The sequence below is a fragment of the Ambystoma mexicanum genome, chromosome 8 (assembly GCF_040938575.1).
Source record: "Ambystoma mexicanum isolate Mex_15411 chromosome 8, UKY_AmexF1_1, whole genome shotgun sequence".
Lineage (NCBI taxonomy): Eukaryota > Metazoa > Chordata > Amphibia > Caudata > Ambystomatidae > Ambystoma > Ambystoma mexicanum.
The window spans coordinates 1,121,512,720-1,121,656,898 of record NC_090929.1 but is presented as its reverse complement, the minus strand read 5'-3'; the positions used below and the strand labels follow the sequence as shown (position 1 = coordinate 1,121,656,898).

At 45.0% G+C, this 144,179-nt stretch overlaps 1 protein-coding gene across 1 annotated transcript; it reads right to left on the bottom strand.

Moving 5' to 3' along the window:
* Window positions 1–65,179: 65,179 nt before the first annotated feature.
* LOC138472802 (bone morphogenetic protein 2-like) lies at window positions 65,180–124,012 on the bottom strand. Its single transcript, XM_069611155.1, has 5 exons — window positions 123,594–124,012; window positions 101,237–101,379; window positions 79,523–79,639; window positions 70,018–70,216; window positions 65,180–68,257 (listed from the first exon to the last, which is right to left on the bottom strand). The coding sequence occupies exons 1-5, from the start codon at window positions 123,886–123,888 to the stop codon at window positions 67,824–67,826; spliced, it is 1,188 nt and encodes a 395-aa protein (XP_069467256.1). The 5' UTR covers window positions 123,889–124,012; the 3' UTR covers window positions 65,180–67,823.
* Between the last annotated feature and the right edge of the window lie 20,167 nt (window positions 124,013–144,179).

The following is a 144,179-nucleotide window of genomic DNA, read 5'->3' as shown; positions in this document are numbered from 1 at the left end:
GATGAGGTAGCAGTATCTGAGATAGATGGGGATGCAGATATTGCTCATGCATCCATAATCAGACTGACTAAGGAAGTTGCCAATACACACAAATGTTTTATTAACAATTATCTAAAACAGGGAGTTACAACGATCATCAATGGATGCTCGATCGATTTCTCTTAAAGCACTTTATGAAAAAACACAGCTTTTATACTAAATGTTCATCACTACGGACGTCATACTATGTGGAAAAGTAAGAAAACCTACTAGGGGTTATGATAGGCTTAAAGGGAACATCTAAGTATACCCTCTATATGGGTTCAGGTTGTGATTGGGTCTCTAAGGTCAGGTGGGCAACTAAGCCCATCCCAAGTGCAAGTCATCTTCCATGTCATACTGATGCATGACGCTCTATTGGCTTTTTAAACTATAGGGCTCTGTACTACGTGGCCCTCTACAATTGGTTGGCACACTTGTACCCTTCTGGAACATTCCACTCGCTAGCAGCACGCAAGCTGGTACCCCAGGTGCTGGGAGGGGCGGCCTGATCGTGCCTCCCAACCCAATTAGCCCAACATCCATCATCACTCCTGCAGTCTGTCATTCAATTAAGGCTTTGAACTTGGCCTTGTAGAGGCTCACTGCACCTGAGAATAAAAGCGAGTGAAGGCATGGCCTTATTTTCTGGTTTCAGTGTAGCTCGTCCCAAACTCAATTTTCATCTGACCATGTGACTGTAGACCACGTTGTGAGCTCCGTTGTTGCATTTAATACTACTAAATGAAGAAAACCTGGCACTTCTAGTGTTTTTCCATTACACCTCAAACAGGATCATGACTTGCTTCTCACGTTAATTGTATCTTCTTTTTTTTTACCTCTTTATTTCAATTTTTTAAAAGACAACCTCAATATAATAACAAACCTATACATTAGAATAGTAAATCAGTACAATGTAATCAAAACAATGAAGTAGTAATCAGTATGGAACTAAAACAAATACAAAATTGTATCTTCTTGAATAGACACCTAGGCTCTTAGAGGCCCGACTCTTGACACTGGGCCAGCCAAGCTTTCTCGAATCTTCCTTCGCTATTAGCTGTTTTATTCAACTGCGCCACACTTCCAGCCCTTTCATTCACTGGGTTCAAGTTTGCTAAAGTACGTTGTGTAACATCCAGATTCTATACATTCCTATATATATTTACATTGGAACATCACTTGCAGTCTATTCACTACGTAGCCAGCCTCATGATTACTTTGTCTACTTGCGTTACTGCGTCTGTACAATTGTAAAATGACTTTGCATTTTCTTCAGTGCATCTTCGCACGTGCAATATCTTCATTTCGATCCCGAAATGTTTCTTATTTCGTACTTCACATCATTACATCCTATAAAGTCTATATACTTGTGTCATTGGTATCTCTTCTAGGGCATCATTTCTTCTTCGCGTGACATCACCAGTCTTTCTTTCATTCATTCTCACACTTCTTACGTAACTTCCTCCAGAAGACCGTCATTTCTTTGTGCATGCATATAGGGTTTTCTCAATGGATACCTTGCTTCAAGGATTGTTCGCGTGATAGGTATCATTATTGAACTTGTTCATGTTGTAATTTCCGGCTGCCAACATATGGGCAAAATGGGGACAGGACTTCCTGTAGAGGGTCTTGCCTCCTCCTCTACAGAGCCTCAAAGGAAATTGTCACTGCACTATTCCTTTGATGAGAGTCAAAATAACAGTCTTTAATATGATATATAGATGCTTGGAAGCTGCCATCCTGGATCCTATAGCCAACACAGAAGCCTTGAGTCTGTTGAAGATATTTATGCGGCAACCATCGATGCAGGGAATTCTGTCCCTCCCCAATCAAAAGCGCCACACCAATATTCCTTTTCAGTTCAATCTAGCCCCATCTGTGATTCATAAAGTACCACGTAGATCCCTCACCCTTTAGCAACAAGTAAGCCACAAACCAGGCCGGCATATAGAAAGAATATATATTTATTACATATTAGGAAAATGTATATTTGTACAAAATCACAATTCACACCACCTCAATCTGTGGCCCAGATGCTTTTCTTTCCTACCAATCTCTTTTTACATGAATTGAAAACATTTGTTGGTAAAGGCTTACACAGATCACAGATTCTTAAACCCCACAACATGTACAGTCAAAACACTTTGCATGAGGTTCACGTTTAATAACATGCTGCACCTTGAAACATGACCAGATCATACACTTAGCAAGAACCTTTACATGAAGTTTAATTTAAATAACATGCAACACTTAACTATTTGCAAAACCAATTTCACCCATGCAGCGCTCTGTATTTTCAGTCTACCTGCACACTTGGAAATGCTAGCTGTGTTGGAGCACAGTAGGCTTTTAAAAACAGAACACTTTTTATATACAGAACCCTTTTTCCTTCACCAGAATGCAATGAAGAATCTCTCTCCTACTTGTGTGCAGGCGTGTTATAAATGACTTATCATATCATATCATACCAGGAGTCACTTTCCCACTCTCAGCAGAGAGTATGCTTTTCAATCAGAGACTTCACTTTATTTAATTTCCGCAAGACACTTTTCTGCCCCAGCGCAAACACCCAGATACATTCAGCACTCCTCTGCTTTAAGGCAGGGTCTGAAAAATGGTGAACAGTTAGGCATCTTCATTTTGAATGCACCCCTCCCTTTAGGGAATTTTGGGTAAATTTTGCTGTAAATTAATGATTTGTTATTTATGCTCATTAGCAAAAATAGCCATAGAAAGATCAATATGTATACCCTCACAAACAAGCTTGAGATGCTTAGAGGTGATGAGAAATAGGAGTCCCCAATTACTGTAACAGACTATGTTTTTTTAAACTTCACAATGGAAACAGTATTGTTCATTTCGAATTTAAACAATATTGCCCTTGTTAGTTAGCTATATGGGAATTAAGTAAATATAAATGTTGGTAAGAAATGGTTAGGGGTCTATTTTGTCTGCCCACCCAATCAATAATGGGAAGATATTAAATCAAACAGATCCCCACAAGACTTGGTTTGGTTGGATATGTTTACTTACATAAAATGTCTCTTGGTTTTTGCACTCAGGAAAGTCCTTAAGGCTTCTGGATACTCAGGACTTGGTTAGATGCCTCTCCAGGTTCAGTCAAGAGTGGCCCTCCAGCAGTAATCCCTGTATTTGCTTCTCCTTGTACAGATCCCAGACAGATTGTAGTCCTTCCCTGGTTCTCCAGCAATTTTGTCAGCAGTTCCAGCTTAGGTTATTTCAGGCAGTCTCCCTAATTTCCATTGTGCATCTCCTTATTAATCTTTCTCCACTCCCATAAAAATGCCTACATTTTGAGATGCCAGCTTATTGGCTCTTGATAGGGATTGGACAACGATTTTCCCTCTCTTACCCAAGGCCGAACCTCTTTTCTTTGACTGGCCATTCAATTACCAAGCCCACAATTTGGGACGGATAAAGCCACCTACTTGAATTTACATTTCTACAAATTTCAATTGGCAATGTAGCACCTATTTTTAATTTGTAGTTGAGCTATATATATGCCTAAAATGGTTGGCTCATGCTGGACCTAATGAAACATGTCTGATAGTGGCATGGTATTGCAGGTTCGAATGGGAGATTTATGTGATTTATTCAAACCCTATAACAGTTATCAACATGAACATTTCTATGCAGATATTTAATTTATTAAGCTATCAACTCCCCAAATCTCTGTTTCATGACATTTTCTGGGGAGTGTGATGAATCCAGCGGACCCCTCACTAAAACCCTGCCTAAAGTCTCCACCCAGGTGTCCAGGGAAAGGAAGATGCTTCCTGATGCTGACCCCAGCATTCCAAGGTATCAGCTAGTTCCAGACCACTGACCATAAATCTGTTAGATAACCAATCGACCAGAAAAGATCAGAAAGCCGGAATGGTTGGTGCCACTACTAGGTCATGTGATTTGTGCTGTGCAGTGCTGGGTGGGGCAAAGCAACAAACCTAAGAACCAGGGTGGAGAGATTTGTAAGGGTGCTAACGTGTCTGGGATCGAGCTGGGGTTGCAAATCACAGTGACCAAGAAAGTATCCTCCTAGCCCATGTCTGCAGTACAATATGCTTGTTATACTAGAGATGGGGAATGCATTGGTTTTCTGCTCATAATGTACACTTAACTGTAGATTCACACCCAATGACACACCAGGAGGAGCCCACGTAGTATAAGGCGGACAGAAGAGACTGAGAACAATGGCCTGGCATCCCTTATGGAGCAGGTAGCCTATGTATTGGGCCACACCAACCAGACGTTCAGATTTATAGCCTATGTAACTTACATCACTAATGACGCTCGGTGCCCCATTAACATGTTGCTTGTCCTGATTTTCCTAGAGTGCTCCGTGGCAGAAGAGTTCTTTGCTGGTGCATTTTTTACCTTTTGTGCCGAAATAAAACATGTTCTTCTTGCAAGAGGTGTATTGGGCCTTTTTCCCTAGTGGGTTGTATTTTTTCAGGTGTGAGCATTGAGGGGTTTCTCTCCATGTTTGGTGACCCTGACATGATCCCAGTGACCCCCGCAAAGACGGAGTCTTCCTGTGATGAATCAACTTCCAGGCAACAGTGGTCCAGGGATATTGGTTTCTAAACCATCAATCAGCCCCACACCTCTAGTATACCAGAAGGGATTCAAACAGATTGGAAACACAAGTAAATTATAAACCTCCTTGTCCAATTTTGGTAACGTGGATGGAACGGCAAGCTTATCTCTGCCAGGTCGTGGATCATTGGTTAGTTGCAACACAACGATCATACAATTGTTACCCAATGATAAAAGGGACTGTCCAGTCAAGGTTGTAGACAAATATCTACTTTATTATTATTACAACAGACAGTTTTAGCACACTACAAAATACAGCCCAGCCTGTAAAGAAATATAGAGGACGGACAGTTTCACAACGTGATTCCAGTGACCCCTGTGAAGACAGAGGCTTCCAGGCCGCATCTTTGGAGGGGCCGCACCCACCTACAGTGACCAGTCCCAAACGCGCAATCCGTAGTGGTGTACAGGAGCTGTTTTTACAGAATTCCTTTCTGCTCTTTGGAGCGGGGTGCAACTCCTAGGAAGGTGCAGGACGTTATTGGGACTCTGTGATGGAGGAGCTTGGGTGAACATGCAGATGTAAGTACACCTCTTGGGGGCGCAACAACGGGGGCAAGAGTGAATGGGGAGATGCAGTATGATTGAGTAAAATGAGAGTACAAAAACCACGTGGCGGTTTTGTATCTTTTTTATATTTTTACTGTTGCAAGGATAACGAGGAGAGAAACAGAAGCATGGGATCCTTTCCGAGCTAACGGAGAAGGTGGCGCCATATTTATATTGTGATAAGGGTATACAAAAGTAGGAGCTCCATATAACTAGAGAGCTCAGATTCATGTGCCCAATATATTTTGGATGGGGGAAGGAGACAAAGCAGTGGTTGTTATTTTGGCTTATTATTTTAGTTTGTTGTTGTGCTGTATTGAAATATTATTGTGTATTAGGTGGAGGCCGATGGAGGGCGTATGGAAGTAGTGTGGATTTTGGGTGTGAGGAGGGCAAGAGTGTGTTCAGGGGTGGGAGTGTGGACAGGGGGCAACTGGGAAGCAGGAACGGGTGACTGATAGCGATGCTTATGACAAAATTGTGTGTGGTGTATAACTTAAGAGATTTTGAGCATAATGATTATCAATGTGGGGGTAATGCCTCTATTGGAGTATATTTACATTGCATTGCCATTGTATAAGGACAAGATCGAGAAGTACCATGAGCAGTGAGTGGGGGAAACCCAGGGAGGGGTGTCCCCTCCATGGCTAGAGCAGGGAACAAATGACGGGGGATATTAGATCATATGCCCACATTTTTGGCAGCCAAATGCAAGGGTAAAAATCTTCAGAAAAAGAAAGAGATTCAAGATTTATGGAAGATGGTAGAGGATATAGAGAACACTGATGGGATCAAGCCCCAGTGCGATGACAGTGTCACCCCAAATGTAGTAAATGCAACAGAACCAGTGGAAGCTCTAAAATCCTCACCTAGAGGAGAGCTGTACCCGCTCACTACCCGCCCAGCCATGGGATACACAAATCCAACATATGTGCCCTTACCTGCCACTGCCCCACCCCCATATCGACTGACATCTAACACTGCTACACTGTGTGATGACAAGTCAAAGAAGAAGTTAGAGGAGGCATTGGGGGCAATGCAAGCAGAGTTGGCATGGCTAAGGGATTAAGGGAGTGGGAGAGCAAACCAGGGTGTGGTTTGGATGAGTGGAGGGCTGGAGACATTTTGTTTAGACTTGATAGCAATGCAATAAAGGATATGCATATTGAGAAAGGGAATAATGGTGATCGAGGAGTGGAAAGTGTAAGTTATGGGACAGGGAGGTCAGACAGGAGTGCAAACAGAGACCTGCAGGAAGAATAATTGGATACCAGGGATGTGCTGGAAGAAGAGGAGGAGGCACAGCAGGCATCAGAAATCACACTGATGGTAGGGAGTTTGTGTGGTCCGCGACTGCAGAATATATTTGGGAGGGTAGCAGTGGCCTGGAAAAAGGGAAGTGTTGGAAGGAAGGTGAAGCGAAGATTGGGCATACAGTAGCCATTATTACATAAAGGACCCCGGGAGGGAGCATTATGTCCCCTTGGCCCAGATGGACAGGAACACCCAGATTAAAGCACTCCCTACCGTCACTGCGCGGGCTGGGAAATGGATATAGGCATTCGAGAAACAGACAGCTGGAATCCCTTTAGCGGTAGCAGACGTGAAGAGCCTGTTTGTTGCCACTGTGGGAGATCAGGCTGGGGACGTGTGCATTAAGGCTGGGTATCCAGGAGTGAAGCTAGATGATGATGCGCATGATGTAGCAACTTTCAACAATATTGGAGCATAGGTGTGGGACACACTGCAGTGGGCATATCCCGACATGCCAGACTTACAGTCCATAATGCAGTACACCATGGGGCATGATAAAGACCCCGCTCAATACATTTCAAAAGGGCAGGAGATGTGGCGAGAGGTGATGGAAGACTAGTGGGACTGATCCGTTCCTCTTTTCTATTTTGTTATTAAAAAGGGATACTCGAGAAGATAGTGGGTATTGAAGCGAAGTGGTGGACCGAGATACAGACTATAATTATACACCACTCTAAGTGGATAAAAGAGCGAGAGAAGGAAACAGCACATAGGTTGCTAGCAGAGGAAGTGAAACTGGTATAGAACAAAATAGCAAAAATAGCATTTGAAGGGCCGGTGGCTACAGTTATGCAGACCGAGGCAGCAGAGCAGGTAGCGCTGTGAGAATAGGCGAGAAAAATGGCGCTTTGGAAAAGAGGGGGACAGGGGTAATGGAGCTGTGGAATTCAGCCCCAAAATTCTGAGTGGCACCAAGGAGGTCAGTAGTGGGGAAGATGGGGGCTCCAAGCGGGGCAGAGGAGGTCAGGCAGATTTGGAGGGATGAGGCTGAGAGGGGAGCAGGTCCTAGCCAGTGCTAGAGCTGCAAGAAGTGGGGACACTTTGCAAGGGAGTGTAGAAGTAGAATGGGAGCAGGATACAATCCATATGCCCCTACTGGTCCAATACAACAATAACAGCAACCCTTCCCTGCACCCCCAATGGCCACTTCCATCCCATACGAAATATACCAGGCATACACACAGTTGCCACCGTGACACCACATATGCAACTACAGGCCCCGTCTGGCACCCCAAGCCAGACCACGCCAATTAACCAATTTTACGGAACCCCGGTGCCAGGAAGCAATGCTATCCCCAATGGAACAGTGCCTTCACACAGAAGGTTGAGTGTCATGGGGGGGTAACCCTTTCACTTTCCCGGGAACCAACACATATCCAATTACGACACTCAACAGAGAGCTCTTGCATGCCCAGTCCTGTCCAAGACTACCCACCCTGACCAGCAACCCTCGGTGGCCATTGAGATAGGAAAGAAACAATTCAGCTTTATGTTCGACACAGGTGCCACTAAATCATACATCAGTGAAGGAAACATTTCATTTTCAGGTGAAACACTCGACACACAGGGATTCTCTGGGACCGTAGCAACGGTTCCGTATACAGAAGAGGTAGCTATCAAGATAGGAGGAAAAGTGGTGTGTGCACCATTATTATACTCAGAATCATCCCCAGTAAACCTGCTGGGGTCTGACCTCCGCAGCAAGTTGAATATGACCTTTCCTTTCACAGATCAAGCAATAGTGTCTGCTACCCTGGGGGTGTGCGCCATGAGGGCGATGGTGATTATACATGCTATCGGATTAGAGGTGGTGATATGCGGCATCCTGTTGATCCTGATATGTTTGTGTACGGAATCACAGTTTTGCTTGACGAGGTGCCTCAGATTTGTATGGCATGCTGGAGGATACCATATGATTTCATCTTTGGGCCAATTGTGATCCCAGAGCTCTTGGCAGGGACTATTCTATTGTTGGATCTGCAAGGGTTGGTGGTGTCTGCAAAGAGGATTGTTGTACTGGGAACTGATTCAAATGGGTGTGAGTGGCGCAATGTATTGTGGTTCGAGCCTACTGTGTCCCTAAAAGAGGTGACAGATGCAGAATTGTTAGGATAGAGCTGAAGATGGAGAAATTGTGTTGGCGATCTGCATCCCCTGTGAGATCATTGTGCAGTATCGTAATGTGCAGTATTTGTTGATGGTCCTTGCCACTCTGCCCTCCTTTACTGAGAAAGATCTAGAGCAGGTCCCAGAAAGGTTGTGGACAACCAGTGCCCACGATGTGGGGCTCCTGCAGGGAGTGGCCACCGTACGAATAACATTGAAACCTGATGCAGTGCTGCCCCAAGCAAAGCAATACCCGCTTTCAAAAGAAGCAGAGGAGGGCATAAGAGATACCATTTCCACGCCCCTGAATCACAGAATTATTGTGCTCTCAACCACCCCATGTAACACAGCGATCTATCTGATAAAAAGGCAAAAGGGGGAGCTAGATAATGATACAGGATCTCTGCCCCTAAATGATATTATACAGGCAGAATATCTTTCTTCTCCATACCCCTGCACCCAGACTCACAGTATCTCACTGTCTTCACGCATATCGGACAGTGGTTCGAACACACAAGGCTGCCACAAAGGTACTACAAATCCACTAGTATTTTTAATAGAATACTGCATGCTGACTTGGGAAACATCGAAGTGTCCAGTACTATCATTCAGTATGTTGACGATCTGCTTTTGTGTAGAGTCAGCAAACAGCAGCGCCGGAAGGATTCTGTAGCTCTCCTTCATCTGCTAGCATACAAAGGCTAAAAGGCAGACAAAGCTAAGCTGCAATATTGTCTCCAAGAAATGCTCTTTTTGGACCAACTGATATCTGGCCATGGTAAGAAAATCATACCAGAATGTGCCACTGTTAAGGAAATGCAGAAGTTCATTGGACTCTGCAATTATTGCTGAGCCTGGATTCTAGATTATGCAGCATACATTAGGCCCCTGCTACAAGGCCTCAAAGAAGCACAAAAGGCAGACAAAAAAGATAACGCGGACAGAGGACATGCTGACGAGTTTCAATGAGCTAAAGGAAGTCATATGCACTGCCCCAGTGTTAGCAACTCCTGACTATACACAAGAATTATATTTGTTTTCCCATTATAATGGGCAGTTGATGACTGTAGTACTCACACAAAAGAGCATGATGGGCCACAATCCATTGGCCTATGACAGTGGGGTGCTAGATTCAGTGATGAAGGTCCAGTTCCCATGCAAGCAGGCACTTGCTGCCACTACATTTGCAATTGAGAAAAGCTCCACGATTGTCTTGGAGTGTTCCGTTACACTGTATGTGGAGCACGCTGTATTTGCCATCCTCGAGCGATATAAATCCACCCTCACCACGTAGTGGTCATCTGCATATGAGGTAATCCTGTCCAGACTAAACATCTACATAGTGCGATGCAAAACAGTAAATTCTGCTACTTTCTTAACAGAAATGTGCACTGACGAAGACCTTACAATACATGACTGTGTGACATTTCAAAGGGAGGAAAATGAACTACCGAAGGCAAAGGACAGCTGCTCGAAGGGGGGGGGAGCTCTCTTCATTGACGGGTCAGCAACGTTCGACCAGGGGACTGGTTTAAGGCATACTGGTGTAGAGGAGCAGACATGTACAGCACTAAAAGACTCTGCTCCCTCACCTCTGTCATGCTGGATGAATAACATGAAGACACTGTGGATAACATTAGGTATCATCCCAATACTGCATCAAGTGTATAAGGGACACTGTGCAGTCAGACAATCATATCAAATGTACCCTTGTACTGAGGTGGTAGCAGGATATTTGTAGGCACCACTGAATATCGAGGAGTTGTAAAGAAGATCTGACAGGTGCAAAGTGATGTCATAAGGCAAAGATACAATGACGCACTGAAACGATATAAGAATACTTAAAGAATGAAGATAAACAGAAGAAATAACAGTAAACATACGTACAAGTAAGAAGACATTATCTATACAAAGAAGATAAATAACCAGATGAGTAATGAATGTATATATGCAGAAACGCAAGGTAGATGAGCTAGATAGAAGCTTACTGCAGTAGAAAACATAACACGGCTGAAGCGGCCATGTTGAAAAGATGGACGCAGACTCTCAATGATAATAAGTTAAGAGCTTAAAGGAGAAAGACCAGAACTGAAGAGCTGACAAAGGCTGGAAATACAAATTCATGATTGAACACAGAATAGCTGCTGTCCAGAGATCAAGGATGCCACAGTGGGAAGCTACTGAAAGGTACAAGGGGAGTTAACGAGAATAAGCAATGTACGCAAGACATATTTCTCTTAGATAAAGCAAATGAGTGAACATTTACGAGTACCAAGTATTGACAATAAAAGATGCAGAAAAGCCTATGTTAGATGGAGCAACCAAGTCTCCGGAGGCCAAAGAGGGTAATGACACCCAAGATAATTAAATCAAATAGCACTAAATAAAATGCAAAATGGTAAAAATCATGGTCTCCTCACACGTAATTCAGAACTCAAAAACAAGGCCTATTCATAAGCCCTGGCTGAAGATAACAATGTACCTTAACTCCCTTTAAAGTTCCATAGAAGAGAACATCCAGCAAGGTCAAGTACAAAGGAGAGGCCTTGGCTGAAGGCTCGGCTGATGAGAGATGGTAAACTAATTGGGCAAGTGGGCAGTAGTCTGATGTTGTTCTCTGCACCTGAGTTTTGTTTTGCGTACATGCTGCTAGTGAGCCGAGTGTCCAAGCTTGGGAGAGGATGCCAACCTATCATGAGGGCCTATGCAACGATGAGCATACAATGTTGCATGAGCCAATCCGCTACCGTTATACTACTATAATCTGTATTATACGTGGTTAGAGGGAAGTTCGAGGCTTGCCTACCAGTGAGGGAGCAGCCAAAAAAGTTACTAACACTTATAGACTCTACAAGTAGATATGTTCCCGTAACGAGCCCCTAAATCTAATAGGTTTTATTATTTTCCACGTAGGATGATATCATAGCTGACACATATTGAGGTATAATGCCTTTGTGTAACCAATCTGCACTGTGAGTGTGTGGACTACAATTCGTTGTTCGCCAGATTGCCCTACTTTATTGAACTGATAATGAAGCAGTACTTCAGCAATCCCATTCTGCACATAGAAACACTCAAAAAGGTATACTGCACATTTGGTAGCGGTGCTGATGGTTCTGATCCAGACCCTTGGATTCTCTACGTCTTCCACCATTAGCCGGTACACCACAGAGTTTTCAGCGGAGAGCGGTGCTACAAACAGGTGTGATCTGAGGCGGTTGGCAGGTGCCCCTTTGAAGAAATTCCTGTCCGGTTCCCACTGCCACCCCATAGACTGAAGGTGAACTGGTTGATGGGGGAAGAGTCGATACCAAAGGCCTTGAGCTGAATAACAGATGTAAGTAGAAACATTTGAACTGGACTTGCAAGCCCTTTAAGCCGAGTAGCAGTACTCTAGAGATAGATGGGGATGCAGATTGTATTCATACATCAATAATCGAAACAACTCAGGTAGTTTGGCAAAAGGATAAGGGTTTTATTTTCAATTGCCTAAAACAGGGAGCATAATGAACATCAACAAACTCACTCAATCCTCTTACTCAATGCATTTAGAAATAAACAGAACTCTTATGCAGAAAGTTTATCATCAATGACGTTAACCTGCATACTACCAACGTCATCCTACGTGGCAAACTACAAAAACCTACTAAGGAAAGTAGTTGGCTCTTAGTGAATCATCTAAGTATATGATCATTATTAGTATGGGACAGGGAGAGGATGTGATTGGCTACTTAACATCAGGTGGGGCAACTAAGCCCTCCCTTAAAAATGACCAATATGAGCGTCACTAAATGTACGACGTCCCATTGGTTACACAAACTATAGGACCCTTAATTATGCAGTCCTCTTCAATTGGTTGGCTTCTAACCTCTGTCAGTGCTTTTCCACCTACGTCTAGCAGCATGCAGTCTGGCCATCTAGGTGCTGGTGATCTCACCTTAGCCATTGCTTCCCACCAATAAGCATACAGATCCACCATCATCTCAGTGGTCCACTGTCAATTAGGCTTTGAAGCACGGCCTTGAGTTTGTTCTTAGCTCTGAGAAATTCAGGGAGTGAAGATACAGTCTGCCCTCATGTGTAGGTGTGACCATCTCGTTCGTCCAACTTCATCCTTCGACATGACTAGAGACCACGGAATCGAGCGTCTGGTGCATTTAAAATACTGTTTTCTAATAGACCTCTGACGTCTTTGTTATTTTGTTCATGCCTTTGGAACAGGAGTTCTGTTCTTTCACACAATTTGTATCCAATGCCAGTTTGCTGCGGTTTGATAAGATCTTGGCTTCTTTGGTTCATCCAACCTAGCCTTTCCGAAATTCATGTGTTAATTAAAGCTGCTTTTTAACTGCAACACACTGAAATGAGGCCTTCTTGTAAGGGTCCAGCACTGCTATAATGTGTAGTGTAAACTTCCATCCTTTACTTAATCATCTTGCAAATATGTATATATTGACGCTTGCCGCAATCTATTCACTATAAAGCTAGCCTCATTATTACATTGTCTGCTTGTGTTTCTTGCATCTGTACACATGTAAAATGGCTTAATATCTTCATCAGTTCTATGGCATAAGCTTCCTTACCTTGATACCAAGATGTCACTTATCCTCTGTACTTACTTGATGCCTTATAAAATATCTTCATTCTCTTATATCTCTGCATCTTCTATACACGTCAGTTTAAATCTGTGTGACGTCACCATTCATTTTTGCTGTTTATTTGCTCTGCTTCTTCAGGAATCTCATTTAAACGACCGTCATACTTCCTCAAATGCAGATGTTGTTTTCTCAATGGGAATCTTGCCTCTAGGATTCTCTTAGGTATTGGTATCCCCAATGATACTGCACATTTATCATACTCTGCTGTTGCTTCAACTGCTCTGTGTATGTGACATACTTTGGTACCCAACCTATAAGCAACATAGGCGGTACAGGCAATATAGGTGATATAGTTGAAGTGGTTGAGGTGGGGGTACTTGGCTCCTCCTCTACACTCCCCCCTCTGGGTGATTGCTCGACCACTCTCTCATCATCCTTCATATCTAGACATCCTTGTTTGAAGAACTGCTTCTTAGGGATCCATATCTTTATGACACCCTTTAGGCATCCTGCTGATTTAACATGCTTGTCTTTGTTCCATGTCATGAGTTGACATTGTCCACTTGTGCTGCAATAGATCCATCTTCCCACATACTTCTTATGGTTCCTTGGGTACAGGAACTTCATTCCCTCAGGTGCATGGACACTGGCCATCACAAATTCTCTGATTTCTTCATCTGTCAGGTCTTTGGCCTTCCATCCTGGTTCAACATCGATCATGATCTTCATCCCTACTGTTGTCTTTGCTATCTTCCTGCATTGCAAGATTATCAACTTGATCACACAGAATCCAAGCAATATCATCACTATCAGGGCTCCAAGAAACTTGAAAATGTCTATCCATTGTGGGATCCACGAGAAGAGTGATCCAAACCAGCTATCATCAGTAATGTCTTCAACTTCGTCTATCATCTGGCCATGTAGCTTTGTCAGCATGCCTATGGCCCCCGTCAAGGTTCCATTCTCATTGTGATAAGGTTTGAATGTGCAACATGATTCTCCAATTCTTGCACAAACACCTCCATTCATGGCTGTGATCATGTCCAAGACATATCTGTTCTGGAGAGTCATCAGTCTTGTGGCTCTCATTTCTTCTCTGATTGCGTTGAATCCTTTGATAGTCGTGTTGATTGCCTGTAGCAATTCCCATCTGATTATCTGCAGCCATTTGGTATTTTCTCCAACCTGGATACTCGGCATAACGATCAACGTGAACACTGAAGCTGTCTGGCTGAACAATCTGTGTTCATATGGAATGACATCAAAAGCTTCTATTGATTTGGCTGAGTAGTAGTTCTCTCTCTTCATTCTTCTCATCAGCTCCACAGATCTCTTCTTCCTCAGGTGAGCATCTGCTTTCGGGAAACTGTCAAGATCCAGATCACTTTCTGGAATCACCAAAGCTGGAAAATGAACATTTACTATTGAGCAAAGTCATCCTCAATTCTCTGGCAGCTTTATATAAACCCTGGATACGCAGGCCTAGCAGTGATCCATTATCACTGCTGTCCCAATCTTCATTAAAGGCACATCAAAGATACGACCACATTTCTTATTCTCTCCCATTTTCCTTGTGTCATTGTTCCTGAAGCACAATTTTGCATTCTCCAAAGGCACTATCTGCAAGTATCCTCCTCCATCTTCGACCCAAGTCAGTAGCTTGGCAAGTTTCAGCCATAACGGTTTACAGCCCTTCTGTGCATAGTCAATGGCAGATTGGTAACACCCAATTGCCACCCAGGCTCTGCAGATTACCACTCCTTCTTCCCACCCATCTGGTGATAACACTGATCCCCAGATCTGCATTTGACCTCTGTTCTTCCATCTACGAATTTCTTCTGCAGATTTTCCTGGTCTGTCAAGTTTCTTGTTCACTTCCCTTCTGATTCCAACTCCTTTTTCTCCAGGCTTTTCATATCTGATCACATGATTATTTGTCTCTTGTCTTTGTATCTTGCACATAATCATCTTCATCTGGATCGGTCCACTCAGTTGCCCATTTGAGAGGGGCATCTCGGCCCATGAACTGGCCTCTTGTTCTACACAGTGCTATGTGTGACAGGCAGTGTGCTGCCTGGACATCTATTTCAATAGTTATGAAAATCTTGGACTTCCCCATACTGTAAGGCAGGAGTGCACACACAGAGCATCCCTCCTCTGAGGTTCTTCTTCCAACTTCCTTCATATGTTGGTACCATATGTTATTTCCCAAATGTGTTGTACTGTCCAGGTAATCATTCAGCTCGACATCATCCTCCTTGGTACTTCTCTTAGGTCTCATTCTTCTCTCGTGACCTTCTGTTATCACTTCATAAAGTACATCAGCATAACTCTTCCTCACTGGACCAATCATAGAAACATCTATCAATGGTCTAGGTATATTCACATGTGCTACTCGTGTAGGAGAAACCTCAGGAGTTTTCAATCTCTCAGCATACCTTTTAGGCATGAAAATGTCTCGCATATTCTCCATGTGTGACTTCTTTTTAGGAACTAAACTTGGGTCATTTATCACAGGACTAGATGTGTTTGCATGCATTACCTGTGTGGGCTCACCTTCTACCACCTCTTTTCTTTGTCTTTCCTGCAAAGCCTGTTTCTGAAGTCCAAAGATAGTTTCTAAGACACTTCTGGCATGTGAATAACTGTTAGTAACATTTATCTCAGACTCAGGCAATTTATCATCTTTCGTTGGAACAGGAATGACTACGTTGGGTCTGGGCTGCCTAGTAGTTGCCACGTTTATACCTTTCTTCAATTCAGGATGATTCACAGGAGTCTTGGCTCAATGCACATCAAAATAGTATGTTGTGCGTACCGTGAGTGAAAGCAATACAATTATGAACAAAATGAAAAAGTAGATCAAGCACAAGTATGAAATCTTCCAGCATCTATTTTGTGGACAACGTGGACGTCTCTCTGTGTCAGGCATACTTATATTACTTTTGACACTTCCCATTTTATTGCCTAAGGAAGGAACAACTCAAAATTTAATACAGCAACATCATGTACTGCTTCTGGAAACTGTTGACTTGACTCAGTGCTTTGTGCTGGCTGCTCAAGGACAGGACCCTCAACAATTTTCTTGCATCAGATTATCTCATATGAAATGTAGATGTCTCTCAAGCATGAAGAAAGACAATCTCGCCAAATGTACTTTAGATGTTTTCTCCAGAATGTCTCCTTTCATATGTTCTCATCTGCTTCAACCATCTTAGACAAGTTCAATGACATATACCAGTTCCCAGTCTATAACTCGAATTTGCTTTAAACCAGACAACATGATGAATCTCCTTTCAGCATGAAAAAAAGTCTTCTTTTATCAGCAACTTCTCGATCTGTTGCTCGAAGGAAAGTTTTACTCTGTTCTCAGAGTTCTCTCGGAATATGCGTTCACTTGGAAAATGAAGTCCTTTAGGATCTCGTTCAGTGCTGCATTATTACTCGGGTCTCTTAGAAATGACCTGACATCTGTATGTCTATTAACGAGCTGTGGGCATTCCTCAATCAAATAGTAAAAGACCAGGCCAACTAACCTGTGAGCATTATCCGCTGATAGGGGCATTTGCACTGTCCCTACTGTACTCTGGAAGCTGCAACTTGCTCGATGATTGCTGTGAGTAGTCTCCTTATAACTGGACCATTTTTAGGATCTTGCATGAACACACAAATGCAAGTATTTCTCCGAATGATAGCCGGATAAGAGTGCAAAACAAAGAGAAGAATTTCAAATATGATCCTTGAAATGTTATCATTGGGTAACACCATGGGAAAATCCAAACAGGAACTCAGTGTGAAATGAATCAGGATACTGTACTGTTTTCAATTGTCAAAAATGACCATAGAATTTGGCATATTTTTCTCTTCTTATCAAGGCTTAAGCATGCCTCAGTCCAAAGTTTGTGGCTTAAGAACAAAGATTTTTTCCTTTGCCCTGCAATGAGTGTACAGAGAATTTGAATGTCTCCCTTTAACTCTTTCATATATGACTTAAAAGAGTGTCCAGAACCAAGCCACTGTCCAATGTACTCTTTATCTTTCAATTATCAGCTTCTGCGTCCTTCTTCCTTGTCATAGATCTTGTCTGCACATGCTGTGGTTCTGTGGTTCTTCCCCGATGCTCTGCCTTGAACTCTGACTGCAGACAGCGTGACATCTTCCACAATGAACGGGCCGTTGAAGCGGGGTTCGTCCCACTTGTTCCTCAAATGGTTGCATATTAACACTGCATCTCTGGGGAATAGTTGGGAAACACCTAATTCTTTAGATTAGTCTGTTGAAGCATCTTCTTCTGTGTTCCGTGCTGCCCCACACCCTGATCACTGTTGCTGACCTGATATGACAGAGATACTGGAAGTCATTCAATTTAAATAATCATGCAATTCCAGCCCTAACACGCCTTCAGTTGGCTGAGCATCACGTCTAACTCTGGATGGAGGTGTGAGGGGCGTTCTCATTCACTTTCACGTTACAATTTCATGGGGGGTAAGATGGTGGTCAGAACCTGGCTGGTTCCTCAGTGCATATATTGCCAGTGGTAGGCAATGCAACCACCGTTTCTTCAAGGTAAGCTTCAATTTGGCTATTCTTTCCTTAAGCAAACCATTGATTCGTTCACAAATCCCATTTCCTTGTGGATGATAAGCCAAAGCAAACTTGTGCTTTATACCAAGTAACAAACTTATCTGCTCAAATATATGATTCACAAAATGAGGACCATTATCTGACCTCATTACTTCACATACTCCCCAACATACCGGGTCCGGGTTCCAAGAATGGGGAATTACCCGGCCATTCCAACCTTAGAGGACCCAGTATTCCCCATTCAGGGAACCCATCCCCATGCGAGCCCCCATAGGGCTCAATGTGAATGGGGACCATGCTAACAACGGGCCCGTTCATAACAGGCCCGTTGTTAGCATGCTGGTCCTTTAGCGGCTCCCACTAAGGGTACCTGGTAAAACCAGCTGCCCTTAGCGGGACCCGCTAAAGGACCTCGTAATGCGGTGGTAAGGGGTTAACGACACCAGCACCCTTACCGCCCACCTCAGAATGAGGCCCTAAGAATTTTGCTGCACAGGTAGAGTCTGGGTGTGTACACGGACCAGCCTCAACCCATCTCGAAAAAGGACAAACTACTACAATCATATATCTGTGTCCATTACATACTTGTATCATATCGATATAGTCGATATGCAGATGCTGAAAGGGGCCATTAGGTCTCGGGATAACTCCCCTAACTGTGCGCAGTGTATGCCCAGCCATGAATTTCTGACACACTATACAATTTATCATAAAAAATGCAACATGCTCTAACAGATTTGGTATGAACCAATCTGCAGCAATGGTTGCAGCGAGATTCTAACTAGTCACATGCGCGGGATTAGTGTATCTGTTCCAGCACTACCCTTAATAAGGCGATATGCATCATCGGTTTACCAGTGCTGTCTTGTCACCACAATGCTTCAGAGGGGTTTAAAGAACACCCTCTTCATGTCCACAAATTCTTTTCCCCTTTAGGTTCCTCCCCCCTGGACCTCTATCAGCTGCGTTTTTGACAGGATACTGTAACCTTCAGATATATTCATCATAACAACCATGCTTTCATTTACATCAGTCATCTCTACATTCATCATCACTTTATCTGCAATTGCTATGTGCTTGGCCTCATCGTCTGCTGCTTCATTTCCACTTGAGATAAAATCTGCTACTTTTGTGTGAGCTGCACATTTAATGACTACTATGGCCACTGGGAGGTGTAGTGCTTTAATGAGCCTGTCCAATAAGGCAATGTGCTGCACTGCCATGCCGTCTGCTCGGAGGTAGCCCCTCCTTTTACAAGATGCTAACCATTCATGCACATTTGACGTTACATAGGCAGAGTCACTGTGCACTGTTACATCCTGGTCTGTGTGATTCTCGAGCAAGAGTATCAACACCAATAATTCTGCAACCTGTGCTGAATAATGAGATGGCAATCGTGTTGTTATGAGCACCCAAAATTTCCCATCAGCCTTGTGCTTTCCCACAGCGACACCTGTATATCTCTGTCCGTCATTTTGATCGATCCTTGAAGAACCGTCCATAAAAATGATTTCTCCCCCTGCCAAAGCATTCTCTTTTATCCTGGGGATTTCATCATAGAACCGTTCATAGTTTGCACAATTGTGTACACGCTCAACTTCTGCCATTGGCTCGGCTACAAACATGGCAGGATTCACTATCTTGCATCAGACTATTTTAATCGCTGGAATCGATATGACCACCTCATAGGCAGAAGCCCTTTGAGATGTTAAAGTGCCTTTCGGTTTCTCTAGAATGGCAAACAATGCATGCTCGACAAATAAGGTCATGGAACACCCCGTCACTATGCTTGCAGCCTTCTCTATGGTGAATGCGGTGGCTGCTAAAGATTGTTCTCACGCAAAGTGACCTCTCACTACTGAGTCTAAAATCCCACTGTTATATGCAAGGGGCTTGTACCCCAATGTGGTTCTCTGCATGAGGACTGCTATCATAACAGTGCCATCTGTATGCAAAAATAAATAGAGTTCCTCAGCATAATTAGGAATCCCTAAAATTGGGGCTGTACAAATTGCTTTTTTCAATTAATTAAACCCTTTTCCATTTCCTCAGTCCACACAATTTTCTCTTGCATTGCCTGTGCTTTCTTTAAAGCCTGTAATAGAGGCCTTATCTACGAGCTGTAGTCAAAAACCCATGCTCTGATGTAGTTTCATAATTCCAGAAACCTCTCCGTGTGCTTTATCGTCTGTGGTTTTGCTGTTTTTAAAAGAGCCTCAGCTCTTTCAGGAGTAACCTTCTTTGCTTCGTGTGAAATCAGTTGGCCTATGTACAACACTTCCTGTTGACAATACTGTAACTTTTCTTTGTCAACCTTATATCCTTTGTCAGCAAGTGTAATCATCAGCTGAACAGAATTGTGTCTCCATTCTTGCTCTGAAGTGCTGCAAACTAAAATGTCATCTGCACATTCCAACACAACTCTCTGTAAATCAATATTGCTCAAGTCCATCTGTAGGACTTGATTGAAAATCGATGGAGACTCACAATACCCTTGTGGTAAACGAGTGCTTTTCAGACGAGTTTGTCTGAACGTAAATAACGTCAGATCCTGCAAGTTTTTGTGCAATGGGATTGAGAAAAATGCATTTTCAAGTCGATCACAGTGAAATATCGTGCCTCAACAGGTATATTACATAGGATTGAAGCATAACTAGGAACTAGAGGGAACTCGGGTTCTACAATCTGGTTTATCGGCCTTAGATCTTGAATTAAATGCCACAACCCCCCCTTAAATTTCTTGATCGGATAAACTGCGGTATTGCGTGATGACTCTGACATCGCTAAAATGCCTTGGTCCATCATGGCGGAAATCATCTTAAAAACACCCTCATCTGCTTCTCGAGACATGGGGTACTGTAGCGCTCGAGGTAAAATTGCTCCTGGTTTTAATTTAATTTTCACTTATCCAACCCCCTTCAGCAGGCATACCTCATAGGGGCCTGTAGGCCATAATGAAACTGGCACTTTCGCCATATCTTCATCAAAATACTCAGGACGGTTCTGTGCTATCATCATTTTCTGAGGCACTTCTCATTTAATTGCTCTCACCCAATATGTAATGCTCATTTCAAATACTAAATCATCATCAGATGGATTATCTTTAAACAGATCTTTATCAGTGACATCAGTCAATCTGTAACCTCCCCCGATGGCGATTACTATGCACCATCGTCTGCCTTCATCATCATTTCCATCAAGTGTTTCCTCGCACAATGGCGGCTTGTAGCTCCAAGGGAAAGACTCGTCCCTCTTCTTTAAGCATAGGTATTCTTGGCCTAAACAAAAATTCATCTGGTATTCTCATGGTGCTGCCTTCTAGACTTGGCAGCCATGTCAATAGAATGTGTACTCCATAATGAAAAACCTCTGGTTCTAAAGGTATTGCTCGCATGGCTAATTGTCGTGCAAATGCCATAATAAATTAACTCGCATTTAAATAATGCATTCCTGGTCTTCAACACACTATGACTTCATCAGTGAACGAAATTGTCATATTCAACTTTGTCATTAAATCTCATCCTAATATACTGATGGGTGTCTGCCTCGAATAGAGCAATGGCACAGACATGTCACATTCTCCTATAGAGACTGGTAATTTGTCAGTGAAAGGAACTCTGCTCGTAGCTCCTGTGAAACCTTGAGTATTTATGGCATTGCCAGACATTGAAAACTTTCCCTCTTGTATACACGAGCGTGTTGCACCCGTGTCCACTAAAAATGAAAAACTTTTGCCTCCTATGTTGACGTCTACCGTCGGTTCCTCATGAGGATTCAGCATCACAGATAGTATTGAACACATCAAGTCTCCCAGTGAGCTGTCCTATTGCGGGTACAACCGCATCCCATTACTTGTGAAAGGATTCCCTCAATCACCTGTGACACTCCCTAATCTAGGAGGAGTCATTGATTGTCCTGTACTCGTGTTCTGCTGAATCTGCATAGGTGACTGTTGTGACTGCCCTTGTGGCGGCTTGGCTGCTACCTGCTGCATTTGCAAGCCTTGCTAAACTCTGCGCTTGTGTCTGCTGCATCGTTTGATTCTGCGCAAATCCGTCTCTACTCTGCTGTGAATACGCAGGCAGGTTTGACATCCTCCCTCTTGAAAACTGGCTGTTCTGCACAGACCCTTGACTTCTACATATGCGTGCAAAATGCCCTGTCACTCCACATGTCCAACATATAGGTGGAGGTCTCCTGGCCTGCCCATCCTGCATGTTTTGATCATCATTCTGTATGTTCTGAAACCCACCATGATTATTCTAGAAGCTTCCCTGATTATTCTGCTAATTACCTTGGTTATTCTGCCGGCCTCTTCCTCATGCTCCTCCTCTTCCCCATGGAGCAAATCCATTATTACCTTGGTCGAACTACCTTTGATTGTTCATCGGCGGCATGTTCGTAGTCTGCTGTGAGTTCGATCCATCTACACGAGTCAGCATTGCCCCTTCAATGGCATACTTGGACAGTTTTTTCTGCACTAGCTTTGCCTCTTCGTCTTTCCTGACATCGTCTTTTTTGCGATTTATTTCCTGCAGGAGTCTGAAATAATGCTCAATGATCAGTTGCATCTCCAACCACGGTTTTGCCTCCATACCCACTAACTACTTCAGCTGCTTCTGTACTGGTTCTGGCAGCCCTTGGCATAATATATGATAAAACACCAGTATAGATTTTCCCTACAGTTCACGTGTCTCCAAGGCCCAAGCCTCCTGAAAATTTTGAATGTAAACAAGCAGATCATCTGCTTCCTTCATCTTTTTTGTCATTATAGCTCCCATATCAGACGTGTTCGGATACAGCACCCTAAGCGCTTTCCACACTGCCACTCTGCAGTTATTGAACAGTGCTCCGTCATGTATATAACAAGAAGGGGTCCTGTGAGTCTCTCTGCCAGACATTAGTCCTGGTCGTCAGAGCCTTACCCAGAGACTTTAGCTCACTATCTTTCACAGAGAAGAAATATCTAAAACATATCAGTCTTTGTCCTGCCCTGGGGCAGTCCAGCACCAAAATGCTAGGCAATTCTCCTCTCAACAAGAGTACCAACATCAACCCCAGACACGTGTTTCAGTCTGGTTGGACCTCATCAGTAGGGTGGAGCTGTGCCTCTCTAAGAATAATGATTAAGGGGTCCACGTCTGGATTCCCCTAGTAATTTAGGGTGAGACCCAAAGTTACTTGAAATATGCAAATAACAAGGGGGTCCTGGGAGTCTCTCTGCCAGACATTAGTCCTGGTCACGAGAGCCTTACCCTGAGTCTTTAGCTCACTATCTTTCACAGAGAAGAAATATCCAAAACATATCAGTCTTTGTCCTGTCCTGGGGTAGTCCAGCACCAAAATCCTAGGCCATTCTCCTTCGAACAAGAGTAGCAACAGCAACCTCTGACACGTGTTTCAGTTTGGTTAGACCTCATCAGTAGGGTGGAGCTGTGCCTCTCTAAGAATATTGAGTAACACCAGGGTATCCTGCCCTTGACCAAACATCATCAGCTCTCTCACCAAGTATGGCGATAAGGAGACCTTTAATGTCCCCTATAGCCAACGTGTTTCCTCCCATCATCTTTTCAAACTCATGTATCCGTTTTCCCGCACCGGAAGTCAACCCCCGGGAGTTTGCACCTTAAATGATCTTTGTCCATCTGTGGACACAGTATATACTGAGGTCTGGCTCCCCCTTTTTCTAGCAAAGGAAACTGCAAAGCCCCAAACTCACTCTCATCATTTGTCTATCTACCGCAGGGACGATATTACCACATCGCCTTCTACCTGGCAATGATCTTACCCTGCTCACATATGGTGGCAATTCCCCCCATCACCATGGAGTTGCCCTTTAGGTCGGCATGACTGTGTCAATGGTTCTGACACCCTGGGTACAGGTGCGTTTAAATCTGACCATCTTACTTTTCCATAGACAAACATCCCTCAGTGCCACATGCGTCACCTCTCTCCTCCCCACGGATGGTATCTCTGTCTGCATCTGACATTCCATGTGCCCAACTTGTGCAACTTCTCTCCTCTTCATCTCTAATCAGAGTCTTTCTATTTAAAGACCGCTCCTTAGGCCTCGTACTACATGAGGTTCCCTCTGTTTCATACAGCTATGTGCTCTCAAGTCGATCGTTTTTACACTTCCCCTACAATTATTTCTGGGCTCGCATTTCATGATAAACTTTATCGATCGCTTGCCCAATGCACCTAGAGTCAAACTCATCCTCTAGATTTATTCTAGACGCGCCTGGTAGTGACTTCTAGTCTGGAATAAATTCCTGTATGTCCTCCCATGCTACTTCTAGATTGGGACTTCTTACTTCCTTCTCCAGGGAATCAAGATTGTGTGCCCTTTGCCTTCGTTTGCGTTCTATATCATCAAATTCTCTTCTCTTACTTGCTTCCTCTCTCACCCTGTCTTCTTCTCTTTTCTTCATATCCCTTCTTTCATTTGCCCTTTGTATCTCCTCATCCCTTCGTCTTTGTATTCTCTTATCTTTTGTTCGTCCTCTTCTATCCTTTTTCTCTCTAGCCTCTCTTGCTCTTCAATCGCTCTCTGTTTATTATCATATTTTCTTTGCTCCTCTGGTATTTCTTATTTTTTCACTTGCTCGTCTTGATACAACTGCTCTCGTTTCTGCCTATCTTTCCTTTTTGCCACTTCATCTTTCAATCATTCCTCCCTTTCTTTATCCTATTTATCCTGCTTGTCTCAATCTTCCCTTTGCCTCACACCCTTGATGCCTTTACCATTGAGTTTAACAAAATCTGACCACCCATCCATTTGTTCTGTAGAAGTGCTAACTCCTCAGTTCTATCTCTTTCTCCCTTCGATCTCTTGATTTCTCTTCCTACGTCTAGAGATGTGCTTGCTTGATCGCTTCTTTCCTTATCGCGTCTCTCCTTGTCCCTTGGGACCTTAGAGATTACATCTCTCTCAGTATTTTTCTCCGGACCCTCGTCACTGCTTTGCGGAGGCGACTCATACGCCGGGTTGCTATTTCCTGCCACTGCCTTAAGTTCCCTCAATGGGTATAACCCATCATTTTTCTTATTCTCGTCTTCCATTTCGGCCGGGGTGGGTGGAGCAGAAGGCTCTTCACCCCCCTCTTTGCATACATTAAGTATCCAATCTAAAGGAGGATGCTCATCTTTCTCCTGTTGGTACATCTTCCAGAGCTCTAAGCTCGCAAGTCGCTAGTCTAGCTTCTTCCGAGTATACGCTGCATGCAAATATGTTGTCATATGCTGCAAGGCTGCCTTCGATAGTGACCCTCCTTGTGGCCTCGGCATGAACATTTTGTCTGCGGTTGATTTAACCTATTCTGCACTATACTGTCTAAGCTTAGTGGCATGTTTTGGCAATTGCTTACAGAGATGCATAAGTGGAGTAACCTCCTCCATTCTTAACCTCGTCACTCTTTGACTCTTAACGCTCATTTACTTTAATCAAAGGTTTAAAACTTTGTTTAAAAAAATCAACACAACATGAGCGTGCACCAATCGTCGCAGCTCCAATCCCTTTGACCACAATTTTTACTTTAATCTTACTAAAAAATAACCATCAAGTTAAATTAAAAAACAATCAGTTAACTTCTTTTTCAACTTCGCACTTCTCTATTCACCAATTTTTTTCTCAATTATGACATCATCACCAATGCATGAATATATAAAATGAACAGACGAAGAAACACACTCGACCGGTCACATATAGTCTTCTCTACAGTCCTTCTCTGGGACCTGTTTTACCCCCTAAAAAATGCTCCTAATGGAACTTAAATGAATCTTTTTAGGTCTGCCTTAAATTGAACCCGTCTCCTTAGTCATCCGATACAGGACTCTAGATTAAGATTTCTTCCAATGTTCTTTAAAACTTAGGCATGGGGTGTACTCTTGATTGTGGCCTCTCTCATGATACTTCTTATTGCTCAGCCATCCTTGAGTAAATGTCTATTGAATATCTCTAACACTTGTATTCTCAATTATATTCATCCCGCCTCACTCCGTTACTCTCCAATTCCCTTATCTCACTTCTCCTCATTCACTGTCCATACATCATTTTGCCACTCTCCTTAGTTTTACTCACCATTCGTATGTTTTCTTCTTCGGATTCTCAGGATTGTACGCCTAATTTACCGCCTCTTCAACTTTCGTCCGATCAGCTGCTCGTAGATGTGGGAGGGGATTCTGTCTGTAATCAGGGGATGCGTTGCACCCGACTTGCAAGATTTGGAAATTACACTAACCACTATCTAGGGGAGCTTCACGTCCTACCAGCCGAATGGCAAAGGATGTGCGATATTGCCGGGACTCCAAAGTTTACATATGGCGATGGATTTTTTAATGAACCATCATCTCTCTGCTACCACGTGAACTGGGCTTGTCAGTCCTTTAAGCCGAGTAGCAGTACCATAGAGATGGATGGGGATCCAGGTTTTATTCATACATCAATAATCCAAACAACTCATGTAGTTTGGTAAAAGGAGAACTGTTTTATTTTCAATTGTCTAAAACAGGTAGCATAATGAACATCACCAAACTCTCTCAATCCTCTTACTCAATGCAGTTAGAAAAAAACAGAACTCTTATATATAAAGTTTGTCATCAATGAAGTTAACCTGTGTACTACTAACGCCATCCTACGTGCAAACTACAAAAACCTATTAAGGAAAGTGGTTGGCTCTCAGTGAATCATCCAAGTATATAATCTATATTAGTATGGGACAGAGAGTGGAGCTGATTGGCTACTTAACATCAGGTGGGGCAACTAAGCCCTCCCTTAAAAATGACCACTGTGAACGTCACTAAATGTATGACGCCCCATTGGTTACACAAACTATAGGCCCCTTAATTAACCGGTCCTCTACAATTGGTTGGCTCCTAACCTCCATCAGTACTTTTCCACCTACGCCTAGCAGCATGCAGTCTGGCTGTCCAGGTGCTGGTGAGCTCGCCTTAGCCATTGCTTCCCACCAATTAGCATACAGATCCATCATCACCTCGGTGGTCCACTGTCAATTAGGCTTTGAAGCACGACCTTGAGTTTGTTCTTAGCTCTGAGAAATTCAGGGAGTGAAGGAACAGTCTGCCCTCATGCGTAGGTGTGACTGTCTCGTTTGTCCAACTTTATCCTTCCACATGACTAGAGACCATGGAATCGAGCTTCTGGTGCATTTCAAATACTATTTCCAAATAGACGTCTGATGTCTTTGTTATTTTGTTCATGCATTTAGAATAGGATTTCTGTTCTTTCACACGATTTGTATCCAATGTCAGTTTGCTCCGGTTTGATAAGAGCTTGGCTTCTTTGGTTCATCCAACCTAGCCTTTCCGAAATTCATTTGTTAATTCAAGTTTCTTTTTAACTGCGACACACTGAAATGAGGCCTTATTGTTAGGGTCCAGCACTGCTATGTTGCGTAGTGGAAACATCCATCCTTTATTTAATCATCTTGCATGTAAGTATATATTGGCACTTGCTGCAATCTATTCACTATAAAGCTAGCCTCATGATAACTTTTTCTGCTTGCGTTTCTTGCATCTGTACATGTGTAAATTGACTTAACATCTTCATCAGTTCTATGGCATAAGCTTCTTCACCTTGATCCCAAGATGTCACTTATCCTCGCTACTTTCTAGATGCCTTATAGAAAATCTTCATTCTCTTATATCTCTGCATCTTCTATACACGTCAGTTCAACTCTGTGTGACGTCACCATTCATTTTCGCGCTTTATTTGCTCTGCTTCTTCACGAATCTCATTTAAACGACTGTCATACTTCCTCTAATGCAAATATGGTTTTCTCAATGGGAATCTTGCCGCTTGGATTCTCTTAGGTATTGGTATCCCCAATAGTACTGCACGTTTTTCATACTCTGCCTGCTGTTGCTTCAACTGCTCTGTGTATGTGACATACTTTGGTACCCAACCTATAGGCAACATAGGCAGTACAGGCGATATAGGTGAAGTGGTTGAGGTGGGGGTACTTGGCTCCTCCTCTACACATTGAAAGTGGCAAATAAAAGGGGAGGGGCCATATTGCATGTATATAGTGGGAGAACATAGCAGGATTTGTTATGGAAAAGGAGATACCTCAATACCTGTCCTCAAGGAGGGAGAGGGGCCTGCACCACACTCTGGAACAGAGTTTTATTTAAGGGATTCCTGCAGATACAGCCAAGGAACAGTGCGCGACAAACTCCTAAATGGAGTAAAATAGAGATGAGATACGTCTATCAGGAAGAGAAAACAAGACAATAGTAGAAAAAGTCTGCACATGTGTTTTAGGGATTTTGTAATATGTCAGTGTAAAAAATATATTGATGTGTTTTGTATTAAAGGTGATGAAATAAGTTGAAAGCTTAAAAATTATAAGACCGATAGTAATAAAAGTCGACAAATGATTAGACCCTAGAAAAGCAAGCAATTTGTGTGAATCAAACCCAGGACGGATAATATTTGGAAAAATAGGATGAAAAAGATTCTTATGAATTATCAAAATAACAGGATAATATGAATTGACAAAAACTATAAATAAAGAGATAAGAATGCATTTGTTGTATAGATTTGGAAATTGTTTTGGAGAAATTGGTTTGTTGTTGATGGGCGGCGATTGATGGTGAAGGCCAAAGTAATTGTTGAAGTGTGATTCAATCAATAAATAATAAACGAGAGAAATATAAAAACTGGTAAGTATTGACAGTTAAAAGTGAGGGCACGTCTAATAAAACATGTATGTCGTGGTCTCAAGAAGGTTAATTATTAAAGGCAGTGCTGCAACACATGATGGCATATGTGCATGCTACATACACGGGGAAGAAGCTACAGAAAAGGTTCGCTGTTTTACAACTCTGGAAGATGTACCAGAGGAAGATAGAAGATCCACCAGAGAAGGAGTGGATGCTTAATCAGCATAAAGAGGAGGACATAATGCCCTCAGCTCCTCTTTCTGTTCCTAAGAATGATTGCACAATAGAAGACAAACAGGATTTATCCTCTAAAGGAATTAAAAGCAGCTCCGGGGTATGTTAATCCAACATACGCACCTCCCTCTTACAATAGTGAAGACAGCATGGAAGAAAGTAAGAAAAAGGAACGTAAATATATGTCTACAAGCAACAAACATAAAAAACACAATGAGACAAAGGACATACAGATAGAAATAGAAGAGGAAGCCAGAAGACAAAAAATATAGAAATTCAAAGCAAGTTGAATGACAGTAGTGCAAAATGAATGGATGGGAGAAAGAACGTAGGTTGCAAAGAAGGCAAGAGGAAGAAGAGAACAGTGAGATGAGGAGAAGGGAAGAAGAAATGAAAATGAGTAAGGGACAAAGAGATGATCAAATAGATCATATTGTTAATAGAAGTATAATACCCATCGAAGCATGAGAGTGATGGGAGGAATAGAGAGGTTCACAACAGCCCCACAGGGTGCTGCAAAGGATACCGGGAATACAGACATGGGCTGATGAGCATGAGGCAGAAGGCATGGGGAAATAGATTGGGGATCTATATAGACAGATGAGAGAGAATTGCGGCTACAAAGCTATGGGGAGCATTGCAGGATCTCTGCCGAACCAAACAAGAAATGGAGCAGATAATACGTTGATGGACGAGCATAGAATGCTGTCCCTAAGCAGGCTAGATCATGATGATGAGGAAAGAGATGATAGTCATACCAGTTGGAGTATATTGATGCCAGACAAAGAAAGAGAGGACAATGAGAATGCGCAGAAAGAAGGTGCATGCATTTATTTAATACATCCGAAAATAGGGAGAGGAGTGAAATTGTCAGATTTAGAAGACCCTAAACAGAAATGCCAGAGCCAACACCATATTCTGTACGACCACCAGCATGATTGCGCAGTGCAGGTGATATGTCCCCGCCTTATGTAAGCAGGTTGAGGTCGCTGCCAGGAAGAAGATGAACGGGTGAAACTAGCCCCACTTGGAATACGCAAAGTTTAGTGGGATATGATTTTGGATCAGGGTTTACACAATTCTCAAATGTAAATTACCTAGTTTAACTGCAGGTGCTAGAAAATGCATTTATGAGTTAGAGAGAATGACAGCGGGAATTACGCTAGCAGTGGGTGACATAAAAGGCCTACCGGCATCTATTCTAGGGGAGAGAGCTGATGACATTCGGAGACAAGCAGGGAATGTGAGTGTAACTGCACAGAACACGACACATGATCGAGCATAATTTAATAATTGCAGGGCAGATTTATGGAGGGTGTTTAGAGCACAGAATCCCTACACATTAGACATGGGTGTGATTATGACTAGGAAAATGGGAGAGGATGAAGATCTTGTTGCTTTTATTCAAGACATTCAAGAACTCTGGCATCTCAAGATGAGAGAACAATGTGATAAAACAGTGGCATTATTTTATCATATTTTATGCCAGGGACTGCCCGAGCCAGTGCAATGGCAGATGAAGAAACAGGTAGGTATGGAAGCGAAGCCATGGCCAGAAATACAGTTGACTATTGTACACCATTGTCGATTGTTACAAGAGAAAAATTAGAAGAAAGCTGAAAATAGAAATCAGGAAGAAGCAAAGCTTGTTCAGAAGAAATTGTCAAAATAAATATGCTATATTAGGAGCAGTATTGATGAGTGGGGAAGGCATGGCCACACACGAAGGACAGTCAGTGCAGCAAAGCTATGTAGTGCACTTTATGGATCAGTGTGGGTACAACCTTTGGCCAAGAGGTAGAGGGAATGCACCTAGAGGGCAAGGAGGATTTCAAAACCCTCAAGGAGGAGGAGGATTTAATAGGGGACAGCCAAAGCAATGCTGGAATTGTGGCAGAACAGGACAAATAGCCTACACATGTAGAAGCAGAGGAGGAGGCATGCAACAGAACTATCAAGCTCCAAGAGGGGGGATGGCTATTCTGCGCAGTACAATACAGAATCAGAGCAATATTATGTCCCAGATCACACACATTATCAGACAAGCGTGCCACAAATACAGCAAGCACAACAGGTTCCACAAGGGCAACCACAGCAAGCACCCATGCAGACACAACAAACACAAGCACAGCAACTACAGCATACACTGGTGCAGCAAGCAATGGTGTCGCATTGGAAAGCAAACACAGGAGCTCCACAAGCTTCAACACCCAGGATAGGGAGTATGACAGGAATGGGAGGGAATCCTTTTACAGGTACAGGGATGAATTTATCCCCATAGAGTGACCTGATGTGTTCAGTACTATCTGTGACACCAGACCCACAAGAGGAACCAAGGGTCAGGGAAGAGACAAGACCTTTTCATTCCTTGTGGACATGGGAGCAACTTGTTCCTGTGTTCAAGGGGGAAAATACCCAATGCCTGGGATCACCATGAATGCGCAGGGATTCTCTAGGGCTACATGTTTGGTTCCTTTTACTAATGAATTATCACTTTCTATAGGTGAGCATGACATGTCAATGCCACTACTATATTCTTGGCAGACACCAGTCAACATATTAGGATGTGACTTGATGACAAAACGTAACATGATGATATCCTTTACTGACAAAGGGATAGTGTGTTCGACTCCAGGGATAAATTACATGAATGTGAGTGAATTTATATTAGCCTTTACAGGCCAGAAAGCATTAGGAGTTCCGTTGGAACCAGAAATATTTTTGCATGGAGTAAATAGTTTTTTGACATGGCATCCTGGACTGGCAGGGAAAATATTGAGACTACCTGATGAATTTATATTTAGACCTGCAATACCTATGGATGATGAGGAGATATAGGTAATTTCATAGATCTAGAAGCAGCAGCGGTAAATCAAGAGAGGGTAGTTGTTCATGGGACAGATGATGTGGGAAGAGCATGGAGAATGGTGATAGCCCTTAAGGAAGGAAGGATACAGACTGACAGATTTGACAGATGACTTGTTTAGAGATGAATATTCAGACGATAAATTTGTTTTTTCATAAGTCTCACTTATTGGATGAGAATTGAGAATAGAGAAATACCAAAGAGAATAGCATTGGTGAAAAAAAGAAACAGTCTTTCTTTCAGGAAGACTTGGAGAAGGTGCCAAGCATCTTGTGGACTAATAGTCCATATGACATGGGTCTACTGAGTGGAGTAGGTGAAGTAAAGATCAAGCTCAACCCAGGAGCAATTCTGCCATGTGAAAAACACTATTGTCTGTCTAGAGAAGCAGATGAAGGCCTATTCAAGACCATTTCTGCTTTAAGAAGGCAGGGAATATTAGTTCCATCAGAATCCCTATTTAACACGGCTGTGTACCCAGTGAAGAAATCAACTGGGGGTCGGGGGTCATGGGGATTTATTCAGGATCTCTGCCCCTAAACAATATTGTTGAAGCTGAGTTTCCTTTGGTGCCACAATCTGCTACAATATTATGCAACATCCCAGCTAAAGCCAAATAATTTACCATCATAGATTTAAATAATGCGTTCTTTTCCATTCCCTTTCATGAAGACCCACAGGATTTGACTTAATTTTTCGTATAGAAACCAGCGCCAGAAACACACAAGGCTACCTCAGGGCTACTGTGAGTTCCCATCAATCTTTAATAGGGTCCTTCAGATGGACTTGGGCAATGTACAACTCGAGAGCATGATAATTCAGTATGTTGATGACATTTCTGTGTCCAGTGAGACAGAGAAAAGGTGCAGGGAGAACTCAGTTCAACTAATGACAATACTAGCAGAAAAGGATATAATGTGGACAAAGAACAACTACAATATTGTCAGGAAGAGGTCCTGTACATAGGACAGCTCATCTCTCAAGAAGAAAGAAAAGTAACACCTGAAAGAGCAGAAGCAATCATAAGAACTCTAAAACCTGAGAGAGTGAGGGAAATGCAACAGTTTCTAGGCCTATGTAATTATTGTAGGGCCTGGGTTTTTGACTAAAGTACATATATTCGACCACTCTTAAAAGGACTCAAGGAAGCACAGATAGGCAAAAGTAAAATAGTATGGGAAGACGACATGACTGAAGGATTAGAAGAATTCAAAAGGGCGATTTGCACAGCCCCAGTGTTAGGAATACCAGACTATAGTGAAGAATTTTACTTATTCACACATTCAAATGGAGAATTGATGACCGCAGTACAAACAGAAGACTACATTAGGACATGGACACAAACCACTAGCCTATTAAAGTGGGATTCTAGACCCAGTAATGAAAGGACATTATCCTTGCGAACAAGCTATAGCAGCTGCTGCTTTCGCAATTAGAAAGCTACCAGTATTACAATGGGATGCTCAATAACATTATTTGTTGAGCACTCTCTATTTGTCATTTTGGAGAAACCCAAAAGTACATTGACTACACAAAGAGCATCTCAATATGAAGTCATTATTTTGAATCCAGCAGTCAAAATTATTAGATGACTATGTACATGACTGCACAACATATAGTGCATTTTATGATGATATTCCACATGTTAGAGAAAATGCTCTCAAGTGGGGTGGGGTGCGTTCTATTTGTTGATGGTTCTTCAAAAATTGACCAAGTGACTGGTGAAAGGCATACTGGGATGGCAGTAGTGAAATTAAAAAAGAATGGTGAATTTGAAGTAGTGATGAGTACAAGATTGACTTCACATTGTTCAGTACAGGCTGCATAATTACTGGTGCTTATCGCCGCACTTCGGAGATTTGAAGATGAGGTAGTGACAGTGTACTCTGACTCTGCCTATGTGACGACAACATTACAGGGTTGTCACATTGGAAAAGGAGAGGTTTCCTCCATGCACATGGCACTCCAGTGCAACATGCGTCTTTATTGGGCAAGCTCATTAAAGTACTAAAGCTCCTATTGGCTATTGCTGTGGTGAAGTGTGCTGCCCATACTTAAGGGGCAGACCTAATTTCTCACTGAAACAAAGACGTAGATGTAGAGGCAAAAAGAGTAGCCTATTTTCCAAATGTTTCTGATTTCGAATTAGAAGATGTTAAGCAAGAATCAGAGCGATGCATGCTGATGCAGGAATGATTTAATATGTTATCCATTGTACAGTTATTTGAGCTGCAAGGTCAAGCCCCAGAGGAAGAGCAGGACCTATGAAAAAAACAGGGTGTTCTTTATCGCCCATGCAGGCTTTATGGAGAAAGGATAGCACAGGAAAGCCATTCATGCCTCTAGCATTATTGAAGGTGGTACTGGAGAAGATTCACTACCCTGCACACACCACCAGAGAGAATCTTGCTGCAACAATTACAGAAGACTGGTTCACACCAAATGTATTAGAACATGTGGCACAGTTTATTGTAAATTGCTTTGTGTGCCAGAAAGTTACGGCAAGGCACACCTTGCAAACAGTGAGAGGAGCAATCTCTAGGCTTAATGGTCAGTTTCAGCATCTGCATATAGATCATGTAGATATGTTGCAAGTATGTAATAGATACAGGTACATGCTTTTAGTAGTATGTCCCCTTTCCAGATGGATCGAAGCAGGTCCATACACACAACCCGATGCCATTTGCGCTGCTAAGTTTCTCATGTGTGAGGTGTTTCCTAGATGGGGTATTTGTGAAGTCCTGCAGTCTGATAATGCCCTGCATTTTGTAAACAAGTTGTTTGAACAGATAGTTCTATCAGGAATAAAGAATAGGTTTTCCTCTACCTATCACCCAGAGGAGAATGGTGTTGGTGAGAGGTTAAACAGGCTTCTTAAAGAAAAAATAGCCAAAATAAAAGTAACTGTAAAGAAGGAATGGCTTCACTGCCTATCTTTTGCATGGTTTGCGCCCAGAAACCAGCCTGGCTCAAATCCCCACCTAACTCATCATGAGTTGGTGACTGGACACTGCATGAGATACCCCTTACTCCTCCCACTCGAGTAAAAACCGATGCCCACAGTGTGGAAAAATCATTAGGTGATGAGATGCATGATAATTTAACAAATATGACCACTAATGTTTCTTTTATTTATCAACGGATCAACAACTGGAGGGAAGGATTGAAGAAGATTGAGGAAGATAACTAACCAACTGATTTAATAGTGTCTTTTAAGCAGCCTAGTTTGTACCCAAGAGACCAAGTACTCATTAAGGGTTTTGTTAGAACTTGGGACATTCCCCGTTTTGAAGTACCGTACCTAGTAGAGGAGGTCACCTGCAAAGCAGTCAGATTACAAGGAAGGAGACCCAGGCTGCCTTTGAATGACATGAAGCTCTAAAAAGGTGAGACCCTGACCCCTCCAGCACTGAGTGACACTGAAGCAAAAGAAGAAGTTCCCTGCATGCTGGCCAGATCGTACGAAAAAACTATCTGAAACAAAATGGACATTTCCTAAATCTAATAGGGAATCAACGGACTTGCAGCTGTTCCAGAACATTCTCTGTTGAATTTAATGTAGAGTGAACATTGAAAAACACAACATGAAAAATGCAGAACACAGTCTATGTTGCCTGATAGATTGCACGCATTTTTGCATGCTGTTTCTGTTTCCATTTTACAAACCTATCCAGCCTCAGTGCGACGATATGCAGATGTTGTTGTATTTTTTGCAACTACTAAAAACAGTCCTATTATTCGGAGAGTTATTAGAGCCGTCATAATACTGTTTCTGTTATAAAAAGTACACATTTGAAAAATAACTAAAGGTGAACACAGTAAATTAAAAATGGGTATTTTGCATTATATAAAATGCACACTAACAAGAAGACCAGCTACCCCAAAAGAGATCATGTGGCATTTGAATACTTTGGCAATCCTTACAACTACATTTTGCCTTACTTGCGGTTTGTTTTTCTTATGCTCTTTACATGTCATGAGATATTGCTATGTAATTCAAGTGAAATATCTGAGAATGAGACATCTCTTTATATACCTGAAAAAGGCACAAGTGATATATTTTCTGATATTTCTGAACAAATTGCACAATCTAAAAGAGATGTTGGGGAAGATAATGAAGGTATACATTCATATCTTGACAATTCGGCCTATTTAAAAAATAACATGTGGTATCCACACATGAGAGTGGTGGGGAAGAGAATGTCAGATGAAAGCTGCTATGCATGCTCTCTCAGCCCTTATGCCATGAAGGCAGCCAGAACATTAATTGCAAGAGAAATATATGCACACGATGAAAAGTGCCTCAGCCATCTAGTAGCATGCACAACAAGAGGACAATTCGAAGGAAGGTGGGCAACCATACGATGGCGATCAAAGAAATAATTTCCATATGAAGATGCTTACGTGAAAGCACAGAAGATGGAAAAAGACATAGGTTGGTTGAGCAGAATGTTCATATATTCATTCCTGACTGGATAACAAATAAGGGTTGCCAAACAGAAGAGGGTGGGATGTGCAGATGTACAGGAAATACCAGGGCTTGCCAGGATGCTGGGAGAGACCCCATCTATTGGTGTATGGACGATTTGCAACCAGTACAGGATGGGAAGAAGGAATGTTAGAATGCAGTGCTCATTTATTGATGAAAGAACCAGTAGAGGCAGTGCAAATTGTAAAAGACAGCTGCCCAAAGTCATGGGCCAAGTATCCAAATTACGAACATGGGTTGAAAATGAAGCAGGACCGGTTTCCATAGTACCAATAAAGAATGCGACAGAATGCTTCAGGAATAAAGGTGTAAAAGAGGACGAGATAAACACTGACGGGCCCATAGGCCAGTGCTCACCCTCTAGTACTTGTAAGACAAGATAGCTGCACCATGTGAGGAATGGGGGTGCAGGATTCACTTATTCCAACACGACTCAATAAGGAGGGCTCAGTAGTTTGGCAAAGGGAAGTCCATTTAAGGACAAGTACATCAAACAGGGAAACAATTGGAAATCAGCATTCTTGCGATCGCCTGTCTCGCTCCGACTTCCACGAACTTCAGTTGAACAGTGGTTTTTATACACAAAACTCGTCATCATTGACATCCAACTCTACAAAACTCGTCATGCAATATAATTGGTTAGGAAAGGTAACTTAAGTATAAGTGCTATATCTGTATATGGTAACAGAGCATGTGGATTGGATAACTCTGGTGGGCGTCTATGTCCAACCCTCTACATCACGTGTGACAGACATCATGACAACTACGACGTCTCATTGGTTCTACAAGCTATAGGACCCTAGATTATTTGGTCCATTGTGATTGGGTGGGTTCCACCCCTAGTCATAAATCTCCACTTTAATTAGCAGCATGCAGAATGGACACCCAGGTGCCTCATGCCCTAGGATTCACCCTGCCTCCTTTCTATCAATCAGTATCTTTGGGCTATGTGTCAATTAGCTGGCTGGGTATGGCCTCAAAACTGTAGCCTCTTATCAGGAAAAGTTATGGCACCCTCGGGTTCTGGGTGACATCAGACGTTGGTGCCTCCTTGTACTTGGCAGGTCACGTGTCTGTTCACCATGAATTTGCTTCAGGTTCCAGTTTTACGAGTTTTTGATACTCCTTAGCCTCGCCACCTGCCTGGGCCCCCCTTATCTTGACCTTCACGGGGCAGGTTGGTATGCTCTTAAGTTTCGATTCCCCGGAGTTGCCGCTCTCCTCCCTTCCTGGAGTTGACCTCGAATTCTCAAGCATGAGCTACTTCTTGCTGAGTTTCGATTCCGCTCTTCCCTCCTGGCTTTAGCTGGAATATGAATCTCGGCCTTGGTGGCCCTCTTGCAGCCTGGGCTTTAGTTCTGCTTTACAAAATGGAGTCGCACTAGTATAGCGTGCTTCATTGAGGTAGATATATATATATATATGGGGCATGCCGCTCTATTCTTCTACCTAGCATTGCAAGCAGTACCGTTTTCTTAGCTTCTTGCGTTCCAAGCCTATTTACACGCATTAACTGGTTGGTTACCTCCATCTTGTTACATAGCAACGTTTCCTTACGTTTTAACGACGTCTCTTTCCTGTGTCCATTACATCTATTTTCATAGCTACTCGCACTTTTCAATAGCCGGTTTCGTTCATTTGCGAGTCTGTCAGGCCCTTGTGTCATTTTCACTGGCCTTCCATTAAGGCTCTTTGGGTTTCTTCGTGGATCGTCTGTAGGTACTCTTCATTTTCTCTCAGCTGCTGGTATTTCTGTCTAAGAGGGTAATGTGCAGCCCATGGTTGTCTGGTTATGGGTGCTTCAACAGGTATGGTTCTTCTGATGTACAATGGGTAGAGTCCCAACGCAGCTCTTTGTTGGTTCATTTGCTCCTCATACGTCGCATACCTTGGCGAGTATGCTCCTGGTACCTCGTACTGGGGGGTAGGGGTGCAGGCCATGTCTGGGACCTCCTCTACACTCCCCCTCTGGTCGGTTCATCGACCACTTCTGCGTCCTCCTTCTTGTTCGTCTTTCTTGATTCAGCTATGTCTTGTTCGTCATCTTCAGGGTTTGTACACAATGGCGTGAATGTGTGCATCTTGGGAGTCCATATTTTATCACTCCTTTCAAACCTCCTGCTGTTTTTACATGTTCGTCTTTGTTCCAGGTCATTAGTTGGTATTGTCCATTTGGGCTGCAATATATCAATTTTTCTTCATACTTTCTTCGTTTCCTGGGATATGTGAATTTTGTTCTTTCTGGTGCAAATTCACTATTTTTCACAAAGTCTCTTATTTCTTCGTCAGTTAGGTCTCTGGGCTTCCATCCTGGTTCGACATCGACCATGAATTTCATCCCAAGGCCTTCTTCGCAGTTTTCTGACACTGTTTGATGATTATCTTGATAACAGAGAATCCTAGCAGTATCATTGCTAGTAAGGCTCCCAGAATCTTGAATATATCAGCCATCCATTGTGGGACCCATGAGAATAGGGCTCCAAACCAGCTGACATCATCCACTTCATCACTTTTGTCAATCATCTGGTTCTTTAGGTTTGTCAACATACTTATGGCTTCTGTTAGGGTTCCATTTTCTTCATCGTGCGATGGTATGAAAGTGCAACACTATTCTCTGATTTTTGCGCAAACACCTACATCCATCGCTGGGATCATGTCAAGTACATATCTGTTCTGGAGGGTCATTAGTCTGATTGCTCTCAGTTCTTCTTTGATCGAGTTAAATCCTTTTATAGTGGTGTTGATGGTCTGTAATAACTCCCATCTGGTTATCTGCAGCCATTTAGTATTCACTCCGATTTGGATGTGTGGCAAGAGCATTGTGGTGAATACTGTTGAGGTGAGACTGAATAGCCTGTGTTCATATGGGATTGTGTGGAATGCCTCTTCTGATTTGGTAGAAAAGTAATTTTCTCTCTTCATCCTGGATACCAGTTCCACAGATCTCCTTTTTCTTAGGTGAGCATCTGCTTTCGGGAAACTGTCCAAATTCAGGTCATTTTTTGGGATCACTAGTGCGGGGACATGGACATTCACCAGTGTGCATATGCCTCCCCAGTTCTTCAGTAGTCTTATATAAGCCTTAGATCCACACACCCAGTAATGGTCCATAATAACTGCGGTTCCTTGTGTCATTCCTGGGGCTTCAAAAATGTGTCCGCAGCTTGTATTCTCTCCCATCTTCCTCGTGCCATTACTTCTGAAGCATAGTTTTGGGCTTTCCAGTGGTACTATTTGCAAGGGTCCTCCACTGTCTTCGACCCATGTTAGCAACCTTACCAACTTCGGCCATAGAGGTTTGCATAACCTCTGGGAATTCTCTATTGCTTTCTTGCAGGCTCTGAGGACCATCCATGCTCAGCAGATTACTACTCCTCCTTCCCATCCGTTTGGGGAAACCACTGTTCCCCAGATCTGCATTTTGCCCCTATTCTTCCATATTTGAGCCTCTTTTACAGTTTTTCCTCGAATGTTCAATCTCGGGTTTATTACCCATTGTGTTCCTGATCCTTTGATGTCAGGATTCTCGTATCTGATCACGTGATTCCTGGTATGCGCCCTATTTCTTGTCTTAATGTCTTGGACGTAGCCATCTTCATCTGGGTAGTCCTTTTCGGTGGCCCATATCAGCGAAGCGTCTCTTCCCATAAATTGTCCTCTGGTGTTGCACATTGCTATGTGTGACATACAGTGTGCTGTGGGAACATCAATTTCCACAGCTACAAAGATCTTGGATTTTCCCATGCTGTACGGTAGGAGTGCACAGACAAAACCTTCTCCTTCTGATTGCCTTCGTCCTACTTCCTTCATGTGTTGGTACCATATGTTGTTTCCGAGATGGGCTGTGCTGTCCAGGTAATCATTGAGTTCATTGTTGTCTTCATGTGGGGTTCTCTTGATCCTCATCATCCTTTTTTAGTTAGCTATAACCACATCTCTAAATGCGTCTATATGGCTCTTTCTTGCTGGAGGATTCTCGGGCATGCTTGTCTGAGGAGCAGGTTTCATTACCTGTATCGCTGTGGTAGGAGAAGGTTTTGCATTTCTTTTCCTTTCCTTTTGTAATCTTTAGTAGATGTTCTCTAGCCACCATTGACTCACCAACTCGTGGCTGTGTCGTGGGCTTGGCGCTTGTTCCTTGCGTTAGAGCTGGCGTGCTCGTCGTTATAGTCTCTGATGTTCTTTTTTCCCGCTCCTCGTGCAGTTTCTTTATGAACGGGAACAAATAATCTATCAGCATTTGGGTTTTTTCTGTGAGTTCCTTTGTGGCTACTTCTGTTCCTTTGAAGGATTTTGCTATGCCCTCTCTCTTTGGTTTCTCTCTTGGTTCTTCTTGGTTACTTCTACTGTTTTCTAGAACTGGTTGTTCGGCAGGCAGTCTCGTTTTCTCTGTTGCCTTCGTTTGAGGCCCAGTAGCCATTGACACTTGCTCTTGTTCGTGTGCATTCAGTGTGTGAGTGCGTGCAGTGGTCAGTGCTACATTTTCATTAATTCCATGCTGACCCTGTCTCCAGTTTCCCTCTTCATTTGTTACCTTAAATGTGTGAGAATCACCTTTAATTACATTCAATTTTAATGTGTTTACTTCATCATCAGGTTTTTTGGAACTGGGATAACTATATAGGGTCTGAGTGCTTTCGTGGGACCCAGGCGCTCATTATCAGGTGGGTGCACTGAAATTGGGGCGCTTCGTGCACCGATAGAAAATGCAGTTCTGATGGTCAATGACAGAAACACAATGATCTATGCATATACTCATACTAGATCTATAAGATAATTGGCAGCATTTTCTCCAGGGAAGCAGGGGCGCCCCTCTGCTGGTCGTAATACCAAGTTACTGTTCTCGGCCCCCATGTCGAACATAAGTTTATTTTCAGCGTTTACTCCTTTTCCTTACTCTGATTTTGCTACTCCAGAGTTTGTGAATTACTAAAGTGCTTCTCGAGTGTCCCCCCTCTTGCGGGTGATGACGGTTGTCTCTGGGTGAGGGGTACAGTTCCCTTGCTAGACTATGGAAAAAGGTTAGGCTAGCATCCTTGGCACATCACATTCATTATGCATATCTACAATAGGTAAAATCCCAGTGCACTCCTCCAATTTGCTTTGGTCCTGAGGACATGCTGGAACCTGTTCGATGTGAAGGAATGAACAGGTGGAACTGTTAAAAATCACACAAAAATAAAATGTTGTAAAAAGGAAAATAAAAATAAAAATGAAGGTGAACATGAAAAATACAGAATAAAAATAAAAATAGGAAAAATGGAAAAAAGAAAATCAAGATGGTGGAGTTCTCGTTTCCGCTCTTCTCGATCTGTCCCACGGCGGAAAGATAAAGCACTAACTCTGTTTCCACGATCTGTCCCACGGCGGAAAGATAAAGCACTGACTCTCTGTTTCCACGATCTGTCCCACGGTGGAAAGCCTCATTGGAACCTCATAAGGTATTCTCGCTGGAAGTTGGTTAGCTCTACTTGGAGCATGATGCCTTGGAGGAGTGTGCCCATGTGTGGGACATTGGCTGGATCTCTGAGGAAGGTGATGACATCAACATCAGTAGGCCTTCCCACCATTTCTGGATAGTCTGTGACCAGTCTGAACAGGACGTTGTGCGCCAGCCGGGTGTCCTCGGGTGACAGGGACATTTGTCCTATTTTGCTGAGTCCCGATCACAAGCTTTTCATTTGACTTGAACAGTCTCTGCACTTTCCTGTTGCGTGGATTGCCACCAGGTTATTTAGTTTAGTTTCTTGGGTCTCTGATAAACGTGCGTGTGTCCGTGGTCCTTCCGATAAGTGCCGGGCACTTCTCTATTATTTGGAAGAACAGTGTGAAGGTGAGTTCATCAATGTCTACCGGTGGTGGAAGCATTTGTGTCCTCTTCACTGTGCTCAGGTAGCTCGGCAAGAGCCTCCACGATGACGGTCAGCAGTTGCCGGATTACTTCCTTGTTGGCAGGATCTTGAATAAAGTCTCTGACACTGGTTTCTCTCCCAATGAGTGACAGATATGATATCACCATCAGCTGGAAGTATGTGAGCACATCTGAGCACATCCCACTTGAGGTCTCTGTTGGGGGATACCATAAATTCTGTAAACAAAGTCTTGACACTGGTTGCCTCGGAACGCTGTGTTACGCTCTCAGAGAATGTCTTATTCACAGTCTGTATTTCAAAAGTTCGGTTATCAACTTTGTTGTGGCTTTGGATGCGCTTCTCTTTACCCTGCAACTTGGGTGCACAGAGTGTCCGTATTATTGTTGTTCATCATCCTTCTCTGAGTTTAGGAAATGTTCGGTTAAAAGGCCACAATTTTAAAACAGAGTTCTCTTGCCTTTATTTTGCTGCTCATGCCTCCTTCTTCCCTCGCCATGGATATTGTCTGCACGTGCTGAGGTTCTTCCTCATTGTCTGTGGTTTCTTCGTGGTTAGATGCAGTTGGCGGGTTCTCTCCTATGTATGTTTTAATGTCATTTAGGAAGAGCCACGCCCTCCTTCGTTGAAGCTTGATGGCCAACGGGGTGCAGTCCTCCACGATGAAAGGGCCATTAAATCGTGGCTCGTCCCACCTCTTTCTTGTGAAGTTCCTTATAAGTACAGCATCACCAGGGAAGACGAGAGGCACACATAAACCTTGCAAGGTGCCTTTTTCAGTAGTTCCTGTTTTATTTTGTACTGTGCTGCACCCTTTTCGCCGTCACTGCAGCTGGCCTGAAATGACAGAGACGCTGGATGTCATACAGTTCAAGTATTCCTGCATCTCTGTCCCCAAGACCTCTCTCGTTGGCTGGGCATTACATCTAGCTCTATCTCGTGGGTATGAGGGGTCCTCATCCTTCATCTTGTGCGGCGTGAGATGATGGTCTGAGCCTGGTTGGTTTCGAAGTGCAAACAATGCCAGTGGTAGACAGTGCAGCCATCCCTTTTTTAATGTGAGTTTCAGCCTGGCTATCCTCTTCTTTAACAAGCCTTGAGCCGTTCACATATGCCATTCCCCTCCAGATGATACACCGACGAGAACTTGTGCTTTATACCAAGCCACAAGATGATCTGCTCGAACACTGAATTGACAAAGTGAGCCCTGTTATCTGACCTCATTACCTCGCACACCCCCATCTAGAGAACATCTCCCTCACCAGAAATTTGGCAGCACAGGTAGTGTCTGGGTGTGTACAGTGACCTGCTTCTATCCATCTAGAGAATGGACACACCACAATTAAATACCTGTACCCATTGCACACTTGAATCATGTCGACATAATCGATATGCAAGTGCTGGAACGACCCATTGGGCTGGGGGTTAACTCCTTTCACTACTTTTAATGTGTGCCCAGCGGTGAATTGCTGGCAGATAATGCAGTTCTTCATAAAAAATGCAACATACTCTGCTGAATTTGGTGTAAACCAGTCTTCTGCGACCGTTGCAGCGAGATTTTCTTTTGTCATATGTATAGGGTAGTGCAATTGTTCCAATGCTATCTTTATTACGGCGACAGGCATTACTGGTTTACCAGTGCTGTCCTGCCTCCACTATCCATCAGAGGGGCTTAAGGAGCACCCTCGACATTTCCACAAATTCTTCTCCTCCTGAGGTGTCTCCCCTTGAAGCGCCATTAACTGAGTCTGCCCCATACTGCTATAGGCCTCAGGGGTGGCTCGTGCTACCATCATCCTTTCACGGGTACGTGCCACTTCAACATACATGATCGGTTCAGTCTCGGATACCATACGCTTGGCTTCCGTGTCCGCTTCATGATTTCCACGTGACACGAAATCTGTCCCTTTGGTGTGGGCGGTGCATTTCACGACTGCTATGCCCACTGGGAGCTGTAGTGCCTTAATCAGCCTGTCCAATAAGACTGCGTGCTGTACTGGTGTGCCGTCTGCTTGGAGCTAGCCCCTCCTTATCCAGCGCGCCAGTCCTGCATTCACTGTGGACGTCACATAGGCGGAGTCACTGTACACCGATACTTCCAGGTCTGCATGATTCTCAATGGCGAGTATCAACGGCAATAATTCTGCAGCCTGTGCTGAATAATGAGATGGTATTCGTGCACTAACGAGTACTTGGAATTCTCAGTTTGCCATGTGTTTTTATTACGGCAACGCCTGTATATCTTTGTCCGTCTTCTTGATCAATTCTCGAAGAACCGTCAATGAACACAATCTCACCACCTGCCAGGGCATTTTCTTTTACCCTGGGGATTTCATTATAGAATTCCTCATAGTTTGTACAGTCATGTATAGGTTCTCCTCCTGTGACTGGTTCACTATGAACGTGGCTGGATTTACAGTTTTACATTGAACTATTTTGATTGATGGGTTAGAGATAATCACCTCATAAGCAGTTGCTCTGAGATGTCAGCGTTCCCTTTGGTTTTTCTAGTATGGCGAATAATGAGTGCTCGACATGCAAAGTCATGGAGCACCCTATCACTACGGATGATGCCTCCTCGATGGCAAATGCGGCGGCAACGAGATTTTGTTCGCATGGGAAGTGGCCTCTCATAACCGGGTCCAGACTCCCCCTGTAATACGCTAGGGACTTATACCCCAGTGAAGTTCGCTGAGTGAGTACTGCCGTCATAAAATTACCATCAGTATGTGAAAACAGGTAGAATTCCTCTGCATAATTTGGAATCCCTAAAACTGGGGCCTTACAAATCGCCCCTTTGAGTTCTGCAAACCCCTTTTCCATTGTCTCAGTCCATTCGACTGTTTCCTTTGTCGCCTGGGCTTTCTTCAAAGCCTGAAGCAAGGGCTTGGTATACGAGCTGTAATCGAAGACCCATGCACTGACATAATTGCACATGCCTAGGAAGCTCTGCATTTGTTTTATCATGAGCGGCTTAGCCGTGTTCATGATAGCTTCAGCTCTTTCTGGGGTTATCTTGTTCCCATCGTGGGAGATTAGCTGACCTATGTACAGTACCTCTTGTTGACAGTATTGCAACTTCTCCTTGTCAACCTTATATCCTTTCTCAGCCAGTATAGTCAGTAGCTGGACAGAGTCACGCCTGCAGTGCTCTTCCGTGGTGCTGCAGATCAGAATGTCATCTACATACTGCAAGACAACACTGTCTACTGCAATATTGATTAGGTCAATTTGCAGGACTCTATTGAGGATAGACGGAGACTCACAATACCCCTGTGGCAATCTCGTGCTTTTCAGATACATTTGTCTGAAAGTAAACGATGTCAGGTCTTGCAAATCACGGTGCAACGGGATTGAGAAAAATGCATTTTTCAAATCTATCACCGTGAAACATTTTGCCTCAGTGGGTATGTTGCATAGAATTGTAGATGGGTTAGGGACTAGAGGGAACTCAGCTTCGACAATATCGTTTAATGCCCTTAAATCTTGGATCAAACGCCAAGACCCTCCCTTTGATTTCTTGACGGGGCAAATCACTGTGTTGCCAGGTGATTCTGACGTCACTAGGATACCCTGTTCCACCATGGCGGAAATTGTCTTCGTGATCCCTTCATCCGCTTCTCTGGACATGGGATATTGTCGCGCTCTTGGTAAAATTGCTCCGGTTTCAATTTAATTTTTACTTCATCTGCCCCCTTCAAGAGGCAAACGTCATAAGGCCCTGTAGTCCATACTGTGACTGGTACTTGGGCCATGTTATCATCAAAGTATTCTAGATGTATCAGTGCCAACATCATTCTTTGTGGCACTTCCCGTTTAATCATTTTGTCCCAAAAGGTGAGACTCACTTCCACCCTTGTCTCTTCTAGGTCATGGTGTTCTTCGAATAGATCATCATAGGTGACATTGGTCACTCGGTACCCTTCTTCGATGGCAATCATTGTGCACCATTGTCTCCCTTCATCATCATATCCTTCAACCAATACCACTTTCCTTCGCACTACAGCAGATTGTATCATTCAGGGAAATACTTGTTCCTCCTCTTCGTGCATAGGTATTCTTGGTCTGAATAGGAACTCATCGGGGGTTCTCATAGTTTTATCTGCGAGGCCTGGCAATTCCGCCATAAGCACCCACACTCCATATGCGAATACTTCTGGTTCTAAGGGTATAGCTCTCATGGCTATGCGTCCTGAGTATGCTCTAATCATTATGCATACATTTGAATAATGCATTCCTGGAGTGGAGCACACTATACCATTCTCGGTATTCTCATATTCAACTTTGTCATCAAGTCCCAACACAGGATGTGTACTATGGTCTGTCGTGAATATAATAAGGGTACATTCATTTTGCACTCTCCTACAGAGACTGGGAGCGCGTCTGTAAAGGGAACTCTACTGTGAGCTCCCGTGAAACTCTGAGTATCTATGGCCTCGCCGGACAAGGAAAACTTGCCTTCTCGTATGTACGAGCGCGTTGCACCCGTGTCAACTAAGAAGGAATATTCTCTGCCCCTTATGACGACATTCACCCTAGGTTCTCTATTAGGGTCTGGAGTCACTGATAGGATAGAGCACATCAGAGTCCCCTGTGAGCTGTCCTATTTCATATGTAAATTCTGCCCACTGTATGCCTGTGGATTTCCCCCATTTCCAGGGTTATCTCCCCCTCCGGAGTTAGTGCCCTGAGGCATTTGCTGCAGTGCCTGCTGGGAATGTCCTTGTGGTAGGTTCCCCATGTTCGAGGGTTGAACCACTTGCTGCGCACCTTGCTGCAAGCCTGGTGTCTGCTGCTGCTATGTGTTTTTGTGCACCGCCTTGGTGCGGGACGGCAGGCTGGTTCACCATGCCGGTCCCCATTCCTTGGCCGTTTTGCCACATGCCTTGGCTTCAACACATGCACACGACATGTCCTGTTATTCCACATAGCCAACACACCGGTGGTGGTGTTGCCATATGTCCATCTGGCGTGGCTGGACTGCTCATCTGCACATTTTGAAATCCACCTTGGTTACCTCGAAGCCCACCCTGGTTACTCTGCCATCCTCTTCCTCCGAAACCCCTACCTCTCGGGTAAAATCCTGCATTACCCTGGTTATGCTGGGATGGATTAGCTGCTGATTGCATGCTTGGTTCAGCGGGGTTTGTCAGCATGGCTCCCTCGAGAGCATACTTTGAGAGTTTCTTTTGCACCAGCTTTGCCTCCTCACCCTTACAAGTTGCCTCTTTTTTTCCATTTTTTCCCTTGCAACAATTTGCAGTAGTGCGCAATTGTCAACTGTATTTCGGCCCAGGGTTTAGCTTCTACTCCTACTAATTTCTTGAGCTGCTTTTGTACCGGTTCAGGCAACCCCTGGCATAATATGTGGTAGAATACAGGGATACATTTCGTCCAAAACTCATGCTTTTCGAGTACCCATGCGTCTTGAAAATTCTGAATATAAATCAAAGGATCCTCTGACTCTTATTTTTCGTGTCATTATAGCTCCCATATCGGAAGTGTCAGGGTAAAGCGTTTGTCGCGCTTTCCACACTGCTGCTCTACAATTGTTAAATGGTGCTCCGTCAAGGGAAGTGTCAATTGTGGTTACTCGAGGGTACCCAGCCTGTTTCCATACATCGTCTGCCCTTTCACCAAGTATGGCGATCAGGAGGCCCTTAATGTCCCCTATAGCTAAGGTGACGCCCCCTGGCATTTTCTCTAACTCATGTATCCACTTCCTGGCTCCCGATGTCAGCATTGGAAGCTTGTTTTTCAGGTTTTCTCGGTCCATGTGTGGCCATGGAATAAATATTGTGGTCTTGCTCCCCCTTTTTCTAACAGTGGGAAATGGAACGCACAGTCTTCCTTCTCTTTCCCCCTAGCTCTCCTGTCTATGGCTGGGGTATCATTCCCGCATTGCCTTCTACCTGGCAATGCCCTCAATCTGTCTGTCTAGGCTGGTGCTGTCACCCCCCTCCGACCGTGGGTTAGTCCTTCATGTCGGCCGGGCTGCTCGGCAGACTTTGGTGTCCCAGTTGCGGACTCGCTAGCATCTGACCATCGTACCCCTTGGTTCTCTGGGAGTTGCCTTTCGCGCCGTCTCCCTCCCTCGTGTGCCTCGTCCTCCGTCTCCCTACCAGAGTCGGATTCTGATTTTGCCCCAGTTTACACAATTCCTTGCATCTTCTTCTTTTCTGCCCAATCTCCAGCCTGTCTAGGGACAGTCTCCTGCTCCCACTACTTCGGGTGACATCCTCAGTGTCATATAGCTGAGTGCTCTCTAAGCGCTCATTTTCCCTTCCCCCATGGGATATCTGTTCCAGCCCCATCTCATCGTATATTTTGTCAATCGTTTCCCTGATGCTTCTGGTGTCGAAGTCGTCCTCAATATTTGCCCCACTCGTACCTGGTACCAAGTCATTTGCAGGAAAGAATTCTTCTATGTCCTCCCACTCTACAACAGGATTGGGTTTTTTGACTTCCCGCCCCAAATACTCAAGGTCTCGTGCCCTCTGTCTGTGCTTCCGTTCTTATTCCTCATTTATTTCTTTGCGCTTCCTCACTTCTTCTCTAGCCTTATCTCCTTCCCTCACCCTTTCATCTCTACCTTCTTTTGCCCTTCTAACTTCCTCCAACTTTTGCTTATCCTGTCCGTGCTGGTCATAGGCTGCCTTCTGTTTGCGAATGAGCAGTTTCTCTTGCTCTTCGCGATATAGTTGCTGTCGCCTCAGCCTATCCCTCCTTCTTATCCTTTCATCACTCAAATTCGTTTCCTTCTCTTTTTCCTTTATCTGTACCTCATCAGACCTCTCTCTCAGCCTTATACCATCACTTCCTTTTCCATCAAGCTTCAGCAATATCTGACCTCCCATCCATTCGTCTTTCGCGAATGCTATCTCATCTGTCCTATTTTCACTCCCTTTCCATTTATTTCCCCCTCTCTCCCTAACGAGAGATGCACAACTCTGTGCCTGGTCCTTCCCTTCATCATTATTGCATCTCTCCTTGTCCCGCTGGACTGCGGAGGCAAGATTAATTTCCTCCTCCTTCTCTTTGATTACGTCACTACTGTACTTAGGTGACTCATATACGGGGTTCCTGTACCCCGTGGCTGCCTTTAGTTCTCTTAGAGGGTAGAGTCCATCTGTCTTACTTCCCTTGATGACTGGCTCAGGCGGGGCTGGTGGCGTGGTGGGCCTCTCACCCCCCTCCATGCATATGTTTAATATCCAGTCTGTGGGCTGTTCTTCCTCCTTCGTCTGTTCGAACATTTTCCAAAGTTCCAGAACAGCAGGGCGTTTCTCTAGTTTCTTGCCGGTATAATGTGGCATGAAGATAAGTCATCATGTGTTGCAGGACGGCTTTAGATAGGGACCCGTCTGTGGCTACGGCATAAACATTTTGAGGGTGGTGCCCTTAACCCACTCAGTGCTGTATTTTTTAAGCTTGGTTGCATGTTTAGGCAACTGCTTACATAAGTGGGCAAGTGGTGTAATCTCCTCCATTCTAAAATTCTGTTACCAACAATATTTTCATTCAATTTCAATACTTTCAACAATATGAGCGAGCACCAAATATGCAAGCTCCAATCCAATCTTTTCCCGCCAAAATTCTATATCATCAATTTACTCAAAAACATCAATCCATGTGCGATTCCCTCTTAGTTACGGAATCGCGTAAAACCACACTTTCATTTCAAACAAACAAGATACAATTCTTCTTACATTCGGCATGCAACAGAACACATAAGACAGACACTTGACAGACTAGACGGACACCAGCTGGTCACACATATACCTGCCTTCTAATCAATACCCTGCCATGGGGTCTAAACGAACCCCATTAGTGCCGTCTTCAATCGTCACCGTAGCCTAGTCGTCCCCCATTATATGGGCTCTGGGTTCACATTTCTTCTGACCGCTGTATTAAAGCGCAGGAACAAAGCGAATCCTTAGTTTTTTCTCTGGGATGCCCCCCGGTAACCTTACATTTTTCTCTTGGGTGCCCCCCTCCCCGGTAACCTTACGTTTTTCTCTCGGGTGCCCCCCCGGTAACCTTACGTTTTTCTCTTATACTCAAGTCATTAACGCTTTATATATAAACAGTCTTCTCTATTTCTAACTATTTTATTTTTCTCTGCCACCCTCCGTTACCTTTCCCTTACTTATTCAGTGCCTGCAAGACATTTGCCAAAGTAACGAGTTTATTGTTTCACTCAACGATCGCATCTTTTTCCTCTCTGGAGCTTCGGGATCACCGCCCCTTCCTCTTCAGCCTCTTGCGGTCCTTTCGTCAGATCCGCTGCCTGTGGGAATGAGAAGGGTTATGCTTGGAAAGGCAGGTTCCTTCAGACCCACTGCAGATTTTTCCGAAATTATACTATCATTGTCCACAGGAAGCTTCTCAGTCTACTCAGCCGGAATGGTGAAAGGACTTGTGATATTGCCGAAGGCCCAGCATTACTTCGTGCCGTCGGTCTATGGGTGTCTTAAAATGTATAATCAATAATCGATGGCCGAAACCCTCCTCATGCTATCAAGTGTAAAAGAGGACGAGATAATCACCGACGGGCCCATAGGCCAGTGCTCACCCTCTAGTACTTGTAAAATACGATAGCTGCACCATGTGAAGAATGGGGGTGAAGGATTCAATTACTCCAACACGACTCAATAAGGAGGACTCAGTAGTTTGGCACAGGGAAGTCCGTTTAAGGACAAGTACATCAAACAGGGAAACAATTGGAAATCCGCATTCTTGCGATCGCCTGTCTCGCTCTGACTTCCACGAACTTCAGTTGAACAGTGACTTTTATACACAAAACTCGTCATCATTGACGTCTAACTCTACAAAACTCGTCATGCAATATAATTGGTTAGAAAAGGTAACTTAGGTATAGGTGCTATATCTGTATATGGTAACAGAGCATGTGGATTGGATAACTCTTATCGGGTGGGCGTCTATGTCCAACCCTCTATATCACGCGTGAAAGACGTCATGACAACTACGACGTCTCATTGGTTCTACAAGCTATAGGACCCTAGATTATTTGGTCCATTGTGATTGGATGGGTTCCACCCCAAGACATAAATCTCCACTTTAATTAGCAGCATGTAGAATGGACACCCAGGTGCCTCATGCCCTAGGTACAACCTTGCCCCTTTCTAACAATCAGTATCTTTGGGCTATGTGTCAATTAGTTGGCTGGGTATGGCCTCGAAACTGTAGCCTCTGATCAGGAAACGTGATGGCACCCTCGGGTTCTGGGTGACATCAGAAGTTGGTGCCTCCTTGTACTTGGCAGGTCACGTGTCTTTTCACCATGAATTTGCTTCAGTTTCCAGTTTTTTGTGTATTTGATTCTCCTTTAGCCTCGCCACCTGCCTGGGCCCCCCTTATCTTGACCTTCACGGGGCAGGCTGGTATGTTCCTAAGTTTCGGTTCTCCGGAGTTGCCACTCTCCTCCCTTCCTGGAGTGGACCTCGAATTCTCAAGCATGAGCTACTCCTTGCTGAGTTTCGATTCTGCTCTTCCCCTCCTGGCTTTAGCTGGAATGTGAATCTCGGCCTTGGTGGCCCTCTTGCAGCCTGGGCTTAGTTCTGCTTTACAAAATGAAGTCGCACTAGTATAGCGTGCTTCATTGAGGTAGATATATATATATGGCGCATGCCGCTCTATTATTCTGCTAAGCATTGCAAGCAGTACCGTTTTCTTAGCTTCTTGCGTTCCAAGCCTATTTACACGCATTAACTGGTTGGTTACCTCCATCTTGTTTCATAGCAACGTTTCCTTACGTTTTAACAACGTCTCTTTCCTGTGTCCATTACATCTATTTTCATAGCTACTTGCACTTTTCGATAGCCGGTTTCATTCATTCACGAGTCTTTCCAGGCCCTTGTGTCATTTTCATTGGCCTTCCATTAAGGCTCTTTGGGTTTCTTCGTGGATCGTGTGTAGGTACTCTTCATTTCGTCTCAGCTGCTGGTATGGCTGTCTAAGAGGGTAATGTGCAGCCCATGGTTGTCTGGTTATGGGTGCTTCAAAAGGTACGGCTCTTCTGATCTACACTGGGCAGAGCCCCAATACAGCTCTTTGTTGGTTCATTTGCTCCTCAAACGTATCATACCTTTGCGAGTACGCTCCTGGTACCTCGAACTGGGGGGTTGGGGTGCAGGCCATGTCTGGGACCTCCTCTACAAAGGCTTGGTTCTAGTTGGAGAAAATAAAGGATGGAAGCAGACATTCCAAGTACCAGGAATTAATGGAGGAAGTGCTGTGCTAATGGATCACTATTGGGCCTGTGAATCCAAGGCTTATATACAGCTACCTAAAAACTGGGGAGGGACGTGTTCTCTGGTGATCATACATGTTCCTGCATTGGTGATTCCCCAAACTGATGTCCATATTGACAGTTTCCCGAAAATGGATGTACACCTTAGGAAGAAGAGATTGCTTAGTCTCACACGACGGAAGAGGGAGAACTATTTCTCAGCAAAATCAATAGATGCCTATTTTGACATTCCAGATTAACATAACTTGTTCAGTAGAGTGGCAATGATATTTATAGCTATATTCATGCCAGGAACCCAGACTGCAGTAAACCGAGTGGTTACAGATCACTAGGTGGGAGATGCTACAAATGATCAACACGACAATACAAGGATTTAATGTGATCAAAGAAGACTGAGGGCAATTAGGCTGATGACCCTCCATAACAGGTATGTCCTAGACTTAATTACAGCAATGGAAGGAGGTGTGTATCCCAAGATTGGGCCTTCTTGCTGTACATGTAAACCTGCCCATGATGGAGAAAATAGAACCCTGACAGAAGCAATAACTATGCTGTCAAGCCTGCATAAGAAAATGGTGGATGAAGTAGAGGAGAATGAGGGTGAAGATTGCTTTTCTTCCCTTCCCTTTTCTCATGGGTTCCAACTTGGCTGACAAATGCCTTCAAACTACTTACAGCAATACTAGTGTTAGTGTTGCTGGTATTCTTCCTTATAAGAATATTAATTGGACAATGCAAGAAGACAGTAAAGAAAGCAATTGGAATGAAGATAATGATCAATATAAATACTGTGACTGTTGAGCAGACATGGACCGAAAACACTACCCGTGAGGAAAATCCTCTAGCACCCCCAGGAACAAGGTTTCATTACCCTAAGGATCATAAGAACTATGCAGGGCATTGGGTGTTCTGTAAACCAAATGTAGAGTGCTGCCACATGACCAGGAATGTGGATGAACATATAAAGAATGCAGGTGACCTGAGGGGGGTGACTAAGATATGGATTCCGAAGAAATCATTCTGTGGAAGAAGGATAAAGAGAATTGAGGAAGAGGAGGATGTCGGGGACTCGACCAGAGGTGAGAATGTAGAGGAGCAGGTGTGTACGTCACTGATAGACTCTGCCCCCTCACCGCCATCATACTGGATGAACTGTGCATGTAACCAGGTATCATCCCAATTCCCCATCGAGTGTATGAGAGACCTTATGCACTCGGACAACCATATCGAATGTACTCTGGTACTGAGGTAGTAGCATGAGATTCGCAGGCACCACTGAATATCGAAGAGCTGTAAGGAAGATCCAACAGGTGCAAATGTGATATCATAAGGAGAAGATACAATGACACACTGAAATGAAAAAAGAATGCTAAAAGAATGAAGATGTAACTGAAGAATCAAGAGTAAACATATGTACAAGTAAGAAGAAACCATATGTACAAAGAAGATAAGTAACCAGATGAGTTGTAAATATATACACGCAGAAACGCAAGGTAGTTGAGATATATAGAAGCTTGCTGCAGTAGAAAACAGAACACGGGTGAAGCGCCCATGAAGAAAAGATGGACGTGGACTCTCAATGATAATAAGCCAAGAGCTCGAAGGAGAGAGACCAGAGCTGCAGAGCTGACAGAGGCTGGAAATACAAATTCATGTATGAACATAGAATAGCTGCTGCCCAGAGATCAAGGATGCCAAAGCGGGAAGCTACTCAAGGGCACAAGGGGAGTTAACAAGGATAAGCAATGTATGCAGGGTATATATCTCTTAGATTAAGTAAATGAGTGAACATTTACAAGTGTCAAGTATTGCCAATAAAAGATGCAGAAAAGCCTATGTGAGACGGAACAACCGAGTCTTCAGAGGCCAAAGAGGGTGAAGTCATGCCCACAAACGCTCACGCCAGAAAAAATACAACCCACTAGGGAAAAAAGGCCAAAGAGATTCTTGCAAGGATAACAAGTTTCAATCACACTGAAAAATAAGGATGCAAAAGAAGGTCTGGGAGTCCCTCTACCGACACAAACACAGATCATTGACATGTTCTTGGATGGATGGCCCCCGGGAGAGTTGCAACCATGTTTTAGCTCACTGCACTTTTCACAGAGGAGAAATTTCAATATCCATATCAGTCTTTGTCCCACCCAAAGGCAGTCCAGCACCGAAAGCTAGGCAAATCTCCTCTGAATAAGAGTACCAACAGCAAGCCCAGACATGTGTTTCAGCCTAGTTGGGCCTCATCAGTGAGGTGGAGCTGTGCCTCTCTGAGAACAGTGAGCAAGGGGTCCATGTCTAAATTACCCTGGTAACTTCTCCCCCAGCAGGCTCAGACACAGGTACAGGGACGGATGCGGTCACAATGACGGATGACGATATTGTTGGAACGGGCAGTGGATCCCCGCAGCCTAGGGCGTCCCCACCAGATGAGGTGGGGTCCTTCCACTCCATGATCACCAGAGCTTCCGAGCTGTTTCAGCTTGTGCCAGAAGAAATCAGGAAGGAGTGTTTCTTGTACTAGAGGTGCGAGAAGAAGACAATCACGGCGGTGCCCCTGCCGGACTACATGTGGGAGCAGGGTGTGGCCCTCTTGAAGAAACCTTGCACAACTCCAGCCAAGCAGGATAGGCTAGAGAAGAAGTACCAGGTACCGCAATCCACATCCAAGTGCTCTGGTTGCAACCATCACCAGATTTGGTGGTTTCGGTGGCCACAAGGAAACTGTCATCTAACCCATCCTCGTCATTTCCAGTCCCTCCCGACAGCGAGGGTGAGAAGATGAATGTGTCATAATCTGTGCTGGGGGCTGATTATGGCTATGTGTTGTTATTGGAGTGTAGTGATGTCACTGACATAGAATGTGGAGTGTTGGAGTGTTGGTGGAGGTTTGGAGTGCTGGGCTCTACTGGAGTCAGTTGGACCTAATGTGCTGTGCTGGATGGATGTCCCAGTGCTTTCTCTACTTTATATCTGGAGAATAAACCTACCTGTAAACTACTTACCTTCTGGTGTTCCTGTTCTATGAAGGAGGCATAGTTTACCACACTGACGACGAGGATTGTTCCTTTGCTGCTGGGAAGGGGCACCTGGTGAGAAGCGCTGCCTTCCAGGGAGACATTCATCAAACAGGAAGAGGCTGCAGGCCGGGCGCTGCAGTGGAGGTCCAGGTCAGGGTCGGGGTCCAGGTTGTGGATCTTCAGAGTCCAGTCCAGGCGGCTAAAGGTGGCTGTTATTGTACTGCAAGCCGGGCAGTTGCAGTAGCTGCAGAGGGGCCTAAATAGTGGGGCCCTGTGGAGTCAGAGGATCTTCTTCTTGCCTGGCAGGACTGCAGGGATTTTCATCCCGGGCGGGCTGTCACATGGCTGAGGTTGCCGCTGCTGGTGAGGGAGAGCCTGTGTGCAGTGTTGGTGGCCTGGAAGTTTAACGGGTGCCGGGATTCACACGGGTGCCAGGTGGGCTGTCAAAGGCCTGCGTGCTCAGGAGAGTGGCTGCTGGTCATTGACTGAATCTGGGCAGAGGTCGCACAGTGCAGGACTTTGACTTGATAGGCGGCTGAGGCGGCTGCCATTGGTTACTGGTGGCTGCTGTCAGGGTGTGCCCAGGAATGTTGCTGGATTCCGTTTTGGCCGTTTCTGCAGAAATTGGGACGGCTGTCTGTAGGAGGTTTATGCTGCTACATGGCATCGAGGGTTTGGTTGTGGCAGTCGGGCAGACGGACAGCGGTGGTTTCCCTTTGCTACCAGCTAAGGAAATGATGACATATGCGGGCGTTGAGCATGCGTTCCGCCCTCGTATCATGGAATGCAACATGGTAACGTTCAGTGGCGTTCTTTTGGAACGCAACGTTTTATTTGAGCACAGCGCCAGCTCCGGCTGCGAGAGTTGTTGTGCTCTGGAAAGGATGTTGAAGTGTAGAAAGTTGTTCATCGTGGATGTAAACAGTGACGCCCGAGGATTTTCCGCACAGTTGGATAGTGTTGGGATCGTACCTGGATGTATGCCCATTTATTGTCCATGTGCTGGAAGAAAGTGGAAGCAGCAAGGAGGTGGCGATCTGGAAAGAAGATTGGCAAGGTGGCGAGGGTTGGATCCAGACTTGTGGGGTCCTTACAGGATGATGGCATGCACCGAGGTGGAGGACTTATCAGAGGTAGGCGTTGGGTGAGGCCGGTGTTCTGTAAATGCTGTTTGTGTATATGTTGTGGCCTCTGGGTTTAGTACATGTATTGGTTTGGGTCCTGGGTAAATGTTAGTTGTTCAAGACCTGTTAAAAGTATGTACTACTGTTGTGTTTATGTCGGTGGCCTGCTGTTTAGGATTTGTCCACTGGTTTTAGGTATGGACCTGTGGGGGTGGGGTTCATGGGAAATTTTAATGTAATTCTTTTTACAGTCCATGGGCAATTTTAGTGTAATTTTTTTTTTTTACAATGTTTTCCATTTGTAGGATGGGTGGAATTGGACAGGTGGGTGTGGGGTTGGCGCAGGGACTTTAGCGCCATGTCATATTTACTGGCCTTGTATTTAGTTGCTTTGCATTTCATGGACATGTGGGGTTGGCGCAGGGACTTTGGCGCTGTGGACTTTACGTGGGTTGGTTATTGTGGGGTTTTAAATGGTGTCTTGTGGTGTTTTGTTGGTCGTTGTTCGTAGGTGTATGTCCCCTGGTAATGTGTGGGTGCTGTCAGTGATTTTTATAGGCAGTGAGGGGCTGTCTATGGTGTGGTTTAGGGGCAGTGAGATGCTGTCTATGTTGTAGTATGGGCAGTGAGGTGCTGTCTATGGTGTGGTTAAGGGGCAGTGAGGTGCTGTCTTGGGGCGGTCAAGGGCAGTAAGGTGCTGTCTATGCTGTAGTAAGGGCAGTGAGGTGCTGTCTATGTTGTAGTATGGGCAGTGAGGGGCTGTCTATGTTGTAGTAAGAGCAGTGAGGTGCTGTCTATGGTGTAGTATGGGCAGTAAGGTGCTGTTTATGGTGTGGTTTAGGGGCAGTGAGGTGCTGTCTATGTTGTAGTATGGGCAGTGAGGTGCTGTCTATGTTGTAGTATGGGCAGTGAGGGGCTGTCTATGTTGTAGTAAGGGCAGTGAGGTGCTGTCTATGGTGTAGTAAGGGCAGTGAGGTGCTGTCTACGGTGTGGTTTAGGGACAGTGAGGTGCTATCTATGGTGTAGTAAGGGCAGTGAGCTGCTGTCTATGGTGTGGTTAAGGGGCAGTGAGGTGCTGTCTATGGTATGGTTATTTGGCAGTGAGGTGCTGTCTATGGTGCGGTGAAGGGGCAGTGAGGTGCTGTCTTTATTTCTGTTAAGGGGCAGTGAGGTGCGGTCTACCGTGTGGGTAAGGAGCAGTGAGGTGCTGTCTCTGTAAGTTATGGGGATAGTGTGGTGATGTGATGTCTGGAGGTGGGATCTGAGTTTTGGTTTGGTGTTTTTGAGTTGGACATAGACATGGTGGCCACATGTCTGTGTGGGGCTTTGAAGTCGAGTGGGCTAGTTTGTTTGTGGTGTGTGGGGTCTCCACCGGGGAAGGATTTATTGTTTGGTTCCTTCCATTGTTGTTGTTCTTCAGCGGGTTTATAGCCGAGTGGTGTTCAGGCTTTGGGGGGGCCTGTAGTTTGGGTTTAGTTTCATGTGTTTTCCATTTAAGATCTTGGTTAGATTTTGTGGTGTAGCAGATTGGCTCAGTGGGAGTTATTTCTGAGTTGTATGTATTTCTTGGTGACGATAGGGGAGTTCTTTCATCTGTGTGGTTGGTTAGCAGTGTTGCAATCAAAGTGTTGTGTTCTAGTGGTGGGCCATAACTGTTCTTGCAATATTGTGTCTGTGATTATGGGTTTAGTGTTGTGTCAGTGGTAAGGAGGGGGAATGTGTCATAATCTGTGCTGGGGACTGATTATGGCTATGTGCTGTTATTGGAGTATAGGGGTGTCACTGACATAGAATGTGGAGTGTTGGAGTGTTGGTGGAGGTTTGGAGTGCTGGGTTCTACTGGAGTCAGTTGGAACTAATGTGCTGGGCTGGATGGATGCCCCAGTGCTTTCTCTACTTTATATCTGGAGAATGAACCTACATGTAAACTACTTACTTTCTGGTGTTCCTGTTCTATGAAGGGGGCTTAGTTTACCACAGGATGCCATGGGGAGGAAAGTGATTTACACTGTGGCGTCCACCATCAAGGCGGCCAACACACTGCCGATCCTACCCAGCTATGACAGGGAGCTGTGGTACAAGCTGGGTCCGATTTTGGAGTTTCTCCCAGGCGACAAGAGGATGGAGGCAATCGCCCTCTTCCAGGAGGCAGAGGTAGGATCGGATCACACCATCACAGTGGCACCGGACATTGCCGACAAGGGGTTCCAGCAGATGGGGAACGGTGTCTGCCTTCTTAGCCACAGCTGGATGAAGGGCACGAATTTCCACCAGGAGGTCCAAACAAAGGTGCTGGACATGCCTTTCGATGGAGATAACCTTTTCAGTAAGGTCGTCGATGAGTCCCTACAGGCCATCAAGGCTGATACAGAGATGGCCGGTTCCCTGTGCACCCTCCAGCAGCACCGCTCTTCCTTTCACTCCACCAGAGGAAAGTCAGGCAGGTCTTCGAAAGGTTTCTCCTCGTACCATCAGTTTACCCCAAGCTGGGGGTAAACACGCCAGACTCGAGATTGGGCAGAGCAGTAAATGCGGCAGTAACATGTTACCGCTGCATTTAAGGGCTACCTCCCAACTCGTGATGAGGCCCACACAGTGTTGTGAATTTGTTGTGCTGTGTATGTGTTCAAAAGCCTCATGGACAGGGGCCCACGCAGCTACCTGTATTTTGGCTGACTTACTACAAAGCAACATATTTCTTTCATGGCATTAAATGTGCATGTTGCCTTGTGTGCATGTTACAGGCTGCCCTTTTCTGGCTGCTGTCACCTTAGGTCAGTGGTATTAAAACGTTTTCATACCGAGCTCCCATCCCCCAAGTAAAATAAATGTTTCTCAGCTCCCCTACCTTGGTGTTGGTCCCCCCTATGGGGCCCAAATGATGTCTGTTGGGGGCTGAACTCTTTAAAATATAAGCAGATTTTTGACTGCTTATATTTTCTATTAAAATCAGTCACTTTAATCCTTGTTCATATTAAAAACATTAATCTTAACCTTATTTTAAAGAGTCTGCTGCTGCCGCGCCCCGGCCATCCTTCTGGCCCCCTAGTTTGAAGACCACTGCCTCAACTGAAGACTTTAAATGTGCGCTTTGCACCAGGTTACAGATCGCCATTGATAGCAGCCAGCAGTATTTTCACCCCTTTGCCTTTTACTCTGGTTTCATCTGCATTAGCACCTTTCTGACAGAGCAATAACTAACTTTTCAATGGCAGTTTAGTGTTTCAGCTCGCCTCTGGCTTCCTGCCCAGTCAGATTAAAGGGCATTCCTTTGTATGCATTCTTATTTACACAACCCAAGGGTACCCCAGCATATGCCTCCCCATCCTAACTTTAGGCAAGGCAGGGGGCCCAATCGTATTGAAATGGGCCCTCACAAGCCCTGACAAATGTCTAGCCGGGCCCTGTGAGCGAGCGCTAAAGCTGCTCTTTGTTATTCCAATGTGCCCGACTGTCAGCAAGGAGGGAGGAGGGTGTGTGTGTTGTGGTTGGTGTGATGAGATGGGAAGGTGTCAGGCCGGGAAACGGCAGGGCTTGGTCGCTTTTTGTCCATCATCCGATTGCAAAGTCTGCCTCTGGGCAAGGAGAAGGAAAACCTAAAGACTGTATTCTTGCTCCTCTGGCGCAAGGAGAAAATCTGATAGTGCTAAAGGGGGCAGTAGCCCAGATAGCTCATAAGTTAGATACATGGCGGGAAGAAGAATTGTTGGATTGGGAGTTTACTTGAGGAAAAAACTGAAATCTTCTATGATGCAGAGACTCATATTGGGAAGAAAAAGAATGAAAGTAACGATCCTGGCAACTATTGAAACCAAATACATTACTGCAAAATATAATCTACATGGGTCTATGGGACCGCAATGATTGCAACTCTACAGTACAGCAATTCTACATGCCAATCCCAGAAACCCTGAACCAATCATTATTTTTTGATGAGATTATCTAATTTTTGGGAGCTGGACCATGTCCTGCATGACATTAGTACCTTCTTTAGAATTTGCCCTGCCAAGATAATTCCCAAGGATTTTCATATTATAAAGAGCAGATCCCATAGTAAGAGCATATTGTAATAAGGAAGCATACTCGACGCGGACAGCGTCGGTGGGAGTGCTCACCTCCACACGGCCCCCGCTCCTCCTCTGGAGCTGGCACTCTCCCAAGGGCGAAAAGAGGAATGTAGGCAACTGCTGGCGGATGCAAAGGCAACGTGGGTCAGAGGCTGGTTACTCTCGTCGCCAGTGTAATAAGGAAGCATACACTGCAGGCGAGTGAAGATCCTTTATTGGTAACCAGCCTGAACCAGCAATAGTCAGCCTAGACAGCACCTCTTCACTACAGCTTCTAACAGCCCTTAATGGAATCTCCCCTCTGAACAGAAGTAAACATGACATCAGAGAAAGAGTGGAATCCTACGAGGTAGAATTCCACTCAAGAGCAAAAGACACTTTACAACACATATTGTGGTGAGCATTAATACTGCGATGAACAGAAACAGATAAATATCCCTTTTTGGTAATCATATTTTTATTGGTTTATATATATATTACAACAAGACAAACGGGCCAGGAAAATAGGGCAAAACACAGTATAAGATTAAGCCAGATCCAAAAACCTTCCCCAAATCCCTTCATATAGTTAAACCTTTTTCAATTTACGCAAAAGTACTTGCACAAGCAAAGACATCTTGGAAGGTCTTCAACCCAGTCTGACCATGATGGATGGTGGCATTGCTGCAATCACGTAATATGATTTTCTTTGCAGATATTGAAGTCCTAAAAAACAGCATTTTTGTGGCTATGTCAGATCCTCCAAAAGTCCATCCTCCCCCAAAAACTATTGTCTGAAAAGCAAAGTCCAGGTTAGAGAGCAAAACCATGTTCATCAATTCATTAACTCTGATCCAAAATGTTCTTACTCTACCACACTCTCAAATCATGTGCACGAAGGAACAAGACCTGTGGCCACAACCCCAACAGGCATCCGAGTCACATATACTCCTTGCATACAATTTAGTTGGTGTCCAGTATACATTGTTAAGATTTTCTATTGGCTGCACTCTCTCTCCAAGATTCAGCGAGGTCAAGACCACATTTCTAAACAGACTCCCCCATCTCACCTCTGTTATGTCTTCATCAATTGAATCTGACCAGTACTTCAGTAGGATTTCATCAGGTTTCCTGCTGCCCATTAAGAGCTTGTACAAATTAGATGCAAAGTGTCCAATTCTTTTAAAGTTCAACAGATTATTCTTCAGGGTTTCTTGCCCCTCCACACCACCAATCGCTTTTCTCAGTTTTCTGTATTCACCATAGAAGCATTCACTGAGGTCTTTCATGCTGGATTGCATAGTGAAGGTAATCCATTTTCCATCCACACTTAAGTCACCAATTCTCTGCACACCACCCAAAACCCAGTGTGGCCAGAAAACTGGTTCCCTGTAGACTGGCACTCTCGAGTTTAGCCAAACTAATTGACATTTTAGGTGACATCATAACAGATAGATAACTTGGTTGGACAATGATTATTTATGTATGCCTTGTATGGTTAATATGGTTATTGGTGATAGCAGAAGTTGCTTTGTCAAGAAACACGGTACATAGAACTACACCTAAAGATGTCAGTCCAATAGCTGGGTGCCTTATAATTCATAAAAGCTGCTGGGAGTAAGAGTGCCATCAACTGTTCAGAACTAGTCATGAGAACAATGTGATAAACAAAGGGTGTGGAGGAAGAGGAGACGAGGGCAACACCAACACATAGGTGGGATGGCGAGTAGAGGCATGTGACCAAGGGGTGGAAGGAAGGAATGGTGGGATGAGGACCCCAGAGCCAGCCTAGGAATGGAAGGTGGTTGGGGAAATGTGGAGATCCCAGAACCAGAGGCAGGTGGACGGGAATCCTAGATCCAGTCCTGGCTGGGTCGCTTTTGTTTATAGGAAATAGAGAGGTATGGTGCCCAGCAACATTTGAGGGCAGAAATAAACAATGATTCATACAAGAGTTTTTGAGGAGGTTACCCGCAACATGCTCTTTTGAAAGAAATACATTGGCGAGGAGAGTGATTCAGGTGAGCAGTTCAGTTTGGCCACTCAATGGTCGAAGGATGCCAGGAGTCAATACCGTGAAGGTAGAGCCTGAACAGAGCGGAGCAGCGGGAGTGCCGGCAAATAAGCAAAACCATGGACTCTTAGAAATTGCCCATTGAACTCTTCGGGTTGCTGGCCCACTATCCAACTGCTCGCCTGATTTGCGGGGGGGACTTCAATACCATTTTGAATGTGGACATGGATCGCACCTCAACACAGGTGAGAACTTTGACTAAGGCCGCCCAAGCGATAATGGCTCATATGGCAGACCTGGGGCTAAAAGATGCATGGAGGACATTACACCCATCCGAGAGGGGATACACCTATTACTCCACGGTGCACGACATGCATTCCAGGATAGACATGTGGCTACTAGACAACGTAGTGTTGGCCTGGGTACTCGCAGCACAGATACTGCCCAGGACGTTCTCTGACCACTCACCGATAGTGCTGGACCTCCGAATACCGGGCGAAGCAGTGAATAGACCCCCTTGGAGGTTTAAACCTGCAGCGCTGCGTGACCTGGTCTATAGGAACACGCTGGAACAGCACATACTGGAGTATTTTGCATTTAATGATAATTCTGTGTCTCGCCAGGCGACTTTGTGGCAAGCATTCAAGGTGTGTATTAGAGGCGCCTCTATATCGAGTGAGAGTGGCATCCTCAAAGATATAAGGAATAGGATGCAGCGCCTCGAAACACAAATAGCTGCTACACAGTCACAACATGAGCTTCAACCGACGCCTCAGTTAGCCTTAGACCTAAAAAACGCACTGGACGAATTCAATGAGGCGGCGGATCAAGAGATCCGCTACTTTGACAGACCGGCGGCCGCTCGCCGCTATGGTGAGAGCGAGCGACCGGGGAGGCTGTTGGCCAGAGCGGTAAGGGGGGAGAGGGGTCCGACCGACATTCCATGTATAACAACGGCGGAGGGCACGGTTACTACAGATCAGGGCAGTATACGCTCCACGTTTCATAAATTCTACGAGGAGCTATACTCACCCCAGTCAGACGCCACTGAAGGTGAGATCGAGCAGTATCTATCCCGTATCCCGACGACCCTGCTGGCTGCAAACACGAGAGAGGTGTTGGAAAGCCCGATAACTGAGGCGGAAGTGATAAGGGCCATCGAAGCTCTCCCGAATGGGAAGGCCCCGGGTACAGATGGCCTAAGCGCAGAATTTTATAAAGCATTTAAGCTCCTACTGGCACCCAGGTTACTGGCTATGTGGACCGAGGCCCTGGAGGGAGGGGAGCTCCCAGCGTCCACGAGGGAAGCGGTGATAACACTGTTGCTTAAGACTGGTAAACCCCCAGAGGACTGCGGGTCTTATAGACCTCTATCACTAATTAACACAGATGCCAAATTGTTAGCAAAGATACTGGCCACAAGACTGACACCGTGGATGCCATTCATGGTCCACGAAGATCAGGCCGGATTCATCCCCGGCAGGTCAGCAGCTACTAATATTAGGAAATGCCATGAGGTCCTAACCACGACCCCCCCGGATCAGCAGGCGATAGCAGTGTCGCTGGATATGCGCAAAGCATTCGACACGGTGTCCTGGCCATTCCTGTTTGGGGTATTGCGAAATTACGGATTTGGCCCGAACTTCCTGAGATGGGTAAAGTTACTGTACACGTCCCCACAGGCCAGGATTAGAATTAACGGCACCCTAACAGAGCAGATTGAGCTCCGGGGGGGCACGAGACAAGGTTGCCCGCTCTCGCCATTGCTGTTTGCTCTGATAATTGAACCATTAGCAGACGAACTGAGGGCTCTCGCCGGCATCTGTGGGCTAAAAATAGGGGCAACAATGCACATTATAAACCTGTACGCAGACGACATTCTGCTATATTTGAGAGATCCAGACAGAACACTGGGGAGGGTCCTGGCGGTGGTGGAGAGGTTTGGTGGACTCTCGGGACTCAGACTTAACATTAATAAATCAGAAGTGTTCCCTATCACAGGGGCCACAGAGAAGCCACGGGGCCTGCATGGGCTACAGTGGTGCCCGACGCATGTTCTATATCTGGGAGCATGGATTGCTCGGACTGCTCAGCTATCCCGAGCATTGAACTACAACCTGCTTGTGGACTCGTTGTGCCTGAAACTAAAGCGCTGGGGGGCCCTCCCGGTATCCATGATGGGTAAGATCGCACTGGTGAAAATGATAATCCTTCCTAAGCTATTTTACCTATTTAGCACGGTGCCGGTGTGGCCGGGGCGTGTTTTATTCACTAAAATCGCGGGCGCGTGCTCCTCATTTGTATGGGATGGCCATCCGAGAGTGGGCTGGGGGACACTTACAAACGACTACATGTACGGTGGCTTGATGGCCCCAGACTTTGAACTCTACTACCTGAGCGCGCAGGCACAACATGCGAACCAATGGGCGACGACATTTATCAACCCAGCGGGCCCAGTACCTAACCAACTGGAAAAAGAGGCCACACTAGCACTCCACCAAATTACACGGTCAGGTGTTAAGCATTATAACTCCCTGAGACCTTCTAAAGTGGTGATCACTGCGTGGTCCAGGATTGTTGAAATGTACAATACTGAAAGGATATACCACCCTAGTATGCCGCTCTGGGGTATGCCGCAGACTCCTTTTACGTCAGAGGGAGAGACGGCCCGCCACTGGTCTGCTAAGGGCATAACACAATGGGGGCAGATATTTGTGGACGGGCAGTTCATTCGATGGGAGGATATCAGGGAGGAGGTGGGTAACACACCTACGGCTAGGCGACAATACTCTGGTCTGCAGGCAGCTACACAAAATATATGGCCAACCTTCCCTGATGAACCCCCAGTCAACATGGGACTGGGATACATGTTTATGGGGGGACGCCAAAAAATAACAGCTTCCACACTGTACAAGACCATACTCCACACACGCCCACAAGAGCAGCGTCCGGCAAGGGCAAAATGGGAACAGGACCTTGGAGAAGAGGTGGGGGAAGAGGAGTGGTCTCAATACTGTGCACTCGTGAAACAGATATCCTGCAATTCCAAATACAGGCTAATCCACTATAAAATTCTTCAGAGAACACATTACACCCCAGAGAAACTCAAACGCATATACCCAACCATGACAGGGGAATGCCCGAGATGCCATGCGGACAATGCTGGCATTTATCACATGCTTTGGGGGTGCAGTGCACTGAGGGGATACTGGGAAGCTGTATGTCAGACGATAGACGAGATGGCAGACCACCCACTAGAGTGGACCCCACGATTATGCCTGTTGGGGTCAATTGAGAAAATAAGCCCGAGTTGGCGAAAGCTTCTGAATGTAAGTCTGCTCCTCGCCAAAAGGGCGATCCTCCTCAGATGGAAGAGTGCGCACTCCCCTACTAAGGCGGACTGGGAAAGGGACATGGCATGGGCGAACGACATGGAGGAACTGTATATTGATACTGTGCTCCCAGCCTCGCGCCCGAAAAACATTTGGGGCAGGTACAAACAGTATCTCGCCGAGAAAAGCGGACTTGAACAACTTGATGCTGTAATGTGATTCATATTGTAAAATGTAATGTCTATAATTGTGATGTCTCTGTAACCAAGTGAAAGTAGTGACCAAGTGCAACAAAAATAAAGGTTTTAAAAAAAGAAATTGCCCATTGGCCGGCCACCCTGGCAAGGTCACTACAACCCATTCAATTACAAGGGGAGCAAGATTTGGTTGCATGGGTTATGACACCCAGTCAGGTCTGGCAGGGTTGGCAGGGTTTGGGTTAGGCTGCTACAAGAGGGGTCCAGGCAGATCGAGTGGCTTGAGCCTCAGCTGATGAACCAGCTCTGCCAATGAACAGAGATCCAGGTTTAAGGCAGATTTCTTTTGTGCGTTAAATGCGTCCTATTGAAGACTAGATTCCCAACACACCTCTCCCGCAGCACTGCAGGTCTGTTTTTGATCAGGTTATCAGGGCGAGCCATGGGTTCTTCTGGCACCCTGACTCGCCATATGCCAAGATGTACCTCGACTCGCTCCAGAGAGAGTGCCATCTGATACACCCTCTCTCTGGGTCAACGGGGCTAACTTCCTAATGCTCCCAAGAAAGCAAGTGCCTATGGACTTAAGGTTGTGTCTTTGTGTCTGTACATCATGGCGTGTCACATTAGTCATGTCCTAGCACACCTAAAATATGAACACCAGAAGGACGCCTAAAGATGGCCCTCTCCATCTTAGTGCAGATCAAACACCGGCACACCTTTTCTAATAGAAATGGGCCAATCTTTCCCCAGTAATAAGAAGACGCACCACATTAACTTTACATGTTGGACGAGTTAACATGTCGTTATATTTCTTCCTATATGGGCATGTGTTTCAGAGTCCTGCTTCTTTTATTAGCGAACAAGTGTACAAGAGTGTGAGATTTATACGGAGCAACGTAAACTGTGCTCTGGGAATTAACAGGGTGATCATGCACTTTCTGGGCCCTTACACATTTTGACTGGAAGCTTGATTTTTTAAGATAAGCCTTTCAGTGGTCCTGTAGAAAGAGCAAATCCCGGTTTTAATGAGCTCATGGGAAGTTACTCATGCGTTCATGGGTGCCTTTGACATGTTCTTGGAATAGTGTTGATGAGTTCAAGAAGCCTTATTGACATGCAATTGGAAGATGGGACGGTCTTCACACGGTCATGGAACGGTGCTCACATGCTCACAGAACCGTGCGGATGGCTCATAGAGCAATATAGAGCACATTGGTCCTCCTGGACTACCCTAACAGAAGCCTTATCAGCTCACAGGATAGTATTAAGGAGCTCATACAAACCTTTGTGGTCCATTGAACCCCAGAGGGAAGCGCGACACACTGAGGAGTGTTGGAAAAAAGCTGGCACACATCGGCACGACGTGTTTCGCCCAAGCGGAAGTTGGAGGCGCACAATAGATGGCAAGCAGGGGTCATGTTAGTGTGCTGAGGGGGTGAGGGGCAGGTAGAGGTCCACTGATTGGGAAAGAGGTGGGCGGTGGTGGACCCTCCAAAAGTGGAGGGAAAAAAGCAGTAAATGCAAAAACTCATGACGTGAATGATGGAGTTAAGGGGCGATGTTGATGTCCTTATCGGACAGTGCTAAATTGCTTGGGGGACTATGCTCACACGCTAATAAAATGTTATAAATTACCTTATGAGAAAGTGTGAATGAAATAGGAGGATATCGTTGACAGGCTCATGAAACAGTGTTGAGGCAATGGGACTGTTTTGACGAGCAAATAGTACATTGTTCATGAGGTGATGAGACAGTGTTGCACTCTTGCGACAGTGTGGACTGACTCAGGGAGGATGTCACAGGACAGTGCTTTCACCCAGGTCATGCCATCAACACCCAAAAGGCATTGTTTTCGAGAGGAGTAGGGGGTCCAGATTTGACAGTGGCGTTCAGTGGCAGCCGCAGCTCACAGCCACCATGTCGTCATACTGTTTCAGGACCACATTCTCCTCATCATCAAAGTAGAGAAGGTTGATGGAGTGGAGCTTGTCGGGGACACAACAGGGCATATCAATGTCCTTGGAGAGTCGTAGTGCATGGGCAATGGACTGCACTGTTGCATGGTTGGTTGCTCCCAGTCCCTGCCCCAGAGGGAAGAGACAGGTCCCTTGGCAGTGGTAGGCATTGTATCCTCGAGGTGAGATGATCCATCCTTCCCAGCCTATCTCCTCGAAGTCCACATAGAGGGGTACCCGTTGGCAGGCCATGTGCTGGCGACGAGCAGACACCGTAATGTCCCGAATGTGCCTGATCTTCTTCAGGTCAATAGCAGGAGAGATATCAATTTGATTGGGCAGCAGATCTCCTGTAGGGGTGTGGATATCTGTGAATACAACCATAAAGGGTTAGAGTACACTGATTGGGAATGCACACTGCAGATCAGATATTACATGGTGGTCACTGAATGAGTACATGAGTAAGAAAGGACAAGGAATAACACTAAAGTTGCCACTGAGATGGACATGTTAAGCCCCTCCTCGTGCTCGATTCGCTGATTACTACCCAGGATGCCATGGACAGTATTCCACGCACTTCACGTATCATGTGGAGGATTCAGTCTCAGATGCAATTTACATGAATTCACTGGAAATTTGAAGGCACGTCCATACTTGTAGAGGGGAGAAATTGTACTAAAATATGGCTTACCTATAAAGGTAACATATACATTATTGTTGTGTTGGGTTAAGCAGAGCACTTTAGGTGCAGACATGCCAAGTTTCCATGAAGTGATAAAGGAGCAATAAAAAGGTGGTTTTAGCACCTCTTGGCATTGTGACACTTGTTTTGAGTGGTGTTGGGACAGCAAAGTCATAACTAAGGATTGGACAAAATCGTGGAATGTCTTACCATTCGAAGGCATGGCTGTTGACCAGAGCAAAAGCCACCTATTAACCCAAGGACATAGATGGGGCCAACAATGAAAGCAAACTTCCCTTTGAGGCAGTACAACTGCATCAGCCCTCTCCCTGACACTGTAATCCCTCATTCCATTGAGAAAGCAACTTCCATCAAAGTTTGTATTGAGAATATCAACAAGATCCACCAAACCTTTGTAGCCAACCACATTACACAAACCACACCACTCATCCCACTGTGTGGAGTGACATGGACCACCTTCAATACTCTAGACATTGAGGATCGGAATAACATCCTGGCATCCTTCTACTCTACTCTGATGGCATCCTGCAGTCTCCAGCCTCAAGACACTCTGCACAGAAGCACCCTTCCCATTCCTAGGTATCATCAATGCATTCCTCACCAAATTCTCTCAACCAGACAAATAATGCTGCTCCGAAAATGACTGCAGCAACTATCGTCCATGACACACCTTCTTCTTTTTCTTGGTAAGATCCTTGAAAGAGCCATAGCCACTCAACATTATGCCCACATCAACACCAACAACCACTTACAGACCTACCAATCTGGCTTCACACCCCAATACATCAAAGAGAGTGCAATCATCCAAGTGGTATGCATGTTCTCCACATCCTTGATAACGGCCACCCCTTCCTCCTAATACTTCTCTCTGGAGCCTTCAAAGCAATAGATCATTAAGCCCTCAATGACATACTATACAGCCATGTGGGAATCGGTTAGCATGTTGACCAGTGGTTCTCCTTACCGCTAGAAGACCACCATCCACATCCACCATTACACAGGTGATACTCAATTCTACCTCAAAGAGTCTTCGATCAAAGTCATCCACCATTGGAGTGCTGGCAGGTCACAGCCTTTGAATGCTCACAGGTCAGAATATTTGAGTGCTGAAGGTAGTCTCAGACTTTTTAGACTGCTGATAAATTACAATCCCTGGAATTGGTATACTGACAACTCGCAGTCCTGGAATGCGGACAGGTCAGAACGAGGCACGATCATGGAGTAATGGCTGCCCAACATTATGTATTGCTGCCAGGTGTGAATGGCAGAATGATCCTATGAGAAATGAGTGGGTGCTGTAAGATAACAAACCTGGCATGATGACAGGAGATGTTATTCATGACTGAGATTTTCAGACATCTCACAGTAGATGCACCCAACAGCCTATATGAAGTTCCTCACTCCCACCTCTCTGCAGCCCCATACCTGGCTCCTTGAAGATTGTCTGTGCTCTTTGCCTCCCATCGTCGCTGAACAGCACCAGGAATGGGGAGGTCTTGCTGCCCTTCCTGGGGTTGCTCCTGGAGAAGCTCCTGAAGTTGTCCTCCAGGGAGTTGCCCGATGGTAGGGTGGAGATGATCAAGAAGCCATAGTTGGAGCTGTTGTCCTGGATCCACCGAGAAACCTTTCCAAGGACGGAGAGAAAAGTGAGTAGCTGGTCCTGGTTATCCAGGAGCATCAGTTGGCATCAGGCCAGGGCCCATATTTCTAGCAGGCAGTGATCATGCGTTGCACAGTGCTGCAGTTAACCAGTCACAAATCCCAGTTATCATTCCAAAGACATAATCAGAATTGCCACCACAATGCACTGAAGCTGAAGCCCTGAGGCAGTCTTACCCAAGCAAATGTAGAAAGCGATCCTAGAATCTCGTGGGTGGCGTGTATGAAATCCAGTGGTGGACAAAATAAATATGTGGCTGGCATTATTTATGTGATTCATTAATTGATGTAGTTGTATATAGCGTGGGTCAGGCCCAAACAGGCCTGCTGATCAGAAAAGCCATGCAGGCAGACATCTAGCAAAATAATCAGAACAAAATATACAGCCTGACTGTCTCACATGAGCGGGATCTATGCCACATGGTTATCATGCATTGCAAGTCTAATAGCTGTCAAACATGTAGGTTGTGTGGCCTGTGCCATCTGTTTAACATGTCATGTGTGCATGTGTAAGAATACAAATGGAAGTAAAGGATTTCGTCTCAGGACATGTCACAGCCTTAAAGTGACGAGTCTCAGAAGGCTAATGGGTCAGGGATTTTGAGTGCTTACGCATCACAGTCTTGGAGGGCTGATGCATCACAATCTTGGGGTGCTAACAGCCACCTCTGTTACTTTAGAAGTCACAGCCATGGGGTGCCGAGATGCCAAAGCACTGAAGTACTGACGGATCACACTTTTGGGATTCTGGCAATTCATGGAGGCTCATTACGAGTTTGGTGGTGCGAGAAAAAAGGGAAGGTAAATGATTAATATAGAAAACCGCCACTTGTAATCAGGTGGTATTACTGCCAGAGGTAATACCTTCAGTGGTAATACCACCTGACCAAGTGGCGGTATCAGTAATTGGCAGATTTACCGCCAGAATACCGGCAAACCCATAATGAGCCCTATAGTCATGAAGTGCTGACACATCATTTTCTTGATCTCAGTCTTCAGGTACAGACAGGGTTCGTCTGTGGCAAGAGTCAAAAAGAACCCCTGATTCCAGCGCCTCAGGATTTTAGCATGTAAGGAACCTGTATTCTGGCATGTACTACAAGTATATGTATAGAGTTACTGGTGAAAGCTGGGCCACTGTGTTGATGGAAGATGTGTGAAAGAGAAGCCTTGAGACAATTCAACAATAGCACCAGTTACCTACATATTCAGGGAGTTCCAAATGTGAGATTTAATCATGACATTTTGGCTTAAGAGGAAAATAAAGACTGAATCAGAAAAAAAGAAAGTATCTCCTTGGAGAACATCTGGTTATTCTACTGTTTTCCTTTCACACTACTTAGCGGACCCCAGGTTTTTCATTTATAAGGGAGTATCCCAGGGAAAAAACCTACATTTCAAATATATAATATCTCCCAATAAAAAATCAAAGATCTCTTATGAGATCACAGAAATTAATCTCTTTTCTATTGAATATGAAACATATATGTATGTAGACAATACATACACAATTCCTCATTTACATTAAAAACAACAACACGGGGTTCAACTTAATGTCCTTATTTCTATCCTATTTTGGTAAACAAACTTAATTCCCTATGGGTGACCCTTCCATCAACCATGTTTCGACAAATGTCCCTCTTCCTGTGTCTTATAAGACTTAATTCGGGCATGTAACTGTTTCTTAAAATCCCTTTTGTATACCGTGGCTTGAGTGATGGTGTACGTCTATCTGCCTCTTGCTTTCTCTTTTAACAATCACAGGTCTTTCCAGGAGCACACAACAGATTTTTGAACAAAGGTTTATGAACTAGCCAGAGGGGTGGCGAGGCATACAGTGTCTTGTGAGGCCATTTGAGAAGATGAGCCTCTCCTGGGGAGTGTTCGCCCATTGCTCTCCATCCATGATGCACACTGTGTGCACAGGACATTGTTTTGTGTAGCGAATCGATCTACTTCTGGAAGACCCCACTTGAAAAGAAATCTCCTTTGTCATGGATTGGTTCAGTGCCAACGGCTGAATTGCTTAAAGAATTCTACTCAACCAGTCTGTCCTGGTGTTCTTCCCTTCAAAGTGGGATGCAATCAGGGAAAAAAATGTTGTGGGAAGTCTATTGCTAAATTTGTTCCACAGGAAGACAAATCGGGCGAGATTAAGCACCTCTCCGCTGTTTTACGGAAAACAACGCAGTGATGTTGTGTGTAAACATTGGAATCAACATTCCCTGAATGCATGGAAGAAAGGATTTGAGGGAGTAGACGATAGTCCTAAGCTTCAGGATGTTGACGTGGTCTTTCTTGTCCTGAAGATGTCAAAGACTGTGATCCTAAAGCTGAAGGCAAAATGCTACCCAGTATTATTCTGACCAGTCTATAGTGATGGATACCCAAGGTTTGTGGGTTGGAGGCAAAATAAAAAAAAATTACATGAGTTTCTCTGACTTTGTGGACCAGATCAGTGATTCTTGAACCTGAGCTCGGATGACGATCTGCTTGAATTGTGATTCTTTACGTTGGTACCAGTACAGATAGAGAAGCCACTGCAGGATCCTAATTTGAAACTTTGCAAGCGGATCAATGTAAACAAATGACACCATGAGTTCTGATAGCCTCTGGAACCACAAGGCCAATGTCATCTCTCTAGATTGAAAATTATTTATTGTCTTGTGCAGTCCCAGTATTACCCAGTATTCTGCTGTTCGCTCGAAAATCCTTGCCTGGTGTGGTGTCCAGAATGGGGCCTTTAAACCGAATCCATTCAGACTGAACCAGAGAGGATGTTGGAATATTCATAGGGAATTCCAATTTTTGTAGGATGTTGCAAATATTCTGAACACTGTAGTGCACCATACATGAGGACAAGGCCCTCATTAACCAGTCATCCTAGCAAGGAGAATGATGTATATCCTGAAGGCCCAAATGTGGCACCCCAAAAAAGTGGATTCATGGGAAAATTCTGGGTGCCACGTTGAGGCCAAAAGGATGTAAAGTATACTGGTAGTGGTCATCCCCTATCGTGAACCTCAGAAACTGTGCGTTCTTTCCAAAAATAAATGGAGAAGTATGGATCTCGTAGATCTATTCATGCCATTCAATCACCCACTTCAAGGGATATAAGAATTGAGGTAACGTTAATATGTGGAAAGTTTACACTAACATGTATTGATTCAGATTATAAATATCCAAAATAGGTTTTATACTCCCATATGTTTTGGGGATTGATAATAGAGCAGAAGTAAAAACACTGCCCAGGTTCTTGTTCTAGAATTATTCTATTGCCTCAATGAGAAGTGGGTTCAAAATCTCACAGGAAATTAGGAGACGTTTTCTACATGTTTGCAGGCAACGCAACTTGGATAGTAGGAAGCACGAGGGACTAGCCTATCCTGGTGGCGGCCACAATGCAGTTGCCTCGAGTCAAACCAATATTTCCCACGGAGGTAGACAATGCGTGTGTTTCTTGCTCCCAGGGATGCATGTTCCGTGATGAAGGCTGGGACAAGTAAGGAATGTATACCCTGTGGAAAGCCAAAGAGACATTTTGGGTTCTTGAGCAGAGAGCAAGGGACCCTCAGGCGAATTGTTGATGTATAGCTGAACATTTTGATCAAGGAATAGTAAAATCGGGTAGATGCAGATGGGTGGGGATGTTTTCACTGCTTGCAAGTATGCAAATTAAACTCTGATCTCGGTTACGAAGATATTGATCTCAAAGATTTTGGAGAAGCCAGGCAAGCATTGTATTTCCGCAGTACCTCATCTGTCGATGGTTCAGAGAGATCACTGTGAAACTGGAGATCTACCACCTTTCATTGAATGTCCTGATCTAGAGAGAGGTGGCGGAACGATGGGTGTACCTTCTCATACACACAGCACCATTCATTGCTCCAGCTTCTGTACAAATCATATCTTTGTTAACCTGAAGCTGCTTAATGGCAGCCTCTTTGCCTCTGCAAACCTCCATGTGGAATCTTCTGCTTCACCATGCAGGAGGAACTCAACAAACCTATCCAGGTTTTCCCACTTGAGGCTATTGTCTGCCTGCCAGTACTGTTGAAGTGCTGATTTCTCTTGACTGAAGTCTTGTATTCAGGTAATCTTTCTTACGCTTAGATTTCTGGCTTTGGCATTTTTGGCCAGTACTGATAATGAAGTGTGTGAAACTCTTCACTGGTAGTACCCAAAGATATGAAAGGCACCGTAGACTGTGCTGGAAAGTTCCCCATTAGGATACGAATATTCTTGCTAAGAATACGGCATCTAGCGGCTCAAAACGTCGCCGCTGATGCAGGTTATCCCATTGATTTAAAGCCTGTTCCATCATGGAGCTTGCCATTGTTATAAGGGGGTTTGTTTGCTGCAAAGGTAACTTACCAAATACAAATGCTGCTTCCGGTTTCTCCAGAGGAAGAAGCTCTGAATCCTGCATAGCCTCCAAAATAAGGTCATTCAACTACACTTTATTCTCATTGTCATTAGTTTAGTTTCTTTATTTCTACCGCACACCGAACCCTCAGGTAACTGGACACCCAAGGCTTATGCAAGAGTTACAGACAGTTTAGACGACAACAAAAAGAATAATAACAGTAGCAGAAATACGTGCAGGTCGACCATGGTTACATGGGGGTCGAGAAATGGAAAAGTCAGTTTACAATATCAGGCTGCTCGTGTAACAGAAGACACAAAGGGCCTCATTACGACCCAGGCGGTAAGTTACCGCCTGGGTCGTACCTTTACCACCATGCCGTAAACTATGTTTACGCCATGGTGGTTGGCGGACTTACCGCCCCATTCCGAGGTTGGCGGGGCGGTAAGTCCCCAATCCCCATTTACCCTTCCCCATTCCCATTTTTGCCCCATAGGGCATAATGGGAGTGGGGAAGGCGTTAATTACGCCACCGTAAATTACGGTGGCGTAATTAACAACAAGGTCCCTTAGCACCATGGATTTTAACACCTGCTAAAAGCAGGTGTTAAATCCTCCATGGCGCTAAGGGACCTCGGAATCAGGCGGTAAGCGTCGGCGCTGTTTACGCCGCCGTAAACCCCTTACCGCCTGGGTCCTAATGAGGCCCAAAGAGAATAAGCAGGCCGGTGGATGCAGGGTGAATGCAAGGTGAGAAAGCTTGTCACTCCAGTTACAGCCGGGGCAGAGCCTGCACACCTGCACAGGCTATGTCCAGGAGTAGGTATGTCAAAAAATGATAACAAAAGTTATACAGTCATCAGCTGTAGTAGGTTTACAGGTATATCTACATTAGATGGAATCGTGAGTTAAATAGTAACCTTTTCAATGGTGGGCCTGTCATTTCCTCAGTGGACCTGGAATATCCTGGCATGTAAAAATCAATTTCTCATATCAGTAAGGACAGATTCAAAGTGAATATCAGTGTTGGTTATGCACTTGACCCTAAGGTCTTGTGACTAGTGCTGGGGTCTTTTGATAGGTTGGGGTGATGGTGAGAGGCCTGTAATCAAGTGGCCAGATGACTTACAACAGATTTTGGAAAGGAGACCTAAATGTGTAATAATAATGTCAACATCTTAAAACAGATTGGGGTTGCACTGAAGTTCATGGTGAAGTGGATGGGCGGCTCAATGTTATGCTGGTCGCAGCAATCCAATAACAGCCCCTCAACCTCACACTTCCGTTGCCCCCCCCCCACCCGTAAAGTGTTCCTTAAATTCAATCAAATTGACTAGAAATTGCCTTTTTCTACTAAAGTTTCCAAACATTCCAGAAGGGTAGGGTCTACAATGTTTAAAATGGGTCTTCACATTTCATCCATATTTGAACAATGATACTGGCTCGGTGCAAGTTCATTCTCACAGTACAGGGTTTATGGTATGACGCGTGCCTATAAAGCAGGGGTCTGCAACCGTTGGCTCTCCATAGGTTTTGAACTGCAAATCACATCACCCACAGCCTGCATAGTCAATGGCTTGGGGTTACCTATGGGAGGCATAGACTAAAACAGCTGGCGAGACACAGGTTGCAAACCGCCGCCACAGAGGCACTGCATGATTCAAATACGCCCTTTTTCCTATATGGCACTGCTCTTTTAAACTTTAGGCTTTTTTTACTTACACATTACAAAATGTGCTAAAAAATCCACCCTTATTCCCTATATGTTAAAGTGATGGTTGGGCGCTGAAATATGGATCTGGTATCAAAGAACATTTTTGAGCTGCCTGTGGTTCCCAGTCAAGCCACAGAATGTTTCAATATATGGTGTGATGATGAGACCCAACTTAATGTCCCTCATTACGGGTCCGGCGGAAACCGTGTCCTGGAAAAACCGGCAGGTAGCCGCTGGACCCATAATGATTTACCGGCGCCTGACTTGCCGGAATAACCAGGGCATTACAGCCCCAGAGGTCTGGTAAGTCAGGCGCCGGTAAAATGTTGATCCCCATTCCCATTACCGTGGAGTCCCATAGGGAAAGGGAACAACGGAAGCACGGTTCCGGTGCTTCCGTGAAAGTCTGCTGGCGCGTGCCGTTCCACCTGCCAGGGTCAGACCTGGTGGGCAGAACGGCAATCCGCCAACAGACCCGTAGTTTGCCGGTCCGGTAAGCTTACCAGCACCGTTGTTTCCGGACTGACAAACTTGTAATGAGGGCCAATTACTTTTCTTGCTGCGGCAAGGTGCATTCTGTGACCACTGGTCCGAGAAGTATACAAGCATGACGAGCAGGTTGGTTTGTTATCCGTGATAGCAATCCTATTCCCTCAAAAGCCTCCTCTTGGCTGCAGAAGGGCCAAGGGTTGTAAATTATTCCTACCATGGCAATGTCACCAAATAGCGGCAAAGCAGTGGATAGAGAGAAATGAGGGCCAGCAAAGAATCTGGAAGCCTACTGCTGCTACTATGGCCCCCCTCAGCCACCACTGTGGCCAAATGCACCTTGTGGGAGACAGAAGACTGTTTTTTTTGGAATGACAAGCCTTATTGTTGAGTATCAATGTTCCACTCTTGTAATCCTCACTCTGCTGCTTTGTTCTAAGGGAGGTGTGGCAGGGGGTGGGAGGGAGCACAGCAGAGGTTGTGACATGCATGAAGTGAGAGTAAAGCATGTGGTACTGAGCAAGCGCTGGGCCAGGCCAGTGATTTGTCACACTGAGGAAATAAAAGCAACTATGTTGTCTTGACACCGGGATATAACCCAGCTCCAGCTATAGAACCTTAGGGCAAGGAGTTCTATGATAAAAGAGTGGGACACTTGGCCTCATTACGAGTGTGGTGGTCCAGAACTAAGGGTGCCGGTAGCAACGTACCGGCACCCATCCCGGACTGCCACACTACAAGTCTGCCTGCAGGGGTCATTGTGCCAGACAGGTCAGACCTGCCGGCCTCAAGTCCCGGTAGGTAGACTTGTAACTGAAGCACCGGCACCGTTAGCAACAGTGCCAGTGCTTCCGTCTTCCCACTCCCACTAAGTCTTATGGCACTCCACTGGAATGCAGAGTAACATTTTCCGCCGCCTGACTTCCCGATCAGCCAGGACATGTAATTTTCTGATTGCGCCAGGAAGTCAGGTGCCAGAAAAGTGTTACGAAACCGGCGGCAACACGCCAGTAGCACCGGCGGGTTACCGCCGGACTCGTAATGAGGCCTGCTGTCAATAACAGCAACACTGACATAGAATGGCAGGATTTATGGCAATAATGAGGACATTATTTGCTCATTCATTTTTGCTTTTTTTCAGGGTACAGCCACTTCAGTGCCTGACATATAATGGCAGAACCTGGACAAACATTTGTGTTTTGGGAAAATGATGGCTATACCCGCAAACATGAAGGCATACTCCAAGCGAGGGGTCTGCAACCCCTACCACTTCCATAATCCATCACTCCCACCATTGAGAGTGCCTGGCAGGACTGATTGTAGTTGTAGTGAAAAACATCTGGTGAGTTAAAGGTGGCAGACCCGTGCTCTAAGCATATAAAGGCACGCCTTGGGAATGTACTGACAGTGGCCAGGTATATAATAGCAACACCTGGATTTAGTAGATCAGGGCTTGGGCATATGGCATCAATGCCTAGCATTTGGTTGAAATTCCCAGTCATGCGATAGCAGTAGTCAGACAGTCACTGGATATCTGGTGCTACCAGCTGGGCATGTGATGGCATTACTCAGGTATATCGTGGCAAAGTTCAGGCACATGAATGCACTAGCTGGGCACGTATACCTACATTTCACCAAATACAATTTACCCAAGAAGATTTGAACGAATTTATTTCAGCGAAAATGGTAGGTAAAGTCGTATATATATAGTGCATAATAGATGGGGATAGGGTATACGTTAGGGTGGGGAGGGGGCTCTGGGGGATCTCCCCCTTAATTATGAAAAAGTAGAAAAAATAAAAAGTTAATTTCGTTTTTTGGTGAAATAAATTCGGTCAAATCTGCATTAGGTGAAATATTTTCGACTAAATCACATACATCCACCTGGGCATGTAGGGTAATAAAAAGGAAAATGATGGCTGCAACTCTAACATGTTCTGGAGGCACCCTAGCTGGTGTTGTATCGAATGAGTTACGCAAATAGTTGTTTATCTACTACAGATAATTGTACAGGTATCGTATTGACTACAACCTGCACCCACAGTTTAAGGGCCGTGCAAATATCATGGAAACGTGCCCTTAATGTAGGATTGTTTATACACTTCGATTACGGTACTACCTGTAATTTCACGTATCAGTTCCAACTCGGTTTCAGCAGCATTTTGTATAGGGGTAGGCTCCCCATATTCCTCTTCTACGTTCCCCACAACCACTACCCTAGAATATATACCCTACCCCACACCCGCCTAAGAAATGCACACACAAAATGCAATGAAATGACCATTTCACCAAATGCAGAAAAACAGCTGCAGTGAGTTGGCAGATACCGTCATCAGGCTCATATGCCATGTCTCTGACGTCCACAGATTAAATGCCATGTAGTGTCTTTGCTTTGATGTCGTTTAGAGACCATAAGGCATGTGGTGTCACTGATGGTGCCACGTCATTTTGGGAAATTGACTTATCTAGCGGTGAGGAAATTGCCGTATGCATATGTGCTGTTTTCCTTCCAGCCCATTGGGGGGAAGGGGTGCATTAGATTGATGATATGCACAGATATGCACGCCCTATGTATGCATGCTTGATGTATATTCTGCACATTCTTGCAACAAACACTTAATGTAACTAGCGCCTAGATGCCTCAGGGTTTTGTGCACTGTAAATAAATGCTAAATAAATAAATACATAGAAGTGAGACTCACCACCTGAGTGACATTGAACACCTCCCATCCCTGGGAGTGCAGCGGAAGGAGTCTGGATGAGATCAGGTTGCCTCGCCACGGCTTCATGCGGCTGTCCAGCAGCTCATAGACATCGGCCTGCAACACAAAGCACGAGGTTATCTCGCATGCAACTTTCCCCGAAGGCCAGGGGTGGACAGCACTAAGGGCAGCCTGGAGCTTCACTATCTGGACAAGAACATTCTGCAATGAATAACGAAATCTGATTTTTATGTGGAGGTTTCACACCGACAATGGCTTTGAAGGGAAACATAGCCATTGTTATTCTGGCCAACATTCATTTAGTTGGAAGGATGTGATACTGATTTAAATATGTGACTTTCAAAGCACACATAGAGCTCATGGGACTAAGAGCCGACATCCACACTTGCCTTGAACATTGTTCGGGTGTAAGTTAAAGACGTAATTATGATGTTGGTGGTCTATATGTTATATGTGCGAAATGACAGATCCAGAGTGCAACATGGGTATTGATTATTGCATATCGCTTTCATATCTAGAAATGGATACAGCTGTCCTGAAGAAAACCAGTTGTTGAAACTATGACGAGGGAATGCCGAGTTATCCCTTGTAGAAGCACACTTTAGTGAAGACAGTGGTTGAGGTGTCTCGCCATTAGACCTCTTTTGTTGCGTTCCATTTGTTATGATAGTGATTTTCGCATCAACTGAAAGATTCTGTCATCCCCTAAGAACTTTGGTCCAAGGATGTTGACAAATTGTATTAATGTATTAATGTATGCTTCTAGATTGCACTTAGTGCACTTCATCACACATACGCAGGGTCGGATTGTGGTGAAGTGTATGATTAGATTGGATGCACTTTTTTCACATTGCACTTTATGATTGCTTGCATGGATGAATAGCATGTTGAATTCTAACTGATTAAATTGTATTCATTGTGTATTGTTTTGCTATACATATGTATGTCCAACATTTTTATACAGCCAGCTATGGCGGCTCTTATTAAAATAACAATGAATAATTGAATAAAGAATTGTTTAGTGAAACAAATAGTTTTCCTCCTCATTCCGCCCTTCATAGCTCAGTGTGTGCCCATTACCCAACTGAGTCATTTTAGTGGCCACTCTGCATTAAGCACTTTGCATTTAGTATTTATTGTTTATTTTTATAGGGCTTTTGCGAAAGCACTCTACACAATTAGTAGATACATTACAACACAAATGAGGGAAGTCAAATAGTCAAGTGCAATGGAGAACAGATGACCCTTTCCTGGGGTGCAAAAGATGTGTTAGGAAGGTGAGGAGTGAACAGTAAGAGGGAGAGAGTTCCAGGGCTCGAGTGCCAAAAGGGACAATGAGCGAAAATGGGATGAGGCACATGGGGGCTTAGGAATTCCCAGAAGAAAACTGGGCTGGGAGCGGAGAAGACAAGAGGTAAACAAGTAAGAGGTGAGAAGGAGCAAGGCAGGGTGAAAACAAATCTAAGAGAGGATGAGACAGAGGAGCCAGGGGAGTGGGGAGAAGGAAAAGAAGGCACATAGCAGAGTTATAGATACAGTGAAGGCACATTAGATGAGAAGCAGGGAGACCAATTAGAAGAGATGAGCAGTCATCAATACGTGAGAAAATAAGAGATGAAGTAAGGAGATTAGAGGCATGGAAAGAGAGGAAACGATGAGGGCAAAAAAGATTGAAAAGAAGAAAGCTGCGCTTGTGTTTGGTAAGAGAGATGTGGGAGGACAAATAATGAGATCAGTAAAAGATCACTCCACGATTACAGGCAGAGCTGGAAAAAAGAAGGCAAGAGGGGGGAGAGGAGAGAGATGGGGCGGAGAGAGGGGGCAGGTAGAGCAGGGAGGAAAAAAGGGGACCTTAGTTTTAGTGGAGTTGAAATGGAGAAAGTGAGAGGACATCCAAGTCTGGGTAGCAAAAAGACATGAGGTAACTCTAGGGGGAATGGTGTCAGAGAAAGAGAAGAAAATGTGTCATCCGTCGTCGTAAAAGTGGCAGGAGAGTTCAGAAGACAACATGAGTGAGGAGAGGGGGGTAGTATGGAGTGAGAACAGGAGGGGACCAAGAAGACAGCCAGCCGGGTGAAAGGCGACCAGCCCATGGACCAGAGTAGGATCAGTCAGAAAGACAAGAACGGAACCATTTGAGGATAGGGCCCACAAAACCAAGGAAAGAGAAGGTGGAAAGGAAGGTAGGATGGTCAACGGTATCGTAAACGGCTGAAAGGTCGAGAAGAAGGAGTATAGACGAGAGTTTACTGCGGCGAGCAGTGAGAAGAGAGTTGGAAACATGTGGAAGTGAAAATGTCAGTCGAGAGGGCCAGGACAACTGGATCATAAAGGGGGATAAGGGAGTGGATATGTAAGAAAGAAGAGATTTGGGAGTAAATGATTCATTCGAGAAGCTTAGAAAAGAATAGAAGAAAGGAAATATGATGAAAGCTGGTGAGGAGTCAACACAGGGTGTCATCAAGATGGAGATGATAGTGGTATGATTCCAGGGGGAGGGATAGACGGCGGAGAAAAGCAAAAGATTGAAGTGGGTTGTGAGATAAGGAAGAAGCTGAGAATAGACTGATGGGATAACATGAGAGGGAATAGGGCCAAGGGGGAGGCAGCACGTTGGGCATGGGATAGAAAATGTGCAGTATCCGAATCAGTGAGGCAGGAGAAAGTGGAGAGAATTGGAGGAGGGGTGAAAGTGGAGGAAGAGGGAGGTGGTAGATGGGAAGGAAAAGAAGAACGAAGAGAGGAGACTTAAGAAGTAGTCGGCAAAGTTAGTGGCAGACAGAGGAGAGAAAAGAGAGAAGTAAGGAGAGCAAGGGGAGAGCATATTGTTGATCATTTTAAAGAGACGATGAGGATTGTGAGACAAAAAGGGTACGGGAGAGTAAGTTTTGTTTTTTGGCAGAAAGAAGGAGGGAATCATAGCAGGAGTGAAGTGAGGATGTCGAGTTAGGAAGGAAGATGGGATGTTTTCCGAAGGTGCTCTATTTTGCGCAGTGAGGTGTGAAGGGATTTGAGAGAAGGGTTAAGCCACAGCTGTGCAGGTTTACGGGAAGGGGCACAGGAACAGGAAGGATAGAGGGAGTTCAGAGTGGATGTGGTGAAGGAGTGAAGAGAAGTGGCAGCCGCGTCCGGAGTGCATAGTGAGGAAGTATCAATAGGAAGGACACAATGGGAAAGGAAGCAGACACAAAAGGAAGGATTAAAGGAGCAAAGGTTACGATGCACACGCTTGCACTCATAAGTGTGGCGGTCCAGAAATAAGGTTGCACGTTGCAATGTACTGGTACCCTTTCCAGACCGCCATACTACAACAATGCCAATAGGTGCAACAGATCCCCTGGCAGGCCTGACCTGCCAGGTTTTCAGGCCTGTACCGGCATGGTTGTCACTGAAACGCCAGCACTGTTAGCAATGATGCCGGTGCTTCAGTGCATGTGCATATTCCAGAAACACGGTATCAGGTAATAATATCCCCAACAAAAATATCGCCGTAAATATGGCCGTTTGGTTCGGCATAGGCGATATTTTTATTGGGGATATTATGTGGGAGCAGGGGTTGCAGGGGTGTCCCCCGCAGGGTCCATTGTGAATTTCGTCACACAAATATGGCGATATTTTTGTATGGCGATATTTTTGCGGCGAAATGATCACATGGAACCAGGAACACCACATGCAGTAAATATTTCATGGTTATAAATCGCTATATTGCACATGCTTCCCTACACCGACACGGTGTAAGTAAATACATTTCACCCCTGCTACCTCTTGGTTGTTAAAATGTTTTTTTTCCCTTTGCGTGGACAGATTTGCTACCAAAATTAAACTTGGGTCTTTAATCAAAAAGGATCTCTGCTTCTCTTAATAAAAATTCCAGTCCTTAAAGCTTAACATGGGTGCTTCTTGATAGATGCTTGAGGTTCTGTTTTCTCCAGAGGGCAAGCAATATGTTCAAAGTTCCAAACCTATCCCTAATCTGTGACACCATCCCACAGTGGTGATAGTATAGTGAATGGCATGTATATGTTATGGCAAATAGAAAAGCCTTTTTTAACCACAGTCTCAAAGTTAGTGTTCATGGGCGGTATCAGGCGTGCCCATCTCTCTTGGGATATCCATGCTTTGGAAACTGCAGAGCTTGACGGAGTGATTGATGTTTTAGCCATATTATCCAAACACCCAATACTGAGGGCTGTCAGAATCAGTATATATGCTTCTATCATGCAAACATTTTAGGAATAGAGTGTGTGTTGTGAAAATGTATTGAGCACAAGCCCAGTGTGCATTGTGAATCAAGCATACAACCCTTTTATCACTGACACATTTGTCAAATATAAAGATCTGTTTTTATTCCCATGTTCCCAAAATGCTCTTTGGTTTTATTCAAAGCAGGATGGAGCCCTCATTGGTTTTATTGGTCCCCTTACCCATGGAGGTATTTCGTAAAAAATGCAATAACGTGTACCAGACTGTCTAATTTGGAATGATATACTTATTGTATTTCAGAAGTCTAGATTGACCATTTTATCGACACACTGAAAAATGTGCTAAATGTTTGACTTTCCTTTTTTGCAACTGTATTTGTTATTTTTTCTTAATGGGAGGTTTGACTCCATTCCCAGCTTATCCATTCCCCTACCCACCCTGCTTTCCGACTACATTTTCTATACCCTTTTGTCACACTTTTACTTGCCTTTCCATGCCATCCTTATATGTGTGTGGTTTGGCATAGAAAGTCTTGTATGCCCCTAGGGTCGCTGTTAAAACCTATGCACAACGAAGCTATGCTTGCACTAACAAAAACAATCAGAGCAGGTTTGTATCAATAAAACAATCATTGCCTGCTGTTGTTTTTATCTTACTGTATTTTCACTTGCACATTTATTTATTTAATCCGTTATATTTTAAAAATAAATATTTTTGCTTACAAATAAAAAAAACTAGATAACAACAGAGATGGGGAAAACGTAAAGATGTGCTGGTCAGTGAAGTGCTGTGCCTAAACATTAGATTCACATGTGCCAAACATTCACAGGAAGAGTGAGTCAGGCAAGTTTATAATCTGATTGGCGGGTCCGATTATTGTTCTAGGAAACGGTGGATTAAATCATTGAAAAAAACGGTGTTTTGCATATTTGGGCAGAGTAATTATTTAAATTCCTAAAAGGGAAATGGCGCCCTGATGAAGATCCCAATACATTTTTTTTAAGCGAATGAAACATGTTGGCATATGTAACAGCAGCAAATGTACCCGTTTCTATGGGATTTCAAGGTTGTGTGAACTGCCCTTACTTTGAATGTCTTATTATAACCTCAATACTGGAAGTGACCCTTAGAGATAAACATTGTAAAATGCCAAAAAAAAGTGTCTGCTTACAATATTAACACAATTAAATAATGTCATTTTTTAATAGCTGCTTTTGCAAAATAAAACACAGCCCCCCCCCTCGCCCCCCTCAAGAAATTTTGTTTCCTCTGGTCATGCAACTGCCAGCAAGAGGGTAAGGTGGCGCTGACAAACATGTACCCAACTATGGGACTCTCACCCAAATAGAACGAGACAGAGACATAGATGGGGAGCCAGAGAGGGAGAGTGCTAGTCAGAGAGTGGGTAGGAGAAAGCGAGTAATAGGAAAAACAGAACAGAGCTAGATCAGCATTTGATATGCAGGCACACCATATCCAGCTATTCTGCCTCTGTGCCAAGGATCAGCCTAGTGCGTGGTGATGATGGCGGGTGTATGGGTGCTGCCACTGCTCCCCGGGCTACCTGCAATTTCAAAATGAGACCTGTTTGCTTGGATACGTGTTCAAATTAGATACATTAAAGACGCGTCTCCAGCAGCAATTTCTTTTTTGGATACATTTTCAAATGAAAATGTACACAGATGTAGATGGGGGGGGCGGCTTACTCTGGTTATCAATCCCTAAACCTAGGAGAGACTCATCTCATGATGATTTCCCGTAGATATGACGGGAGTAGGCAATAATCCTGATTAGCCAGAAGTACGGTCTTGTGTTTGGATGTCCCATACATGTCAACTTCAGCTTCTCTGTTTAGGCCTTTTTCTTAGATGGCTCTGGTTGTTGGCAGCTATGCTTCTACTTTATATGGTCCTGGGGAAAACAGACCACGTGCTATCTTTAGAAGTTAAAGGCACAGTTAGGGGCATTTTGGCTTTGTCAGCGCTATTATTGGGCATTTTTGATTATCCACAGATTCCAAGGTAGGTGATATCTTTACTTTCCTGCATCTAGGAAGGGTACTATATTGTTCAGATGGGTCTCTGCTGATGTGCCAAACTTACATTTCCTAACATACAATTCCCCTCCGAGTTACCCTTTATTGGGAAGGGGGCAATCTGTCGTTTTTTTCCCTTGCCCAACCTTTCTATCGCACTCGCCTACTCTTTTGTCTGCGTCCCTCAGGTCTGCTTCATTTTTGTTAACCAACACGTGCTCAGAAAATGCAATTTGTCAACAAGTAGTTGGTTCCAATACTTCTCAATGGGAGAATTTAAGGAGGTTCGTTTTTGTATCACCCTGAAACTGCTCTAAGAGGGCATTTCCTAAGCTTTCTGTAGCTGGTTGTTCTGCATAGGTTTCTCAGCGGGGTGTATCTTTACTTTGATTACCCTATCTTTCCGCCAAAACCTGTAACACAGACGGGGATCAATGGGGGACGCAAGACATGGACATAACGTAAAGAGATAAGGTTTATTGTGCAAAAATAACTGAAGAGGAACAAAGTGAGAACTAAGAATGGATACATCTGCGTAATGGTGATGAGGACGAGGGAAATGATATGTGCAGGCAATTTCCACAAGGCCAGTTTCTAGTCGGGTCTTTCCTTTAGGAAGTGTCTGTAGCAAAAGTAAAACGTCTGTAACTCACAGTTTCTTCATCAGCTCTCCACTCCTACGAGATCTTAAGCACATGACGGAGGAGGTCAGGTGACCGTTAATTTCTTCCCCATTGGTTGTGGGTGGATTTTCAGGCCATCATCAATATCGCCATCCATGAAAGGGCACCATCTTACTGGGCTGTCTCCTTCAGTTCGTGCCAGGGCTCAACCTGCGGGAATTCTTTCTGGGTCTGGCCATCTAAGGAAGCAGCCGCATCAGCAGTTGCCGGTTTCTAGACTGCTGGGCAAGTATGTTCAGTATCGTGAGTGGATTTGCCACACCCAGCAGCTCGAGTTTCACTGCTAGTGGCTAGCCACACTATTGGTAGATGGGTAGGTTGCGTGGGTTTGGGATGCACCAGATTCAACTAGGTCTTCCACAGGTTCTGACCAGTTATGCCAATCTTTCTCCACTATGCATCCAATTGACTCCACCTACTTACTGTCTCCTTTTCCCTCTCCTTAGATGCATGCCCTCCTCCCCACTGTAGATGTTGATTTGGCTTCCTCCTCTCCCCTCTCTATGCGTTTTTCGCTGGTATTTCTTGTGATAATTCGTTCTCTTCTCCACCAGTAATATTGCCCTCACCCTCTTGCCACCATCAACATGCTCTTGCCCTCCTTGTTCTCATACCTCTCACCGCTCCATGCTCCCCTCGCTCTCCTCTCTCAGGCTCACCGTCCGTTCCCATATTCCCACACTTTCCTCTACCTCTATCCCCTTCTTCTACTCGTCCCCGGATTGTATTGGGGCCTTAATTTGAAAAGTGGGAGCACCTGCGTGGGGAAGTTGATCCGGCCCCATAATTGGATGGTGCCTAATCACACTAGTACTATCTCATGTATCAGTGTTTAAGTGTTTAGGCAGGCAGAGGCTCCATGGTCCGCGAGTCTAAAACGGTGGTCTACTATCTTGAAGTAGGGGGTCCTTTCAGGTCAGGTGCCTGACTCCAACATGGCTCCACATGTGTCTGGGAGTGGGGAATTGTGTTGCCTGCTGGTTCCCAGCCTTCTTTTCTTGGACCATGAGCCTCAAACTGCCAATGCGGGTGAGCCTAGTGGTCCATTTCACCAGCTGCATTCCCGATATTGTCATCCATTTGTTTTGTTTTACCTTTTGGGGCAGCCCACAGTTCGTGGGGACCCACAGAAAGATCACAAGTCAGTCCTGCTACCAGGGCCATGTCTGCCGTTCTCTGAGCCTCACTATATATACCACATTCTAGGACTTTACAAAGAGGGAAGTAACCTTGGGGGAGACTGTAAGTGCCACCACCATTTGCCAACACTTAGAAGGTGGTTGACACGTAACCAGGTGGGGTTCTTCTCTCAAGTACAGTGCAGGACACCAAGTAAGTATATTGGTGAGATTTATTGTCCAGTTGTACACTTAGTCCAAGTGTAATGCAGGAAGAAACACTGGCCCATCCACACAGCTCAGCTCACTCTCTATCCAACTGTCCTCTTAGAATACCAACACTCAAAGCACAACATTCCACCAGAGCATTCTGCACTCTAATCGTTCCACAGACCCCAGCACATTACTACACGTCTCCCCCGTTAGTTATACCACAAACCAAAAGAGGAACCACATATGCAGCAACACAGTGCCCAACAAATGGAAGAAAAAAAACACTGGAAGGAAAATGCTGAACAGAATGATACCTTGGACCAACGCACAGTGTTCAGGCACACAAAGGTGGCATCATGAAATACCCAGAACACTCTAGGCACCAACACACAATAGCTGCGAAAAGCATCAAAACGCATGGATGCAACAGGACGAACCCTGAGCTACATATGTGACAAACTACAAGTGCCCCACAGACAACTCGGAAACCGTAACCACAAACCCGAACTGGCAGGAAATAAATAAAACAGAAGGGTTACGGCAAGATGAGTGATGTACACCAACACCCACAATAACCCTCCTCCTACGATGAATAAACAATTCAACAATTGCGAGGAAAATTCTGCACTCCTCCACAGAACACAACGCCTCTGCAAACCCTGCAAATGTAGTCAACCCATACCATACACCAGACACAGGAGTTAAAAACGTGTCTAACAGTGGGAATGCCTCAACATAACATGTCGCCCTAAACCACATGCAACGCCTATAATACCACACATGACACGCCGACTGTAACCAACAGTCAAAACCTGGTTGTAACCAACATCCTAAAATCACCACACTCCACCACATGACTGTAACCAACAGCCAATACTCACCACACACCACGACTATAACCAACAGTCTAAACACCATGACTGTAACTAACAGTCTATACTCACCACACACCTTAACCCCGCACACACAAACCCTGTGACCAACAGCCGATACTCACCACACACCACGACTGTAACCACCAGTCTAAACACCACAACTGTAACCACCAGTCTAAACACCACGACTGTAACCAACAGTATATACTCTGCACACACCTTAACCCTGCACACACGATCGTCAACACTGGAATCCTGACTGTAACCAACAACCTGTACTCACCACACACCATGACTGTAACCAACAGTCTAAACACCACAACTGACACACCATGACAGTCTACGCTCACCACACACACGACCTCTGTGACTGTAACCAACAGTCAACACTGGCTGCATCAAACAGCTAATACTATCTGCTGCACCAACAGCTTAAAACCTCACACCACACCCCCTCAATAAACTATGACCACGCACCATGCCCAAATGTACATAGACAATTACAACACACAGAATCCAAAACAGATGAATTACAGTAAAATCACCATCCCCCGCAAGAATGTGAATTTGTAATTCACAAAGATGGAAGAGAATGTCCCCGCACCAAATGAAAATCCTCCAATGTAGTCCACGGATGTCCCCCATGATCAGGGTAGAGACCTTAAAATCCCCCTTTGCATGGTGCAATTTCATGGCAAAACACTCAAAGTCTCATTTCCCCAAAATTAGGAACAATCCCCGCACCCACATGTCCAAAATGCACCCCTGAAAGGAAAAACACATTTCATAAAATAATTACATTGAGGAACCCAGGGACCACAACGTAAACGCCCACACCATTCCTAACAGGCCCCAGACATACATCTACCCATGACCACCCCACTACAGAAGCACTAACCCGGAGGCCACACCACCAAACATCACGACACACAAAATTACTGGCTTCACCCAGACACTTTGGCTACTTAGTCTTCAGACAAGTTGAGGGCCTCCAGCTGGACAAAGATCCGCCATAGATCAGGATCCAGCTCCCTCAAATTCTCCACAAAACTGCTGCACCTTCCATAGAACTCCTCACAATTTGTTTTACCCACTGTACAGAAGGGACATATCCCCATGTCTAGGAACCCTCGGGAGACACAACGCCTCTTCGGTTCACTTTCTGGGCCACATGCCAGGCATACACTTTCACCGACCTCAGGCTGTTCCCGTTTTACTGCCTTCCTCTTGTCAACACATTCCATTGTGAAAACATGCCCTGCAGTCCCTTGTGCAGCACACTCTCCCATTGTTGTGGACCATACGCTGTGTTTCACATCTACACCTCCATGAGAAATGCCTGCGTCGCGTTCTATGACCAAACCGCGTTCCACATCTTCTGGGTAACAACCCACTCCCAAAACTCCAATCTCATCTCGCTCCTCTGCGCAACTAGGCCCTGCTGTGCTCTGCCGGTCCCAAACAAATTCCCCAGCCGCAGTGACAGTGACTTCAGTGGAATGCACGCTGCGTAACAGCCTGACACTGTGTTCCAGCCAACAAGGCGTCGCCACACCTTGCATTATCGGTGATGTCACCACTTGCCCTCCGGCACTGGCTCCTTGGCCCCACGACATGCGCCCCGCACCCAAAAACCTGGATGCTCTGATCTTCAACGCTGCGCCACCCGGCACATGGAACACACACTGCTCTGAACAGCGTATTCCTCTTCACTACCACCGGGGGCCGGACTCCGCAATCCTCCTCCCCCAAACCAGCACCCACCTCTCCACCAGTGGATACAGGATTCCGGAATGCTCCTCGCTCTTGAGCACTCTCCTGCGCCGCCCGGCCACATGACTCTGCAACTCTGCCACCCGGCATGCAGAATACTGGAACCCTTCCTCTAGGGCTCGGATCACCCCTTTCAGGCACTTCCCTGTGCCGCCCAGTCTGGAAGTGAGGATGCAGAACAACACACCTGCCAGCACCACCGTCGGCCCCCAACCGACCACATGGGCAACAGTCACAAACAGCAGCAAGGCAGCCGCTATTAACCCTGCTCCATCCGGACACAACTCCCTGATGTTCCAGTGGATGGGAATCTTTTCCGGGGGCAGTGTCTTCCGTCTGCTACTCCTGGCAGGAAAACCTTGTCGCCAGTGAAGTAACCCGGTGGGGTTCTTCTCTCAAGTACAGCGCAGGACACCAGATAAGTTCATAGTTAAAATGTATTGTCCAGTTGTACACTTAGCCCAAGTGCAATGCAGGAAGAAACACTGGCCCATCCACATAGCTCAGCTCACTCTCTGTCTATCCAACTGTCCTCTTAGAATACCAACACTCAAAGCACAACATTCGACCACAGCAGTCCACACTCTAAACGTTCCACAGACCCCAGCACATTACTACAGTCGTCTTCCCAGGCTCCCAAATCCTCTCTTCCCAGGTCAAAAGTAGCCATTCCGTCACATACCTATGCAGTGGATTTAATGTTCACAGATTCCTCTGTTTTCAGCCGTTTTTAGATCTTTCGGCATTTATCTTTGTTTGGATAAAACTGTATGATGTGTATTTGCTCAGATATGTTCTCAAATAAACTTATAGGGAGTACCTTAGATTAAATTCTTCTGTAGGATTATCTTTGCTCAGATACAGCTGTAGTGGGATTGGCTTGCTTGGAACCCTGAATAAGAAGCTATGTTTTTGTAGAGAGCATAATTACTTTAACATGTTTTTAAAAAAGGGGCTGCCAGTGCTTGGCTACATGTGTATTCTGGTATTCCTGAATGTGGCGGGGACAGTCAATGCTCAAATAATTCTGTTGTACTTTCTTTGCTCAGATACCGTTGTATTGGGGTCTTTTCTTTTGGACACTTCTCAAGGTTTGCCAGGGGCTGCTCACCCATGATGGGCGAGGTGGCACTGACCCGTTAGAACCATTATGGAGGAGCCACACCACCCCAGGAGCGAGCCCTCAGCTGCTTGTTGCAGCTGAGGGATCGCTCCTGGGCTGGCTTGAACTGTCAAGGGGAAACATGTTTTTCCTTTGACAGTCTGTACCCCAGATGTGCATGCTCAATGGGCCATGCAAGGCCAGGGACGTTTTGCTTCCACAGTCTTACATGGTCCATTGGGGATTCAGGCTGGCATACTGCACATTTGTATGTGCGAGGGGGCGCTCCTGCACCTCCCGGCACAAACAAATGGATCTGGGCGGTGCATCAGAAGCGCTCCTGTGCACATGTGCGGGAACTTTCCTGTTCATGCTGCATGGGAGCCGGAGGGTTTTCTGGAGGCAGCGGCGGAGCTGTATGAGGATCGGGCTGCATGCGTATGATTCTTTACTTTTATGTATTATTAGTGTGTGAATGAGTGAGTGTATGATGTATGGGTGCACATATGAATGAGTGAGTGCATGTTGTATGTGAATGGAATGATTGCATAAATGTGTTTTGTGAATGTGTGTGCACGTGTGTGTTTGTGGTGGGCTGGGGAGCAGGCAGAGACTTGAGGTGAGTCCATGGTAGAGGGTGTATCAACAATACATTTTTTACTGGGCAACAATGATAAATGGCCAGTAAAAAAATCATAAACCTTTCATTTATTAACCGGTGGTTAACAAAAGAAAGTTTTATGTGCTATTACTTGACTAGACTGGCATTTTCGAGTTGCAAGTCATTCTCAAGGCATGATATTTTTTACTGGATATCTGGACATCTATGATATACTAAGCATAGTATGTTTTATTACTTGGCTACACTGGCCTTTTGGGGCACCCGGTCTAGTCCTTTCATACTGTGACATGGTATTTTATTTACTGGGCATTGTGAGAAACCTGAAGGTACTCTCACATCTACTCTCCAGGGATCTTTGGCTCAAGTGGCCAGGAAAGGGCCATCACTTTTGAATTCCAACCTTGGGGGTGGACTAGCGAAGTGGGATCACCTGGGTGGAGCGTCCTTGAGGATTGGAGAGAGGGTACTTGAAGGTGAGACACAGTATCCCCCCTTTCCTAACATTAACTTATCCAACCCTCCCTCAGTCTTTGTAGGATATTGTTGGTTTCCCCTTGAAGTCAGACCAAGTACTGAGAGGAAGAAAGTAACCCAAGAGTAATGAAGGTTACCTTTAGGAGAAACCACTATAGTACTGAGACGAAGAAGAGGGAGCTTGAAGGCTATAGAGCTGAAAGTCATGCATGCCCTGTTAATTGGACTAATTGTGGTCAGACAACTGAGCCTGGGACTTCACACCTGAAGCCTGTCAGAGACTCACATGGGGATAAAAGGTGGAGTCCACAAACAGCAAAGAGAGCGAGAAGCCTGTGCAAGGAGAGAGCAGCAGGAGAACCACACCAGCCTGCTGGAAGCTGGAGAAGAACGAGACTACGAGATGCTGAAGGATGGCAGAGTGAGAGGAGCTGAGAAGGCGAGAGAATGGTACCATGGAAGGCACCGGCCCTTCTGCTGTGGGCAAGAACTGCTTGTTCCACTGAATGACAGTAACCATCCAGGGGAGGATGAGGGGCAGGCGGTGAGACCCCAACCTCAAATCCCAGAAAGCATCTTACTGAGGAAACCAAAGAAAAGTATGTTGCAGCCCGTGAGTTTCAAGACAATGCAAGGAAATAGAGTGCGAAATCCATTGTAGCGGAGTGTCTCATACGGTCAGCAAGTTCTCAAATGCCTCTGAGCGAAGACACAGAACAAATTAAGACAAATGCAATACTTGAATTGGATTTTGCTGAAACATTGCGTCACAGTGGTCACGTTTAAGCAATAAGTGTTCAAAAATCTCTGACTAACGAAAGACATTGAGAAAGTATCATGAAATAAGTTTACTGTGAATAAGAGAGTGAAAGCGATGAACGAGCAGCCCAAGGGGAGCCAGCGAGTGTGAGCAAAATGCTGAATGAAAGTCAAGCAAGTACAGTATAGAGAGGAGAACCAAAGAGGTATCCGGAAAGGCAAACCCTGAATCTAAGAACTGGTGAAACCCTGTAATTTGACAAAGTGGTAGAAAGCTGGGTGAGGGCAACCGGTTGCGTGACTTGTAATAGGTGGGCCATGCAATCTATTAACTGCGCATAGACCAGGGTGCCCAAACAAAGAGAAGTGTGAAAGCAACTTTTGTTAAGATGGATTTCTGAACTCTGACCTGGTGGGCAGAGGTTCAGAAGGCCAGCCTAGTTTCTTGGAACAGGGTAAACTTCTGGAAAAGCCAGACCAATCAAGGTAGCATTGACTAGGTCTCAGGAGGGGTGAGGGTGACTGAAAGCCCACAATAAGCACACACAGTAAAGGACACTATAAATCACTCTGAGTCAGGTGTATATATCAAAAATACTTATACATTTAAACAAGATCTTTGAAATCAAACACAAAGCAAATATTTAAAACCAATACAACACTACTATGAAACATATATACAGTTACCAAGTGGCCTAAAGGAATAGTGCACAGAATGGGTGCACAACCTATGATGAAAGGGAGCAAACAGTGCAAATAGATTTTAGGCCATTCTTCATCAATCAATCCCTAACTAAGAGGCAGTCCAGTCCCTACAAAAGAGTGGAGCCTAACGCTCAAAAGTACTTTTGGAGGAAGGTGCACGCGATGGTGGAGTAGAGCGAAAAAATGGGGTCTCTTGCAGAGGCTGTAGCGACTCAGGAAGATGGTTGAGGCGATGAAGAATAGGTTCCCACTATTCCAGGAGGGTCTCCCCAAGAGGGCAGAACCGGCTCTAGGAGTTGGGAATAGGATGGTAGCACAGGCTACTTGTGGAAAGGTGAGTGGCCCTCAGGGGACACTCATGCTTAAAAATGGATGGATGCACTAGGGGCCACCAGTAAGGGTTGCTAGTACTCACCCAACACTGGCGCACTCCGGACCAAACTTCGGCAGTCGAGTCCACTTCGGTTGCAGGTTCAAATGTGGAAAATCTGTGGCTTTCAGTGGCTGAGTTAAAGCGATGATTCCATGGCAGGACAGTAGCGATTTATCTGTTCCTGGTGAAGGGATCAGGCCAGTTTCACTGCAGCAGGATTCAGGGCACAGAGAGGCATAGCAGCAAGGCACCTGCAAGGTTCGTTACCACAGCTGGGCGACACGGTTACCGCATGCACTCGGGTTCAGGCGTACTCTCCTGATTCCAGACCTAGGATGCCTAGGTGTACGAACCTTGGTAGTAGAGTGCCTTGGACCCAGTAGCTTTCGCTCTATCAAGTTTCAAGTGTCAACTGGAAACGGCAATGGTTTCAGAGCAAAGGTCCTGCGCAAGCTGGTCAGTTTGCTAGTTGGCACAGGAACACTTCTGAAGAAGGTTGCTTGCAGGTTAAGATGAAGGTGCCGTGAGTAGTTGTTCTCACTATTCAAATGGGTCAAAGCGTCTTTGCCGACCTTCTAGGTTTGATCAGATGCAGAGGGGTCCTGCAAGGCAACAGCAGGCTCAGGGTGCCAAACCTTCCAGCGGGTCACCAGCAGTTCCTCGACTCGGCTTCTTAGTTTCAGGATGCTTAGATCCTATCCTAGGTTCAGTGAGAACTCAAGAGATTGACCTGGTATGGGTGTTTGGAGCCTTCTCTTATCCAGAATCTACTTCATGCCAAAACGAAGAGGACCCACTGGGAGATCTGCTCACATACAGGCACACCAGATGCGGACCAATCACGGGCCACGGTGGTCCCAGTCATTCCCAGCACACCAGACACTCTTGCACCCAGGATGTGTATTGGAACGAGACAGTCCAGCCCACATCCTGGAGGCACACACACAAGGCATGCAGAAGCCTGTGAAAGCTTGATGTTTTGCGGGAGAATGCATAACCAAATGAGGACTGACCCGGATCTGCTTGACCTGTGGAATGCAAAGGGACAAGATGGCCAAAGGACAGGACAAAGAACCTTGTGGCATGGCCATTTTGGAGCCAGGCCACCTTCCTGAGCCAACCACGGTAAAAGCAGTTTGCATGGCAAGAAAGGGTTAGAAATATGTGAAAGTAAAAGCTGCCACCAGCCCTGTCCAAGGCACATCTGTACTTCTAGCAAAAATCGTTTAACCTTTGGAAACGAAAGGAAGACCCCAGCGCACTGCACTGTAAGGTACAATGTGGACTGGTAACATGTTGCAGAAAAGATGCAACATAGGAAAGGACTAAGGGAAACAAAGTCTCCCAGTACTGACTGTCTTTAAGGGCATGTCAGTTTCCCCATAACAAAGTGAACGAAAACCCAGCGGAGTACAGCAGAAGGCTGAGCTCCACTTGCAAAAGTCAGGCTAGGCTTGTCAGACAACAGCAAAAGGTTGGGGGTTCACAACTGGAAGGAAAATTACACATAAATGGGAACCTTTCCTAACAGATTTGAAATATGATAAAGCTGAACATTGGTGTTTTGAGAATCAGTATTTGAAGCTTGGGGAAGGGAACCCTAGAGCTCATTTGGAAAACTGCTATTTTGTAAATCAATACTTGAAGCTTGGGGAAGGGAACCTCTGAGCTGCATTAGAACATTGTTGTGTTGGTGAAATAGTGCTTAAGCTTGGTGAAGAGAACCCAAAGCACCTTTTTAAACTTTGTGTTGGAATTGTGTCCTGAACCCTCTGAAAGGGGCTAGAGACTGTTCCAGATTTTATTTTGAACACTATTTAAGTTAAAACATCCCCATACTTCATTTCTATATTAGACGTGAGGGGAAGCATAGGTTTTGACACAGACAAACGTTTGAGTTGGATTTACGGAATTATACTTTTCCTTAGTTTCTTTAGGAAGGGCTGTTCCCACCACAGCTGTAGGGCAAGGTAGGCATTAGATACATTCTGATATTTTAATAAATATTTTCAAAATAGTTACATCTGTTGTCTGTGTCATCTCTTGATGCCATGCCCGTCTCACAGCATCTAAAATAAGCCAAGCATGTTAAGTGATATTTCGTGGCTAGACTGGCATTTTGGTGCAGCCAGTCTAGCTATTTCTTGTGACATGATATTTCTTTCTGGGCACCTATGATAAAACAAGCATGGTATATGTTATTACATGGCTAGACTGGCATTTTGGGGCAGTAATCCCTTTCTTATTGTGGCATGAAGTTTTCTACTGGGCATCGAGGATAAAGCAAACATGATAAGTGTTATTTTCTTTTCTTTTTGAATTATAATATATGTATAGCCTGACAAGCTTTTTTATATACAGGGGTGACATATAGTAAGACTATAAAATCATATCAAACATTCAATGGTTCACAATCAGTCATTAATTAAACAATCAAATGTCAATTCATATACAATTAATTCTTAGGTTAAAAATGGCCATATGTCAAATCATCTAAAATATCTACACATTTAATATACAATTTGACCATATAAAACATCAAGTTTATGTTTTTTCCCTCCATCAACATGTCCCATGTACTTTCCATTTCATCACAGTTCATCATGGTATCAATGGATTTACATCAGCGTTTCCTTATTTCATGTAGGCTTTCACAGTGGATTATAATGAGTTTTATGGCCTCGATTTCCAGACAGCCACATAGATGACACATTTGTTTCTCTCTAAGTGTTATTACGTGTGTAGACTGGACACTGTACCACCTGTTTTCTCATTGTTGCATGGCATTTTTAATTGCTATTTATTGACAGCCAGTGTGGACATGTTTTCTTATAGTATTGTTGGTTACATGTGATTTTGTCAAATAGAAAATAACAAATAGCATTAATGTCTAAACATTTATAATGAAAAAAATACTGATTTGTTTTATTATTTGGGGGGGCCCTAAAGCCCCTGTTTCCCTTCATTTATAACCCTGACCCCAGCCCCCTCCCCCACCCGTTTTAAGCTATATATATATATATATATATATATATATATAATTTTAAATATTTGGTCTTTTTTTGGTTAAAAATGTTTAGACATTAATGTTATTCATTATTTTCTATTCGACAACATCACTGCATACCGTATTGTCTTCGGGGGTGCAAACAAGTAAATGTCTGGCAGAGTGACAAAACCTGAACAAACATATAACAAAAAAGGAGTTTACACCAACAGCCTGTCAGAGACACTTGTTTCACACTGCCCGGAAGATACCAATTCATAGAAAAGATTTAGTAAGTATTTTGTGAGTTCACAAAGCATTCAATACATACACATCTAAAAATGTTTTGGGGAAAAGGGATTTATAATCACAATTGTTCAAAAACATAACCTATGTTATTCCATTTGCTTCAGTAGAAAAGTAATAAAAACAGAGCAAAAGTTGTTGCTTAGTTCAGATAACCAGTCAAATGACATCACATTGTTCAACAACTTTCGAGTTCACCAACTCTTCATCAGGGAATATCATCTGGAATAAACCAAACACAAAATGTGTAGAGTTCTACAATTCCATCAAAATATCTCCAATGGGACTACTTTACTAAATCAATTGACTGATCCCACGATACATGGGTGAAAACAATCAACTCATAAATGGTCAGTTTGCATATCATTAAAAAACTAACCAGAAGGTTGAATAAGCACTAACTTGCCCATGTCTATCTTAGGAAAGAGTGTATACATCCCCAATAATATCAAGTTATCTTGCTGTGACTGCGTTATGACTCGTGGTCGCAGGTGATCTTTGTGGCACCGTTGGAGGCAGATTGGGTTGGTTACTGTTGCCTCCTCCAAGATGGTGCACTGGAAGCAAGGCAGCATTTCAGCCTCCTGTACTGTTTCACCTCGTCTGGCTCTGCCCCCAGTGCCTTGGTACAGTTATCAAGCAGCAAGGACTGGATACCATTGCATTGCTGCGCTCCCTGTGGATCATCCTTGTGAGTTTGCTATCTAGAAACGTTCCTTCTACCTCTCCTCCTCTCCTCTACACATCTCTCTGTTAACATTGTTTCTTTCCTTCTGTCAACTATCGGGCTGCTCACGAGCGATCCTGCCTCCCATTACGGCATGCAGCCTTATGCCCTCCACATCACATCAGATCCTAGTCAAGGAGGTAGAATTTATATATAATCATACTAGTTAGATGGGATATTGTTTTACTTACACACATGTTCCCCAGAGCAAACTGTCTCCTGCACTTTTGATTAGCGGTCCGAAACTGACGCCATTCCGTTTCCTAGGCAACCGCTACATCGTTCTGCAGACCCGGAAGTCAGCGAACGGCAAGCGGGTTACAACTACACCGAAACTTTGTATCGGTTCACACCGGTAAGAGTCTTCTTGATTCCACATCCGATTACATACGCACTTTATCGATACGCCTCATATTCATTTGAGTATGCTTTTTAAGATCTCTCCAGCCTCGCCTACACTTCTAACTTTCAAGAGAAGACCACCTACTGCCATTACAATACCGTCTTTTCCATCTGCACAAGTAAGCCTCATTCCAATAGCACAAGGCAGAGAAAGTATTCCAAGCTTACAAATCCTTACACTTGTATCGACAGAACCCGCTAGACGTCACAGTGGCACATCCGAAACAAAGAAGGTCTCCACTTAAGCTGTCCCGTCAATTCACCAGCAGAATAGGCTGAAGGGAGTGAAGTCTGAGTCATGTGCTACAACAGGGTTTTATTCCCCAGAGGGTTTCCCTGGAATCCCATATCCTACTTGTGAAACATTGCAGGTGGGCTGAGGGAGACCAGGAAGATACTTTACTCACCAGCCACTGCAGCGTCGGATCCAGGTAGGTGGCTTCCAACTTTGTCGTTGAATCTAGAAGGAAAGCTATTCTTGACATAACCTTATATAACGCTAACAGACTGTCCGAGTCCGTTCAGTATAGGAATTTGTTGGCCTACTATTGATGTCTTTTAGGAATTGCATTAATTGTGCCAATCACCAATTAGTGTTGTTGGAATTCATGAACTGTTCTTAATGATGAGGACTGGTTTATGATTCAGAGGAGTGTAACGTATATTACGGATCACTGAAATTCCTCCATGATTGTTTTTGTGCACTATAGTGCCTATGTTCTATAGTTTGTACATCCTAAGGTCGGATTGTTTCTAGTGTGTGTTCATTTAAATGTATGTTTTCTCTTAGTGGTCCGTTATGCTACTGCTTATGTAGTATGGTATGGTTATGATGAAATGGTCGTTGGCATAATTTCGTTGTTTTCTTCATTTGCACACTTATATATGTACATCAATTATAAAGGGTAATTATATTGATATTTGAATTTTTTTTTAACATGTGGGTCTAAGAACAACAAAATAGAGTCTTTTTTATATGATGTTTGTAGTCCTTTTTGGTCTGGTTTCCTGCGTTATTTAAAATGGCTTTTCAGTGGCAGCCGATCTGACTAATGCCTGCTGGTTTAAGGGGAGATGCTGTATAGTTATTAGGTAAGGTTAGATTTTTGTTTGTAGAACTGTTGTTAGATATAAATTATTTTCTTTTAGTGCAGTCTAGTTTTGGTGATATTTATTTTAATTATGTATTACTGTTTAGTTTCAGGCTCGCTCTTTTGGAATCTATCTTGTATATGATTGTTTGGTTGCAGGTGAACTCATGATTTTTGCATATTTTGGCTCCATTACTTAATGTGGTTTTGCACATTTCAATACATATGCCTCTTAAGGGCATTGTGTGATGTAGACACTCTTTCAGCTGTTGGTGATTAATAGCTAACTTGATATTATTGTGGGAGTATGCACTCTTTCCTAACACACACTTTGACACTTTCATGGTCATTGAACCATCTGTATAGTTTTTTAACAAAGGGCACACTGACCATTCACGAGTTGGTCATTTTCACCCATGTATCATGGGGTCAGTCGATTGATTTAGTTAAGTAGTCCTATTGGAGATATTTAGATGGAATTGTAGAACTCTACACATTTCATGTTTGTGTTATTCCAGATGATATTCCCAGATGAAGAGTTGGTGAATTCGAAATTATTTGATTAATCTCATGCCATCTGACTGGTTATCTGAACCAAGTAACCCTGTTTTATGAATTTTCTACTGAAGCACATGGAAGGAAATGTGCTAGGTTTTCTGAACAATTGTGCTTATAAAAACTTTTTTTTTTAAATGGGTCTTTGTGCATTGACTGCTTTGTGAACTGCCAGAATGCTTACTGAATATTTTCTGCTTATTGGTATCTTTCGGGCAGTGTGCAATCAGTTGGCATAGCCTCCTTTTTTGTTATAATATATAGGCAAAGCCAGTGGGAAGACGTTTTTGTACTGGCATATATTATGGGCGAAAGCATCATGAAAATGCATTGGGAAATGCTCTTGTGCACTGGTGCTGACTTGCAACTATTGCATTTTCGGATTGAAATTGCTGTACAAAATCAATAGCAAACTGTCTGGCTTTTGACCCCGTTCTTCACAGAAGGTCTGGTGCACAATGCACCCTTTTAATCGATGTTTTAAAAAAAATCTCAGAGTGAAAACCCCACCAAACCCTGTTAGTTGGTTCGGGCTCCTTCACTATGGTCGGTCCATCTGGCATTATTGTTAGACATATTTATGGCCCTCCAATTAAGAAATTTAATAGCCGCAAATGAGGTTTGCAATCTTGCTCTTAAACCACCCCAAAGGAGGCACTGTACACAGATAACACACACATAGGACACTTACCCTGCAAAAGTGATGTCGGTGTGATCTCCCGGCTGAAGAGATTTGCCTTAGTTTGAAAACTCGTAGTTCTGCTTTTAACATTTTTTCACTTCTCCCGACGGAGGATATGTTGAAGTAGAAAAAGGACTGATCCTGTGTATGTGCTGAAAGAGAGGACACCGTCTGGTTAGAGCTCCCACGATCATACTCTATTTGCTTGATCTGTGTGCAGTGTGTACCACGGATTTTGAATGTGTTAAAGCAATCTAACATCATTTTCCACCAATGACATTAATACTGAAACACATTCTGCTTTCTTCAACTAACATAAAAGAACTGGTTTTATATTACAATGCATTTGAGCCATTACTCAAAAAGAAAAAAAAACCTACAAACGTCATAAAAAGGAACCCCCCCCCCCCAAAAGAAGTGCAAGTACAATGTATAACATCAGACACTGGAAATAGTCCTCTTTTCATGTCCATGTGCTGGACAAAAGACATCTAGTTTCGGCTGTAAAACTGCCTTTCGTTCACTGGGGAACACGTCACTTTGTCCAACCAAAGCAAGAAGGGCCTCCCAGGAAATAGTCCTCTGTTGATGTCCGTGTGCTCGACAAAAGACATCTGGTTCCGGCTGTAAGATTGCCTTTCTTTCACTGTGGAACATGTCACTAAAGCAAGAACAGCCTCCCACCTACCCACCCTTCGCTCTAGCTTGCTTTTTGTGCAGGATGGACATCCCTGAAAGGTGCTGGATGTTTTTCACCATTGGACAATTTGCCTTTTGCAAGACGTTTCAGCTACACACGGGTAATAAAGCACAGATTTTCACATTTTATTCTGCAGTTGTAAATACTTCAGTACATTCATTTCTCAACTCTAGATTAGCACACGCTCGTTGTCAGAGTGTATGCGAAAAGAGAAGCAGGTAGCCTATTTTAATTAGAGCTTTTTCAGAATGGTTTATGTGTCATATATCATTTCCCAGCTCTTCTCAATTAAATCATTCAATTGTGTAAATTGGTACGAAATTGCTTGCATTATATGCTGGTGTGAGGAATTCGAGCATCCGCACAGTGGGTGTGCGTTCACCTGGTTTTAAAATTTTAAATGAAATGGAGTGTTGGTAGATCAACCTCCATAAAATGTGTGGGGCTAATCCGCACACATTTTCCTATGCTCACTGCACAACATGCACATAGACCTGTGTTCTCTGGGTGGACAAAGCCTGCAGGATCAGTGCCCCCTGTCATATTTAGTTGGGATATGACAGCAAGGATTACAGCATGTCATCTCAGAAAGGGGAGGGCAAAACCTCCCCCCTACCACAGCCAGCCTCATTAACTATCAAAGGCTCCATGGATCCGCCCTTTCCTTTTCTGTACCACTGCATGTGGTGGCAGCAATTAACATATGAAGAGAGTATACTTCAAACAGTCCCACATGGGGCCTGGCTGCAGGGGTTAACAAAGGAGACAGGAAACCGCAACAACCTTTGATATGCACTGTGTCAACCTGAAGCCAGCTCCCGCCCTTAGTATCAATGGACAGTGACATGTCATGTCTGGGACCACGTGTATTACAGTAGTCATCCCTGCGGGGGACCCCATTCAGAAGGTACGAATATGTGGATTGACGGCGACAGAAAGTCTGGAACCCCCGCAGCTTGCACAGGGGCCTGTTGCTTTAATCAGGAACCACAGAGAGCTCCATTGACCAGAGAGACCCTTTTATCCACAGCAGACAGGAAGATGGGTGGGACTTAGTATTGCATGTTTTCACACCTTTACCTGTTCTGTTGCAAACCAACCTTGTTATGACCTCATGCATACAGGAGATTGTTGGTGGCGACCCAGGATTGGTTCATTTAGGTGGGCTTAGCCTACACCAACCCCTGTGGCCCATTTGGCTTTAAAAGGGGGCTAAACCCCTCTTTTGGCAGATCATCTGATGACTTTGCAAGGAGTAGCAAAAATAACTCAGCGTTGGACCCTGGATGAAGGTACAGTTTGCCTTACACCTTCTGCCAGTGAAGGAAGGCCAGGACTTCCAAGAGGGAAGCAAGATCCCTCCATCAAACTTCGCCCAGGGAACAGAGGGATATACTGAATCTGGAAGACCCCCAGCAGCTCCAGAACCGGTCTCAGGAGGATAGCTCAGCGGCAACGTGCTCACCCTGGAAGCAAGACGACATGGAGCAACACAGGTATGATCCCGGGTCCGTGCTTAGAAACCTCTGGGTATTAACTGCGTTATAAATAACCTATCATATCATATCATATCATACCCAGCCAGCACACAGCGTGCCCTGCTAGGCTCTGTAGCGAGCTCCTAGGTGGAAAGTGTCAGAAAGTCTCTGAATCAAACCAAGGACAAGGGAGCTGCTGGCAACACTCTCCTCAATTTGGGCCATCCACCTTAAAGGATGACACAAGCCCAGTGAAGAAGCTAGGAGGAGTGCATCGACAAGCATCTACCGACGTCCGTCTTAAAGGACATTTTCGAGCCCCTCGAGCTGCAACCTACTGCGCCACTGACTGTTGTATCCCTGCAGTCGCTAAAGCCATCTGGGATGCCTGGATCAGTGTATCAGAACCGCAGACCAGCGCTGAGACAACTATTCCTGACCCAGAGCCACCGGGTAGGCCAGCTGCAGCCAGTCGTCCAGCCTTGCTCACCAAACTGACTGCTGCCTGATACCCGCAGCGGTCTCCCATCTTGAACTCTGTCGCAGGAGCTGCAAAGTGCCGTGAAACCGATTCGACCCTGTCGAGCACCATGAACTTCTACAGCACAAGATACATTGTGGTACTGTCCCACTCTGCAAAGGACCCTAGTGACATTTTACGACCCGTTGATCCTTTTGTGTTGAAACCAAGTACCCTTGAACTATTGCATCAGTTACTATATCGACTCCCCTCCTGTCAGTATCCAGAGGGCATCCCTTTTCCTTCTTTCAACTGTCTGTCCACTGCATTCCTTTACAGGGTGGGTTGTATTTTGCAGTGTGCTAGAACTGTCTGTTGTGATAATACTAAAGTAGATATTTTTATACAACTGGACAGTCCTTTTTTATCATTGGGTAATAATTGTATTTTTGCTGTGGTGCAACTAACCAACGATCCACAACCTTTCAGAGATAAGCCTGCCGTTCTGTTCACGTTACTAAGATTGGACAAGGAGGTTTATAATTGACTTATGTTTCCAATCTGTTAAGATCCATTCTGGTGTACTAGAGATGTGGGGCAGATTGATGGTTTAGAAACCAATACTCATCCCTGGACCACTGGTACCCCAGGAATTGATTTGTCACATCGGTGGCTGCGGTGGGATCTAGTTGGAGCCTTGCACACAGCTTAGTCACCCAACAATAAAAGTACTGTTGCAGGCAACGTTTAGACACTGCTAGGTATTGTTAAATAATCATGGATCTTGACATAGAGACTGTGAAAGGCATGGCCAAGGATGTCCTGCATGTACTATGTCAAGAAAGGGGACTTCCCCACAGCACTAAGGTTAATACATCTGAGTTGCTGACCAGCCGCCAAGCTTAGTTAGAAGCAAGGGCATTTGGGGAGAAGACCCCAGGGGATGGGTTAGACCCAAATGAAGAAGACTTTCCGGAGGGGTAGTGGAAGATGACGAGGAAGACAGCATGAGCAAGTTTTTCTAGCTAACCATACAGTCGGGGGTCAAGTGTAGTTTCTCAACACTCTAGCATGTCAGTGAGGTCACCACCTTATTTGTAAAACCAACAGCAGGAAACGGCATATTGCAAGCCAAAAGTAAAAATCCCAATCAGGTTACTAGGAATATTCCTTATGGAGAACTTTTGAGGATCAAACACAATTGTACGCAAAACACTGAATTTGAAAGGCATGCTAAAATTAATATCCACACATTTGAGGAAAGAGAATACGAAAGGAAATCTCTCCAGAAAGCATTCAACAAAACTCTACCTCAGACTATATCCAATCTATTTGCAACCAAAACTAAATTATCCACATCAGGAATTGTCAATAAAGTGAGTTTTATCACCACACATAGCTCCCAAACTAATATAATAAGAAAAATTCTGTCACAACATTGGTCAATTCTCAAGTTGGATAAAGACCTTTTACCATATCTTGACGAAAAACCTTCCCTCACTTTTCCCAAAGCCAGAAACATCAAGAACCTTATAAATCAATCACACTATATGCAACAGAAACAAGAGTCTGGTCTCAAACAAATGTGGAACCAAGCAAATCTCCAGGGAAATTCTAAATGTGGGAAGTGCAACATGTGTCCACATTCAGATAACGGGAAAAAACAAATACAACTCCCTAATGGGACAACTCATCAAATTACTAATTTCATCAACTGTAACACCAAGTTCGTAATCTATGGAATACAGTGCATTTGCTCAAAGATTTACATTGGAAGCACCATCCGCCCGCTCAAAACTAGAATATCGGAACATTTCAGATCTATAACAAATAAGAATTCCAAATACCCATTGGCTTATCATTTTCAGAGTGAACACAGCGAGCATCCAGTTGACAGGGTCATATTTTTTGGACTGGAAAGTATCAACATGCCTCCAAGAGGAGGCAACAGGAAAAAACTCTTAAGATGCAGAGAATCCTTTTGGATCAATATAATGGACACTTTCCCTACAGGCCTCTGTTCTGACATAGAGATGAGCCACTATCTGTGACACAAGCACTTTTTCTTTATCTATTCTGTTCATTGTTCTTTTTGTCTACTTTACTTGAGCCTGCCTCATGCATCCGCTAGTTGAAAATGATATAGCATCATCTCTTGAAGAATATACTTTAAAAAAATCCTAAATGTATCTCAAGTAAATGTCGAATCCAAAAGAATGTGACCACTTAGATTATTGTAATACCAGTCAATACGCAATAATGTCTTAAATTTAGTTGTCACTGTAATTGGTCTCAATTCAACTGTATTTATGGTGCTGAATGATGGGGAAAAACAAAAAATAATTTTAAAAAAGGCCTCCGGGCGCATAAGGCATGAGCCTTTAGTCTCACGGGTTAAAGTCTGAAAATGCCCAAAGCAAGATGGCAGTGCGGCGATCCCAGCGACACAATGACATCATTGCACAATTTTAACACGGTCGCATCATCACGCCGCAATAAGAAGCAGCCATTTTAGATTTATCACGGTACACACGCTGCAAGGAAACCAGTACTTGGAGAAACCCTTCTTTCTTCTAAATTGGTAAGTCTAAGTTCCTTAGTTTTTAGAAATAGCTACTCAATGCAACGTTATGCTGCACACTAACTGCTTTATACTAAATTAGTAAAAAAGCCAACTTAAAATTGCAGGCATTTCTTTAAACTTTGAGAAAGGACAGAAGAAAAACGACTGCCTTCTCCCAACTGCAACATCTTTTGTGTCCATATTTGATTAACCAAATTTAATTTCAAAGGGATCACAATATTTACAGTAAGTAACCAATTGATTCAAGAAGTGTGTTAAATAAATTGAATTGAACAAAGAATTGTGTTTAATCAAGTCAAGAATTTCTGAAAAGTTATGTACAGAACCCATTCTGAGGTAAATTGAAAATGATTTTGTTTTGTATTTAGAGAGTTGTTTAAAATCCACCTGATGAACCACCAAATATAGGTGGGCAAACATGTTTTGAGTAAGAGGAATTATTCATTTATAAGAGATATTCGCAAAGGAACTTTTTTTGCAGATCACATAATAAACTATTGAACTGGCGCAAATTAAGGATTTTTTCTTTTTCATTTTCTATCTTACTATATATTGGGCAGCCTCAATGTTTTCATCATCTATTTTTGCAGACCATAAAGATCATCACCTTTTAACAAAATATAAATACTTGATATCAATAAGGACTTGCCATCAGTTGCTCTAAGGCTGTAACTTTTTACACAGCTCCTGAGGAAAGGCCTGTTTATGGGAGCATGAAGGCGGCCCTCAGAAAGTTCTGTAAAACCTCTGAACAGTATCTCAAGAGCCTCAGAGAGCTCAAAGAAAAGTGGGCAAACATTTGAAGCGTTCACATACTTATCGTTGACATATCTGAGCGGGTGGGTGGCTGATAACCAAGTTGACACATTTAAAGGGATGTACAATTTGATTGTTTTTGAGCATGTATTGAATAATTGTGAGGCTGCCCTACACCAGCATCTTGTGGACAAGACTATCACAGACCCTAGGGAGCTTACAAAGGCTGCCGACAGGTTTGTGAGTACTCAGATCCAGAAAAAGACTCAGGCAAGCACACTCAAATGCAACAGAACTCTTCGGACAAAGGTTGACAAAGGTCCAACCCAATACTCTCGAAGTCAGGTCCTCAAAAGAATGAAGGGAAATTCCCAAACTTTAGTTCACACTGAAAAGAAGAGCACAGGCACCCCTAACACTGGAATACCTATGTTGTCACCACCCAAAGGTTGTTTTGTGTGTGAAGAGCTGGGCCATAGGAAAGGGGATCCTGATTACAAGGGCTTACCCAAGCAAGCCATAGTGAATGTTGGACTCGTGGAAGAGGCCCTCATTAGTGTGGGCCTCCAAGAGCAGGACTTCGCACTAGGCCAGGGAGTTGTCGAAAATGGCTTGGTTAGACTGAGTGGGAACAGGACCGGGACTCCAGAAGAGCCCCAGTTCCCAATAATACTTAACTCTATCTAGAACATGTGTATATCAATGGACACAGAACTCCTGGGGTCAGAGACTGAGCCGCAGGTTTCACTGCTGTCACAAGCTAGTGGGTACAAACAGGCCAGTATATTGATGGGCATGATTGCAGCGTCAGTGGGTTTGACGGAAAGAGTAAGTGCCCCTTAGCGATATTAGAGTTCAGTTGGAGAGGTGAAACGACCCAGCGCTGCTAGCAGTGAAAGACTCCATCCCTGTCCCATTTCTGTTGGGTAATGATCTTCCTGATCCTGAGATAGTCAGACCGGCTACGAGATTGAGGGCCCAATAGGCCGCCAGATTGAAGAATCTCACAGCCTTAGGGTCTAGAGTGCTTGCAGAGGGCTTGTTTGAAGGACCGGTGTGGCCGTTAGCCTGTAGTCCAGTTCCACAGACTGCCGAGTTGCCTACTCCAGCCACTTAGGTCCTTACCTTGATAGCAGGGGACTCAGTGACATCAGAGTTGCCTTGTGCAGCGCAGGAACCGGAGGTGGAGGACCAGGTGAGTTCAGATCTGAAGGGCCTGGATGAGTTTGCATCAGATGTGGGCCAGATCAGACAGACTGCTTCAAAGCCCAGAAAGAGTGTCCCACGTGGTCCTACGCTGGTGGGCGGAAGCAGGCAGAGGAGCAGGCTAAGGGCGAGGCCTCTGGCATGTTCAAAGTGTACTGGGAGGATGGACTCCTGTACAGTGAGCCAAAACAGACCGAGAGACAGGGCACCAGAAGGTTGGTGATTCCACAATGCCACAGAAAGTTCCTTTTGGATTTGGCTCACCAAATTCTTTTAGCGGGTCACTTGGAGTGACCAAAACATCAGACTGGTTGTCTGTGCACTTTAACTGGCCGCAGTTCGGTGTAAAAGAATTTGTCCCGTCCTGTCTGACTTGTCAAGCTTCTGGTTGCTAAGGCTCTGATTTGGATATTCTCCCATGTTGGACAGGGGATAAAACTTTGTATCAGCATATATGAAGGCTATGTGGGAAGAGTGTGGAGTCACTTGCCGGTTCTCTACAGCCTTCCACCCACAAACAAATGGGCTTGTTGAGCAGTTCAACAAGACCCTGAAAAGCATGATAGGTGGCTTGGATGAGCACATGAGGAGAAAATGGCACATTCTCCTGCCATGCGGTCTGTTCGCCTACAGGGAGGTGCCACAAAACGGAGTTGGGGTTAGCCCCTTTGAGCTTCTGTTTGGACACCCTGTATGAGGTCCCCTGAGTCTACTGAAAGAGGGATGGGAGGGCAACCCCTCATCCCTGACGCGAGATGTGGTGGACTTTGTACTTGTCCCTCAGTCTAGAATGGCAAAGTACATGGAACAGTCGACAAAAAACCTAAAGGCCAGTCAGAAGCTGATGAAGCAATGGCACGACCAGAAGGCCACAGTGACAGTCTATTCTGAAGGCCAGTGGGTGTGGATTATGGAGCCTGTCAAACCCAGTTCCCTTCAGGACAAGTAGACTGGGACTTACTGTGTGCTGGAAAAAGTCAGTGAGGTGAATTACCTCATTGACATGAAAGGACAAACAGATGTGCAGGGTCTTTCACGTCAACCGGCTAAAACCCCATTATAGCCGGGATGACTTGGCCATGGCATTAGTGACTGATGGAGACTGAGGAGGAGACCAATCCCCTCCCAGACCTCCTGCACACTCAAGCCACAAATGGGTCAGTTGAAGGTGTCAGACGTGCAACAGACCAGTCAGAACAGCAACTGACAGACTGTCGCCGGTTACTGGGACAGTTTGCCAGTCTGTTTTCACAGGCTCCAGGTCACACAGATTTGTTCACCCATGATGTGGACACTGGAAACAGTAAGCTGGTGAAGAGTAGGATTCACCAGATGTCTGATAAGGCCAGGGACACCATCAAGGAGGAAGCTTACAAGATGCTGTCCCTAGAAGTGACAGAACTATCCCACAGCCCCTGGGCTAGCCCAATGGTATTGGTCCCTAAAAAGACCAGTGGTAGGAAGACTGAAGTCTGCTGTTGTGTAGACTACAGGGGGCTCAATTCTGTCACAAAGAGAGATACTCGCTCCAATCCTCAGGCAGATGAGCTAATTGACTAGCTCAGTGCTGCCAAGTACATGAGTACCTTAGAGCTCACAGCAGGGTATTGACAGGTCGGCTTGACAGATGAGTGAGAGAGACGTCAGCATTCTCAACCTCAGATGGACATTATCAGTTCACTGTGATGCCCTTCGGATTAAAGAATGCTCCTGGTACTTTTCAGCAGATGATTAACCAGGGTTTTTTCTGGTCTGGAAAACATTAGGGTTGCCTATTTAGACAACATTTCTGTGTTCAGCCACGCCTGGGAGGATCACTTATCCCACCTGAACCAAGTGCTTCAGGCGCTGCAGAATACAGGTCTGACTCTCAAGGCCACGACGTGCCAGATAGCACAGGGTTCAGTAACTTCCCTAGGCCACCTGGTCAGTGGAAGTAAGAAACAACCTCTGAAAGCGAATGAACAGGATGTGAAGGACTGGGACATCCCCACCCCACAGACGCAGGTGAGAGCCTTTCTAGGTCTCACAGGGCACTACTGGTTGTTCACCAAGCGGTATGGGACCATTGCCTTGCCCCTGAATGATGCAACTTCCACGAAAAAGCAGAAGAAGGTAACTTGGACCCCCTTCTGTCAAACCTCCTTTCAGGATTTAAAGGATGGATTGTGCAAGGCCCCCGTTCTTCTGAAGTTGCCAGACTATTGTCAGGAATTAATTATCCAGACAGATGCCTGTGATTTTGGGATTGGAGCAGTGTTAGCTCAGCTGAACTCGTGAGGGGTAGGGCAACCAGTCACCTACATTAGCAGGCAATTGACAAAAAAGGAAAAGAACTGGGATGTTACTGAAAAAGAGGGTTATGCGGTCATGTGAGCTGTAAAGAAGCTGAAAACCTATTTCTTTTGGTCACATTTTACGATCCAGACAGACGACCAGCCTCTTCGATGGTAAATAGCCATGCAAGGGGAGAACCCTAAGATTTTGGTTCGGCCAAATCCCTATAGATATTAGAGATGAACATCCAACACATTAAAGGCTCCCAGCATGGAAATGCAGATGGCCTCAAATGGTACTTTCGCCTTGATGATGAACCAGACCCTCAGTAGGGTGGTGGTTCTCATGTTGAGGCTGGGGGGTGGGGGGGCATGTGAAGAATTCGATCATCCGCATTGGGTGTGCGTTCGCCTGGATTTTGAAATTTTAAATTAAATTGAATAATGCCAGATCAACCTCCGGAAAATGTGTGTGGCTAATCTGTACACATTTTCCTATGCTCACAGCACAAAATACACATAGACCTGTGTACTCTGGGTGGACACAGCATACAGGTGAAATCCCTCGTGTCATATCTAGTTGGGATATGACAGCCAGGATTACACCATCTCATCTGAGAAGGGGGAGGGCCAAACCTTCCCCATGCCCATTGCCAGCATAATTAACTATCAAAGGCTTCATGGATCAGTCTTTTCCTTTTGTGTAGCACTGCAGATCGTGGCAGCAATTAACATACTAATGGAGTACACTTCAAACAGACCCACATGTGGCCTGGCTGCAGAGGTTAACAAAGGAAACAGGAAACCCCAACAACCTTAGATATGTACTGTGTCAACCTGAAGCCAGCTCCCATCCTTAGTATCAATGGACAGTGACATGTAATTTCTGGGACTGCATGTATTACAGTAGTCATCCCTGCAGGGGGACCCCATTCAGATGGTACGAGAATGCGGATTGACGGCAACATAAAGTCTGGTCTTGCCACAGTTTCAAGGGGGACTTTCCTCTTTAATCAGGCACCACACAGAGCTCCATTGACCAGAGAGACCCTTTGATCCACAACAGACAGGAGGATGGGAGGGACTTAGTATCACATGTTTCCACCCCTTTACCTTTTCCGTTGCAAAGCACTCTGCCTACAAGAGGTTGTTGGTGGACACCCAGGATTGGTTAATTAAGGTAGGCTTAGCCTACACCCATCCCTGTGGCCCTTTTGGCTTTAATAGAGGGCTGAACCATTCTTTTGGCAGATCATCTGAAGACTTTGCATGGAGTAGCAAAAATAACTCAGCATTGGACCCTGGCAAAAGGTACAGTCTGCTTTATATCTTCCACCAGTGAAGGAAGGCCAGGACCTCCAAGAGGGAAGCAAGATCCCTCTCCTAAGCATCTCCCAGGGAATAGAGGGAGATACTGAATCCGGAAGTCCCTCCAGCAGCTCCAGGAATGGTACCCAGCCAGCATGCAGCGTGCCCTGCTAGGCTCTGCAGCAAGCTTCCTAGGTTGAAAGTGCCAGAGTCTCTGAACCAAACCAAGGACAAGGCAGCTGCCAGCAACACTCTTCTCAGCTTTGGGTTGTAGCCATAAAGGACGACACGAGACCAGTGAAGAAGCTAGGAGGAGTACGTCAACAAGCATCTACTGACGTCCACCTTGAAGGACATTTTCAAGCCAGTTGAGCCCCTCTAGCTGTAACCGACAGCACTGCTGAATGTTACACCGCAGTCACCAACGCCGTTTGACACGCCTCAGCCAGTGCTTCAGAACCTATCAACCAGCACTGAGACAACGATTCCTGAGACTGAGCCGCTGTGTAGGCAAGCCTGCAGCCGTCCATCCAGTCTTGCTCACCGAACTGCCTGCTGCCTGATACCTGCAGCTGTCTCCCGTCTTGAACGCTGTCACAGAAGCTGTAAAGCGCCCTGAAACCGACCTGTCGAGTACCAAGAACTTCTACTACTCAAGGTACATTGTAGTTCTGCCCCCCTGGTCCTTCTCTGAAGGCCCCTATTGGCATTTTACAACCCATTGCTACCTTTGTGTTGAAACCAAGTACCCTTGAACTATTGCCATTAATTACTATACCGGCTACCTTCCTGTCAGTATCCAGAGTGCATCACTTTTCTGTCTTTGAAACTGTCTGTCCTCTGCATTCCTTTACATGGTGGGTTGTATTTTGTAGTGTGCTAGAACTGTCTGTTGTGATAATAATAAAGTCGATATTTTGGAATCATACAAAAAAGTCGACCTGGGAACTGTAACGGCCGAAATGCGGACTTCTTTTTTTCTTTTTAACCCCTCCCTTGCACCATGTCCATATGTGGGGGGGTTTAGAGTATGATATGAATATGGAGGGTTGCGGGGGTCTCCCCCCACATATATATGTGGTGTAAAGGGTTAAAAAAAGAAAAAGTCGGCATTTTCGGCCGTCACAGTGATCGCATAGATCAGATATTTTTATGCAACCTAGACTGGACAGTCCATTTTATCATTGGGTAATAATTGTATTTTCAGTGTGTTGCAACTAACCAACGATCCACAACCTTTCGGAAATAAGCCTTCCGTTCTATCAACGTTACCAAAATTGGACAAGGAGGTTTATAATTCATTTGTGTTTCCAATCTGTTCGGATCCACCTGGTGTACTAGAGGTGTGAGGCTGATTGATGGTTTAGAAACAGATATTCAACTCCAGACCACTATTGCCCCGGAAGTTGATTCGTCACAACCGGTAACCTGTGATTTACAATTTTGTTCTAAAGTGTATTATTTTTAGCAGTGATCATTGTCAATACTTTTTCAAAGCATACTAACTAAAGTATAAGATCAACACATTCCATTTGTGTACATAATGCACAAAAGATACTGACCCTATCTAAAAAAATAAAGTTTTCATGCTTAAGGAATAATATTGCTGGCAGCTTCAGTGGACCGACAGGGGCAGAATGATTGGCTGTGTTTATGTGCTGCTCACCATGGGCTCTTGGAAAAGGAAACAGTGTGAGCAGATATGAAAAGTACAGCCCATATCAGTGAGGATATGCTACGTTCATGATCAGCTAAGAATATGGTATGGGACATCTCACTATTTAAAAGCATTGGAATATTTTCAATAACAGTAATGTGAACTTATAGTTCACTCATCAAAAGTGCTGAATTTTTATAAATGTGTAAGATTTGATACTATATGTGTAGAATGGTCCTCCAGAATCAAAAATGGTATCTTTATGAAACTGACATGCACCATTGGGTATCACCTGGGAGGAAGAGCGGAAGGAACCGGGAATCCTTGAGGGCAGCTTGTGGGAGCGTTAGGCTCATGTGTTTTTTTGGAGGGCGGATCGGAACAGATTTTGGTGGGATGGAGCAGTAGAGATTTAGGGAGGTGGGTTATACACCAGTAAGTTTACGGCTCTTGAAATGAGAGGACAAGACATGTGCCATCGTGGGACATTTGGAGGAGGAATAGGAGGAGTTGGGAATCCCTGAGGGCAGCTGTCAGGACCACACACTTAGCCAATAGCGGCTGCGCACATAGCACTGGAGGTTGCCGGGTGAATACAGGCATGGAGGGACTACACCTCCTAACAAGCTTTGCAGTGACGTGCACCGCAAGGTCCGTCACATTGATCAGCTGACCTAGGAAGACACTTTGCGCCGGTCCGCTGATCCAGGAAGACCCATCACTAACAAATGCTGCAGAGTGTATTTCCAGGTCCTGGTTGGCGGTTCTGGATTCTGCGTTTCCTCCTTTGTCTTCTGCCCCTTCTTTCATGTTCTGTATGTCTTGTTCCTACTCTTCCACCCTTCTTACTTGTCTGCCATTCTCCCTCTACCCACCTTTACTTGTATTCCACTGCCTGTCACCAGACTTGTGTTTCGTTCCCTGTATTGAGAGGGATTTCTGGATCTGTACTTACCATTGGATCTGCATGTTATTTTGGATTGCTGCTGAATTTGTGCTACCTGTTCTCTACAGTCTTCTTCAGTGCCTCTATTGGAAACTCTGAATTCCTCGTGCCAATCTCCCATTGTACTTTAGCCTATTTGTGTGTCGTCGGGTTAGGTCCCTCTAATTGGTGTATTTTTGGTAATTGTCCAACCATAACTGTATTCCCCAATGCAACCGCTAGAGCTGCGGCACGCAGCAGGGATCCCAACAGCAGCTTGTTGGGGAGTCGTGCTTGTGATTTTGGTGGAACGAAGCAGCAGAGTTTTAGGTTTTGGTTGCTATATCAGTCAGTATCCGTCTCTTAAAGTGAGTGGAAGAGTCATGTGCCATCAGGTGACACATAGGAGGAGGAGCAGGGAATTGCATTGTGTTGGAGAGTCATGCATGTATAGTTACAGTGGGAAAAAGAAGCAGATATCAGGGAGGTCTAGTATACACCAGTCAGTGCTGGTCTCTTGAAGTGAGCAGATGCGACATGTGCGATCTGGTGGCACAGGAGGTGTGGTAAATCCCAGAGGGTGGACTGTGGGAGAGTCATGCATGCATGATTTTGGTGAAAGGAAGCAGGAAATATTTCGGGGTGCAAGTGGTACCCCAGTTAGAGTCTATCACTTGACGTGAGTAGATGTGACATGAATGCACCAACAAAACAGCAAATCTATCCAGAATGTTCCCACTAATACCACTCGCCTAACCCACCCATCACTTCTTCAGATCCTACAGAGCGCCTAGAGACCATGCAAATGCAAGGGGTGCATGGTATAAATCCCGGTAATATGACATAACATAACCTCTGCGAAATCAAACTTTTATACACCAAGTGTGCACCTTATTCTGTAACATAGCACATGCTGTTCGGGCTGAAATAAAGGAACCCCGGACCAATATATCCCAGACCAAGGCATTCAATGCTGAAAGTACAAGCACAAAGTGAAAAGATTTACAAGAGAGAGGTTACCTTCCGAAGTTCCTTTCAAAATGCCCACGATAAAGCATGTCAAGTAAACAGAGATGTATTGCATGCAGGACGAAAACAAAAAGGCAGAGACAGAAATGGGGTCTCCATAGCACAATCAAAAAAATCACATAAGAACTACTCTAAGAACTGCTGGAATCCACATTGGGCTAGAATGAGCATGGACAATGATATTGGTGAATACATATGTCAGGGATAGACAGCACGGTTTCATATAACTCCCACCAGCTGTAGGCTGTATTGTCAACGCTGAGGGTTCATGGGAATCGTAGTCCTAAACATGTGTATAGCCACAGGTTGCTTACCACTGGCATAGTAACTGCACTTTCACCAACATATTATAAACAATTTATATTATAAGACGCTGTGGGTCAATCTACCCGACAACTGTAAACCAACAAACAGGAACATGCAAGGCATTGTTTTAAATGTGGGGGCTGCAATTCGTTGGTTATTGGTATCAACAACACAAACGACTTACTAATAAGCAATGGAATTTGCCGATCAAACTCTTCATAATTTGCAACACCTTTGCTAATTACATGCACATAGGCGACTAACACCGAAAAGGCATTGGTAACACAGCAGCTAAACAAAACACTTACATTCTTGAAGAAATCAGGGAAGTAAAAGTTCAAGAAGCAAAGAGGCTGGGACCTTTTCAGTACATTGAAGACAAAGACCTTTTCCTGGAGAAAGGGTCTTGTATTTGGGCTAATTTGCATACCCACAATTCCTTGCTGATGTGGCTCAGAACTGGAGGAGAACTTCCAGCGATGACTAATAGGTCGCATTGTGGAATGTATGACTTGGCTCAAATGGACTATCCTACATTCACTATATTGAAAGACATGTGAATGATGATGATTGTGAATCTTGAAACCAAGGTGCTCAAGGTTTTGAAAAACAGTGAAAGATTGTGTCTGTTTCTGGAGGATTAAGCGTACGAAAAGATGAACTAAATAGTGCATGATTGCAATAGGATCATTATTTTATCTATTGATCATTTGTAAGGCGCTTTATACAACAACATTGTGTTTAAAGGCAAACTATCCTAAATGAGCATCATGGGTTGAGAAAATAAAGAGGTAAGAAATCCATTCTGAATCATCTCAAATATGTTAAACAAATAAAGGCCAGATGGAAGGAATTTACAAAAGGAGAAAAATTCATGTGTACGATTTAAAAATTAATAAGTTGGCATGTTCTGTAAACTGTAGGTAAAGAGATGTTTCCTAAGACCTATGTGTTGCGCCAAGTAAGGTCCACCCACACCGGGGGTGTAGGGCTTCTGCTCAGATGCCTTACTCTCCTGGGGGTAAAGGGGGCAGAGCAGTCATAGCTCCAGCATTAGCGGGAAAGAAGGGTGGCCGAAAGCCAGAGTGCAACCCTCAGCTCAACTCAACTCAACAAGAGAACATCCACTTACATTTGGTTATACGTGATCTTACCAACCACAATTACAGAGTGGTACATTTCATCATGGACAAAATACCCCACCCCCCAAACCCTGTTTTTTTACCCTCATAATTCCACTCCAACCCGACCCATTTTAGCCCCTTTACCCCACTACCCTTTATTCATTTAATTAATGTTTGCAGTGTTTTCGGTATTATGGTCCACTCGGAAATGTACCACCCTCTAATGTTTTAAATATATTGACTGGATACCATTACATGTATATAAAAGGATGCAAAGGCGAAAATCCAGTATATTGAAGATAAGTAGCTTTTCTGGTACAGAGTTTAAGGCAGGGACTTTCGTAGAAGTCATTCAAATATTCCAGGATTGAGTTCTTGAGTGCAAAAACAAGCCTTCGTGTTACCCCTAGAAAGAGAGCTCTGTGGTTACGGGAAAGAACAACATTCACATTTTCTGAACTCAACACAAGTGGCAATTAAAAAAAGTAACTTGCGCTCAATGTTAACGAACGGGGCAGCGACAACGGGATGGCCTCACAGTTATGAAGGAGCTGGAGGAGTTTCCAGAGTCAGCACAAGTCACAATCCAATGAAGAAGGTGCAGAGTATGCAGGCGACTGCTCTCGCGCAAGCCGCGCGCACCAAGGGCCTTGGACGACGTCATTGGACCGCAGAGAGCTTAGCCTGATGCTATTGTATGGTGCAGCTAGCTTAGTAGCCAAGGAGGCAGTCCAAGTTGCCATATGATGCGGCAAATTCTCAGCGGGTCAAGGACGGTAAATCTGGGGTTCCTCTTAGTCCCAGGAAGTGATTGATATCTGTGTCAGTGAGCAATTGTAGAGTACCCTCTGCTCCAGACAGGTAATTTATCTGGGAACAAGGAATCCGTAAGGTGAGTAACCCAGCTGGTCACGCCTGCTCAGAGGAAGGAAGTGCTGCTTCGGTTCCCCCTGGTCACTAAAGAAGTCTGGGTGCCTCAGAAACCAGAAGCACTTTGCCTCCTGCTGCAGAGGTCAGGACATACACCATCATAGACCTCCCTTGGCTTCCTCTGGCAAGTCTTCTTTTTGGATGCTTCAAATGAGAAGTGGCAAAGATACACCCCTACCCCATACCACGGTTGGGCACAGAATACACATTCATCGTCCAATTGGATTCATTGCACCTTTCAAACCCTTGTCAGTCACCCAATCAGTGGTGGGCACCACATTGAATCCTATCAGGTATTCTTCTCTGGCACACATGAAGGATGGGGATTCAGGCTTAATTCTCAGTCATTCCATTCATGCAGCGGGCCAGACCCAGTTATGGCGACTCTGTGCTGCCAACTTGGACACTGAAGAAAGCCCTGATCATATATGCCAAACACGTGCTTCTATATGTACAGCGAAACCAAATAGCTGTGGAGTCACCCTTGATGACCAAAAGACCATCGCCATTTTAAGGAGATGTGCAGGGAACAACCTTAAAAAGTAAATGTCTGCAGGCAATTGCAACCATTAGAAAATGCACACAAATACTGCCACCAGCCGGTAAGCAGCACAGGCTGGTGAGTGGGTGGTACCTGATCGGGAAAATACTGTAGGGTACCTTTGGGCGCCCCCTGTCCTGTAAGTTTCAGAGAATCCCAGGGAGCAGAATGCACTTCTCCAGTGTGGCCTTGGGCGAGGACTCACTGAGGAACAAGAGGCTGGTGAACCAATGAGGATAAGCAAAACAAGACAGGAGACTCAGTGTCACAGATTAGGAAATTCGAGCTAACAGTCTAAACAAATGCACATTGGCATTTGGCATTGGCATTTCAGAGTGTTGGCTTTTGTGTAGGTAATGGTAGTACCTGGCAATAAGATGGCAACACCGGAAAACAGTGTGATCACCTGGCCAAATGACAGCAGTGCCTGGGAAATGCCTATCTAAAACCAATACACAAGGCAACACCTCTGACTTTTCCTATGCTTGTTTTTAACAGGTCTTCAGTGCAAGGACCGGATATAAATCAAGAAGGTGCACATGATAGAGACATTTTTATTACACCAGTAGCGCATTTAAGCATGCAATTGAGCCATTTACTTGCAGCAGACTGCTTAGAAATAGCACTGACAGGCCAAGGTTTTGATGTTACTGCTTGGTAGAGGTAGCTCAAAGAGATCCCTGGTGTAGAACGAGACAAGTAGTCGGTGGCAATGGCCCCCTATGGATTAGCACGACCAAGGGCAGTCATTAGGTGGGGAAATAACTAAACAACACCCACAAGCTGTGTGACCCACATCACATGAGCTAACTCCTAACTGTAGCCCAGTCCAATAGTTGTGTCTGATAGGTGGTGCTTAATGCCAGATATAAGCCAAAACCTAACATGGTGGGCTACGAATTTGAATATACAAGTAGCCACTGAAAAAGCTTTGGTTGAGAGATGTTTTGGTTGTCTACTAAGATGATATATTTTGCTACGTTAATAAGAAAACTTACAAAGTCACAGACAAAAATCAGATGAAAGGGCACAAGGCTTCAAAACCTAAAAGCAACTGAAAGTCCCAAGTTATGGCTTGCTAAGCAGCCAGAACTCCCACCGCCATGCCCTGCTCCTGACCACACAGGTGACCTCATAATGACATCATCAATGCCATCACTTATAGCATCTCACAGGACTTCTCAAATTACATCAACAATGGCACCACTATGTCAGGGCCCTGTGGATACTGGTACTTCATGTGCACAGTACCCATACGGTGTCTCTTGTTAATGCATTCTCGGTACTGCCCACAATGCTTGGACCCGACCCATGCCATCGGCATATTGAAGTTCTCTATAAGAACGCCTGGCAGGGATGTTCCTGATGCGGTCATTTGTGAAGTCATCTATGAGGTCCTGAGCAGAGCATGGCCGCTCAAGTCCTGTGGGTATGCACACGGGGCACAGCTCTTCCCCCTGCACTCTACACCCTCCGACTGTGCTTACAGGGCATGCACTTGGGCAACTGGGACGAGACATGGCACAAAGCTGTAGTGCAGAGATCTTCAAACTGGGGGGCTGCCCCCTGAGGGGGGCCATAGTATGTCCGGGGGGGGGGGCAGACTCTTTAAAAAGGGATTACGATGACTGTTTTTAATATAAAAAATTATTGATATGATAGGTTATTTTTATCGTTCTTAATACCCAGAGATTTCTAAGCGCCGACCAAAGGATTGAACCTGTGTTGCTCTGTGTTGTCTTGCTTCTAAGGCGAGCACGTTCCCGCTGTTATCCTCCCGAGAGTAAGATTATTACTTTTAATATAAGCAGTAGACAATCTGTTTATATTCTAAAAAGCCTGGTGCCCCTCTGGACATCCTTCAGGCATCCTAGGGCCCGATGCCTCAAGGTTGAGGGGCCCAGAAACAATATTTTTACTCAAGAGGAGGGGGCTGGGGAGGGGTGTGGCTCAGTATGAAAATGTTTGACTACCACTGCCAGAAAGTGAGCACAGCTCTCCTGGCCACAGTTATCTCTGGGCATTGACTCTGGCCATGTCTTACATATACTCTAACACCTGAGGCGAGAACCACACACAAGGCAGGATATTATCTCGCCCTTTAAAAAGGTTCTGTGCCGAGATCTGCCAATTTGGGCCGACGCACCACGACATGGGTCTTCAGAACTAGTAGGAAAATGGGTGCTTCTTTTCAGAATGGGACATCGTTCTTCTGTCCGCCGAGGTTACGACTTCCATGATCCCTCACCAGTGACTACACTGGCGGCGGATAGGAGTTGTAGGCCAAAACATCTGGATAGCCGCAGGTTGCTGACCACAGCTGCATGCACTTTCCTTACTTGACACCTGGGAATGCCTCATACTCAGCCCTTACACTTTACCTGCAGCGCTGGTTCCAAGTGAAAGGAACCTATTTGGGTGCTGAGTTCTAAAGCTAAATACGTTTGGTTAGGCCTGAAATGGTGAGACCGAAATTAAAAATTGGGTCAGTGGACCCATCTAACAAAATATCCATACATTTTATTTTAAATTTTTAAAGGATGGGTTGGGAGTTAAAAAAAAACGCTAAGAATATGTCACAATTCAGGCTGGGGTAACAACTAACTTCTAGCCCAACTGAGTTTCCTCCTCTTAGAATTTCTTCGTCCTCCCATCAAGCAAAATGGACCCTGTTTGAGTATGAAGTACAATGTTGTAATACCTATCCCCCCACGCCCTTCCCTCCTTCAACCTTTCCTTTTCCATAAATCTGCCCAGAACCTCCCTGTGTGAAACTTGGGTGGACGCATCGTTTTGGCGGAAGTTTAATAACAATTCATCGAGAAGCCAGAACCGGCCCAAAGTCATACGTCAATACTCGACCCGGAAACACTCTTTCATTGAAGAGTGCAATTTAACCGCAGCTGTCCCCGACCCTGCAAAGTAAAGCAGGTGCATTGCAGAGTAAAATGGCATCTTTTAAGGCACGCGGTCCTGGGATGCACGCATGCGGTCTGGCTAGTTTCTCTTTTCATCCCACAATATGTGCCTGCTATCAGGCTCGGACTGGCCTACTGGCCCATAGGGCAATAGGGCAAAAGGGCAGTCTTTTTTTTGTCAAAGTGGGCCACTTTTTGGGCCAATGTGGGCCTGTTTGATGAGTGACTTCCCTAGGTGGCTAGTAGTTTTGACCTTTGTTGCTGAATAAATATTCTTGAAATTGCACAATTTGCATAATATTTTATCAAAAAACTCCCACTTGTGCAATTTTCAAACAGCCTGTCAAAAAAGGAATGAATTTGCCATTTGCAACGGTGGGCCACTTGTTCATTGGTGGCCGACACAATGCTATGCCCCAGTTCGACCCTGTCTGCTATCCCGGGGGACATAGGATTATTTCAAGATCGCCGGGGTTCTAGCGCGCGCCTGCAGCGCGTATGAGGAAACGCCTCTTCCGCGTGCCCCGGGCCTCTGCTTACCAGCTCCCAAGGACAACGCTGTGTGCAGTCTGCGTGTCTCAGCGGCACACCGTGTAACTGCACCCGCCGGCAGGCAGAGGAGTAACACGCAGCACCCTTCTGAAGAGTCAGTAAACATGAAAGGGGCCTCCTCGATTTGAGGGGTTCACGAGGGATAAAAACGGGCGCAGTTATTTGCACATAAGTATGTGAACCTGGGGAAAGGAACAGTGTCCGGGTTCCTGGGGCAGCCCCGCTGAAGTGGAATACTAGGCACTGTGGTGCCACTGACAGAGGGTTTTAATAAACACCATGGCATTCCTAAGGAGGAGGAGAGAGGCCCAGGGCATTGCAACCCAATATAGCCCCTGCAGTGGGGGGCAGAAATGCTATGGCCATTTCTACCTTCCGAGAGGGCAGACACGTCTATACTATACACTCTATGAACCTGTGCAATGTCGGTAGGAAGGTTCTAGAGTCAGACGTACTTATCAGTGGGCAGAGGAGCCCAGAACTTCCAGACCTGAGAGTTACTTCAGGGGGCCAGAGAGAAACAGGTCACTTAGACCCCAGCTGGCCCATCAATGTCGGTATAGGGTTTCGGGGAGCAAAGACCCCAAGATAGGCCCTTCTGAGGCAGAAGAGATTATCAGGGCACTTGGGGCGGGTGTGGTAGGGTACACTGCATGTTCCTACCCAAGGTGACCTTCAGGGGCGGGCAGGGCTATTCCGGGCACAAAGACCCTGTATTTCCTTGCAAAGTGTCCAAAGAGGCTCAGGGTACACAAGTCATGGCGTGCTCAAAAGTGGGTTAAAAGGACACGACACGCTGTTACACTTGAGGTGCCCTTCAGTAGGGCAGAGGGGCCCCAGAAACCTAGCCCTGAAGTGCCATGCTATGTGGGACGAGATCCCCTTGTGTTCCTGGCCGTAACCCTCATCCCACTCCCAATCATTTATCTTGGTCTGGTCTTCACTCCGGTTACTTACCTTTATCCACATTCTCCAGCTCCTTAATATTGTAGGCTTCAACTTCAAGCAGATTACCTTTATTCTCACTCTCTTTTCCCTTACCTAGCTCATCAGCCTCTTGTTCCATTATACTCATTCTCAAGCTCCTTAACATTGTACACTTCATCTTCAAGCATATTACCTTTATTCTCCCCCTCTTTTCCCTTACCTAGCTCATCAGCCTCCTGTTCCATTATACTCATTCTTAAGCCCCTTAACATTGTAGCCTTCAACTTCAAGCAGATTACCTTTATTCTCACTCTCTTTTCCCTTACCTAGCTCATCAGCCTCTGTTCTTTTTATTCACTCTCCTGCTCTATAATGTTATTGGCCTTATTTTCCACTTCTTCGACTTTATCCTCACCTTGTTGTTCCTCTCCTACTTCACCACCCACCTGTTTTTACCTTCACCCTTACCACTTTGTTCCTTACCTTCTCATGACCTCGACCCTTCTTTCTATTCTCAGATGTCTACTTTTCCCCCCACACATTCTGTTCCTTACTTCTATTGACACCCATTCCCTACAGGCCCTCATGCTCCTTGCCTCACAGAGTTTGTGTGATCCTTACCCCCAACCCCTTTCATACATGCATACCCCTCGCCCCGTTCCTGATCACCTTCAAGCCGCTGCCCTTACCTTTATCTTCGAAGCTTCGCACCACATTGCCTTGTTGGAGTCCATAGCCCCTGGTTATTCCATCGAGGTCCGCCACAGCATTGAATAGATCCACCATGAATTGGGGGGGCTTCCTGTGGGGCAGCGTGTTGGGGGGCACCTCTCCAATGGCGAACACGTCGTGCAGCAGCTGGATGGCCTCAGTAATCACATCTGATCCTGGAGGGCTCTTGAAGGCCGCCTTCCCGGGCTCCTGTAGGGCCACCAGCCGCAACACGCACACTACAAGGCCCATGAAGAGCAGCCAAGTCTCCATGATGACTGCCCGACTAGGGGGCGGCGGCGGTCAGGGCGGAGAACCCTCTGCAGGTAGTGCCTTTCCAATGGATCCCACCTGGCCACGGCCCTACCCTGCTGGTCTTACAGATGCAATGGCTGGTTAAGACGTGGTGGGGTTCCTGGGATGGTGTGATGGAAAACATCAACACCAGGAGTTCTGCCTCCACATAACCTCACAGTCAAAGGCCAGGGACGTGTGTAAGCCCCAGAAATTGACTACATCTATTAAATCGAACCAACGTCAAGTTTCTGCAGCAAGGCCAGGGTTGGAAATCTAGGCCAAGTGCTAGCAACGAGAACACCAGAGGAAGGAGCGACTTCTGTTTGGGAAGAGGTTCCAATCGGCAGCTTCACCTGCACAGCACTGAACGTGCCCCACAAGTGCCACCCCTTATAAACCCGTGCCAGGCTCGGGAATCTCATCACTCATTCTGGGGGGCTGACGGCATCGACATGGCACAGGAGGGCAGCGGACACTCGATAAGGCTGAGCAAATAGCGCGCGCTGATTGCCTTATCCCGCGGCATTGTTAGCGGGGAGGCTCATGTTTGTCAGGCCCAGATCGCAGGCCTTTCCCCGGGACGTGCGCCAGGCCCGAGGCTCCGCCGACGCGGGGACGCCCTGCTCCTCCTCCCCCTGGCCGGCGTCATTCTATTATGTGCCCCCAGATCACGAAACCTCTGTCTTTTGTGATCCGGAGACTAAACAGCCGCGAGCAAGGAATCCCTTCTCGAGACGGCGTGCCCAATTGTGTGAGGCACTGCATGCATTGGTAGAATGTTCAGCACTGGGGGGAGCATGATAGGTGCTGCACCTTTAGTCGCACCTGCGCGAGTTCTATCTCCAACTACAGCATTACTCAATCTATGCGAGTGTAACGTCTTCTAACTTCGCTTTTTTGGCATACAACAACACGTCACGGACTGAGCTGGCTTTGTCTGACACATGGCGTAGCGCCGTACTCCTATCCCTTCTCCCAACATTTGACTGGACCACCTCCCAGCCTGACAACCAGAGCCCTGCTTTCGGGAGAAAGGTTTACCTGAGAGGATAAAAGGCGGAGCAGATCCGAAACCACAGATGCGAATTATGGGATTAGATAAAGCTGTACAGCTCCCAGTGCCGCAGCGCACACACAGAATAAGGAGCTGCAGGGATGAGATTATCCCAGGTATTTGGGAGGGGCAGGTGTGTTCGGTGGACAGTCTCATCAGGGCCTGAGCCTCCCACCTGCCCCCCCCCCCCGCCCCTAATCAGGAAATAATGAGATCTGAGCAGCAGGAGCACCTGCTGAACTAGGAACGGTTCATACTGGGCACGAGTTCGATGCACAGGCCGCCCGTAGACTCTCCTGCTCCCCACACTCCCTGGGTGTGTAGCCCGACAGGAGCCTCAGGGATGAAAGTGACACAAGCTCATGCACCACGTGCCTCATTTTGGCTTACTGCACAAAAACCCAGACTCATTTAAAAGTGATAAAGGTCACTTTAATGTGACAGGCCAAAGCTTACAATTAAACGCTTACCTGGCTCCACGGCCTTGCAGACTAAAGAAATATTTTAAACAACCAATTAAATAATTAAACATTTTCATTTTCCCCCCAACAATTAAATAAAGCCACTTCCTCCCTAACTATCCCTTGGACCCTACCGTCTCCTTACCCCTTTTCCAGGCGTCCCGCTTTCTCCCCGGGGGCCATGCCCCTCCAGGCTCAATACCTGTTCCCCCGGGCTGGCCCGCTTGTGCAAACAGCACCACCCCATCCTTTCCCGTGCCATTCCCCCATTGTGCTTCCCTCCCCCCACATCTAAAGGGGCCATGCCCCCAGCACCAGAAAAACCCTCCACCGAGGTGTTCTTTCTGCCCCCCCCACCAGTTTTCTTTACCTCCAACTCCTTAACCAATCTCCCAGCCAAGAGCCCAAGTCCGCCAGATAATGATTATTCCCATAAAGCGACACGTGTACACCATCCTCTCTAAAGTTCATGAATCCCTCAAAGACTGTTTCCTTATGGTCCATAACCTGTACCGCCACCGAGGCACAAAACGTAACCATCTCTCTGTTTATCCCCTTCCTGCCCGCTCTATCGCTCCCTCACTTCTCGCTCCCCTCCAAACTCTCCGCGGCAACAACTTAGACCACACTACAGCTGCTTGAGGCCACATTTCACAAACCCAGACTAAATCCCTTTTCATTTTCCTCAGAAGAGCCACCCCCATATCCCTTACCAGGTCATTCTCCCCAGCATGAATAATCAACGCCTCTGGAGCCCCATAGCGTTCCCGCAACCCAGCCAACATAGGAAGCAACTGATCCCATCGCAGACCCCCTAACCCATGCCATTTTACCACCACATCCTTATAGCTACACCCTAGTTGCCTACCAAGAACCCTTTTCTCTACTTCTTTCCCAGCCCACTTAACAATTGAATGGCCGACAATCCACACTTGCGCCAACTCCACCTCCTTTCGCACAGCATCTGAAAAAGAAATTACAAAATCACTCACAAATGAAAACATTCTACCAAAGTGCTATTGTCAAAAAAGGTCCTCTGCCACCTTCCTTCAAAATTCCCCTTTTCCAAAATCCCTGACGTACCCCTTGTATCTCCCAGACCTCCAACGCCCCAAACTTTTCACCTTATTCTCTGAAAAACCCAGCCTATTACCCTCAGATGCTGTGCCCATCCTAAAGGAATGTGTCTCAAAATCCTCTGCCTTTTCTCCTACCGCTACCAGAGCCTTTCGCAATACCCCCAGAACTTGGGCCACTGAAACCGGCGTCCCATCCTCATGCTGAAAAACTAAGCCTGTTTTACCCCCACAACGCTCCTTCCACACCCTGCCTGTCTGAACTGGGCATAAATCCTTGTTCCCCCGACCCAGCAAAACCCAAGAGCCCTTTCCCTTTCGGTCCGTCTTAGACCTTTTAATCTTTATGTCCAAACCTGATTCTGTAATTTGAACATCTTCCCATTGCAGTCCCCCTAACCCACCTTTTCCCCCACCAACTCAGAAACAGAAAAGCCCCAAAGAATAACCAAGTAAAACAAGTCGCAAACAGCTCCCCTTCCCATACCGACCAGCAAACTCGCCCCAACCCCTTAATCAACCTCTGTAGCAATTCTGCCGATACCGTTCTCCTCTTATCCTTATCTCTCTTACTCTCCCTTGCCCATCCTTCCAACATCCTGCTCGCCATTTCCCCACCACTCGGCTGAAAACCCCAAAACCATTTCCCATAGAAAGCAATCCCGGCTAACTTCCCCGCTATAGTTGCCCTAGACCAGCCCCTGTCCATGCACCTCAGGAGGAAATTCATGACATCATCCCTCCTCTGCTCTTCCGCATCCCACCTACCCTTACAACTACAAGCTCCCTCCCTATAAAATCCTCCCAGGCCCTCCTGCATGACTCCTTAGATGCTGAGGCCAATGAACCCTCCACCAAAGCAAGCGCTCTCAGCTTCCTATCTTCCACAGCTCCTCCGGAATCTGCTGCCCCTCCTGATCTGCATCTGGAGCCAATCCACGGAATCTCTGCCATTGAAAACGAGATAATGCATCAGCGATGCCATTATCCTTCCCCGGCACATGTGTTGCCTTAAACACCACATTCCATTCCATGCAGCGCAGAACAAATTCTCTCATCAGTCTTGCCACCCTCTGATCCCTAGCTGACTGCCTGTTCACTACATGGACCACGCATTCGTTGTCAACATTGAAATTCACTTTCTTATTTTGCAAATCCTTCCCCCACAACTCAAATGCCACCAGCAAAGGGAAAAATTCAAGAAATGCTATACTCCTTCCCTCTTTCATCCAGAGATGGCCACCTCTCCGCACACCACTTTCCACCCCAAAACACTCTGAAACCTCGAGCTCCTGCTGCATCAGAAAATATCTGTACCTCCCATGTCACTGGGTCTCCCTGCAACCACATAGACACTCCGTTGAAGCTCTCCAAAAAACGCAGCCAAATTCTACAATCCTCCCTCACTGCACCCAATACTCTTATCCAATGGTGTGGGCACTTTGCTCCTCGCCATGTTCCTACAAAAAGTCCGCCCTGGGGCCACAACCTTGCATGCAAAATTCAGATGCCCCACCAATCTCTGCATTTCAACCAGCATCATCTTCTTGGCCCCTCCCGCTTTCTCCAGCAGTCCTACCAATTTGCTCACCTTGTTGTGCGGCAAGCGTGAGATCATGGCCATGTCAACACCACTGCCGGCCCTTCAGTTTTGTCTTCCGCTAAAGGCACCCCCAACTCTTCCATCAGCTCCTGAAACAACTTTAGCATTTCCTTGCACTCCCTCTCTCTTTCTGCCCCGCTAATGAACAGAAAATCATCCAGATAATGCAGCACACTCTCCCAACCCGAGCTAAATGAGAAAACCCACTGTAAGAAAGAACTGAACCGTTCAAACAACGCGCAGGAAATTGCGCACCCCATTGGCAAGGCTTTGTCTATGTATATGTGTTCCTCAAATTGCAAACCTAACAACCAAAAATCCTCCGGGTGCACCGGCAACAACCTGAAAGCCGCCTTAATGTCACACTTGGCCATGAAGGCCCCTCGCCCTTCTTTCCTCACCAACTCCACCGCCTGGTCCACACTTGCATATACAACCCCACATTCTTCCGTGGCAATGAAATCATTGACCGACATGCCCTCCGGCCATGACAAATGGTGTATCAATCTGAACTCCCCCGGAGCTTTCTTGGGCACCACCCCCAGTGGGGATATAACTAAGTCACCTGGCAGGTCATCAAATGACCCTACTATCCTTCCCGCCACTATTGCCTTACTCAATTTTTGTCTTACCACCTCAACATTTTCTTTGGCTGACTTCAAATTTTCCGCCCACCGACGCACCCTTGGGCCCTGGTACCCCAGTCTGAAACCCTGACAAAACCCCTCACTCAAAATTTTAGCCCCTTCCCTGTCCGGATAAAATTGCAACCATTTCTGCAGTACCCCCACTTTAATTGGAGTAAAAGCTTTTCCCCACAACCCCTCGACCGGAACCTCTCCCCCTCCCCCTGTCTCCCTGTTGGAAACACTGAGTGAGAGGGTGTTTTCGTCCACACTTGCTACACGTGCCTGAACCTACATAAGTTCCTTGTGCAGCCGTCCTTATTAAATGACCAGCACGCTGCTGAGGACTGTCCTCTGCCTCCTCCCACCACCCCCTCATGGGCGGGGCGACCAAAAAAGGGCCGGTAAGGCACAGGCAGCCCACTTGCTGTGTGCCATGTCAGGGCAGGCCTCATTGGAGCCATCCATTGCAGCCAAAGATCAATGTCTATCTCCCCCCAAACCGCCTGTCTGTCCTCCGCCATTCTTGCTCTGAATTCCTCATCATAGCGTACCCAGGCAAAACCCCCAAAACTCGTGAAAGCCTTCCTAATTACGTCCATATATTTAAGCAGGGCCAAATATATGGACACATTTTTCCCAATATACACTGGCATAAATGATAAATGCTGACGTCCAATTCTCAATAGTCACCGGGACGCTTGGGCGCGAAGCCAGTTCCCTCTCTTCTTCTTTAACCCTTCCTTTGCTCTCACTTCCCTATGGAGAAACTTGAAACATCTACAAATTCCCCCGCCTGAATCTTCTCCCTGGTCGCTGCCATCAAGTGCTCCCCCAACGGTTTTGTTATACCCATGTATGGCAGTTTTTTCTCCTTGCCTTTCACTTCCACCTCCTTTTCTTTTTCGAATTGCACCTCGAGCACCAATGTCTCCACCACCTTGTCCGTTTGAACCTCCACTGAGCAAATGCTCTTCCCATCCCCCAAGGCTCCAATGGCCTGTACACCAACTTCTTTCCTTACCCCTTGCAGTCCAGACCCTTCATTTCCCGTCCCCCTTCTCGCGTCCCCCCTCTGCCATGCAGATGACCATTCCCTTTCCCGCTCACCTCTTTCCACACAGCCTGACTGCGGTCTGGCGTCCACACCGATGCTCCTCATCTTTTTTTCTTAGAGGGCTCCTACTGTGGGGACAAAACATATCAGCAGACTCACCCAGCCAATAGTTCCCCTGACCTCTTGCCCCCTGACCACCCTGCACCTGCCTTTCCCGATCCCACCTCAAACTTCTTCTCTCCTCCCCCTTTCCCTTACAGCCCTATAACCTTCTACCTCCCACTGCCCCACATAATCCTCCAATCCATCTTCATCACCCCTTAAATACCTCTCCCTCCTTCTCCCACCTGCACTCTTCTGCAGGTATTTACCCCCTCTTCCCCGTCACCCCCTTCTGCGCCCCATCACCGCCCCCACCGTGGTTGTCTTGACCCACCTCTTTTTGAGCACTCCTAGCTTCCCTAGGGCTATCATTCACTCCCTCCCTCACTGGCTCCCCACCCAAAATCATTTCTCCCCCGGATGCCCTCATATCCATCTCCCTCCTCATCTTCCTGCCCCTGGATACCCAAACCTCCCCTCTCCCCGCCGCGGGGGTGCAAGCCACCACTGCCGCGAGAGCCCCATCAGCCGCAGCTCTTCGCTGCGGCCTGCCCCCACCTACCTCCCCTTCTCCCGTTACTTCCCCTACCGCCCCTTCCAATTGGGCCTTAGATGCCCTGCTAATGATTTCCAGGGCCTCCCTCAGAGCCCTAGCATCAACCAAACCCTTCTTGCTAGCTCCCTGGCCCACCATTGTGCACCAATAATCTGGTTGTGCACTAAAAATATGCCCCCTGAAAGTTAAGCTAGCTAATCTAAGCTCCCGAGCCAAAACCTACCCGAGGACCAATACCCCTTAGGTTGGGAAAATCAGAAAAGAAAATTAGGCTATAAAATTTAATAACACCTTAAAGTGTTAATCAAACTCTCTACCCCCAAGACAGGGAATATAGAAAATTATTATTCTAGGAGAAAAGAAAAATTATATATATATATATTTTTTTTGTAAGAACCGCCCTTTTAATACAAACCCCTGCCCTAAGAAACCTCCTGTCATGATCTCTGCTTCCAAAAGATCAGGACTTGCCCGACTCCCTTGGAAGCAGACCCATAACCCCGGTTCCGAGTGCCAGCCAGTCCCAATTGGGACCTTTTGGACCCTGTCCTGGCGCCAGTGGCACCAGGCTCATAAAGATGCCCAGTCCCAGCGCTGGAAGCGCCGGGCTCATAATGCTTGGGTGGATTTACCTGCAGCAGACCATGCTGCTTACTTACCTGCCAGTTGAACCCCTGATCCTCTTCTGTTTGGGACTACTTTTCCTGTTGGGTGGGGGTAGGAGCCACTCCCTAGGTTCAGAACACTGGAACTCTTCTGGAAAGCAGGAACTCTTTTCTTACCTAGGCGTGGCTGTGGAACGAGACACCTAAGCACTACAGGAGGCTATTTAAACCACACCCGATGGATGAATCTTGCTTTGCGTTATTCTGCATTCTCTGCAGCAGAACGCTCATCGTGTCTTCTGCTTCTGATCCTGGGCCTAAGGGAACAAAGGCTTACCATCCTGGAATCCAGTCTTCAGCAGCACCTGTAAAGACAAAGAAAGAACAGGTTAGCACTACGGTCTTCAGTGGCAGCGCATCTCTTATCTGGTCCATCGGCTGTCACCAACGCCTCGCGCTGCATTCCGGCATCTGAAAGACAAAGGCTTACCTACTCTTCGCATGCTCCGGAGGTCTTCGCACTGCATTCCGGCATCTAAAAGACAAAAGCTTACCAGCTCTTCGCACGCTCCAGAGGCCTTCGGCGCTGCATCCCGCATCTGAAAGACAAAAGAAGGTGCGTTTAAAGACATTGGGCAACTTTATTACTCACGTGCCATTACTCCTTCCCACGCCGAATCCAGTGGGTATTCCAGCACCCTTCAGCTTCTCTAAAGCTCCGAACTTGTACCTGCAAGATAAAAGGGACAGTTAGTGTGCATCGTGAAGCAGGCTATAAGCGCTTACTTACGTGCTTCCAGGCGCTTCTATTCCTCACGCGGGTTCGATCCTCAACTCTCATCAGCCCGCCATCCGCCATTGCCGGAACCCTGCAAAACAAGAGATATCATTACAAAAGACTTTTAAGACATTTGAAGTGCCCAGAACTTACCGTTCGTGCAGTTAACGACGGACAGCAGTCCTCTGAGGTCAGGAGGCCTGCACCCTTATCCAGTGAAGAAACTGGTTACGGCACCCTGCCCCGAGGCAGATGGAGAGCTCGGCGTTCACTTACCTAAGGTGAGGGTGTTAACCTTTGGGGTTCTACAGGAGAAGAGAAAGGGAAGAGGAGAGAGGCACCCAATAACCCCAGTTCATTAATCCCATATTTTCTATCTGCAGACATCTTACTCTTCGAGTCAGACATACAGTGCACAGAGGTCCAGCCCAAAGAGCCAACCGTGTGTTACACATCACCTTTGAAGATACGGCATTCACCCAGTCAAGACCGGCGCCTCTGCGGGAATCAGGTGAGCGTTACACCCCCTCCCCTAAAACCAGACCTGTCCAGAAAGGAAAAAACACCAAACTAAAAGCCCACGAGCAATTTGGGGCCGAAAAAGGCAACAGAAAACACTACCCCCTAGCAGCTCTTATGCCGCACCTCACTGGCACAGGAAAAATAACGCTGTCCTTTTAAGGGAACTGCAGTGCCCCCTCACAACGGTTAAATTCTACTGCGTGCAAACGCCTATCCGACAGATACACTGCCGGGTATTGAAACCAGCCGTACACGAGGGGCCCAGAGAAACCAGCCGTACAGATCCACCCCCTCCTAAACAACAGACCCCCACTCCCCAGTCAACAGATGACCACCGTAATAACAAATAATTCCCTACTCTCACGAAACAGAGCTGTGATGTCCGCCCTGCTGCAGAAAGCAACAACTGTTAATCTTAGCCGCCAGCACACTCGGGTAAGAAAAGAGGGGTGTCTTATCTACGGCACCCCTCACTATAAAATTCACAAAAATATCTTTATTTTAACTAAGCTCCTAACCACCCAATCTATCTCACACAAACCCTACCTCACCTGCTCTACACTCGCACACACACTAGGCCCAGCTATCTCAGGGAAGGCTCGGGAGCAGGACTGATACAATCACCAAGTCCAACCGTCGCCTGCCTCCCGAACCTTCCCTGGACCCTTAAATACCCTGAGGAGGCGCTCTGCCCCCCATGGCCACTCACTGGCCGTGTGCAGCGCCAAAAACATCCCTGGGGGGGAACGCTTCGCATTCCCCCCAGGTCCCCTCTTCTCTTGGGAGGTATAGCGAGGTCGACAGAGAGCAGCATTCACAAAAGTAGCTCACACCCCCCAGGGCGTGTGCGGATATCTCACAAGTCTACTGGCAATAACAGCCCCACACCTCCTACTCTTAGACCAAACATTAAAGCTGAGTTTCCTGCCAGCAATCTTCATGACTCCAAGTCCTTTCTTCCTCATCACAGTCATCTCTCTGAACAAGATGAGCCTGCCCTTCTTTTGGCGAGACAAGCGCCTCACAGCAGATGAACAAAAAATCCCTTTCCCTGGGATCTCCCCACATGTCTTACCAAAATGAGATCAAAGCTCCTGCATAGATCTGTCCAGATCCCTCTGGAAAGGTTGGGAAGGACCAGCCTGTTCAGGAGGCCTTCCCAAGTAGTCAACAGCCCGGAGATCCAGTGCAGATATCAAGAATTTAAGCACATTCAGTCCATACAAATGGGGAAAGAGCGCTATATAAATAACCAAATACAATACAATTGGTTGCACTCCGAAGATAGTAATATCAAGGAAGCATAAACGGTTCCCCTTATGTATTTGCAATTTGGTGAGCCCGTTATCAAGCTAGGGAAGAGAGGGTCCCTGGAATGGCCCTAATGACTGCTATACAAATGTCGCCTCACAGGATGATGTATGAAAGATGTAACTCGCTGTTTGGCCAGTCACTTGCTACACAAATGTATCAAAGATATGACAAGAGATATTCTCTCAGACAACCATTCAAACCATATCCAGTTGATGGTTTCGGGGAGACAGAGGTCTCATCAATGGATCAGATCGACTAACAATAAAGCCAGGTATTAGTGACATCACAACATAGCTGCATAAGGCATGAAGCAAATATGCATCCATGCATGAAGGTACACAGACAGACACCAGACTGGCATGAACAACATGCTTATAACTCCTGTAGGTAGAGGATGGATACATTTACATAATGCTAAGAACCTTCCCTTTCTTTCTTACTTTCCTTCACCAAAGCGACAAACCAAGTTGCAGAATAAACATGGACCAATCTTGCATATGTTTTATTGCAACTAACTACAAGAAGCCATGAAAACATATATGGAACCTATAGAGTGACTGTAGTGAATTAGGTAGAAAATGCCAGGCCTCAAATACGTGTGAGGAGAGAGATGATCCCCGCAGCACAAGGTGCAGTGCTGGTGTTCACAGCCGAGGACAAGGGCAGGTGGAAATTCCTGGTTCCCAAGGCAGCAAGCCACCTGCAAGAATTCAGAATAAAACCCTCATAATTGCAGACAGAAGCACCTACTTTTGCAGTCCACTCGCACATGACCCAGCAGGACAAGACCATGCTCATTTACTCGTGGTGGGAAGAAAAGCTGTTCCCAGAGAGACAGAGTGAAATGATACAAGTGTTGCCCACCAAAACTGCAACCCGCAGTCACTCTCCCAGGCTAGCTGATCAGACCAGTAGCAACAATGGGGAACACACAGCCCTCCATGTCCCTTCCCATCGCCTTGAAAAGGTACACCGAGCTCTGTGACCAGAAAGGGTCCCAGGCCTGGGAGGACCCAGTCTAGCCAATCCTAAACTGAGGAGGTGTAGAATATTGCACGGACCAATGGTCTTCCTGCGACACTGCAACAGTGTAATTTGCAACAAATGGGGGATGGGGGGAGGGGAGTCTCAGGCGAAAATCTGATGTCGACAGCCTGTAGAACTAACCCATATAGGTAGTTAGTTTAAGCTGACCAACAAGGGCACCCCGTAGGGTTTTTTGTGACATCACTCAAGAATAAAAACGTGTGAAAAAGGTTCAGAAGCTGAGATTGCTGGAGATTTGTTTTCTTGTATGATTCCTGTCTGTGATGGATGATAAAAGACAGTATACTTTGCCCCATGGCTGGCTCTTCCATTTTTGCATTGGGGAGTCTTTGATGGGCCCGAGATTCTCTGCTTATGTGGGACATTGTTACTGCAAATCCCCAATTCCTCTGGTACACAACTAGCTAAAATCACTCACCCAGGGGTGGAAATTCCAGCACGTATGAAGAACTGCCAGGAGCGCTCTCCGGTGGGGTGATCTTGAGGTGTCCCGTGGATGCCACTAAGCCTTGGCTCGCCTTATCACCAGCAGTGCCCAACCCCACCCCTGTACACTGGAATCCAAGACCTGTAGCTGAGGAAGTGAAAGGAATGGAAGTTTACAGCTGTCACCACCACTGTATATCCTGACCACTCCCAGCAAATACCAAACTCAAGCTGTAGCACGTTTGAGTCCTGGGACACCCGCAATGAATGTGGTCCTATGTTATAATATCCTGGGGATCCTGGACCGAAAATGAAATGCAAATGAAGTGGTACAAATGACAAATTATTTGCACTTACCTTTTTCTGCTTTGAAGCTTTACAAATGGGGACAATCCCCACTCAAGCACCATTTCAACCTCCCTCTGCCCTTCTTGGCTGCTATGAGCCCTACGGATCACAGTCAGGAATCTATTCTTTTTTGCTTTTATTTATGTTATGATTTTTTTAAATTACATATTAAAGTGGGGATTTTCTACTTTCTTCATCATTACCTTAGTTATTTTCAGTAAAAATAATTTTTACCTCTTAATTTTCAGAATAATTCTTTTTTCTAGAGTTGTTGCAGTGTACCAAGAAAGTAGTGTCTGATCAGCGAAGTCCACGAGACCCCTGGCCCAGGGAACTATGTACATGGAAACGGGCACATTCCTCAGGCCAGCAAGATTTTCCTTTGTTTTTAAATAATGCAAATGAAGACCCCTAGACAGCAAAAGTCTTAGTTTGCAGATTCTGTTTTCACCAGGAAACACTATTCCTACGTTGGTTTTAAACAAGGTCCAATGAACTTCAAGTCCTGCACTGGAAAAGAGAGATCTTATAAAATATTAAGAACCACTGTACTTGTGGCTGGGGACATACCCTCTTCTTCAACAGCTCCGCAGAGGGTGCTTGTACCCGCAATTGTGTAGAGGTGCAGTGACATACTTTGCTCACATACCATGATATGTGATATTAATATAATTTTATTTTATATTTATTAATAAAGTTCATTATGGTGTTACCTTAACTTTAGTTTTTATTATTTCTGATGTTTGTAGACTTTATGTTTTTGTTGGTTGAACCATAACTCTTTTAAAAAAATGTTTTCAAATAATTGTAACTTTTTTTACCATTACATGATTATTGATTTTGAGTGATTGCTGTAATACTAGCGTGTGTGGTAAGAACATGTAATATAAGTGTTTGTGTGTGGCATATGAGCCTGTTGCAAAACAGCGTGTGGCAGAAGTATAGGTTTTGTAAGTGCTTGTGTTGTAAGATTGTGTATCGTGTGTGTTGTAGGTGCATGTGTTGAAGGAGCTTGTGTTTTGTGTGTGTGTGTTTGTTGAAGGAGCGTGTGTCGTAAAAGGACATGTCATAGGAGCATGTGTGCTAAGAGCACATCTCACAGGAGTGTGTGTGATATAATCATGTGTTGTAGGAGCATGTGTTCTAAGAGGTGTATACTAAGAGTCAGAGTTATTTGTGTACATATACAAAATGGTAATTTTACACATGTACGTGTAGGGTTTTAATGTAAAATGTTCCTCTAGTCTGCTTAAACATTGTATGCCTCCTATTTGTATGAAAGCTCACATTAAATTCAACCTTAACTCTAATGTGCATTTCTAATATGCATGAGAGGCGTATATGCGTAGTAGGAGCACCTATGTTAAGAATGTGTGTTATAAGAGTGCATCGTGAGTGTGCATCATAAGAGTGTGTGTGGTTGGAGTATGTGTTATAAGAGCACATGTTGCATGTACAAATGTTATGTGTAGTAGGTGTGTATGTAGTAGGAGCGTGTGTGTGTCATATGAACATGTATAATAGGAGTGTGTTGTAGGAATGCATAACAGTGTGGATCATAGCTCTGTGAGTGGTAAGAGTGTGCATGGTAGGAGCATGCATCATAGGTGCATGTGTCTTACATGCATGTGTCATAGGTGCATGAGAGAGCACATGCCATATGTCTAAATGTTATGTTGGCTGTATATTGCTGCTTGAATTATGCATTTCCCTGCTTTAGTGTATGTAATGTTTACGCTAGGGGGGTGAGTGTGTATGCTGTGTGTGGTTATAATATTGGCTGCATATTGTTGCTTGAATTATGTTTTTCCTTACTTGAGTATATGTTTGTAATGTGACTGCAGGGGGGGGTGTGAGTGCAGATAATGTTGGCTGCATATTGTTGCTGGAATCATGTATTACTTTGCTTGAAAATATGTTGCAATGTGTATGCAGTAGGTATGCAGTGTGAGTATATTATGTGTGTACTGGATGTGGTTGTGTTGGCATGATAAGGTCGGCTGCATATTGGTGCTTGAATTATGTATTTCCTTGCTTGAGTGTATGTTTGTAGAGTGTACACAGAGGGGTTTGGGGCAGTAGAGGTGAGTGTGTATGCTGTGTGTGTGTGTGTTTTATGTGGGCATGATAATTTTGGCTGTATATTGCTGCTTGAATTATGTATTGCCTTGCTTGAGTGTATGTTTGTAGAGTGTAGGTAGTTGGGGTGAGTCGATGGAGGGTATGTATGCTGTGTGTGTCGTGTGTGGTTGTATGGGCTTGATATTGTTGGCAGCGTATTGTTGTTTAAATTAAGTATTTTCTTGCTTGAGTGTATGTTTGTAATGTGTATGCAGTGGGATGAGTGAGTATGTAGTGAGTGGGCATGATCATGTTTGCTTCATATTGTTTCTTGAATTGTGTATTTCTTTGCTTGAGTCTATGGTTGTAATTTATTCATTAATTTGTATAGTGCATCGAACCCTTAGGTATCTGGGCGCATTTCTTACAGGTCCATATGTTACACATTTGCATACAATTGAGACAATACAGGAATTCCATCAAGTGCATCACAAATAGTACAGAGATGAGTAGTGAAGTAAGACATACAGGTTATTGTGTCACCTGCATGATAAGCCACATTTTTCCTGAAATTGGAGTAAGATTGTTCTGCTCTAAGGGCTAGAGGTAGTGTTTTCAACATTTCTGCTGCTAAAACCGGGAAACTGCTGCCCCCTGCCTTCTGAAGCTTAAACCTGGGGATCTATGTGTAATGTGTAAACTGTGGGGGTAAGTGCAGATAATGTCTGCCTATTGTTGCTAGAATCATTTCTTTGCATGAGTGTAAATTGTATTTGAACACAGTGGGGGCAAAGGCATGTATTGTGTGTGGTCATAATATTGTTGGCTGCATATTGTTGCTTCAATTGTGCATTTCCGTGCTTGAATGTATGTTTGTAAAGTGAACGCTGTGGGGGTGAGTGCATATGTTGTGTGCGTTTATGTCTGTAATGTGTACGCAGTGGGGTTGAGTGAGTATGCTGTGTGTGGTCATGATAATGTTGGTTGCATATTGTTTCAGGAATCATGTATTCTTTGCTTGGGTCTATGTTGGAATGTGTACGCAGTGGGGTGGGTGCATATGTTGTGTTTGTATGTGGTTGTGTGGGCATGATAATGTTGGATGCATATTGTTGTTTGAATTATGAATTTCCTTGCTTGAGTGTATGTTTGCAATGTGTACGCAGTGGGGGTGAGTGTGTTGGATTTGTGTGGTTAAAGCTGCTGTGCATAAGAGTGGCGTGGTTGCTGAGCATATTGTTGGCATGTATTTTTTTTCCCCAGTGAAAAACGTTATTATTGCACAATCATATATAGATATATTTTAAATCATTAATATCTCAAAATTGCCAAGTTGATCTTCAAAATCTTTTTTCAGTGCACCAATTCCAGCTAAAATCTAGGGAAATGCTAGTGTTACCAACACGATCAAATAGCGCAAATGATATATATATATATATAGATAGATATATAGATATATATATATTCACTGAAAAAATGTTGTTAAAGGGAAGTTATGGTTACAAGTAAAACCGAAAAACCTCAGAAATTCACCAGTTCTGGTAAGTTAAGCAACCATAACTCACGCCACCACCATGCATTGCTAAGACTAAAACCCAGAACATCAAAGATGACATCACAAATGTCATTCATGACATCACGTATCTGGTCCACTTGTCTTTGTTCACTGACAGTCATAATATTAAAATTCAAAAGGTGCTATATATCTAGATGTTAACCATGTCATGTTAAAGTACTTTCCTTAGGGTTTGGTCTCAGCTCATGGGGCAATAAGCATGCCTCAAACACACAATTCATTTGTATACATGAAGATAAACTTTAATGTTATTAACATTTCGTGATGATGCGGTTTCTTTCTTCCTTACTTTAGTTTCCCTGTATGTGGATCTGATTTGTATGCATTGTGGGTCTTCAAATGTATTGTTTGTACTAGTACAAGTGTGTAGTAAGTCTTGAATTGTTAGCTAGTTAATCCATGTTTAACATTCTTCCTTACTTTAGTTTCCCTGTATGTGCATCTGATTTGTATGCATTGTGGGTCTTCATATGTATTGTTTGTACTAGTACAAGTGTGTAGTAAGTCTTGAATTGTTAGCTAGTTAATCCATGTTTAACATTACTCAAAACTCAGAGAAGGTAGCATTCATTATTTTACTATCCAAAATTATAAAATTATAAATATTGTTCTTCTATGGTGGATGCTGCAGCCATTGCCTATGTTTATGTATGATTAGGTTCCTGTATTAACAGCAACACTCCAATACAATGTTTGGATGAAAACATTCTTTAATAGAGTAAGTACCGGAAGTGTACGCAAGTGTGCTGGGCTGTTTGGCTGTGTCGCTGTGCTCCCATCCTATGGAGAGTTTGCCATCGGCGGGAGGAGGCTTGAGTGGAGCCGAACCACGCAGCACTGGTCACATTGTCAGACCTTATTGCTCTGAGAGCATTCAGAGACACTGACTTTAGACTTGAGTTGACTTTTGTTACGTAGGCACCTCTGTGCTTTCCCTGAAGATTTCTCTGCGTGGCGTACCACGCATGTTTCAAAAACATCTATCCTCACCTCTTTTCTGATTGTTGCCTTTTTTGTTTTTTTCTTCTAGTCCTGCCCCTGACCCCCGCCGAATGCCCCGCCCTAAGCACAATCGGATTGTTCTCGTTACTACTACTCACCTGGGCACGTGCATCGCACGTGCACCAGAAGTGTACGCAAGTGTGGTGGGCTGTTTGGCTGTTCGGCGGTTTGGCAGGAGGTTTGTTGTTTGGATAGACTTACACATTTTTTACTATTATTTTGTTTGTTTGTTTGTTTGTTTTTTTGGTATAGCGCGAAACCAAACCCAAAGGGTAGCTGGGCGCAGACAGTACAAGAATACTTGAGAACTTGGTTACAGAAAAATACAGTTATACAGTTAAAATTAATAACAAAGGTGCATGTACAAGCAAATGCGGAAATACAGTTAAGGCTAGTTGACCAGAAACCAATTAATCTAGTTACAATCATCAAAGGGTCCCTAGAGCAGGTGGCAATGGGAGAGGTCGAGCTAAGTGTCATTGGAACGTAACCAGGTGAGGACTTTCCGCCTGAAGCTAGGGTAGGGTTGGTCCATTCTGAGGTCCAGTGGGAGTCTGTTCCAAGTTTGCGCAGCTATGACTGGAAAACTGGAGCCGCCAGCTGTGCTCTTTTTGTATCTGGGCACCGCTAAAGTATAGGCATTAGTTGATCTAGTGGGACGGTTTGAGATTCTCTTGTTGACTCTGTTTACCAGGTAGGGGGGAGCTATGTTGTTAAGACATTTAGAGGTAAGGGAGAGGGTTTTGAGGGCAATTCTGTCTTTGATTTTTAGCCAGTGTATATTTTTCCTAGAGGTGGAGATATGAGCTCTATTAGGAATATTTAAAGCTACTCTAATAGCGTTATTTTGGAGAGTTTGGAGTTTATCAAGGATATACTTGTTAGATCCTGCATATAGAGCATTGCAGTAATCCAACTTGGATATGATGAGTGCATTAGCTAGTGTATTGCAGCTAATCTCAGTTAGAAATGGTCTACATGCTCGGATCAATTTACAGGTATATGCAGTGGAGGATGCTAGTGAGTTAGTTTGTTTCTTGAATGTGAGTGCTGAGTCGAGATAGACCCCAAGGGTTTTGACTGCAGGCATCACTTTGATGACATTACTGTCGATGTTGAATGAGGCATAGTTTGGGTCAAGTTTTTTGATGGCCAACTCTGAGCCGAGGATCAGTAACTCAGTTTTGTCATCATTCAGGCAGAGGCCGTGAGATGCCATCCATGCCTGAATGAGGAGATATATCTTATTTACTAAGGCCGTGTCTTCCAAGAAGTTGCTCGAAAGGGGGATAAGGATCTGAGTGTCATCGGCATAATTAGTGTAGATGACACCCAGTCTGTCCAACTTGTCAAACAAAGGCTTAGTAAAGATGTTATACATCGTCGGAGATACACATGATCCTTGAGGGACACCGCATGAAACTTGTGTGGGATCAGCGGCTGCTATGGGGGAAAAGACTCTCATTGTCCGGTTAGCAAGGAAGGATTGTACCCAGGTTATGGCATCACTTGAAAAATGAGCGGCGGAACTGAGGTGATTGCATAAGACTGCGTGATCTACCAAGTCGAAGGCCGCCGATAGGTCAAGGAGGAGTAGCATAGCTGATTTGCCATTGTCCTTCAACTCGTCAATTTGGGTCTTAAGGTCAATCAGGGCTGTTTCAGTACCATGAAGGGGACGGAAGCCAGATTGACGTGAGCCTAGTAAATTGTTAGTTTCTAAGTAGTCCTGAATTTGCAGGTAAGCTACCCTGTCAATAATTTTAAGCAGAAATGGGACGGTGGTGATGGGTCTGTAATTTGTCGGTATTGCGGGGTCAAGTGTTTGTTTTTTTAGCAAGGGAAGCACCCAAGATTGTTTTAGATTATTGGGCACTAGGTTAGATTTAAAGGATGCATTGATGAGTTTAGAGATGAAGGAGACTAGGTCTCTAGCTGAATCTTTTATAATTTGGGCAGGGCAATTATCTCCTTTGCAGTTGGATGGCTTTAGAGATAGAGACAGAAAAAATCATACTATTATAGCTATTTGTCTGAAGCTAAATGGGTGAGGGGTGTTAGGCTGCTTTGGAGGAAGCTGTGGCTGAGGTGTAGGCTTCGTTGGCAGGAGCAGGGAAGCTTTTTTATTGGCAATTTTGGTTTGGAGCAAGCTAATTTTACCCACCAGGGCATTTTGTATATTAGTGCACCAAAGCTTATGTTTAGGAATGTTATCAGTCGGGGGTATGGGTGATTCCATTTCATGGAGGATGGAGAATAGCTCCTTGGTATCTGATTTAGCCTTAGATATTCTATCATTAAAGGTGTTTCTTTTAGTGCTTATGATTTCCTTTTTATACTGTTTGGCGAGAGTGGCTAATTTAATTTTGTTCTCCTCAGTGGGTGAGTGTTGCCAAATTGACTGCAACTTTCTTTTTTGAATTCTGAGGTCTTTCAAGTGTGGTGTGAACCAGTTGTTTAGGTGACAAAGTTGTTTGCTTTTGCGTATTTTGGTAGGGGCAATCAAGTCAAGTGCCTTAATCATCGTGCTGTTGTAGGCTTTCACAAGCAATGTGGGGTCTGTAATGTTATCTAGATTGTTGAGAGTGGGGGGAGGTGGGGTAAGAGTTGTTCTACTGTGATATCTTTTTTACTTCTGGTGGGAAGTGGCGGGGCCATAAGTATAGGTTTGGGTCGGATAAGGTCAAGTGAGGCATTGAATACAATTAAGTAGTGGTCAGTCCAGGATTGTGGCATTATGTTGGTAATGCTAATGATGCAATTCCAATCAGCAACCCAGTCTAGGGTCCTACCTTTGGCATGAGTAGGGGAGGAGACTTATTTTTTTAATTTTTTAAAATATTTTGGCTGTATCTGAACTTAGGTTGTTTTTCTCTCTGGTGCCTGATTATGGTCATATCAAGTTTTCTGGCATGTGTTTGATTATATGTTTTCGTGCCTTTGGGTCTAAGTATTACTTGGTGATCAATTTAATGGTATATAAAACTCAGGTTAAACACAGCGTATTTGAGTCACATGATATATTCTCTTGTGTGTAGGGCTCAATCATGGTGGGCAGCCTACGTAGTGGAAAAAGTCTATTGGATAGTAAAACACAGACCGGTTTAAATGCAACTGCTCCAATCCAATTGCACAACTCTAGTGCTGATATAACTCCACTAGCACTACAAGTCTGATTATATAACGAACGTGCAATGGATGTAAATACTGTTCCCTATAGTATGCAATCATTAGCGATTGAGCCCAATGATGCAATGAATGAATTGTCACACTTTATACAGAATGATCAAAGTGGGGAAATTAATGTTAGTAAAGATACGCATGAGGTGAATCTAGCAAATTCCAAAATAATGCATGACGCTGAGATGGACCAAGCACCTACGAATAATAAGGGCATACCCAATTAAATTTCTGATGTTTCCTTTATGGCACTGTCACTGTTATATGAGTGGGAAAAACAATGTCGTATATCCCTACATCCTCAATCACTGGCAGTCTTTCTACCATCGGAAGTAGAAAGAATTTGCTTACATAATCTTCAAGACGCACACTCCCCTGATCCACGTATAGGTCATGACAAACACCACTATGAGAGACCAGTGAGGCCTTCAAGTATTTCTCCAATATTTAACAACATAGGAACAAATGAGGGCTGAGTATTTCCACCTAAACATTATAACAACGATAAATCTGATTGTGAAGGAGATGACCTGCTTGAGGAAAGGGGGAATAAGCACTTTGATTTACATGCTGATATAAGTTCTCAAAACAAAAAAAGATGAAGGAAACACGACCTTTCCGGTAATAACTTCTTTACAGAATTTACTTGATAAAGGACATGAGATAACACATATGCACTTGAACTCTTTAAGAGAAGCAATGACAGGTCTGTCAAACGGCATCTAAAGTAGAGGGTTACATGCTTGGACAGGTAACGGGCCAATCGGAAAAACAGGGTTTAGTGGATGCATGCTTACTGAAAGCTTTAACTCACATAGATTACAGGGGAATGAATCAAGGAACACAGACCTCTGAGGCAAACATAAGTGTACA

Bases quoted from the DNA above. Each gene is read 5' to 3' on its own strand.
- LOC138472802 (XM_069611155.1), bottom strand. From the start codon at position 123,888: ATGGAGACTTGGCTGCTCTTCATGGGCCTTGTAGTGTGCGTGTTGCGG. The intron at 101,380-123,593 runs GTAAGGGCAGCG...CCTCTCTTTCAG, and splicing joins GCGAAGCTTCGAAGATAAAG to CACATACACAGGATCAGTCC. The intron at 68,258-70,017 runs GTATGGGGCTGC...TTGTATTCACAG, and splicing joins GACAATCTTCAAGGAGCCAG to ATATCCACACCCCTACAGGA.